At 42.0% G+C, this 144,179-nt stretch overlaps 1 pseudogene; it reads left to right on the plus strand.

Annotated features, from left to right (window-relative positions):
• The first annotated feature begins 118,853 nt into the window (after positions 1–118,853).
• On the plus strand, positions 118,854–121,841 carry LOC101114359 (poly(A) polymerase type 3-like; annotated as a pseudogene).
• The last annotated feature ends 22,338 nt before the right edge of the window (positions 121,842–144,179 follow it).

A 144,179-nucleotide genomic window follows, 5' to 3' on the forward strand; every position in this document is an offset into this window, starting at 1 on the left:
TCACCTCTTTTCATTCTTTGTACGGAAAATCCATGTCCTCTTTTTTGTATTTCTTATTAGACTGTCTATAAGCTTATCATGTCATTAGGGCACTCAAGTTAACTTATGGAGAGATTCATTTAGTAAGGAGTTGAGTCCTCTTGCTAACAGCCAGAGCAGGGAATGTTGGCCTCCAGCCTAGGGGGATGTGAATGGGTCACCTTAGAGGTAGATCCTCCATGTCCAGTCAGGTCTTCAGATATTGCAACCCTAGTTGATAGCTCGATTACAGCTTCTTGAGCAAGCTTGAGCTGGAATCACTCAGCTAAGTTGCTCCTGGATTCCTGACCCACAGAACTGTGTGACATAACAGTGTGTGGTTTCGTTTTAAGTCAGTAAGTTTTAGGGGTAATTATTAATGCAGCAATAGAAAGCTAATATGCTATCGAAGTTACTTGGCAAACCCTTTGACCTTCCTGGGGCTTGCTCTTATGCTTTGTTAGGTGATATCAAAACAGTCTTTAGTATAAGACTAATTTTATCCCATTGTTGAGGCAAGACTCTTCTCAATACTCTACTTAGTGCCCATGAATTATGAAGTTTTCCACTCTGGCTGGTGAAGGGGGAGAAGTGGGTAATGGAGCATGAGATGGTTGGATGGCATCACTGACTCAATGAATATGAGTCTGAGCAAACTCCAGGAGATAGGGAAAGACAGGAAAGCCTAGTGCACAGCACTTCCTGGGGTTGCAAAGAGTCGGACATGACTTAGCAACTGAACAACAACAACCACTCCGGCTGGTATGATAAAGAGCTATTCCTGGTCTAGTATGATCTTTGGGGTCTATTCACTCTAGCACTTTAAGGTGATTCTTTTCCTGGAAGTTTTCTTACATACACGTGCTGATCAGTATTCACCTGGGAACGCTGGAGGACCTTCTGCAGACCTTCAGAGTTCTCACTGTGTAGCTCTTTAGTACTTTTACCTGAAATTCTAGACTCCTTGGCCTCCCCACACTCTCAATTCTGTCTCCTTTATATGGGGAGATTGCCAGGTTGGGCCTGGAGTCTTCATCTCTACTCTGTGGTCTGGAGACTCTTATTAGGTAGGAAGCTGGGGGAAGTTAAGGGACTAGGTTGATTTGTTTCTCATCTCTTAGGGATCATTGTCCTTTGTTGTCTTGTGTCCAATGTCTGGAAAATTTTTGCTTCATAGACTTTGTCTGGTTTTTAGGTTGTCTAGCAGAAGGGTAAATATGGTCCCTGTTACTCCACAATGGCTGAAAGTATTTCTCAGATAAAGTCTGAAAGACCAAGGTGTATTGAGAATTATGTTCTGGACATGGTGCTGGTACTCTATGTGATATATCTTACTGCATCCTTAAAAATAAAACAGAACAAAACAAAGATGTACAAGCAAACAGAAGGGAAAAGAACTATGAAACAGATACTACTAGAATTCCCCCTTTTAAATATATTACATTTAAAATTTTAACACAGATGTTTCAGTACTTCAAATAATGAAGCAGTGATACACAAGCTCAAAAGCACAGCATCTTAAATTTCAATACTAATTTATAATTTTCAAACATGATACCTGATTCTACACAGCATTCCACATAAAGAGGCAAAAACTGAAAATTAAAATAAAATCCCACACTAGCCAATGTAAAAGGATTTTAATAGAATTCCCTTTTTATAGATGAAAAAATCAAGGCAGAGAGATGAAGCAGTTTCTTCAAGATCATAAGGCTAGTGTATGGTGGGATTTTCATCCACATTTGAATCAAGTCTCCTCTCATACCTCCTCCATCTGGCTCTTGCTGCTTAAAAGAAACCATGAAAAGTGATTTACCTTTGCGCATGCCCACCTTCTGTAGATACTTATTCTTCTGGACTTCATTCTACCTCTGAGAACCACATGGAGCCAAGCAGTAGAGACTGGTTTTAGATTCTCCTTTAGTACAGAATAGCAGCTTATTTGGCATCTTGATTTTTTTTTTTTTTTGGTCTCTGCAAACAATGAGGCAAATTTAGACTGAGAATTTATAATATAATACATTTCCATCATAGACACATCAGCTTTGGCATGCGTGCTAAGCTGCTTCAGTCCTGGCCCAACTCTGTGCAACTCTGTGGACTGTAGCCCACCTGGCTCCTCTGTCCACAGGATTCTCCAGGCAAGAATACTGGAGCGGGTTGCCAAGCCCTCCTCCAGGGGACCTTCCCAACCCAGGGATCGAACCGGCTTCTCTTACATCTTCTGCATTGGCAGGTGGATTCTTTACCACTAGCACCACCTGGGAAGCCTTTAGCTTTGGCAAATGATTACAAACTTCTTTGAAATAAGAAGGGAAAAAAAATCTCTCTCAGTGATCTGAGGCTGTCCCTGAAGTTTGGATGGAAGGAAAAATGAGGCCTGAATTTCAGGTCAGTTTCCAAACTTTAGATTGAGTGAGGAGTCTCTAGTTGTTCTGCAACATGATAAATGATTTCTATCTGAGGACAAAAGGCCTGTAATATTCTCCAGATTACTGAAGAGTGGAAAAGAGAATACAAAAGGCTTCTCTATGGGAGATATAGTGATGACTGTTTATAACGCTTCCAAGAATCCTCAGTGAAGTTCCACAGAATGGAAACACTCGGGCCAACACTATTGGCATGAAAATAGAGACAAGCTTATTAAAATATGTTTTTGAGGGAAATATTGATGCATAGTTAAGGGGTGATTCCAGGGCAACTTTGAGTCTGTTATAATTCTGGAGTTCTCAACAAATGAAACACTAAGATTCTGGCTGAGTTTATTGGTTTAGGAGACTCATTAATGTTAATCTAGTGCTCATATGTAAATCTTTTCCTTTTTTTCCTTTTCCTTTTTCAAATAAACTTTTTTTTTTTAAATTGGAGAATTGCTTTACGATCTTGTGTTGGGTTTCTGCTATACAACAAAGTAAATCAGCCACAGGTACACATATGTACTTTCCCTCCTGAACCTCCCTCCCACCTCTCACTCCAGCCCAGCCCTCTAGGTAGTCACAGAGTGCCGGGTTGAGCTCACTGTATCATACAGCAAATTCCCACTGGCTGTCTGTTTTACATATGATAACGTATATGTTTCAGCGCTACTCTTTCAATCATCCCGCCCTCTTCTCCCACTGTTCCTCAAGTCTGTCCTCTACATCTGCGTCTCTGTTGCTGCTCTACACTTGTGTATAAATCTTAACTCAGTTTTAGGATCTGAACTCCCCATCTTTCCTCTTTTCTCTTCTTCATGCTTGTTGAATTTTAACTACACAAAATACAATCTGTTTATTGTTGAAAAAGTAAGAAATAGAAATAAACAGAAAGAAAAAAAAAACAACACCTGTAATCTTACTACTAAACAAAAGTCATAATGAACATACGGGCAACTATCCTGATGGCTTTTGCCTTCCCCCTATGTAAATAAAATGGATGTGTGTGTGTGTGTTTATGTGCAGTTCTAGAAAAGTTTATAGTGCTGTAAGCTAGAGATCCCTAATGTATTTGGTATCATGGCACCAGATGGGGAAGGCCTAAAACCTTAGTTGAAATCTGGGTGGGAGAGGCCCTGCCAAGGCATGGTATGCTTTTCTTCTGGATCTAAGTCTTTCCAACTTCACCTTTGAGACATCCCAGAGATAAGATGCCTGAACCTGTGACTGGAGAGTGATCCTTTGCATATAAGTCCCAAAGGTGACTCAGGCTTAAGGCCTTAGCTGGAAACAGTCAGAAAACAATATTTCCTAGACCCATAACTGTTCGGGTTACAATCCCAAGAGGCCTTCTCACTGTGTCCGTGATTACAGAGAACAGTTACTCTTTCTGGATCATGTGAGTCCTGGAAAGGCCACACTATTCATGCACTGAGAATCAGGATCCCGAATAGAAGCTGCTAGCAGAAGAGGGAGGTTTGCTTTATTTAGATGGTTCTGTGCCATTCAGCTGGGCTTCCCAGGTGGTGCTAGTGGTAAAGAACCTGCCTGCCCATGGAGGAGACTTAAGAGACGCGGGTTCGATCCCTGAATCGGGAAGATCCCCTGGAGGAGGGCATGGTAACGTATTCCAGTATTCTTGCTTGGAGAATTCCAGGGACGGAGGAGCCTGGCAGGCTACAGTCCATAGCGTCGTACAGAGTCGGACACAGCTAAAGCGACTTGGCACCCATGCACGCCATCCAGCTAACTCACAAGCCACTGAAGAGTCTTTTCTCCATTTACTGTACTTAGTTGCTTGTAACCAAAATGAACTCTGCCTGATTTAAGTGAAAAGAACATTGCTGAAAGGCAACTGCTGGCGAGGTGAGAGAATGAGGCTCAGCAGATGGGCAGCAGAGGCACAAGTAGGTAGAGAATATGATGATCTGGGAGAGCTTGCCTGCTTCTCTGCCTCAAGCACCAAGGCCAAGCCTTCTCTTTCCATTTTAATGGTGAAATAAACAAACCTATATTGAATAACCTAAATATTTTAAAAGGAAAAGCATTTTCTATGAATTCCCACTCCGTTAAGGAACATTTTGTTGGAAACGTGTTAGTCGCTCAGTCGTGTCCAACTCTTTGCCACCCCACAGACTGTAACTCGCCAGGCTCCTCTGCCCATGGGATTCCCCAGGCAAGAATACTGGAGTGGATTGCCATTCCCATCTCCAGAGGATTTTCCCAACCTAGGGATCGAACCTGGGTCTTTTGCATTGCAGACAGATTCTATAACATTTGAGCTACAGGGGAGCTCTTTTTTTTTTTTTTTTTTAAATCAGAAAAAGGCTATCATAAATATTGGCTCCACCGAAACACATTAGGGATGCAATTAGTAAGCCTGTGAGATTGTGGAAATTCTCTTACTATCATTAAATTATCATAGTGCTATTTAAAATAATTCTCTGAGGCCAAGGCTTCTCTTGACCATTGCAGGACCCAAGGCAAAGTACAGATGGAGACCCAGTACTGTGTCTAAATGCTGAGAAATCAGGGACTTGCCTGGCAGTCCAGTGAGTAAGACTGGGCTTTCACCGCAGGGAGAATGGGTTTGATCCCTGGTCAGGAAAATAAGATCTCTCATGCTGTGAGGTATGGCCAAATTTTTTTAATTGAAAAATTATAAATAAATTATAAATCCAATGAAGAACGTATTAAATAAGGTATGTTAGATCCTCCTTTCTTTGCAGTTTCACCTTGTACATACCTGGCAGAATTCATTGTGCATAGCATGTGCTCAGAAAACAGTTATGAATTGACTTCTTTTTTGTGGACCTTGAGTTGTTTGGTTCAGTTAAAGTCACACAATGCATAAGAATAATTCTCTGAGGCCAAGGCTTTTCTTAACCACTGCAGGACCCACGCAAAGTATAGATGGAGACCCAGTACCATGTCTAAGGTACTTCCCTGTAACTCATATGGTAAAGAATCTGCTTGCAATGCAGGAGATATGGGTTTGATCCCTGGGTCAGAAAGATCTTCTGGAGAAGGGAATGGCAACCTATTCCTGTATTCTCGATTGGAGAATCCCATGAACAGAGGATCCTGGTGGGCTACATTCCATGGGTATGCAAAAAGTCAGGCACGACAGAGTGTCTAAGCACACGATACATATGCACTGTTATGCTTGGAGCTGAAGGCATATGTGAGGAGACACAGTTGCCCTGTAGAATGTACTAGAATGAGTGAGATGCTCCTGAGTGGACAAAGGCAGCACTGCCCTCTGGCCCCATGTTCTCATCAGGGAAAATGGCCCTGTTCACTTCTGGGGGTGTGTTTTAGTGGAAGTCTAAGCCTTTGTTTTTCCTCTGGCCAGTGGCCTCCATGCTCCTGGTGACTTGCCCACCAAGAGTTTCCCTTTGATTTATGAGTGAGCAGTGCTTTTGGTTTGATTCATTTTGTTTCCCAGCTGGGACCTGCCTGGGTTTCATGTTCCCCTCCTCTCCTCCACCTTCCCTCCCAAAGTCTCAGGCCTTCTCCTGGGCCCCAGGGGGCCTCACTCCTGCCCTCCTGGCAGGTGGTGAGGCTGCAAAGGGACACCAAGTCTCAAAGCTCCCTGGCTGCACGTGGCCCCATCCTCCTCATCCTTTGGTTTCGAACCACACACTCAAGTCAAGTCTTCCCCGAGGGCTCAGATTTTATGGACCAAATAAAGGAAAAGCAAAATCACTTTAAAGGGCCCTGGGTTGGTACCGGTATCCTACAATCTGGAAGAGAAAAGCTCTAATTTATCACCTCAACATGTCCCTCGACAATAACAAAGCCAGGGGATATACACCTCATTGATAAAGATGAAACAAATCTTTCTGTAACTATATAGAGTTTACATGTACTTTCACATATGCCATCTTATTTATTTCTTCAATAAATCTGTGGGTTAGGAGGAACAGATAGTATTATTTACATTTTACACATAGGGAAAAAGGAGCTCAAAGTTTGTCTGTGAGCACACAACCAGCAGACAGCTAGAATGCAAACTCAGCTCTTCTGACTACAAATTTCTCATTATGCTATCCTGTTATCACACCACAAAATATTACAAGGTTTTAGATGAACTATGTGAGCCACAGAAATGTAACAACCCTGTGTTATCAAGTACTCATAGGTTTAAAAGCACATATACCATATTGGTCTTAGCCCCACTTACGCTTAGCCCTGCATGCCACCGCACATATCTGCAGTGTATCTGACTCTGTTGTCATTTTATATCATCTTGTACAATAGTTTGATTCATCCGTTTCTCTTGCGCTCCATTTCCACAAGGGAAGGGAACATTTCTGATTTTGCATACCTCAAATTCCCATTGGAATTCTGGACTCCCCTTATGTTCTCAAAAAATATTTGCTAAATGAAGGAAGGAAGGATCAAAATGAAATAGCTGGTGATTTGATTTGGGACTCTACTCTCAACTAGAAATCAATGGTACCTGTGAGAGGCTAAAGGAAAACACTCATAAAAATGTTTATAGGTTGTTCTTGGACCCTGTGGTTAACAGGGGAGAAAGCAGGGCACCTTTCCAACTCATATGAACGGGAGTGCGTGTGGCTCTCATTCCTGGGAGGCCCTTCTGTGGCTCTTTGTTTTCCTCCGTTGGCTGTAGCTTGAGAAAGCAGAGCTGGGGCAGCGGGTGAAAGAGAAATGTGGCCCCAAGTAGGCGAGACCTGGCAGGGTTACCTTGTTTGGGCTTTCTGGAGCTGCTTGCTCTCAGAGTGTGTGGCCTCTCTCCTGGATCCCTGACCCACATCCAGAGGCCACGTGCAGGCCAAAGTCAATTCAGCTGCAGCCTTGGGCATGGAGAAGGGTTCTTACTGCAGCACCTGAGCCTTTGGAGACATCTGCTGTCTATTTCTTTTGGCATGGCCAGAAGAAAAGAGAACCCTTCTACTCCAGATGCTGCCAAATCCCATCATCCTCCTTCAAGAGGAAAAGAGGAAAACTTTTGTGGGTTGGAGAGACTTACCCTAAAAGGATGGGGAAACATGTTCCATATCTATGTCAACTCTGTGTTTGCAATTCTTGCCGTTGGCTTCCACGAATGACTTTTCACGAACTGCAGATGAAAGAATTATTATATAAAACATGACCAAAGCAATCGTGTATCTAAATATAAAACCGGATCTAGATTACAAACAAATAGGAACTCAAGATCAGCCTACATCAAAGACTGGTTCTTTATGAGCATGTATCCATCAATGCTTACTGAGAATGAACCATACCAGATGATCTGCTCAGAGCAGTTAGTGTGTTAAAAGGTTTCTCGGAAGCTTGGCTAAAGTTGTCCATGCTTTCTGGTTCCTGTCACATGTGGATCATAAGCAGAGTCACCTTTTGAGTCTGTCAGGCTTAGAGTCAGAGTCCTCTGAGATGCTGCCCTGCAGGATTGGGTCTGATTTTAAGACCCCAATCTTGACTCGGTTTTAAGTAATTTTATTATGATGTGTCTTGGTATAGTTTAACTTTTTATGCTTGATGTCCATTGAGCTTGGGAGTGTCTCCATGGTTACTAAGATTTTCTTCTGCAATGCTTAATTTCTTCTGCAATCCCATCTACTGTATTTTCCATCTCAGACCATTTAGTTTTCAGCTCTAGAATTTTGATTTTCTGAAATTATTTTCCCTGTCCCCACTGAACATATTGTATCTTTCCTCAGGCTTTTGAACATATGGAATACAGTTATAATAATTGTTTTAATGAATTTTCTGCTCATTCACACATCTGTGTCAGTTCTGAGTCAGTTTTGATTGATTGATTTCTTTTTCTCTCATCATGGGTTATATTTTTCTACTGCTTTGCATATCTAGTCATGTTATTAGCTGCCAGACACTGCATATTTTAACTCACTCAGTGCTGGATATTTTTGAATTCCTGTGAATATCCTTGAGCTCTGTTTTGAGGGGCAGTTTAGTTAATTGGAAACAGTTTGACTCTTTTGTTCTTGCTTATGAGACTTGTTAGGAGGATGAGAACATCGTTTATCCTAGGGTTCATTATTTACCACTGTTGAGGCAAGACCCTTTGAAGAACTCTATCCAGTGCTCTGTGAATTATGAGATTTTTCAGCCTAGCTGGCTAGAGAGGGCACTCACTCCTGTCCCTGAGTGCTCTGGGAACTGTTCCCTCAAGTCCTTTTGGGTAGCCTCAGGTGTTTCCCTCAAACACATATACTGACCAGTCCTCTTGTGGAATACTGGAGGGGGCACTGCTACACATCTCTGAATTCTGCTGTGTACCTTTCTTTTCCCAGATCCTCTGCCCTGGGAACTCTAGCTTCCTTGATCTCCCTGGGATCTCATTTCTGCCTCCTCCACTCAGTGTAAATGTGGGTTCCACTGGGTTTTCCCTACTCTGCTGTAGCCTGGGAACTCTAGCAAGGGAGTACAAGGCTAAGTGTCCTTGATGATGTCCAATGTCTTGAAAAACCTGATGGCCAAAGTTTTGAAAACTGTCATGTCATATATCAGTCCAGGTTTTTCATTGTTTTAAGTGGGAGGGTAACTCTAGTCCTTGTTACTCCATCCTAGCTGGAATCGCAGGTCTGTATCATTAACTTTTAAGGGCTTTTTAAGTATTAAAAGCAGTAGCCTTTTTTTCTCATCCCCTATGCTGGAATTTTCCCTCTGGATTTTATTAATATTCTGTTTTGTGGTCCTTTTTGGTATATAGAAAATTTGCATTATAATTTTTTATATAGTCAAAACTAGTAGTTTTTAATATTTCTGACATTGACACCATACTTTTAAGTATTTCTGCAACTCAAGACTGTAATGTCCACTGTCTTTGTTTTAATCATATACTAAATTCTTACAAACTCTTGAGATTTATATTTCGAGCTACGTTTTTTCTATCTAATTCTACAGTAGGTATAATTTCATAATTGCAGCTATTTAGTGTATAGAAGGCAAATGATATGATAGACATTGCTAGTAGTCTTTCAAAATCATTCTCACCTTCTTTTGTATGGGTAAAACCCTTTTATACTAATAAAATCTTTTCACACTAATAAAGCTCACCTTTTTAGGTGAGTAGTTGCTTCCAAGAATAATGACTCCAGTTCCAAACCTCCACGGAAGTTACATGTGGAAGTATGATTGCTTTCTGGCCAGTGGATTTTTAGTAGCAGTGGTGTGTTCAGCTAAGGAGAGGAACAAGCCCTGTCATTCTTCCCTTTTCTCCTTGCAGACACCACTGTTGGCATTTGAGCTGCCATCTTGGACCTGAGGGAAAGCCATGTGCTGGGAATGGCAAAGTAACAGGATAAAAAGAGCCAAGTTCCCAGACCCAAGAAGGGCTAGGTCAGCCCTATACTCTCTACCTTGGGGCTCTGATTACTTGAGTGAGAAATAGGCTTTAGTTTTGGTTTTGCCACTGTTTATCTGGGCTTTTCCATTACTCAGAACTCAATTTAATCATGACTGATATGAACTTTTGAATTATTTTGAAAAAAAAATCCTATTGAGATTTCAATGAAAATTATATTAAATTTATATATTAATTGAATGAGAATTGACTTCTTAACAATATTGTGTTCCTGTCCAGGAACATGGAGAAGGGAATGGTAATCTACTCCGGTATTCTTGCCTGGAGAATCCCATAGATAGAGAAGTGTGACAAGCTAGAGTCTGTGGGGTCACAAACAGTTGGACATGACTGAGCGACTAACACACACACACATCGTTGAACATGCTTTGTGCTTTCCTTTATTCATGCCTTCTTTTGTGTTATTATAAGCATTTAAGCAATCAAAAGACTATTTTCTTCATTTTTCATATTATGTATTTCAAGCATACATTACTCTTTGAATTATGAAATGGAAACAAAACCAAATGAATTACAGAGCAAATGTATTACAGACAGAACAATGCAGAAATGTAAACCTAGGGTAAACCTAAATCAAGAAAAACAATCTCTCTTTAAGTATAATGTTTTTTGTTTGGAAATTTCATGAAATTTCTCCCTTTACATACAGTTTCCAGAAAGCAAGTTGATGGCTGCTGAACACCCCAGTGTTCCTCAAAGCAGTCCCTTTAAGCATAATAGCTTATGAGAAGTGCTTGGAAAGTCATTTGTGTTGCTTACTTCTGTTCCAGTGTGTTATTTCTTAATAGGATCTCATCCTCTACCGGGGTCCAGCCCCAGTTGGATCCAGGGTATCCGAAGCATGGATGGCGAGGTGAGAGAGATATATAGATATAGAAAGAGATGAGGAAAGAATTTGCAGTTAAGAGAATAGAGGAGAGAAAAGAGGCTGATGTTCCTTGGTTTATGCAGAAAGCCAGTAAGGTCTCAGACAAGAGACTTGCTCTGTTCACATAGGCCACAGGCACCCTCTTGAATAGTGGAAGGTGCCCCGCCTTGGGCTCCCTCTTGCATGGGTCTGAGAAGCCTGGGCAGGAAAGTGAACTCAGAGGGCCCCTATGCCCCAGGGAGTCAGCCTGAAAAGAAGATAAAGAAAGAAACAAAGAAAGCGATGATGAGGTGAGGCCCAAAACTTTATTTTCCAGGGGAGCTTATATACCTTGAGCTGTAATAGAGAATAATGGAAGATGCAGAGTCATGCAGGGTCAGCAGTCCTGACCCTTATCGAGGCCAGGATTTCTTTCTGCATACCTTTCCGTATGCAAAAGCTTTATGTGATTTACATCATCTTCTGGCCAGGAGGCCTGCCAACATTTTATGACCCTTCTTTCTGATAAAGGTTAGTTAACCAGAAAACTTATTTTCTCTAAAGGTGATTCTTCTAAAGTCTAGCACCACTCCCTGAAAGCTCTAGATAAAGTTGTATTCCTACAGGGCAAAGGTGCGATGGGCTATAACAAGGAAGGAATTTATTAACTCAAGGTTTAATGTTGTAAATATCAAGGCCACTTACTTATATTTCTATATATCAACTATATTAATTAATGCGCTCCCAGGTACACAATGAAAGATATGAAAACGTGGTGGCAAGTATTGGCTCAACAATGAAACCCTTAACCAGTTCTATTCTAATTATTTTTAACTCCTTGAAAGGCTTTACATTCCTAGAATGTTTTAAGCTTCCCGTGCTTCTCGTGGTTGGGAGGCTGTAAACAATCACATGCGTAGTTGTAAGCATCCGGATAAACCTATCAGGCAAGTTAGAAAGCTAACAGAGGGGTTTGAATTGAAACACTCTTATCATGCCCAGGAGACTTATTAACTAGAGTTCTAAGTTGATTTCCTTCAGAGAAAGGTGGTCGGGGACAGCCCTTATTAATATCAGAAAAGTTTGGCTAAAAGCATAAGATAGTAAGATGGACAAATTCTGGTTTTGGGGTAGATGCTTGAGCAGGTCCAGGAGATCCCTCGAGTCCTGATCTGCCTTGCCTGTAAGATCTCTCCACATGACCTTGTCATGGGTGGGATCTCCCGTGCTGGCTCCTGGTAATCCTCGTTACCTAAAATTGGTGGGTGACTTTTCTGGCCAATAATAACAGGGGATGGAATGCATAAGGTTTCACTAGCTACCAGGCTTCACTGCTAAGAAGATGACTTGGTACTTGTAATCAGAGGAGCTAGCTTTGAGACTCAGAATAAGTCCCTCATTGATGTAAGACTATGAACAGATCACTTGCTATTTTGGAACCCCACTTTTTCTCATGTGTATATATGTCTATAATTTTGGGGATGACAAAAAATACTAGCTTAAACTTCTTTACAACTTTTCTGTAAAAGCAATGAGAGTATGGGCATAAACATTCTTTATAAGTGATAAAGTCTATATAAATGTTAAGAATGGGTTAGTCTTTCACAATCATAAAATAGCATATTTCTTATTATTTTCAGCCACAGATTTTTATTTTTTCAAGTATAATGATCCTTCTTTAACATTAAAAAAATTTATATAAAACCACTGACTTCCTTTTCGACTTGGTGCCAAAATGGCTGCAGCAGCTCCGGCACTTACCTCCAGACAAGGCAACGTCCCTGGAGAAAGAGAGATAATGTATTTTTTAACAGTCTGTTTTAGGAGAAAGAAGCTTGCCCCCAAAACTTCCTTCTATCCTGATGACCTCTATTGTTGTTGTTGTTTAGTGGTGAAGTTGCGTCTGACTCTTTTGTGACTCCATGGACTGTAGCCCTCCAGGCTCCTCTGTCCATGGGATTTCCCAGCCTAGAATACTGGACCTCGGTCCATGGGATTTCCCAGCCAAGGACCTCTGTCCATGAGATTTCCCAGCCAAGAAGACTGGAGTGGGTTGCCATTTCCTTCTCCAGGGGATATTCCTGACCCAGAGATTGAACTCACAGCTCCTGCATAGGCAGGCAGATTCTTTACCGCTGCACCACCAGGGAGGCCCTGATGACTTCTGCTGCTGCTGCTGCTAAGTCGCTTCAGTCGTGTCCAACTCTGCGATCCCATAGACGGATGACCTCTAACCATACCTTAATTGCCATAAGTCTCAGATCCATTTCTGAAATCACTGTTAATATAAATGAGATTATTTTATGTCAGTCTCGGTCATCCTTAAGGCTACAGATGCCTCATCCCTGGAGGCAATAGTGTTTTGAGGAGAAACTGATACCTGGACAAAACTGGTATTTGTTTAGTGTGGCAGAATCGATTGGGAGCTAACCTCATCTTGTCAGGCACCATTTCCAATGCACACTGATAGCTTCCTAGGCAAGTGTCTGTTACTCCCTTTTTCTCCCTGAGGGATTTCTCTGGGATTTGCTTCATCTGAGGGATTTCACAAGAACTTGTTTGGTTTGCATGTGGGGCAGACTGAAAAGTGCCGAGGAACTGATGCTCCTAAACGCAGCCCTCAGCCACTGATGGATGAGAATTGATGGTGCCCCTTGGTGGGAAAACTCTGTACTATGTTCCGCCATCTCCTTTAGGTCCCCAGGGCTACTAAGCTCCTATGGCCCACAGTGATAATCTGCTCATCAACACGCTTGGTATTGACTTCCTTCCCCTCCTTTGTCACTTCCATATGCTCTTACCAATATTTCCTCCTATCAGCTCTCAAACAAACTCCTAGTCCCCAGATCCTTACGTTAGGGTCTGCCACTGTGGGAGCCCAAACTCAGTTGGTAGGAAAAAGGAGGAAAGGATTCTGTGTAGTAAGCCTCGTGTCCACTCCAATAACATAGAGAACCTGTAACAACCCCAGGGTCCATATCCATTGGTCTCCAACAATAGCCTCCCCAAATGACACCAAAACTAAGAGTGAGACTCAGTATTCCCAAGAACAGGTACAAACCTGAAAACTTCTGACAAAATGCAACATTGTATACCTTCTGGAAACCTGATTGCTATACTTAGTAGATAAAAAGTTTTCTGAATAAGCCTCTGAGACTTTACTAGACAGAGGCTTCAGATTGAAGTTTTGTGAATACAGATTCTCTTTCCAGTTTATCTATCTTTCCTTCCCTGAGAAAGAGGTATAACAAGGTGCTTCTTTCTGGAGATTTGGGATTATTTGAAATTTGGATTGTTTACCTAAATCTGCTTCATGGGGATTTGGGGGATTATTTTTATGTGTGGAATGATAATTTTGTAAAGAATTTTATTTCTTCAAATAAATTCTTTGGCTCATTGGTTTGCAATATTCCTGGAGTTTTTAACTTTAAAATCTAAATTGCAAAAGGGATATAACCACTAGATGGAGAGGAAAACTTGAAAATTTGATTTTTTTTCAGATAAAATTGGAAAGCAAAACTTTATCACTCATATTTTCACAGATACCCTGTGTCTGGAAGCATGGACATCTGGGACGTGGGCGCCTCAGCCTTCCTTCAGCTTCTTACTGGAAACAGAGGACTTTTCTTGACAGCAGTAATAAATCAAGCATCCACAGGAAGCAAGGAGACAATTGAAGTGAAACACAAGCTGTGAAAGGTCTTCCCTAAGATTATTACAGCCCTTTCCTCAGTGGTTTCTCCCCTGGGATCTGCTACAGTCGTGATTTTTCCAGGAGAATGCATGAATCAGAGACGTTAAAATTACTTGCTTTTATGGACATTTTAATTGTGCATAGATCGAAGTTAACCGACAGAGCACATCCCATGAACTCTAGGTAGCGGAACTTGTTTCAGGCTACTACAAATCCAGGGTATTTTTTGACTTTCTGAATTTAAAATTTTCACCCGTTTTAGTGTAAATGTCTTTCAACAGGTATATACACAAGCATTCTAAAGGAATTCATTACAGTTCAAAGGAAATGAATGAGTATTTTGGGAATATAACACAGTGGAAGTGAGATATAGCTGTTGAACCATGGATGTTTTCTGTAGAAGGATGCTGAAGTTACTATCTTCAGTGGTATCATATTCATAACCAATTTCGGTTCAGCTGGATGCTTCAAATGTATTCTAATCTGAGTGTTTTTTGTTAACAGTGGAACACTGGCTTGGCTATATTGGGAGACAATAATTTAAAAGTATTTTAGATTGATAGAATCATATTTAAAAATAAAAATAATTAATAGATGTATTATGAATTTCCCCCCAAATTTCAGAACCAGCAATAGTTTTGTGAAGAGAAAAAATTGTTGCCATTACTCACATAAGATTATTTGGTTTCAGTATGACTCCTCTAGAAAGAACTGTAAAAATGGGTGATCTGTCTTCCTTTTTCATACTGAAACAAGCAGCCTTTGCATTTTCCTCCCTGCTTTCAGGGCAGTCTTAACCAGCTTCTCGAAGTCAGAATGTACTTGAGAAGGCTGCACATTCCGTAAAATGGTGGCTTAACCAAGAAAAACTAACTGTTTTAAAAATTAAATGGGCAGAATGATCCCTTAGTTGTAACACTGTGAAGCATGGTCAAATGAGACAACCAACAGAATGCAGTTTTGAAAAATAATGCAATTTTTCAAAATAATTTTTGAAAAATAATGACAAATTCATTATTAGTCACAGTCCCCACAAATTTATTATTTGTTACCATCATCATACACCTGCATATTGAGTTAAACAAAGCATTGTTTCTCAGGTTTGAGGCATAAACATCATTGTTAGTTGGAGTTCAGAGTTTTGGAACTTCTTTGATCTGTTTAGAGATTCCTTAATATTTACATATAAGCCATTGCTATTGTGAAATAAAATCTCTTTTGATTCCATAGCATTATATTGCTTCCACAATATCCCCAGCCTTGCTCCAGCTAAGGAGAAAAATCTGTTATTTTTCACACTCTTACCCTATTTACAAGGATCAGAGGTAGAAATCTAGGGGACACTACAGGTCGCCTACTTAGTATCCATTTTACCTGCTTCCCTCACATAGGATTCCAGTTTTGACTAGCCAATAGTTCAACAGGCTGACCATGTATAACTTGGGATATGGGCTATACCAAATATTTCCATTTGGTAATGAATATCCTGGAATTTGGATGCTTCTTTGAGGGTTTTCTGCTACCAAAAGGTGGTTTGGAAAGAGATCTGTGTTTAGTGCAGCACACTAACTAGGGGTATTTGGAGATGCAAAGTTAGACTCAGAGAATAGTTTAGAGTATGTGTTTTGTGTCTGTCTGTGTGTAAAGTGGGAGGTGAATAATGACACAGTGTCAGAAAGTAAGCTGTTTAGGAGGGTTGAACCTGGGAACTTCATTTGAAAGGAAAAAGGTCTCAGGATTGCAGAGGAAGGCAAGACACGGGTAACAAACTACAGTCTAGGGGATAGAGCATGGCAGTGGGAATAAGACCCCAGCCCAGCGAGCAACCAAGGGGCGCTTTATTTGTCGTCTTTCACCTTACTGTGTTAGCAATCCCCACTTAGGTTTTCCCAGCTTTTAGTCAAAACGGAATGCACTACAACCCTGGGTTCGTGAATCTTTGGGGATAACGTGGATCGGGTGGCGGTCATCATGGCACGAGACAGGCCGGTGACAGAGGGTAACATCTGTAAAGCTGAACTGGAGGGCCAGAAAGCAGGGTCAACCCGGATGGGTCAAGAGAATGAGAATCTCCCCCCACACCCCCAGCAATCCCTGGCAGGGGTTGGAGTCTTCCGCACTGCACATGAATTGGGGGTTCCAGCCACTTCATTCGGATGTTAAAGGGTAACACCAGAAACTGACTCAATGGAGATGAATTTGTGCAAACTCCAGGAGATGGTGGAGGACAGAGGAGCCTGGCGTGATATAGTCCATGGGGTTGAAAAGAGTCAGACACAACTTAGTGTGTCCACCTTAACAACAAAGGCAACTTAGTGACTGAAAAACACCACCACCACCAGAAACCTAGGAATTGGGGGATACGACTGAAGCGACTTAGCAGCAGCAGCAGCAGCAAAGTTACAAATGGAATCAAACTCCTTATGTGCATTCAAACATAATTTTATGGCTTTGCTGGAGTCATTCTTTTTGTTTTAGTCCTTTGCCATTTTCTTCCCTAGCAGATAAACTGTTATGGAAAAGATCTTCAGACTGATAATTTACTGCAGTCACACGCAAAGTTTGCTGCCATATGTTGCTTATCATAGGAAGCGCAAGCGATCAAAGTCAAACAAAGCATTTTTGTACTAAGCGTGTTCCACAAAGCTGTCTCATAGCTTTTTTTTTTTTTTTTTAACAATGGAGAGGAAAATACACTGAAGTCAGCTGTGGTCATTGCCAAAGTAGACATTTGCTTTCTGTTAGCCTCAATCCTTATTTAGGCTCACTGCATCTCCTGATGGGCTCCCAGGGCTATATCTGCTTTATGCAGGGCTCCAGAGATAAGGATGGGAGAACCTCCCGTTCAGAGCTCAGCTGTCCCATCGGAGCTCTTTCTCTTCCTCTTCTTGTGGAACATCTGGAAACCTCAGTCCGAGGTCGCTGAGCCTGTGGCATCCTGAGATACATATTCCAGGCATGGCAGTGTAGCTAATGTGTGCAGCAACAGCAGCAGGGTTTAGCTTACAACCTCTGCGTTTTGGAAGAAGCAGCAGTGTGTTCATCTCTAGATGAGGCTCATCTGTTCTCTGATAAGGAAACGGTGCCCTTCAGTGGATGCCAGTGGAGGAGGGATATGTCACTTATATCCCTGGTCACTTCCATGGAGTGAGAATGGTCCACCAAGACCTCTTGGAGTCATCTCAGAAGTGTGTCCCAAATGGCCAAGCAAAGGCAGGTCCAGGCAGTTCTAGGAAGATTTTGAGGAGAAGAGAATGGGATGTCATCTGAGTAGAGAGAAACTGACAATTAAAACATGGTTACAATGGTGCTAAAGACCTGAGATCAGTAGGCTTCTGGTACAGAAGAGAGTAATTGTGCATTAAGCTCTGGGAAGGCAGAAGGACCCACCACTAAGGAAGCTCTAGGTCATGTGCATCATTCCTGTATGCACGTATGTGTACCAAGTGGGCGTGCATGTGTGTGCATGTGTGGGGTGATTGCAAGTTCTTGGAATCTATTCTTCCTTTGCCATTTTTTTCTTTATTGAGTTAAAATTTATATACTCTAAAATTAACCACTTAGTACATTCACAGTGGTGTGCAACCACCACTCCTATCGAGTTCCCAAATGTTTATCACTCTGAAAGGAAACCGTGAACCCCTTAAACAGTCCCTCCCCATCACTCATCCTCCAAGACCCTGACAACCATCAGTCTGCTTTCTGCCTCTGTAGCTTTACCTACTTTAAACATACTTATACAAACAGAATCGTACAATAGGTGACCTTTTGTGTCTAGCTTCTTTTTCTTTAGTATAGTATTTTTGAGGCTCATCCATCAATGTTATAGCATGTATCAGTATTTTATTCCTTTTTTAATCAGAGATGTCTAGGGATCTACCCAGCATTGAGAGTGTGCTAAGTCGCTTAGTCGTGTCTGACTCTTTAGGACCACATGGACTGTAGCCTTCCAGGCTCCTCTGTCCATGGGATTCTCCAGGCAAGAATACTAGAGTGGGTTGCCCATGCCCTCCTCCAGGGGATCTTCCCGAACCAGGGACTGAACCTGTGTCTCCTGAAGTTTCTGCATTGTAGGCAAATTCTTTACCCCAAAGCCACGGGGGAAGCCCTCGTTCCTTTTTTATTATTTTTTTAAATATTCATTTTTAACTGTGCTAGATCTGTTGCGTGGGCTTTTCTCTAGTTGTGACAAGCTGGTCTACTCTCTAGTTCCGATGCTCGGGCTTCTCACTGCAGTGGTTTTTCTTGTTGTGATGTGCAGGCTTTAGGGTGCATGGGCTTCAGAGCTATGGCATGTGGCTCAGGAGTTTCAGCTCCCAGGCTCTAAGATCACAGGCTCAGTAGCTGTGGCCCATGGACTCAGTTGCTCCAGGGCATGTGGGATTTTCCCAGGCCAGGGATCAGACCCACATCTCTTGCATCTCCTGCATTGGCAGGTGGATTCTTTCCCATTAAGCACTAGGGAAGCCCGTTTCATTCCTTTTTATGGTTGAATAACATTTCTTCATGTGGCCATGAAGTGAAGTGAAAGTTGCTCAGTCGTGTCCAACTCTTTGCTATGCTATGGACTATGGCCTTCCCGTATTTTGCTTATCCATTCACCAGTGGAAGGTAGTTTAGGTAGTTTGCACCTTTTGGCTATTTATTCTATGACCACTTATGTAGACTTCACAAAATAATCATTGCCCCAGACTAAAGATAACCTATAGCTACATGTGTTCAACAGGGCTGGGAAAAAGTAATAGAAATTCAAAATTTTTATTCTCTAGTTGATAGCGGAAATGTCTTTAAATTTCTGTCCATCTTTGAAAAGTTGAAGTTGGAAATAGTTGGCAAAGCATTATGGGTATGGTTGATGTCAGAAATATTTTATGGATCACCAAACATAATAATCTCACACTGAAAGAAAAGACCTTGGCCATAGACACTGATTTTAAAAAATTGTATATTTATGTATTTTTATATTTATATGTTTGTATATTTACATATATTTAATATACAATAATATTGTATGTGTGTGTTATGTGCTAAGTCACTTTGGTCATTCCAACTCTTTGCAACCCTAAAAACTATAGCCCACCAGGCTCCTCTGTCCACCTCTGTCCATGGGATTCTCCAGGCAGGAATACTGGAGTGGGTTGCCATTTCCTTCTCCAGGGAATGTTCCCAATTTTAGGATCGAACCCTCGTCTCTTGTGTCTCCTGCATTGGCAGGCAGGTGTTTACCACTAGCTCCACCTGGGAAGTATATATATCATATGATATAACTTAAATGGTACATTTGTATATTTTAAAAATTGAAATGAAGGGTTTTAAGATTTAGAAAACAGATAGGTCATGACGGTCATTAGATTGTACCTACCCCTCCTTCCTTCCCAGTTATAGACTGGTTGATTAGAGATTTGATTCTCTAACAAGATTGTATGGAGGAAGGAAGAGAAGTGGAAAGGTGAGAGTAGAGCCAGAATGCATACTCTGATGTGTCCAGGATCTGGAAGACTGGATACCCGGCTCTCCAGCTCCTCATCACATAACCGGTAAACTACCATCAGACACACTCAGAGACATGATCCTTCTCAGAGAGGTCTTGAGACTCTGAGCCTCAAGGTCCGTTCAGCCCCTATGACAATCAGTGCTGGCTGAGAGTTAGGGTTAGGGTTAGCACAGTCCCCTCCCCTTCTCCTTCAATCATGGGGCCACCAACACTTCCATCCAAATGGTGTTTTGAGTACAAAGGGAGAGAGGAAATGCTTCCCTGAAATAGATGACAGCCTATGTCCCTCTTGGTAGGTAACTTTCCTATCTGAGAAGGGGTCACCAGCAGGGAAGACCATAGTGGAATGGTAAGATCTCGTTTTATTTTGCCTACAGCATCTGTGGGTGTTACTGGAACACCCCTTATTCTATGGCAGCAGAGCCCTGCTTTTCGCTCGGGAGCTGGGAAAATGATGAATGTCTAGTTCCTTGTGAGTGGGAGTCTTAGCTCACAGCCAGCGCTGAATGCCAGCTACTGATGTATGGAGAGTAAGTGACCATCCCTGACTAGACTGCTGTGCAAGAAATGGGATTCTTGTGCCCTTTGACCTTTCCCAGACAGTCCTATTTCTTACTCCAACAAATTTATCATTCCAATGACATCTTTAAGAAAAGATGAGATATCTGGCAAAATGGTAAGACATTTAATTCTAGAGCAGAATTGAGGGAAATCCTTGCTTCCCCGGCCAAACACAATTCGAGCCAAATAAAACTTTTACATCCAATCTTTTAGTAGAACGTCCACAATTTTTCCTTTCCCTTCCCTAAATCTTTTTTTTTTTTCTTTTTGGACAAGCCTCATCTGGGAGTTGCTAAAGTCAAAAGATTGCCAGTGAGAAGTATTTACTAAACCATCTGAAATTCTCAAAACCTGAGAACACCTCTGAGCAATTATAATGGCATTATATGTAAAGGTAAGTTCTTTGGATTGGTCAAAAGTTTTCACTGTTTTAGACAAAATGAATGGTTGATATCATATAGTTTGATATTACAGAAAGCATCCCAATTACTGGCCAGGGAGGGTTGTACACAATTTGTTAGAAGCTTAAGGGCCTAAAGGTTTGCTTTCTAACTCGAAGACTGAAAAAGCACAGTCCATAAGGGGTGTGTGTGTGTGTGTGTGTGTGTGTGTGTGACATTTCCCCTTCTTAGACTAGCTCAAAGAAGGGTGCAGCAATCTTTCCACAAAATCCCAACCTATGGACAGCCAGTTGCTTATGGTTGCAAATGCCGTTGGATTTGCAGTCATTCCATATGTGGTTCACGGCAGTAGCACAGAAGCTCCAGTCAAAAGATCTGACTCAGCATCCTGTCTCTGCCACTTGCACCTGAATGACCCTGAAGAAGGCACTTACGCATCTCTACACTGGATGCCTCATCTGTGAGAAGAGTATCTGTACTTGATACTCTCTGGGGTCCCTGCTGGCTTTAACAGCCATAGCCATTTGTTTAAGTCAAGCTTTGGCTTAGCTACAGACAGCTGGCTCTAGAGATCCAGTTTATCAACAGCATCTGCGTAATTTACCACTTCCTTAAGTCCCAATATTTCTCAGATGCTCGCCATTCTGTGAAATCCACAGTGCTTTCCAGCTGAATGGGTGGGCAGAGAGGGAAAGGGGCAGAAAGTCTGGTTCAGATATTGAAAGTGAGAACTGATGGTGTGAGACAACTATGTATATGGATCTTAGACAGTTTTCTCTGTCCTTAGCCACAGAAGAACCTACTCCATTGCTTCCCTCTGGCTCATGTTTAAGACACATTTGACCCAGAGTGAAGCCATAAAAATAACACTGCATTTTCTGGCTTCATGCTGGTTGAAATGAGTAAAAAGCAGTTTCTTTCACAACACATTTCCTTGCACCGCCTGACAGTATCTCTTTCAGCTACTGAAATGGAAAGCCACAAACCAAAGGCCATCTCAGGAACTGGAATTGAGAGAAGTTGGACAGGGACCCCAATGGGGAGTCATCCTGAAGGGAGGGTAATGGGCCCTTGAGCCAGAGTCAGCCAGGGAGCCAATAGCACCTGTGATAACACCAGGCACAAGCAGAAACAATCCTTCAGGGTCTCTGAGGTCACGGTCATGGGGCTCTCTCGATGAGGGTCTGACTGTTCTCCAAGCAGAGGCTAGGATGAGAGCGCACTCGCTAAATGTATGGCTGCCTTCCCAGTGAGGCAGTGAGACTCGGTCAGAGATGCTGTTTTTCTTCTCTGAATACCTGCTGGGTTTATCTGTGGTTCATTCAAGTCTGAGGATTCCTTTTGCCCTTCCTGTTTTGGCCCTATTTTCTGTATCTTTCTTCCTGTATCCTTCTCTCAGTTTGGCTCCTGAACAGCACTTGACTTTTACAACTGGAGAACAGAAGTACTCCATTTTCCTCCCGTCTCAGGGGGCAAGCTCACTGAGATGCCTTTGTGAAGTCAGAGATGCCACACAAGGCCAGCAGAAACTGCTCTGTTCAGCCTGTAAGAAGAGTATCTCGAGGCGAATGTAGCTTCATGAAATGTTTGTGGACAGGAGTTTTTAGGTTTGGGCCTTTTTTTCCTGTGAGTTACTAATGTGCCCCGTAGCTTGTAGCTCTTCTATAGTTAATTTTTTTTTTTATGCTAGTAAGAATTTTAATAAATTCGATTTAATATTTCTGATTCAATATTTAGTACCATGCATGTGTGCACGTTCAGTCATGTCTGACTCTTCCAGCTCTTTGCAACCCCATGGACCTCTGGGTCCTCTGCCCACCAGGGTCCTCTGTCCATGGGATTTCCCAGACAAGAATACTGGAGTGGCTTGCCATTTCCTACTCCAGGGGATCTTCCCCACCCAGGAATTAAGCCCGTGTCTCTTGTGTCTCTTGCATTGGCAGGAGGATTCTTTACCACTGAGCCACCTGGGAATTCCAAGTTTTTTAGCACATATATCTTTAACAATATTGATATTTGAAACAGAAAGATCTAATTAAACTAATGGTTAGTAAGTTGGCTTTTGTTCCAAGCTAGATATTTCTGAATATTTTTCCAATACTCGTTTATGAAATCCTTCAAGCTTTTCCGAGGATATACACATTTTTGGAGAAACTTGCTCACCAATGATTTCAATCTTAGGTCAAATCCAAGCAACATTTTATTAAATTAATATTATTTGGGAGTTTTAAGCTAGGTTTTCATGAGTAAAATTTGAGCCCTCGGGAAGTTTTGGTAGATCACCACTTTTCAGGAGTAAAACAGTACATAAAGGTACATCTTGTTTGAAAAAATTCTGCTTATGAAAGCCACCACCAAGTCAGAAAACCAAAGATAAACTATATTTACCACTCATATTATTTCTTTAATATGGAGTTTTACTACAAGTCACTGCAAGAAAGACTAATCACCACTAGAAAATTGGGCAAGCATGTTAACAGATAATTCACAGAAAAGAAAACTCTTTAAAAAAAAAGAAGCAGTCTTTACTCATGATAAGAGAAATGCCACCTAAAACTAAAATGAGCTATATCTTTTACCAGATAGATGAAGACAAAATTTTTGATAGCACAATGTTGTTAGTGTAGGGAAACAGAAAACTGGATGGTGGGAGTAAAACCTGATTTAATCTCTGACAAAATTAGATTAGCAATGTCTATAAATAGCATACTAATCCTTTGACTCAACAATTCCCTTTCCTGGGAATTTAACCTAAGATGTAATCATGCGTATGTGAAATAATGCTTGCAATCTGTTCATTGCAGCATATTTTTAATAAGGAAAAATGGCAACCATGTAATTGTACAGGTTAAAATTTATTATACTTTTTGCACATCTATGCAACTGACTATCATGGAGTCATTAAAAAAGTGAAAGTGAAAGTTGCTTAGACGTGTCCAACTCTTTGCGACCCCATGGACTGTAGCCCACCAGGCTCCTCTCTCCATGGAATTCTCCAGGCCAGAAAACTGGAGTGGTTAGCCATTCCCTTCTCCAGGGGCTTATCCCAACCCAGGGATCAAACCCAAGTCTCATGCATTGTAGTCGGATTCTTTACCATCTGAGCTACCAGGGAAGCCCAAGTGATATTTGTACTGAAATGAAGTTCCAAAGTATGTTGTGAAGTATAAATTGCAAAATAGAGAAAAATACATAGAATAAACTACATGACAATAAAATACATGAAATAAATATTATATAATTATATAAGCATATATATGTATATACATGAAGCGAAGTGCTAGTCACTCAGCTGTGTCTGACTCTTTGTGACCCCATGGAATGGAGCCCACCAGGCTCCTCTGTCCATGTGATTCTCCAGTGACAGATGATTGGATAAAGAAGCTGTGGTACATATTTACAGTGGAATACTACTCAGACATAAAAAGGAACACATTTGAATCAGTTCTAATGAGGTGGACAAACCTAGAGCCTATTATACAGAATGAAGTAAGTCAAAATGAGAAATATAAACATCATATACTAACATATATATGTGGAATCTAAAAAGATGGTACAGATGAATTTATTTTCAGGGCAGCAATGGAGAAACGGACATAGAGAACAGACCTATGGACATGGGGGGAGGAGAGGAGGGAGAAAGGGAGATATATGCAGAGAGTAACATGGAAATTTATAATACCATGTGTAAAATAGACAGTCAATGGGAATTTGATGTATGACTCAGGGAGCTCAAACAGGGGCTCTGTGTCAGGCTGGCTGAAGGGTAGGATGGGGAGGGAGATGAGAAGGAGGCTCTGGAGGGAGGGAACACGGGTGTACCAATGGCTGACTCTTGTTGATGTATGACAGAAAACCACAAAATTCTGTAAAGCAATTATCCTTCAATTAAAAAATTTAAAAAAAGAAAAAGAGTACTGGAGCAGTTGCCATTCTTTTCTCCAGGGGGTCGTGCTGACCCAGGGGTTGAACCTAGTTCTCCTATATTACAGGCAGATTCTTTACCATCCAAGCCACCAGGAAGCCTATATACTTGACCTATATTCTACTGATGGATATGCATGTGTATTTATGTGTGCATAGACTATTTCTGAATAGATATATAAGAAATGGGTAATAAAGGAAAGGAAAAATGGGGGCAGGCAGATTGCTTTTCACTATGTATTTTTTGTACATCTTAAATTTTGTATGATAAACAATTGTTGCCATTTTAAACTATCCATACAATTAATTGCAAAATTAATTTTAAAAGGATAAAATACTACTTTCCTTTTCAATATTCTGAAGTTTTCACATTTTTCTTGTGGCCTCTAGAAGCAGATGCCCTTGTCTCTTAAGCACAATTACTCAACAAGCTAAAGTCTTCATTTGATTTTTCCTTTTTAAAATAAAAGTCTTTTCAAAGTTTAGTTAGCCAAGACCCAAGAGTGAATCTGGAAAAGTTCCTGAGCCTTTCTTTGTATATGTGTCTGATCTTTTGATTCCAAGATCCCTTCTAGATGTGTTTCTCTTTTCTTCAGGCAAAACTGCTTTCTCTCCTTTTGTTTCTAGAGGAATAATGATTCTGCACAGGATACTGTAAAAACCTCTCCACTGTTATCATTTTTAATTAACACCACAATCCTATTATAACTCTATTTTATAGCTGAAGAAATGGAATCCAAAGAGTTGAAAAATTACTTGCTCAAAATTGCACAGCTAACAGGGGGCTTTTCCTTACATGGAGAGATTAAAAACAACAACAAAAATCCAGATAGTTTGGAAATAATTAACTTTTTCCACTTGGAAGGAGACAGATGTTTAATATAAATTGTCAACTCAGAGATATTTGAGAAAATGCTTAGGAGTAGCTGGGCTCTGGTGTTTCCATTTCTCCTGACAGGAAAGCATAGATAATGGTTTGCTGGTGACAATCTGGTTGGGAATTCATGTGACCTTGAAAACACTGAGCAACACGTCCTGGGGGAGGACGTGGACCTCTCCTTTGAGTACTGAATCAGTCAGGGTTCAGTCAAAGAAGCTTATGTATATATCTTATTAGTGTATAAGATGCACTTTTGTGTCTAATCATTAGCTTGGTGGCTCAGATGGTAAAAAATCCACCTGCAGTGCAGGAGCTTCAGGAGACTCGAGTTCAATCCCCGGGTGGGGAAGATCCCCTGGAGAAGGGAATGGCAACCCACTGCTATTCTTGACTGGAGAATTCCATGGATAGAGGAGCCTTGTGGGCTATAGTCCTTGGGGTTGCAAAGACTTGGACACAACTGAGTAACTAACACACACATCATGAGCTTGAAGTTTACAGGTAGCTGGGAAAGGGAGATGGATGTCAAGCAAGAGAGAGAAAGGACAAGCGGGAACCCGTGAAGACTGATCAGAACCCATATCAGTTTTCATTGCTTCCAATTCAGATGGGGTGGTATCTTGCAGCAGAAAACTAGCAGCCTGCATCAAGGAGCTAAACACACACCTGGACCAGGAGAGGAAAAGCTGAAGCAAGACCCAGGGGAGAGGGAGACAGTCACAGAGCTGGCGGCCTCCTAACAAGGAGGCGGGTTGCCAGACAGAATGATAAATAAGCGCAGACGCCCACCTTGCTAGCACAGGAACCAATATGACTGCCTCTTCGCTTCTGCTCTCCAAAATTTTTACTTCTGCTCTCCAAATCTCACACCAACACATGCCTCTTATGGCCCACCCTACCCAGAAGCATATAGGAATGGGAATTCTGGGACGCATTGCAGAGCCACCACGAGTGTGTTGAAGGCAAGCAGACCGCCACCTTTCTGGCTCAGGTCTCTCCTGACACACAGCTTGAGAGGCAGCCTCTGCTCCCAGCGTCCTCTAGACCCCGGGTTCATTCTCAACTTCTCTCCTTGCCTCTAGCTAGAAAAGAAGGAAAGGGGAAATTCAGAAGCATCCACGTGTCCACCTCTGTCTCTGTCCAGTCACTATTTGTTGAAGATAAGACATAAACACAAGGTGATATTTTCACAATAAAATTTTTTTAAAAAGCATTTTTTTTTTATGGAAGGGTAGATGACTATGGGAAGTTGTTCTTCTCCAGCGATAACCTCTGAAAAGTTGTTAGTATCTCTGCACTATGCCCCTTCTGAACACTGAAGAATTGATGCCTTTGAGCTGTGGTGATGGAGAAGACTCTTGAGAGTCACTTTCACAGCAAGAAGATCAAACCAGGCAATCTTCAGGGAAATCAACCCTGAATACTCATTGGATGGACTGATGCTGAAGCAGAAACTCCAGTATTTTGGTCATCTGAGGTGAACAGCTGACTCATTGGAAAAGTCCCTGGTTCTGGGAAAGATTGAGGGCGGCAGGAGAAGAGGGCATCAGAGAAGGAGATGGCTGGATGGCATCACCGATGCAATGGACATGAACTTGGGCAAACTTTGGGAGATGGTGAGGGACAGGGAGGCCTGGCGTGCTGCAGTCTATGGGGTCACAAAGAGTCAGACACGACTGGGCAACTGAACAGCAACAATGATGCCTCTTGTCACAAGAGACTGGTAATGTCATTTATAACACAGTGGTCTTCTTGTTATTGGTCAAGCCTACATTTGCAATCCTGAGAATGTTCAATTCATTCTTTACCCTCGATATAAGACTTATCATCATGTTCACAGCAGGATGGGAATTGAGCCTGGTTTTGCTGGCCTGTCAGCCTCCCCTGTGTTCTGTCAGACCCTAGATTTTTTTTTGTTTTTCCTTTAATAGGCAGACAGCACCTCTTCTGAAATTTCTCTTTCCACATTTTCCCTTCCTCTCCTAACAGTGTCTTTGTCTTTTAAAAAAAATTTAATCCCATTGTTTCCTCCTCCACTGATATTTAGCCTCTGCTCAAAGTTTTCAGTTATTTCTTCTAGCTGGCTTGGTGGCTTCAGATTAGAAGGTAGGGACAGGAAAGACAGAGTCCCTCTGAGTGGGCTGGGCTCTGGGTAGAGCATCTTGAAATTAATTAGACTCCCTAGATTAGAAGATTGAACTCCTGTTTCCCTAGCTCTTGTACCTCTTTTTGCAACTTGGGCTTCATTGCAACCACTCTCTTCTGTTCCCTTAGTTGCCTCCTGACTCATCTGGGGGTGTGGAAACTTATCAGGAATGCCCTGCTAACAGCTTAGCCTCTCTCACAAGGCTCTACCCCCAACCGTCCTGTCTTAACCTCTGGAATCCTAGGTTTCTCTGATTGTTAATGTTATGTGTCACCTTGATTGCACCAAGGGGTGGCAAGTGACTGGTTAAACCTTATTTCTGGGTGTATCTCTGAGGGTGTTTCTGGAAGAGATCAGCATTTGAATTGGTGTGTTGAGTAAAGCAGACAGCCCTCCCCAACAGGACTTTATGCGATCCAATAGCTTCCTGGCTGGAGGAGAGCGAGACACCAGACATCTGCTAAGGACAAGTTTGGTCCTTCATTTTGATTGCCTCTTTCTGAAGGTTTAAGAACTCCAGATCCAGAATATAGCACTGGCCTTGGAAAAAAACAAAGAGCTCCCTCAAACTAAAGATAAAGGCAGGAGGAAGAAATATTTTTGCATGTTTCCTAGAAGACAAAGACAATTAACTTCAGCCTGATCCACCTGATAAAACCCAAAGAATGAGAGTGCGATTAATATTTGCTTTCTCAAGTTCCCATATTTTACCGATTATTATAAAATCATGACTTTTCAGAAGAAACAGATAAAAGTAAAATTAATGTGAGTCAAGGCATATCTAACTAAGTTGGGTGCAGATAAGGGAATGTTTAAGAGAAAAGTATTTCATTTTGCAAAACATTGTCGTTTTGAGAAGTATTCACAGTTTGAAGATGAAATAGCTTAAATCACTGATTACGTGAGCAATAAAACATGCTTGAACTTCATGTTGTTTCATGGTTTTTTAATGCTCCCATCTTTTTTTTTTTTTTTTTTGGTCTCTCTAAAGGAGCTAAGTGAGTGAGATCAAATAATTTTAATAGAAAGAGGATTAAACAGTCCCTTGAAATACAGTAGAATGCTGGTATAAAATTCAGTTGGCCAAAAATTCATTCAGGGCTTTTCATAAGATGTAATGGAAAACCTAAATGAACTTTTGGCCAACCCAATAGATTCCCATCTGCAGCAATGATAAAGCAAAAAGGAGTTGGAGCAGGCGCAAGCAGTGGGGAAAGGCATTCCAGAATCCCAGGTTAAGATGTCATTCACATTGGCTCTTTGTCAAGCGTGCTTGGTTGGTGGTTGTTTCCATTCTCGTGTGCCTTCTGCAGTTGGTGAGCGCGTCCTTTGAGTATGTCTTCCTACATTTAAAAGCATTTAAGTCCTGTTGAGTTCTCCAGAATTTTTTCTTAAAATTAAAATATTTGAACTGACATAGTAGCAGTTGCAATAAACATCCTGGGCATACGGGTACACATTAACTTGTTATGGGTTTCATTCTTTAAGGAAAATAGATGGTGTACATTTCTCAATCCTCTTTCTCCCAAGATGCTAACACATTCTTACAGCTGAATTTCCAGAAAAGACATTTGTTCTAAATCAAAGTTCAGATAATTGGAAATTTCAGAGAACTCTTATATACATAGATCAATTCTATAGCTGTTTAGTTTAGGAAGAGCTAGTGCCTGCTGGCTATTTTTATAGTTTTCTATCTTTACCTGTTTCCTTTGAAAGTATCAGCTTTAGGAACAATTTGTAAAAGCAGTTTAGATTATGGGAGGTCATCATCTGTGGATCTTGTGTTTTATGTGGTTGAATATTCAGGAAAAAGGAGTCACAGTACACTGCTATGATTCTCATTCTTATCAAATTAGAAAGAACATAGCTTTCACATAGAAACAGTTATTTCTTGGTAAGCTGAAACGCTTTATCTTATCCTTCACTTCCTGTTTGTGTACTGTGAATATTTTCAGCATTTGGGTGGTGGAGTCATGAAGCCACAAAAGTTTAAGAAGTAGGATACAGTAAGGAGTCTATTCCGCACCCAAGAACGTTAAAGTTTCATATATACAAGTTGGTGGGAAATGAACATTCTCCGTTATGAGCCATTGTGACAGTGACTACAAGCCAGATTTCATAGCAACATCTAGAGAATCCTGTTCCTTGAAAGAATGAATGAAAATGTAGTTCAGGTATTGTTGTCATCCCATTTTATTCACTCAACAAAAATTATTGGCCATTCTCTGAGTCCCATGCACTTTTGGGGGAAGATTTTATTCCTTTATGTTTTTGCACAGCCTGCTGTTTCTCTTCTTTGCCTCTGTAACCCCTGCTCATTCTGAAGGCCCCGCCTCTTCAGTGACCCTCCCCTGACTCTTCCTATGTGAGCTGCATGGTCTTTCCTATGCTTCCCCTGAGCTCCATGCAGCCCTCTAACGTGAACACTTCTGTATCATACTTGTTGATTTCCTTGTAGCTGCACCCCAAGCTCCCAACAGACTGCAGGATCCATGAGGCAGGCTCTGTGTTACATTCCGATTTGTGCCTCCAGTGCTTGGCAGAGGGTCTGACACAGAGGAGAAGGCCCGCCAATGGTTGGTGAGTGAACGCAAGCGTGCGTCCTGCCTTGCCTACCCTGGGGTAAGTCCGAATAAAGATAAACTAGATTTGAGATCTTATTGCATAATTAAATTACCCTGTCCAAATACTTTTTAAAGCTGAAAGGAAATTCAGAGATCAACTACAGGAAATTGAGGACTAGAGAGGTGAAGAGAGTTGGCCAAGGTCATGCAGCTGTTTAGTGGCAAACTGGGACTGGAGCCCAGGTCTCCTGCTGGCCAGGCCGATCCCAAATATGGGGAAGGTTAGTTGCTATTTCCTCTTAAAAATTACCCTGGAATTCAGGCAAAATGATTTAGCAACCTAAACATACTAACAGGGAGACAGCAAATTAAAACTGTTTACAGAATGAATCTAACAGCAATTATTCAAAACTCTCTGGGAATGCCAAGAGGAGGTTGTTGAGATGGGCTTATAGCTGACTTCTTTTGACAGGGCCGTGGGTGTCTGCCAATGTTTCCTGGTCAAACTCTTAATGAGGATGGATGTCTGAATAGCCCAAATTTAGCATCTATCTTTGACAGAGATTTGGGCTGAAAGGCATATGTCAAGTTCATAAAAACTAATTGATGTGTTTGTATCCCTAAATGTATCAAACAAGGGATTTGAAATATTACTCATTTCTGCTGTTGAACATTGATATACCTAAAGAACAAGATGATTTTTATTTTCCACCTTGAAATTTTGAAATCAATTTAGCCTATTTTCAGAACAAGGCCCATAAAGAAAAACAAACAAACAAACTCATTTCTGGATATGACTGAAGACAAAGTTGACGAGTGAGTGGTTAAGCAATGGGAAAGCTTTGTGAATATTTAGCAGAAAGATGGCAACCTTGTACCAGTCTTCCAGAATTAACCTGCACATGTGTTTTGCTTGATGCTTCAGTGTTTTAACATGGAAAACATTTAAAATAATAAGATTTAAAAATAGTAACATGGAAAACATTTTAAAATAATAAGATTTCACATGTAAAAAATTCTGGTGGGATTTCCCTGGTGGTCCAGTGGCTAATATTACACACTCCCAATGTGGGGAGGGGGGCGGTGGTGGTGGCCTGGTTTCAATCCTTGGTCCAGGAACTAGATCCCACATGCTGTAAATAAGACACAGCACAGCTAAATAAACAAAAAAAATATTTTTAAGTTCTGGATTTCTATCTAATTTTAGAAAGTGAGAGAATCCAGTAATACTGGATGCACTTGTCTATTAGTTTCCTAATATACAAACTAGGCAGCTTAAAACAAGTATCTATTCTTTCATAGTTCTGAAGGTCAGAAGTCCAAATCAAGGTGTTGGCAGCTCCCATCCCTCTGAAGTTTCTAGGGGAGAATGCTTCTTGGTCTCCTTCAGTTTCTGGTGGTTGTAGGTATTCCCTGGCTTGAAAATGAAAGTGTTAGTCACTCAGTCGTATCCATCTCTTTGTGACCCCATGGACCCATGTGACCCATGGAGTGGGTTGCCATTCCCTTCTCCAGGGGATCTTCCTGACCCAAGGATCGAACCCCCCGGGTCTCCTGCTTTGCAGACAGACACCTTACCATGTGAGCCACCAGGGAAGCAATTTTTGGATGCTTCCCTGGAGCCTCCAAAAAGAATATAGCTCTGAGCAAACCTCGATTTTAGCTCAGAGAAAATCCTGGCAGACATCTGACCTCCAGAGAGGCAAATAATAGATTGTATTGTCTAAACAACTTATTTGTGGTACTTTATTACATCAGTGATAGAAAAGAAATTCGGTGATCAGGGAAATGGCTTGCTCCATGCCTAACTGGAGGGTTTTAGCTAAGACAGTGCCTTGTCCTCACCATTTCTTTTTCTTCTTCCTCCCGTAGAAAGCTGCACAGTTTGCTTCCTTATTCGTTCGGGTCTCTAGGCCAAGTGTCACTTAATCAGAGAATCCCCAAGGGACCCCTGTCGTGGTCTGTGCGAGCGTTGGAAAAGAATTTCCAGACATGAGACAGAATGAGAGGGAAATAGAGTGTCTTAGAGTGGGAGACACTGTTAGAACAGCGGGCCAGCTCAAGGGAGAGCCTACACTGAACACAGGTCCTTAGTCTATTTTTATACCCAGGGTGCAAGGAGTGGGACAGGGGTTTTCCAGGACATTTGCTGGATTGGATGAGACAGATATACTGGGTGGGGAAGAGTAAGGCAAATACTTTCTCCCTGTAGGAGGGGAGACAGGTAATACTGCTCAGGAGGACCTGAAATCTGTTAATAGTGACAACATGGGGGAGGGAAGGACGATAAGGGTCTACTTCTTCCCATTCCTGCATTCCAAGACCCTCCTTGGTTTTTTCTGTCCTTTCGTCCTTGGGACACCACAACCCTTCACCTTAGAACAAAACAGAAACAAAGCTAAACAAACCCCACCATTCTTTTTTACTCACCTTTATTTTTCTTCATAGCACTTAACCATCTACTGGCATAGTGTATATTTAATTTTGTTCATTGTCTGTCTTCCCCTGCTAGAATCAGAGTTCTATGAGGAACTGGTCTTGCTGGTTTGTTCCTAGCTGTATCCTCAAAACCCCAACTGATGCCCAGAAAGCAGCAGGCCATCAATAAATATTTGAGTAAATGAGCAGATGAACAAGCGCAGACTTCCCATGTCCCCTGAGGCCCTATTCAGGAACTTCCCTTTCATAAGATTTCCTCCTGGAATTCTTCCCATCAGTTCTCTTCTAAACTGAGTGGATGAGGATGGCCCTCCTAGCCACTGTCCACATAGGGGATGCCCCCTTGGAGTCCTGGCCCCTCTGTTCTCCTGCTGTCTCTCTTTTCAGTCCTTGATATGAACTTTGGGTGTGGATGAGCCTGTGATCTCTGCACCGCCTCCTCATTTCCTGGGTATTTTCTCTGCCTCTGATCATTCCCTGTTGGCGCTTTTGTTTTTAACTTTTGAAACACTGTCTTAATTGGAGTTTTCCCAAAAGCAGACCCAGAAGAAAAGTAGGTAGGTTATTTGGGAAGGTGATTCCAAGGGGCAGAGTAAGGAAGCAGAGAAGTGAGGGAAGATACATAGCTGGTACATGGAGCAGTGATGAGGACTTCTCCACTGTGGGTGACTGAGTTCATCTCCCTGGGGAGCCCCTGGAGAAACCATGTGAAATGTGTCATGGAACAGACTGCCATCAGAGGTGAGGAAGCTGTGATATTTGTCCATTGACTTCTGTCCTTCATGAGCTGAGAGTTACCACTGGGTGTATAATATCCCTGGCATTCGTGGTTGCCCTGCAGGCAGGCTGCACAAGTTCCCTCGAGAGGCAGGAGAGAACCATCCCAGCAGATAGGAAAAGAGAGGCAAGCAGTTAAGAAGGCAGCTGACAACCTATCTCAAACTGTCTACTGGTTGAGCGATGGAATGGCCACCATTTGCTTCACTCAGATCCATGAATCCACTCTGTTGTGCTTTGCAGTGGTGGCCAGCCACAGTCTCTAAGAAGAGTAAAAGACTAAAACTGCGAGCACTCACACAACAAGCTGCAGCTTCTACGTGGCAGCTGGATCTGAGGTCATTCTTGAAACTCACCACACATACACACATGCACGCCCTTCTATTCATTTGAGATTCCTCTCACTCTGAGCTATCATTTCAGGCCTCGGCTACTTTCCTGATAGGATGGATGACCTGGACCAACATCCCTGTGGTGTCAGAGCCCTGGTTAGTTACCTTGTCTTTGTCAGGCTGTGGTTGCTGCAATTAGCTCCTTGGATGTGGAAGGACCAAGACCTGAATCCCACGCTGCCCCTTCTACCATAGTGAATTCACCCACTGCTGTCCACTTTGCTGCCTGCACTATGAATACACAACTTTAGCTTCTGGTGGGTTGGCTCTGCCAATGGTAAAGTAGCTCCTTGTTTGCCTACTGGCTTGTGGTCATCAAAGCTATGGCTTTTCCAGTAGGCATGTATGGATGTGAGAGTTGGACCATAAAGAAAGCTGAGAGCTGAAGAATCGATGCTTTTGAACTGTGGTGTTGGAGAAGACTCTTGAGAGTCCCTTGGACTTCAAGGAGATCAAACCAGTCAATCCTAAAGGAAATGAGTCCTGAATATTCATAGGAAGGACTGATGCTGAAGGTGAAGCTCCAATACTTTGGCCACATGATGTGAAGAACTGACTCATTGGAAAAGACTGATTCTGGGAAGGATTGAAGGCAGGAGGAAAAGAGGATGACAGAGGATGAGATGGTTGGATGGTGTCACCAATGTGATGGACATGAGTTTGAACAAGCTCTGGGAGTTGGTGATGGGCATGGAAGCCTGGTGTGCTGCAGTCCATGGGGTTGCAGAGTCAGACATGACTGAGCGACTGAATTGAACTTCCTATTATCAGGATAACATGACCAGCTGACAACCATCAACTTAGTTTAAATGATAGCTCTTGGTGGAAACATCTCCTACTTCCTCCCAGGAATTACGATTCTGTAGAACCTAAAATTGTGATGATGGAAGTACAAAGCCCTGAGGTAGGGACTGGGAGTGCAGATGACACTGCCATCCCCTTGGTTCCCAGCATTTGTCTGCTAGTTGTTAGGGACATAGGATCAGTAATGGCTGTTGGTTCCACATCTAGACTGCACTCAGGGAGAAACTGCCCCAGCTCCACAGTGTGTCCCTCCATCTGGAGCCTTAGCTGAGCCTTTGAGAGACCATTTCAAAGTTCTACCAGGGCAATCAAGAGACTCTGCATGATGGTGCTATATGGCAGGAGCAATGAATGCCATGATTATGTGTCCACTATCAAACCTCTGGTGCCATAAATCTCTGCCCCTTCCAGAGTAGAAGGGGTCCCCTGTGATCAACTTGACATCAAATGTTTGGTTGGTCTCCTCAAAGAGAGCTCAGATTCAGTTGGATACCCATCAGTGGCAATAACTTTATCACCTTTGGTGAAAAGGAGCTCATGTGATTGGGCATATGCATAGCCTTCAGCCCTACCACTGTGGCTACTGCATGGTGCTGGACAAGCCCTCTGTCAGAAAGGCAGAGCAAGGTGGTGTTGATTTGTGCAGCTGTCTGTGTGCTAGGCATTAGACCAGTGTAGCTGAAGGTGAGCTCAGGGCTGGGCCAAGGGAATGTGGGGTTAGCTACTAGGAGTGGCTAATGCTTATACCTTAGGGTCCATAGCTAAGGGCTGCCCTCCTCAGGATATTTGTCTGGTTAGGGCTCCCCCTTCTTTGCACTGTTCCTTTTCCAAGAATACCAATGTACACTTACATTTTAGAGATAGTTTTCTCTCAGTCTCTCTCTACATATATATATATATATATATAACAAAGCACCAAAAAAGCAAAACTTGAATTTTACATGCACTGGCAGTTTTGTCCATAGCGCTAACATTATATTTATACCTATTTACATAGCATTGACATTAAGTATTACCACCTACTCTGGAGAGAATTTAAAGTATACAATGTATTTGAAAGGATTTATGTAGGTTATACTCAAATATTACAACATTTTATGTAAGAGACTTGAGCATCCTTGGATTTCAGTATTTGTGGTGGTGATGGAACAAATTCTCCACAGATATTAAAAGACAACTGTCAAGAGACAGAGAGGGAGAGAAGAAAATATCTATTTTAAATATACATATTAATAATACTTTATATATCTGTGTGAGTAGAAAATAAAAACACAATAATATTAAGAACAACCATTATCTGCATAATCAAAGTATAGGTGATTTTTTCCCTTTTTAATTTTTTTACACTTTTATAATTTTAACCATAAAATGTATCATTTCTATAATCAAAAGTGAACAGTTACCTTAGATATTTTGAAGAATCCACCTTTGTATTTCAGACATAGATTTTGGACCCTTTTGTCCTCAGTTTGCCCAATATTTTCAGTTGCTTGGAAAAGGGGAATTTACTGCCATGAAACTGAGATTTTCAAGTAGACACGAGAAATGAATGAAGAGTTCAGTGTGGTTGGAAGACAGATACGAGATCACATTATTCCTTACAGTCTAACTCTGTTAATACATTAGAATTTAATATCACAAAATTAATAACTCTCTGCTTAAAAGAATATCTAATTTAACAACCCGATTTTATAAAGTTGTAAGTGACATATTTTGTACATGTAAATAGATCATGCTATTTTGACTTCAATAATGCTTAGAGACAGTATTTAGAGTCAATTTGAAAAATCTGCCAGTTTGCATCATTAATTTACTTAGTGGGAAAAGAAAACACCAAGTTGTCATAGAAACAAAGTGCTAGGATGGACTTGAGAGGTCAGTAAATCCTTGCATTTTATAGCTGATATAGATGCCTGGAAGTAATCTGTCCAGGCTGACCTTTAAGAGATAGCAGATTTCTTTTTTTTTTTTTTTTTTTTTACTATATCTGCAACTAGAGTGGACTGCTAGTATCATTTCACTTCAGGCCAACTTGGGGAAAAAAAATCGTGTGCATCTATATTGCGCTCTTGGGCTTTCCTGTTGGCTCAGTGGTAAAGAATCCTCCTGCCAATGCTGGAGATGTGGGTTTGATCCCTGAGTCAGGAAGATCTCCTGGAGAAGGAAATGGTAACCCACTCCAGTGTTCTGCCTGGGAAATCCCATGGACAGAGGAGCCTGGCAGGCTACAGTCCTTGGGGTTGCAAGAGAGTTAGACATGACTTAGCAACTAAACAACAACATTCTGGACTCTTACATAGATTTTTCAAGAAATCTTCTAAAGCAAAAACTACTTGGCTCAGGAGGGCCCTGCATGTACAAGGTCACATGGCTATCTAAAATTAGAACTGTGATCCCATACCAGGACTGTCTCAATCAATGATGCTTGAGAAATTAATATTTGGGAGAAAGTACTTCCAGAAGACGGAGTAAGGATCTTCAAAAATCCACTCTTTTATAAAAGCCACAAAAACACGGGTAAAAAAACTTTCAAAATTAACTTTTTGGTACTCTGAAAATTAATCAAAAGTTTGCACAAATCTAAAGAGTGTTTGTTCATGAAATATGGCTGTATTTTGATAAGGACAGCATATTTTGTGGCATTTTAATGGTCCCTAACTCATTCTCCTTTCCCCATTTTTGTGGTAGCCATGAATACAAACAACCCTGCAACCATAGCAGCTATGAAAACCAACAGACTCACAGCCCTGAAGAGGGCAGATGGTTGGAGCTTACTCAAAGTCCCATCTCCAGAGATTTATTATGATATGACCTGCCTGGCAGCTCTATGAAAACCTTCTTTGCAGACCTTGTCTTTGTTTAACTTGACTCGGACCTAGCTCAGTGGGAAATCCCTTTTCCCAGGTTGTTTGTTGAAAATAATCAATGGCAATTGTTTAGAATCACAACTGTTAGAGGCAGTAACACCAGGTGGGGATTTCCAAAGGGAAAATTGGAATAAGGGACTTTGAAAAGCTCCAAACTGTTACTGGAGCTTAGAAGTACACAGCATAGGTACACAGCCAACAAAGAGAAGGCAACAGAGCCTCTGGCTGTCACTGAGGCTCTGTATAAGCAGTAGTAAAGGCTGAAGCAGAATTGTAAACTGCCACAACAAATACACAGAAACTCTCGGGAAAGAGTTGGAAACTTACAGGTTCAGGGCATTTAAGGAAACCTCTGTGCAATCACTGGGGCTTCCCTGATGGCTCAGCGGTAAGGAATCTGCCTGCAGTGCAAGAGACACACGTTTGATCCCTGGGTTGGGAAGATTCTCTGGAGTAGAAATGACAACCTACTCCAGTGTTCTTGCCTGGGAAATCCCATGGACAGAGGAGCTTGGCAGGCTACAGTCCAAAGGGTCACAAAGACTCAGACGTGACTGAGCACAGCACAGCACAAGCTAACCAATAAGGTTCTTCAATGGCTGCAGACAAACAATGATGTAGATTTTATAGGATTAGTAAGTAAATGAACAGGCAAACAAATAGTAACAACAATGAACAGCAACAGCAACACTCCCTAGAGAGGAGAACAACTTAATTTGGGGATTATCATATTATACTGTTTAAAATATCCAGATTCCAATCTGCAAAGAAACAGAGAAGTATAGTCCATACGGAGGAGAAAAAAGAAGTCAGTAGAAACTGTTCTTTTAAGTCAACTGTTACAACTATCAGCAAAGAACTAAAGGAAACAATGAGGCTTCTCTGGTGGCTCAGTGGTAAAGAATCCACCTGCCAATGCTGGAGACGCAGATTCCATCCCTGGGTCAGGAAGAGCCCCTGGAGAAGGAAATGGCAACCCATCCCAATATTCTTGCCTGGGAAATCCCATGGACAAAGAAGCCACACACACACACATACTCATTAATACAAAGATCATATATTGTGTGACTCCTTTTATAGCAAATGTCAAAGACAGATTCATAAAGATAGAAATTAGATTAGTGGTTACTAGGGCTTGAGGTAAGAAGGGTATGGGAAGTGACTCCTAATGGATATGGTATTCTTTTTAGGGTGATGAAAATGTATTTATAATTGGGTAGTTATTACAGTGAATATACTAACTCTGTGAATGTACTAAAAGTCACTGAACTGTACACTTAAGAAACGGTGGCTTTTATCTGGGCATGGTTTTACATGCTGAGATCATGTAATTTGTCATCTAATTATTGAACTAAGTTGAATATTTGAGTAAACTGTGGGAGTTGGTGATGGACAGGAAGGCCTGGCGTGCTGCAGTCCATGGGCTCGCAAAGAGTTGGACATGACTGAGCAACTGAACTGAACAGAACTGATGTTGAATATATAAAATCATTGAAGCACATAAGTGCTATCAAGGAATCAAAGTACCCCAATGTATGTTTTTAGAAATATATCAGTGTTCAATGTTATGTGGCAGCCTGGATGGGAATGGGGTTTGGGGGAGAATGGATACGAGTATATGTATGACTGAGTCCCTTCACTATTCACCTGAGACTATGGTAACACTGTTAATCAGCTATGCCCCAATAAAAAATTAAAGGGTAAAAAACATTTACCAGCATTTTTCCGATTCTCCCCCATCTTGCTTTATATCTAACCTCTTCACTTTCTAAACATATTTTCTTATATTTTTGAAATTTATGAGAATTCTTTTCTGTTTCCTACCTACAGAGCTAACATTTATTGGAGTCTTTGCAGGCAAATTCTTCAGCAAAGTTGCGGGGGACGACCCGTGAAGGGTTAAGTCTTGGGAGCTCCCTGGCAGGTATGCCGGGCCCTAGGACATGTGCCTAAGCTCCCTGTCCCGCCACCCTCAAGAATTTTTGTAACCCTTAAGGCTCCAAGATGTTTGGTTTCGGCAACATTTCATAGAAGATAGATTATCTTATTGTGTATACTTCATAGAAGATAGATATTCTGATTGTGTTCTATATACAATGGTAAGGGTCTGGTGATTGTATCCTGAGATTAAAAAACAACCTTGTGAGTGCCTTAAGTCACGTACTTTACCCTATATATACCGCAGCACAATAAAGCAAGGTATCAGCCATTTTGGTCTGATCCTCTCAACCCCATCTTTTGTCTATCTCTTATTTTCTTAGCGGGGACGCTCCGTTCTCTCCCTGTGCAGGTGTGACTCTTGCTTGTGCTGGCCGCGGCAAAAGTGACCTCTACACTGCCCCTTCCCCATCCTTACAATCCTATAGCCTCTTAGAAACCTGCACCATCTCCCAGAAGTATCTGTACAAATGAGTTTATAAGTGGACATTTGAGCTTAGAGTAAGCCTGAAGAGATGCCAAAGGCTCTTGGTTGAATTAAAATCATAGCGTCAGCAAGAAGTGATTTTCCTAAAGACTTCAGACTTTCTTGACAAGGCTTCCAGACTTATAAGGGAGTTTTTTTGTTTTTTTTTTTTTTGTCTCTAGGAAATGGCTGTGTGGTGATGAGCCAACATAAGACCTGCATATTAAGGAAACTTATGGAAACGTTTAGGTTGGAAAAAACCTACAGTTTTTTTCTCCTCCCTTTCTCATCCTAGCAAATTTTACAGAAATTAAATGAGGTCTAGTAAACAATATACATTTTATAAGGAAAACAGATTTTTCATGTGAACAGGCATCCTACAGATTTATAAAAATGTGTCACTTGAATCCTACTATTTGTTTTGGTTCACAGAAAGTTTCAAAATGTCCCACTAGATTTAAATAGAATTATGTTAGTAGAATATGGAATGACAAATTTAGGGGACTGAATTTTTATAAATATCTGCTGAGGTCTTTTGAAAAAGAAAAGGAATGTATTCTTCTATGATCATACATGTTAAAGGGATGAATAACAATGGAAAGGAGCCAACTGACTTGAGGATTCTAAAATGCTAAGAGCGCAAGATAATGATCACTACTGTGAGATGCACACCTGGGAGAGAAAGAATAATGCTGGGGTCACATCCATCCATCCTGGGCCACAGCCGGACTCTCCAACACAACCAAGCTGGAGACTGTTGACCAAGGAAATGCACGTCCTCAGCATGGCTTGTTTAAAAATTATTATTATATTTTACAAATTCATAAAGTTTAAAGAAAAAGCCTTTTCCCACCACTTTGAGCTATCAGTCTTGTTGCCGAGTATCGTGTGTCTTGTTTAACTTGAGAGATAATGGGTTACAGACCTCGAGTACCATCTCAAGAAAATCTTCAATATCAAATGCACTTCTGTGTGGACTTTAAAATGTGACCTGAAGAAGAATATTCAGCACTGTAAAGCAGATTTATGTGTTACTAATGGTAATATGTTAACACATTTCCTTTCACATGTTGATGATGGTGATATCTACATAAGGTGATTTAGAATTTACAAAGAATTTTTGCAAACATAATTTTACTTAGTTCACACAAAAGCCTGTGAGATCTTTAGGGTCAATTTTCTTTGTCTTCATTTCACACATGGGATAACTGTGCCTCAGAGGCGTTGAACTCTGCTTGTCATTAGTAGAATTGAAGTCTGGTCCAGGGCACTTGATTTTAATTTCAGAACATTTTGCAAACCCATGTTCTCAATCTGGACTGCATATAAGAATCATCTGGATGATATTTTTTAAAAAAATCCTCATGTTCTGAATGAACCCCAGACCAATGAAATCAGAATGACTTGTCATGAGACCCAGGCCACAGTATTTGTTACAGTTCTTCAGATAACACCAGTGTTCATCCAAGTTTGAGAACTTTGTTCTACAATGTCGTATTTCTTCCTTAAAGGAAGAGTGGTGTTTCAAAACTGTTCTCGTTGGAAGGACCGATGCTGAAGCTGAAGATCCAATACTTTGGCCACTTGATGTGAAGAGCTAACTCATTGGAAAAGACCCTGATGCTGGGAAATGTTGAAGGCAGAAGGAGAAGAGGGTGAGAGAGGATGAGATGGTTGGATGGCATCACCCATACAACGGATATGAACTTGGGAAAACTCCCAGAGATGGTGACGGACAGGGAAGCCTCGTGTGCTGCAGTCCATGGTGTCTTGAGGAGTCGGATACAATTTGGTGACTGAACAACAGCAACATTTAAGAGACCGAGATGTGAACCTTCAAAGATTTCTTGAGAATCTATTATTTCTTGAGAATCTTCTGTGCATCTAGTGGCACTTTTCTAGAAGATACCACAAAGTTCCTGGCAGTCTAGTTACCGCACAGGCATTATTATCATTTTGGCCAGATGTAGTGATCTTCTTCCATGTTGCTCATGAGCAATATTCTCATGAGGAATATTCATTCCTCACTCTTGCTCCTCTTCTTAATTTGACCCCAATGCCAATCACTTTTATGCAATGAAATGTCTGCTGCTCTATGCTCACCAGTAAATATGCATGCATGCTACATTGCTTCAGTTGTGTCTGACTCTTTGAGACCCTATGGATTGTAGCCTGCCAGGGCCAGGCTCCTCTGTCCATGGGATTCTCCACGCAAAAGTACTGGAGTGATTTGCCATACCCTACGACTGAAGTGACTTAACAGCAGTAGCAGCAGCAGCCTTTTCCAAACGCAAATTTCTGAGCCCAGGTGAAACAAAGCCAGTTATTTGGAAACCATCAGCTATGTCCTCCCCAGTAAGCACCGAGGAGCTAAGGGGATGTGAGAGGCAGCCATCCACCACACTCCCCATCCCTTACGGTAAACAGGAATTAGTATATGAACAATAAAGAAAGCAGGATTGGCCCCAGACAGCTGGATGCATATGAAAGAAATTATTTCAGCAAGCCCTGTGGCTTGCATTTAGATCACTAAATCTCTTCACATGAGAGATTTAGTTTCCTTTTAATTAACAGTAATCTTTGAATATTCAGATTACCTGTCCCTTGCTGCAAGCTTGTATATAGCCTGGCTCCTCCCCTGCCTCCTGAAAGTCTGTGCTTTTGGGGTTATCTGAGATACTGTCTCCTGGCTCAAGTCCTAAAATTCCCACCAGATAAAACCTAACTCTTAACTTTTAGGTTGTGCATATTTTTTTTAGTTGACACTTTCTTCCTAAATGAAGAGTTAGAACACCATAATAGAGGTGGGATGTATGGACACTTTTACTGTGTAAAGACCTGTTAGGTAGTTAGAATAGGAAAAAGGAGTCCAAAGTGGCTGTGGCCAGATGACAAAGAAAGGGGAAAGCCTGTGAAAATGGAACAAAAGAAAATCCATGGACGGGAGTGAGAACTTCAGGTGAAACAAACGCACCCCCTTCTTGGCTAGACCAGTTTGCATAGGGCAGGCTCAGGGGGAGGAGACGAAAAGAGAAGCCAGGATGGACTGAGGCCTCTCATTTGGGGCTGGCCCGCCCTCATGCCTTGAGGCATGCCTTCCTCTGCTTGCCGAATAAGGCTCTGAGCTGTAACCGAGCTGTAACACTGGTCCACCATTTCGAATCTTTGCTGCAGCGAGATAGAACCAAAGAAATTACACACTCCCCAGACATATCTGGTGCAGTGATTCGGATGTAAACTGGCTGAAACAACCTTGGCTTGACTACCTAGAGACCCAGGTGAAAAATTTTACTTGGAGCTCAGTGTAAAGAAAAGAATAGAAAAAACATTTTTTTTTCAATTTTTGGTAAATTTTGTTGGAGTATAGTTGATTTACAATGTCGTGTTAGTTTCAAGTGTACAGCAAAGTAAGTCAGTTGCACATAGACATATATCCATTATTTTTCAGATTCTTTTCCCATATAGATCATTATAAAGTATTAAGTAGAGTAAAAAAAAAAATCTTCTGCTGCTTCCCAATATGCTTCCTTTTGTCAGATAAGGAGAGCCAAGTACTCCATCATGCTCTTCTTTCTGACTTGGCTGCTAGGAGGCTTGGAACTATGTACTGTGTACAAGTCCGATTGGTTTCTTTCACTGCAACTCTTCTGGCACATTTCCCTACATATCAGGGTCTTGGCCCTCCTGATGCTTAAACAAGATCATTGTCAAGAGTTTGATGAAGGTCTGGGGAAGGTTAAGGGAAGCCAGTGAGTTATGGTGGGACATTCTATGGCTTGCTGCAGCTGGAAGGAAGCCACTGCAGCCAGAGTCTGGAGGAGAGGTGGGAAGCAGTTGCTGGAATGTGGAAAGTGTCTGCAGCTCTAGGAGAGGGCTGCCTGATGGGAGCCGTAGCTGTTGGTGGAGGACCACCACTACTGCCAACCCAGGATCCTGCAGGGACGGAGCCTAGGCCAAATTTCCCAACATCTTTCTCCTCTTGACCTTGAGTCCCTTGCCAGCAATGGCCATTATCCAAAGCAGATGGAAACCAGAGGGCAAAGAAACCCAACTGATAGACTCCATAGCGGTCAGTGACCCAGGACACAGAGCAGGGTGAAGGGTGGGTTAGGAAGGACAAGAGAGACAACTCAGTGCCCATCTCAACTAGGTGATGAGTCTTACACTTTACATGGGTTTTACTAAAACAAAGCCTTCCCTGGTAGCTCAGCTGGTAAAGAATCTGCCTGCAATGCAGGAGACCCTGGTTTGATTCCTGGGATCAGACTGGAGAAAGATCCCCTGGAGAAAGGAAAGGCTACCCACTCCAGTATTCTGGCCTGGAGAATTCCCTGGTCTGCATAGCCCATGGGGTCGCAAAGAGTTGGAAACAATTGAGCGACTTTCATTCCACAACAAGGTCATTGTCAAGAGTTTAATTAAGATCTGGTGCCTTTTATTGTTTTCTACTTTGTTACTTTTTACTTTAAAATTAGGCTGAGTTTGGGAAAGAATGGGTAAAAGTTAAAGAATGGCAGTAAAAGCCTAAAATAACATGATTTATTGTGGTTGAAACATGTAAAGGTTATAGAAGACCATCACCACCTTCCTACATGACCATGTTCAGATTTTAGAAACCCTTGAGGGAAATAAGCCAACACTGTCATCTTTATGATTGAATCATCTCTCTTTGTGTCTCTCACAGTTGTCTGTTCCAGCTATATATCTCCAGATAAACCAGGGGCTGATGTTTTTCTGACAGATCTGTATATTGCTCTTTAGGGATTTGACTGGAGTAAATTCTCCTGTCATGTTATTCAAACTCAGTTACACAAGCCCAGGACTCCATAGGCCATTTCTTTTTTCCTTTCTTTTTTTAAAAACATGCTCTTTGTTTAAGATTTTGAAAGCACAGAAAGTGTGAGAAGAAAATATAAATTCCCTGACTCTGCTCTGAGAGATGACCACTAAAAACACTTGGGCATATTTTCTTTATATTTCTTTGTTTACCTGTTTCCTTTTACCATCACCAGTATGATAGCTGCTGCTGCTGCTGCTAAGTCGCTTCAGTTGTGTCCGACTCTGTGCAACCCCATAGACGACAGCCCACCAGGCTCTGCCATCCCTGGGATTCTCCAGGCAAGAACACTGGAGCGGGTTGCCATTGCCTTCTCCAATGCATGAAAACGAAAAGTAAAAGTGAGGTCACTCAGTCATGTCCAACTCTTTGCGACCCCATAGACTGTAGCCTACCAGGCTTTTCAATCCATGGGATTTTCCAGGCAAGAGTACTGGAGCACTTACTATTAAAAGCTCGACACTATTCTAAGACCTTTACCATATGAAGTAAAAACTCTTATGATCTTCATTTTACAGATGAGGAAACTGAGGCAGACAAAGGTTATACAATTTGCTCAAAATCACATAAAAATTAAGTGGCAAGACTTGAATTTGAACCAGAACAATGTGTTCAGGTGCTCACACTTCAAGTCACAAAATAGAGTGATACGACATCAGTTAAAAACATGAGCAGCAGAAGGAAAAAACAAAGGTAAGATCATAAACTGGAATCATAAATTGACGGAAAACCCCAAACCATAAAAACCTTTATCCTTGCTTCTAGCATTCCACAGAGTTTGCTCTAACTTTGTAGTATCCTTTTGTAATTTTAGAAGGGGAGTCTTGTCAATTACAAAAGGCTCATAGAGGCTTCATTGATGGCTCAGATGGTAAAAAATTCACCTGGAATGCAAGAGACCTGGGTTTGATCCCTGGGTTGGGAAGATCCCCTGGAGAAGGGAATGGCAATCCATTCCTGTATTCTTGCCTGGAGAGTTCCTTAGACAGAAGAGCCTGGCAGAGCTACAGTCCATGGGGTCACAAAGAGGCAGACACAACTGAGTGACTAACACTTTCACACTTTCACACTGGGGTTCATAAGATTAAAAACAGGTCAAATGATCAACAGAAATATTGCTATTGTTGGTATTGTGATCAGACAGAAGTCATAAATACTTGGTTATCATGTAATGTAACTAATAATATGATTTATTCTTTTCATTTATTGTTTCACTATTATTAAGCACTTGGGCTTCCCTTGTGGCTCAGCTGGTAAAGAATCTGCCTGTAATGCAGGAGACCTGGGTTTGATCCCTGGGTTGGGAAGATCCCCTGAAGAAGGAAAAGGCTGTCCACTCCAGTATTCTGGCCTGGAGAATTCTATGGACTGTGTAGTCCATGGGGCCACAGAGTTGGACATGGCTGTGTAACTGTCACACTTGAAGCACCTACTCTGGATCAGGTATGGTTCTAGGTATTAGCAATACAGTATGCAATAAGTCTTTGTGTTAGGGATCTTACATTGTAGTGAAAGAGACAGACAATAAGCAAGCAAATAAATTAAAAATATATCATTTCAAGTAGGGGGAGAGTGCCAGAGTGGAGAAGAGAAGGCGTACTTCAGGAATATTCCAACTGGGGCAAAAGACAGATTTTGTGGTCTATGGTTTGTAACATCCCTCAATAAAGACCAAGTCAAATTCAGGGATGGTGATTCACATAGGGTAGCAGCATAGTCTGGAGAAGGCAATGGCAACCCCACTCTAGTACTCTTGCCTGGAAAATCCCATGGATGGAGGAGCCTGGTGGGCTGCAGTCCATGGTGTCACAAAGAGTCGAACACGACTGAGCGACTTCACTTTCACTTTTCACTCATGCATTGGAGAAGGAAATGGTAACCCATTCCAGTGTTCTTGCCTGGAGAATCCCAGGGACGGCAGAGCCTGGTGGGCTGCCATCTATGGGGTCGCACAGAGTCGGACACGACTGAAGTGACTTAGCAGCAGCAGCAGCAGCAGCAGCAGCAGCAGCATAGTCTATAGAAGTAGATTTTAGATTCTAAAGGAAAATAGATGGACTTCATGTCCTGTAACTAATCATCTGTGCTCTGTGAGCTCAGTTACTCAGTGGTGTCTGACTCTTTGTGGCCTCATGGACTGTAACCCACCAGGCTCCTCTGTCCATGGGATTTCCCAGGCCAAGAGTACTGGAGTGAGTTGCCATTTCCTCCTCTAGGGGATCTTCCCAACCCAGAGATTGAACCCACATCTCTTGCATCTCCTCCATTGGCAGGCAGATTGTTTACCACCAGTGCCACCTGGGAACCCCCAAATCATCAGTAACTATGATTGAAAATGTTTTTCATCCAAGGATTGGTAAGTATAGGAGAGTACAATAGTGAGGTCTAACCCCATTGAGCGCCTAGAGTTAAATACAGAAAGGTGGTTCTCACACTTGTCCTTATAGTAGCTTCCCTAAGGTTTAAAACCTAGATTATCAGCTTGCCCGAAGAAGTTTTGCTTTAGAAGGTCTAGGGTGGAGTCCAATAACGTGCATTCCTAATAAGTTATGATGTGCTGCTGTGGCTTCAGTGATCACTCCTTGAGAACCAGCGGTATTGACCCATGAGTTCTAAGACTCAGTTTGGGTGGTGACCACGGTGGGGGTTCCAAGAGTTGGGGTTGAAATCCTCTTGGAGAAATGCAGTGGCCTAACCTAATCTATCTTTTCAGATGACCATCCCATTATTTATTTAGAAGGGAGCTAAAGAAGCGCTTGTTCCCAATTGGCGGAGCCAGGCTTTTTCCCTGGGGAAATTGTTATCAAAGGGCTACAAAGCACAGACAAATGGGTACTTGAAGTCCTGTTCCATTAGTCTGGCCAAAACTGTTTTAGCTTGGAAGACTTTCAGGAAGATACAAGCAAAACATCTGTGTCAAGCATGTATTTTTTACTGGTAAAAAATAATCACAATCATGAAATTATATTTCATACTGATAAAAAATAACCTTTAAACACACAAGACTTTTCCAAATTAATAAGTCTCTTTGAAAGCATCATTTTAATAGATATATAACATTCCATCATGTGATTATGTGTAATTTATGAGCCATTTCTCTTCTGTAGATTTCCACTATTTTTTAATGGTAATGAATACCTGTGCACATAGATCTTTGCCCACATTTCTAATTACTTCAGCTTACTTCAAGTGGAATAGCTGAGTCAAAATAAACATTTCTATATGTGCATGAAATATATTTCCATTTGTTATTTCTAACCAAGAAGTATTTAAATGTGAACACTGTTGCAAGGACAGCATGATCTTGGCTTTCTTCTTTGCCATTTGAATAAGACTAAGCCTTCTTGTTCTCAAAATAATAAGCATGTGATTCATCTAGAAGGAAAAGAAATTTCATATCAAAATGTCTCTAAAGAAAATTTGTGAAAGTCTCTTTGAAGAGGGAGCTAACAGAAAAAACTTTGCCGCACAGTACACAGAAAAAATTCCTAATTAAATCTCTCTCTCTCTCTCACCAGAGTTGCCTCATTACAGCTTCCCCTGACAATCTCTAGTCTGTCTTTCTCTCCAGCCTCAGCTGATCTCTCTCACCTTCCAGACCTAGGTCCATGCCTCTCTCTTATAAACAAACGTAAGCTCTTCATTTTTAAAAATGTCCAGCTGTAGCCTTGAATAGTGAAATTAAGGCCCAGAAATGGATTGAGCAAATAATTTTCTTGAAGAGGCTTTGGAGGGAAGCTTGTGGACATTGCAGAAATGCATCACAGGTTGACTTTGGCCAAAACTTGCCCCTTAACTTAGACATTTGTGTCCCACCACTGGAAGACTGAACAGCAAAATCTTCTTTGGTGTCATTTCTGATCTTCCTGAACTTAAGTGTGCCCAGTGATTGTGTGACAGGGTAAGTTTCAGTCACATCTATGGTGTCTAATCATTGTAACAAAGTCTACAATATGAACAAAGCATGTCAATCAAATTTATTAATATTTGAATACTCACTTTTAAATGCAGATAAGCTTCACTGATGTAACTTGGATTAAAAATCTCTTTATGGGTGTTATATGTTGAAATTTTCCAGTAGTCTTGTATGGATGTGACAATTGGACTATAAAGAAAGCTGAGTGGTGAAGAATTGTGCTTTTGAATGGTGGTGTTGGAGAAGACTCTTAAGAGTCCCTTGGATTGCAAGAAGATCCAACCAGTCCATCCTAAAGGAAATCAGTCCTGAATATTCATGAAAGGACTGATGTTGAAGCTGAAACTCCAAAACTTTGGCCACCTGATGCAAAGAGCTGACTCATTTTAAAAGACCCTGATGCTGGGAAAGATTGAAGGCAGGAGGAGAAGGGGATAATAGAGGATGAGATGGTTGGATGGCATCACCGACTCAATGGACACGAGTTTGGGTAAACTCTGGGAGTTGGTGATGGACAGGGAAGCCTGGTGTGCCGCAGTCCACGGGGTCACAAAGAGTTGGACACGACTGAGCGACTAAACTGAACTGATGTTGAAATTCTATTATTTCTGTAAGTAGGTGCATAGTTACTAATTTTAAGAGTACAATGTATTACTAATTATTGTAAAAGTTGTTAACTTTACATATAAAGACAAAAAGAATATTCAAACAGTTACATAGATAAATTGATTCATTGTATGAATATTAAAAGAATGTATTAGCTAGACAAATTTTGGAAGAAGTTTATATCCTTTTTTTAGCCAATAAATGCTTTTAAAACTTAAAATAATAACACAAGTATGAATAATAAAGCTCAGCTTTATTAATAATCAGAATCTTTGTGGAATCATTTGGTGGACTAGCATTCCTAACAATAAACAATCTTACAGGAATCATTTAATTTTGAGTGATTTAACCCCCATTTGGATTATGCTTCTTGGAAGACAAAGACCTTTTTCAAGAGTTTTAATGAATGAATTAAAAGCAGAAGGCCAGCTTTTTCATCTCAAAATTATATAAGATGGAAAAATCTTCATAATTAGGTACAGCAGCACCCATGGTAAATTACCATTGATCCAGAGGAAAAATATACACTATGAGGGAAATAAGATAGTACTAGAGAAAAAGGAAGTGTCTAAAAAACTCCTTCCTTAAAAACATTAAAAAAATAAAAAAATAAAACACTCCTTCCTCCTTTCCTGCTGTCAGTCTAAAGTGAGTGACTGTTCAGTGCAGCAAACATGAAGCAAGCAACCCCAGGAGCAATCCAGCAACTGACGGAGCTCAGAAACTATTGCTCTAAATCCTAATGGTAAATGTGTACAATTTAGCTAATAAAAGGCTAAACAATAAAAGTTTGATAATAATAATTATTGTTATTTAGATTTATTGTGGTTATCCCAGAAACAAGTTCTTTGATTAGGATATTTGGCTTTAGGTGAATTTTTTTTTTAAATCCAGACATTTGTAACTCAGTTAAAATGTGTATTTGCCACACATCTAATTTACTTTAATATTTCTAATCCTGTCAAAGCTCATTAGCAAAAACTGCTATTGACTGCAGCAGCAGGAGATTGGGCCAAAACTGCCTTATTAAAACATTCCCATCTGGATATGTTTTTCAGCTTTCTTCAATGAGGCATTCAACTGGCAAAAGTAGAGATCTGCTATGATCAGGAAAGTTTTCTCTTCTTGAGCATTCTTTTCTTCCAAGTCTTCAAGTGCCTGACATGTTGTTTCTATAATAGTTTGGAATGATGTTTTCTTACTAGACACCAAGAGGATTCAAGTCCCTATTTTCTGCTTAAAAATGCTTTCTGATGTTCACCATGCCAGGAGAACTTAGGGAATATTTTATCCAGAAGCCTCACTTTCCAGGTGAAGAAACAGGCTCGAGCAGGTGAAAGAACCCATCCAAAGTTCAGCAGCTAACCAGGGAGGAACTGGAACAGGATCCCACCTCCCTCCCAAGGTGCACTCCGGCACTCAGTCCAGAGCTGCAAGTAGTCACCTTTCAACCTATCTTTTTTCCTCTTTCTTAATGCCATATTCCTGACCAGACTTAAGAACGATCTTTCTTTTTCTTCTCAAATTTAGTCATATTTCAACTTTAAGAACTGATGGGATCGAGCCTCTTTGATCTCTTTCTGTTTCCTGAGTATTTCAACCTGCCGCCTCATGGGTCTAATGAGCATCACAGATGATCCATTGATGTTTCCGGCTCAATGAACCATTCATTATTACACTGATTATTATGAATTGCATTTTGGCGTGTGCTCCTTCCCCTTAATTTTGAAACCCATGTGTATTGGACAGGAAATCGAATCCATGTGTTTTTAACTCATTTGCACCCAGGTCATTAGAATGTGACTGGTCAGAGCTAACTGGACTCTAAGTAGTGCTCTGGGTCTTTTCATAATGTATTGATGTCTTAGCTTCTGCAAGATGTCACCAGCCAGATTGTAGGCACCAGAGTCCCAATTCTAGCTCTTCAAAGCCGACTCTGACATACTCCCAGTCACCTTTTCTTGATTAACTCCATATTTGTGATATTTTCTTTGGATGAATGACTATGTGAAACTGAAACAAGTCTGAGCATACTATCCTCCTTCTAGGAACATCTAGAAATAGTCATGTAAATAACAATACTGAGCATTTATTGTGCATTTACTATGTGCCAGGCACTGTTTTAGGCACTCTGCTGTTTCTGCTGCTGCTGCTAAGTCACTTCAGTCGTGTCTGACTCTGTGCGACCCCATAGACAGCAGCCCACCAGGCTCTCCCGTCCCTGGGATTCTCCAGGCAAGAACACGGGAGTGGGTTGCCATTTCCGTCTCCAATGCATGAAGGTGAAAAGTGAAAATGAAGTGGCTGAGTCATGTCCGACTCTTAGAGACCCCATGGACTGCAGCCCACCAGGCTCCTCCATCCATGGGATTTTCCAGGCAAGAGTACTGGAGTGGGGTGCCATTGCTTTCTCTGTTTAGGCACTCTGCTGCTGCTGCTAAGTCGCTTCAGTCGTGTCCAACTCTGTGCGCCCCTGTAGACAGCAGCCCACTAGGCTCTCCCGTCCCTGGGATTCTCCAGGCAAGAATACTGGAGTGGGTTGCCATTTCCTTCTCCAATGCATGAAAGTAAAAAGTGAAAGTGTTGCTCAGTCGTGTCCGACTCTTGACCCCATGGACTGCAACCTACCAGGCTCCTCCGTCCATGGGATTTTCCAGGCAAGAGTACTGGAGTGGGTTGCCATTGCCTTCTCCCGTTAGGCACTCTACCTGTGTTTAATTCTCACAGTAACCCAGTGACTTGGGTAGGATTATTATTTCCATTTTAAAGACTAGAAAATAGAGATCCCAGGTCACAGCTAATAGGCACTATAGCCACAGATCTATGTATCCTTCTTGGATAATCTCATGAGATCTCTCCTACCTCTGCTCTTCCTCTCAAGTCTGGCCCATAGCCCACACCTCTTTGCTGTGTTTAGGAAATGCACATCCATTTGCCTGCTGCACATCTCTATTTGGAGATCCCACAGGATCACAAACTCAGGATCCATAACTAAACTCATTCACTGTTGAGAGTCCCTTGGACAGCAAGGAGATAAACCAGTCAATCCTAAAGAGAATCAACCCTGAATATTCATTGGAAGGACTGATGCTGAAGCTGAAGCTCTGATACTTTGGCCACCTGATGAGAACAACCGACTCATTGGAAAAGACACTGATGCTGGGAAAGATTAAGGGCAGGAGGAGAAGAGGCTGGCAGAGGATGAGATGGGTGGATGGCATCACTGACTCAATGGACATGAGTGCAGGGAAGTCTGGTGTGTACCAGTCCATGGGGTCTCAAAGAGTCAAACACGACTGAGCGACTGAACAACTCTTCTTTCTAGCTTCCACACAGGCTCCTTCTGTTGTATTCTTATCTCATAAAAAATGCTAAGATTCCTCTCCTTTACGTTTCATCTATGCAGTTCTGTCCTGCATTACTGTCCACTGCAACCCCTTCCATCAGACTGCAAATGCCTCTTGCAGGCATGGCCATCACTTTGCTCTGCCTCCAATCCATTCTCTACACTCTATCCGCACATGATTATCTCTTCAATAGCTGTCCATTATCCCTGGGGATAAAATCTCAACTCCTTATGGATGTGTCTTTCTCTCTAGACTGTGAGTTCTTCGGGAGAAGGGACGTAGTCCAATTCATCATTAGCTATTCCTTGACTGGTATTTGTTGAGTGATTGAAAGTGCCTACACTGGTTCTATTCAATGGTCAAAAGTCTTCCTTTTTCTTCCAAAGGTTGGGGGAGGGAGGTGAGTGGGAGGGCAATTAGGGATGATGACCTCTGCCTCTCTTGACCCAAGTTTTTCAAAGAGGAAAGAAGGAGAGTAACACTCAGCTTGCAATGTTTGGTTATGTGCCCCTAGATATTTTAAAGGGATAAGCTTACCCTATCCCAGCAGACACCCTATGAATAGTACTGTCTTCATTTTTGAGATGATAAAACTAAGGTCCAGTAAAGAATATGCCCAAGCTCAAAAACTTAGTAATTAACCAAGCTTAGTCATTAACCAAACCATCATTCAAACCTTAATCTGGCTAGTTCCAAAGCTGGGCCTCCTTATATCCATCAACCATGTAAAATTCATTCTAAAACTAAGCCCAATAACCTTATACATGAACCATATCTGATCCGGGCATCCTGCCCGCCCTCCATCAAGTGTCCTTTGCCAATACACTCACTCATTCCTCTATTCCACCCACCACAGCCTCCCAACCACAGACCACGGGCTCCAGCAGAGCTTTGAGTTTGCCAATCTGACTTAGAGATAAGGAGTATCTTACGGAACCTTCCCAATCTAGTAATATCCATTGTGTTTTCCTAGATCAGATAGGGAGTTTTAATTAAAGTTAAAATCTTGTAAAGTAACCTCCAATCAAAATAAATAAATTTATATTAAAAAAACAGAAAAAAATCTTATCTGCAACTGCTTAGTTAGAAGAAATATTTTCCTCTTTCACAAGTTCTGATTTTGGGGAGGCATTAAGGAAGCTAAGTAAAAATAGTCAGGGTGCAAAGAGGGAAGTGTATTTCCTGGCATCGGAGTCTGAAGCTTTCAGAATTTTGGACCCAGGTGCTGAAGCAAATGAGGCAACTTGGACTTGATGAGATTGAACACAATTCTTTGAGGAATACAAGTCCGTGAGTCAGGGAACCAATAACATGGGGTCATAAGCTCAGGGAACGCCAGTATAAGGTGGGAGCTATCGTCTAACTCAGTTCATTTTAAAATTCGACCATTCTTAAGTACTTATTGTATATCCAGCACTGAATACACAGGAAGTAAGACGCAGTTCCTGCTGGTGAGCTTACAGTCCAGTCAGGGAGACAGACATGACAACAAACATGTAACAATTAATCGTGATAATTATGCTAAGCACCTGCATGGCACAGGCGAGAAAGCAATTTTTTTTTTTTTTAACTGAAGCGTGGTTGATTCACAGTATCATGTTAGTTTCAGGTGAATAGCATAGCGATTCAGTTGCTGTACTCCTGTTCAGTCCCTCAGCCATGCCCGACTCTTTGCAACCCCGCGGATTATAGCCCGAAAGGCTGCTCTGTCCATGGGATTTTCCAGGCAAGAATACTGGAGTGGGTTGCCATTTTCTTCTCCACGGGCTCTTCCTGACCCAGAGATCAAACGCATGTCCCATGTTTCCTGGGTCTCCCTTCATTGAAGGCAAATTCGTTACTGCTGAGGCACTGGGGAAGCCCATGTGTATATCTATATATATAACTGATATACATATAAAACTGAATCTGAATTCTTTTCAGATTCTTTTCCCTTATAGGTTATTATAAAATATTAAGTTTAGTTTCCTGTTCTATACGGAATGTTCTTATTGGTAATGAATTTCTTTTGAGAATCCTGAGGAATTTAGAATTATCAGAAAGGGTGAGTTCTAGGTGGAGTTTTGAAGGACAAATAGGTAGAGAGTAGTGCTTTAAAGCAGAGGGAAAAGCCCATGCAAAGTCATAGAAGCCAAAATGAACAAGCAAATAAGCAAAACCCACGAGGTGTGAAGGGTCAGGCGAGGGCTGCTTAAAGACCATGTGAATGTGTGCATAGGCTGTGTGCACACCTGTGAAGAATCAGTGGCTTCTTCCATCTTCTAATGACAGAGAGACATGTAGGGTTAATTACCAGCAATGCCCTCCCTCTTGCATTCTTGATATATTTCCTCAAGAATGAGTCAAGTCTAACTAACGATATTTGCATGAATATATATCAATGAAAGAATAACACGGGAGAGAAAGGGTCTTATAAATGTCACAGTGCTGTCCATTTTTATATGATATATGAAATAATATAAATTCATTGCTCTCATAAGTTTACAGAGAAATCCAGCTTCAGGGCCTGTTTACAAGGACTGTTGGACTTTGTGAACAAAGCATTCTCATTTGCTCTGGGGGCTTTTTGATAACTGCATTATGGGGTTCTTGCGAAATGGATTTGGTGGTCTAAGTCCTTGGTGAGTTGGGATATGCAAGAGAATTTCAAAGCCAGCTCATGTGATTTGCCTGGGATGTCAGTCAGCACTGTCTCTGGCAGTCACTGAAGAAAACTGCCATTGTCCTGCTGCATATATCATTTCCAACAAGCTAGTTCTCCTGCATGAATCTTTCTACAAGCCCCAAGATACATGCAGAGATGCTGGTGGATTCTGTTCAATTTTGCCAGCTTTTCCTGGGCTTCAAAGGCTGCCAGATTCAACACTGGCTGCTGCTTTTAGGAGGTGAGCTCTTTGTGTGGTGATAAATTCCCTGAGCTGGAGCAGAGATGAGGAAAATCTTTTCCCAGTCTTGCAAATATGAGCTAGTGAGCTGGACATGGAAATGTCCAGGTTTGCTCATATTTGCAAAACTTGCTTGGTCATTAGTGTCCTGTTAGAACATATCTGTGTTTGTGGCAGACACTGAAAACTGCTGGCTCTTCTATCTTCCTTTCTTGGAAATATCACTTTGATATTTCCAGTTCCCTTCAGTCCAGAGTGCCCAGTGAGATATAAGCAAGTTTTCAGATGACGCTTTAAGAGTTGGCTCTGTTGATAGAACCACCATTTGCCCTCTTCCCTCACGCTTCCTATTTCCTGCCTGGAATCATAACCTGATGGCTGGTGCTCCAGCAGCCACCTTGGATGATGAGGCAAACTTGATGATGGAAACCATTCACCAAGAATGGGAAAGAAGAAAGAGACTGCATCCCTGATGACATAGAAAATCTGACATTACACTACAGACTGCCTACTTCTGCACTTCATATTGTATGAGAGAAAAGTAACCAACCCCCTATTTAAGCATCTGGCATTTGGGTTTTCTATTATATGCAACTGAAAACAATTCCTAATGGGAAACAATTTTGTTTTCTCTTCTACTGTATATTAGTTTCCCTCAGTCAGCGGGCAACACAGCTGCCAGCAATTCCAGAGAAAGTAGACAATAATTATTCAGAAGAGTTCAGGAGTCAGATTGCCTCAAGCAATATCCTGGCCCAGCCACTCACAAGGTTGTGACCTTGAGCAAATTCCTTAAATACCTTGTGCCTCAATTTCCTTTTTTTATACTAGGAATAGTAGCAGTATTTTATCTTCATAGTGTGGTTGTGATGATCAAGCCAAAACAAATAACCTATGTAGAGTGCTTTGAGTACATCTAGCACCTAATACGGAGATGGCGATAGCACCCCACTCCAGTACTCTTGCCTGGAGAGTCCCATGGATGGAGGAGCCTGGTATGCTGCAATCTATGGGGTCGCGAAAGGTTGGACACAACTGAGCGACTTCACTTTCACTTTTCACTTTTATGCATTGGAGAAGGCGATGGCACCCCACTCCAGTACTCTTGCCTGGAAAATCCCATGGATGGAGGAGCCTGGTGGGCTGTAGTCCATGGGGCCGCAAAGAGTTGGACACAACTGAGTGACTTCACTTTCACTTTTCACTTTCATGCATTGGAGAAGGAAATGGCAACCCACTCCAATGTTCTTGCCTGGAGAATCCCAGGGACGGGAGAGCCTGGCAGGCTGCCGTCTATGGGGTCACACAGGGTCGGACATGACTGAAGTGACTTAGCAGCAGCAGCAGCAGCAGCAGCAGCAGCACCTAATAAGGACTTCCCAGGTGGCTCAGCAATAAAGAACCTGCCTGTCAATGCAGGAGACTTGGGTTGGATCTTTGGGCTGGGAAGATCCCTTGGAGGAGGAAATGGCAATGCACTCCAGTACTCTTGCCTGGGAAATCCCATGGACAGAGGAGCCTGGCAGGCTACAGTCCATCCATGGGGTCATTAAGAGTCAGACACGACAGCTAATAGAAAGCAGGAAAACCTAATAATCATTCAGCACATATTAGTTATTATTCTTTATTTTTTTTAAAAGCATTTCTTTTATTCTGGCTCTGTGAACCTAGAAGACACCAGCAGAGAAATCCCAGAGAAGGGCTGGGCTTGTTCCAGTGTGGGTGAAGGTCCTGGCGGCTGGGAAGATGGGAACTAGGATTGGCCTAGCTGGGTCACATGCCCACCTTGATGGTGGTATTGATGGGAGAAGGGGTCAATCGAGTGTGGTATCAGAAAGGGGCAAGGAGGTGAGTGCTGGAAAACAAAGACCAAGACTTGCATATGCCCCTTATTTGCCTATTGAGGCTATTAAAAAAAATACACGTTTGCCAAAATCCTTGAAACTTTTTGTGCCAATGATATAAGGAGTTGCTATCATCAGCATTCTCTAATGAGGCCTTTCTTCTTTCCCATCAGACTGAAACCGAATTGAGGTCTCACCTTTCTTTCAGTGATGAGGCAGCCCCTAGAAGACCCTGCAGAACTAAGACCCCAACCCCTACTGGTGATAAAAACATGTGATGGCACAGACAGGGCAGTGACATTCACTACCAAGCCAGTCACCTGCAAAGGGAGAAAAAGCATCCACGGCTAGCAAAGGGTCCAGGGAAGAAACCCAAACCAACTCTGAAACCAAACAGCTGCCTGAGGTATGGTATTGTGCTGTAGAACTTTCCAGCTCTGTGTATGTGTACTTGTGTGTATATTAATCATGTGTTCCTATTTTCTGTATTCTGATGATTTGACATCTTGGGGCCTTGCTGGCCCTGGAGGGACTACCCTCTCAGGATTAGCTCATTCCTAGAGACAGCACCCACTTGCCCAGGAACGTGCCTTTAAATGCAAACCAATCATTGCAAAATACACTCTCTCCTCCAGATTCCTTCACTATTGGATTCTCACACTCTGGGCCACTCTCCACCCTTCCCGGTCACTTCAAGCCTGGGTACATTGCTAGGGACAAGGTACAGGGACAACCCCTGTGCTTTAGAACCTCAGATTACCCCTCCTCACTTGTTCCTTCCCACAGAAACCACAACAAAGGCCACTACCCACGTTTGCCTCTCATTTCTTCTGCCTCCTTACCAACCCTGGCAGCCCCAGGTGGTGTGGCATGCCTCCTGTTTCTAGGATGTGTGGACATAGGAAACTTCTTCCTTTGTGGCAGTCGTTTCCATGTTATCATGGCTTACCATGTATGATCAACATAAATTCTGAGACCCTTTCTGAAAGTGTGTACATGCATGTACGTGTGTGTGCAAGCACACCCAAGACTGCAATGTTTAAGAAATAGGGACTCAGACTTACCATTTTTTAAGCTCCAATTTTCTCACAGGCTTGCATAACAGACGCCAGGCTTCCCTGATGTTCATTGCCGTGCTTGCCCAGTATTTATCAGCTCTTACTCCAGGGCCTGGATAGTACTTCTCCAAGAATTATCTCTTTAACGAATCCTGACGTTAGCTTCTCGTTTTATTTTATCAGATTAACTCTCCTAAGTGAGTGAAGTGAAGTCGCTCAGTCATGTCTGACTCTTTACGACCCCATGGACTATAGCCTACTAGGCTCCTCCATCCATGGGATTTTCCAAGCAAGAGTACTGCTGGGAATATATTTTGCGTCCAAAGGAGATAATATTGAAAATGTTCAGTAAGTCAGTTTTGTTGTTAAATTGAAACAACTAAAAAATTTCTTGGAGTCTATGGCTCTTCCTGGGGATTTTAGCATCTTAAAAGAGAAATCTCCCAGGCATGTCTGAGAGTGCGACCTGAGGGTTATGATCAGTGGGTAAAGCTGCCTTGCGGATGAGGAGAATGGCAGAGGGGGGGACTCCTGGGGAAAATGAAGCTAGTCTTTCACCAGATCTAAAAGACCCTGGCACTGGTTTTGTTTCAAGGACATGAATGAGAGAAAAATGTTTGAAATGAGACAATACTTACCCTTTAAAGAACAAAAATATGTTTATTAAATTCTCATGTCTCCAAGCTATTTTCTCAGTCCTCACAAACAAACCAGGTTTTTGGAGCCTTATCGTCCCCACTGCTATTACCAGAAAATCTGGGAGAAGAAGCGTTGGGTTCAGTAAGGATCTCCTAGGATGAAACTGCTTCCCAGGTTTCTGGGAGGCCTGATTCCATGATCACATCAGATTCTATGGTGAAATTTTTCACATGATTGTTGATGGGAAAGGTCAAAGCTCCACATAGGTGACGTGCTGAAAGAACGAGGGAGGTGTGGTTTCCTTCCGCCACAACCATGGCTCAAAGCTTTAGATCTCACTAGGCTCTCATGGAGTCAGAAGCATCTAGATTTTAACCAGTCTTCCAGCTGATTCTCATGCACACTGAAGTTTGAGAACCACTGCATTGCACCATGCTTTATCTTCTTGTTTTTCCTCTTCCCAAGCACAGGGTTTGACACTAGACAAACTGGAACACCACTTTCTTTTATCAATGTACGTATTTATTCTTGCACCAATTCTGGCCTTAACCCTGCTCTCACAGCATGATTTCCTCTTTCCCTATCTTATACAGTAGTTAATATAAATGTAGGCATACAACTTTTAAAAATATTTTTATTTATTTGAGTGCAGTTGCTTTACAATGTTGCATTAGTTTCTGCTGAACGGCAAAGTGAATATATGTATACAGATATGTCCTTCCTTTTGGACCTCCCTCTCATCCTCTCATCCCACCTCTCTAGGTCTCCACAGAGCACCGAGCTGAGCTCCCTACGTTATACAGCAGGTAGAACATTATTTTCTGATTAGGTACCTATGGTCAAGTTGATGTCTTTGAGTTTCTATGTATTTATTAGTACAGTGGATATAATAATTACATCTCAGGAGTGTTCTGGGATTAAGTTGGATAATGTATGTAGTACACATAAAAAGCACCTGGAAAAGAGAAAACATTCAATAAAAAGTAGCTGTGACTATTACTACTATTATTACCATTTTCTGCCTGTCTTTTTGCCAAATCAGTGACAGACAGAGTCACCAGAAGGGGGAATAGAGAGAGTATTTTCTAGCTCTGTGAACCTGGGCAAGTTACTTTGGGGCTCAGTTTCCTCCCTTCTCTACTAGAGAGACTAGCATTTACATCACCGGATCATCGTGAGGATTCAATGAGTTGGTGTAAGTAAAGTATCTTAGGAGAGTACCTGGTGCTCAGTAAGTGCTCCATTAAACACTAGTAATGATGACGACGATCCACTAGCCCATTTGTCTACTTACTTTTGCAGCTCTGACATGATTGTCAGGAAAGTGGTGGAAGTAAGTGACATTCTTGGATAAAGACCTTGTTCCATGTGAGGGCTTCCTTGTCCCACCGAGTCAAAGAGCCATTTCTTTTTCTTTGCAGAGGCCTCCATCCTGTTACTTCTCTCACTGCCTTCTCTCTTTGTGTCTGTTTACATGTCTGGTGCAAATTAGTGTTCAGTAAATGTCTGTTAATAAAAGACTATTTGATCTCCAATTGTAGTATATACATGTCATATGCGAGAGGCAGAATAATGACCTTCCAAAGATGTCTACCTCCCAGTCCTTGAGACCCATGAAGATGCTAGGTTACATGTTGGGAGGAAGGTGGGAGTTAAGATTGCAGATGGAATTAAGCTTGCTAATCATCTGCCTTTAAAATAGGGAGATTATGGTATTTTCATAGAATATAGATATATAGATAAGAGAATAGGTGTTTGAAATTCTCAACACATGGAAAAAAGTTTGTAAGTGTGAGATGATGGATGTTAACTAAACTTATCAGGATGATCGTTTCACAGTGTCTATATATATATATATACACACATCATTATGCTGTACAACTTAAACTAATACCATTTTCTATGTTAATTGTATCTTGATAAAACTAAGAAAAATAAAGAAAAATTACCAAGAAAAAAGTTTAAAAATAAAATGAAGAAATTAACTCGAGTTATGTGGGTGGGGCTGATGTACTCACAAGGTAAATGTGGAAGAGGGAATCAGAAGCCAGAACCAGAGAGATGCTATGTGGGCAGGACTCATCTTAATGTTGTTGGCTTTGAAAATGGAGGAAGGGTCCACCAGCCAAGGATGTGTGTCTGCTGCTGCGGCTGCTGCTAAGTCGCTTCAGTCGTGTCCGACTCTTTGCGACCCCATAGGTGGCAGCCCACCAGGCTCCCCTATCCCTGGGATTCTCCAGGCAAGAACACTGGAGTGGGTTGCCATTTCCTTCTCTTAGAAACTGGGAAAGGCAAGAAAATAGATTCTCCCCTAGGGCCTCATAAGGAATGAAATCCTGCTGACACCTCTATTTTAGCCTAGGGAGACCTATTTTGGCCTAGGGAGACCTCTTTTGGAATTCTGACCTTTAGGACTATAAGATATTAAGTTCATGTTGTTTTAAGCCACTAAGTGTGTGGTAATTACAGCTGGAGTAGAAAACTACAATAGCATCCTTGGCTCCGTTATTACAGCTAGTTCAGAAGTGGCTATTTTTTTCATTATTATTTAGCCTAATCATGTATTCCCCCATTCCTGTTAGCAATAGCACCTCTAACCATGGTGCTGGGTATTGAGAAGAATTTTCATCATCTGAGAAAATCGATAAACATAAGTTTAAAAGTCTTCAAGGTCTAGGGCACATCTAGCTTCTCAGCATACGGCACTGGAGTACTCCCCAGTGGGGCTAAGGGTCCTTCTTGTGTGTCCTTTGAACTCAGCCTCTGCTTGCTCACCAGGCAAGGTGTGAAACATCAGCCCGCCAATAGAGATTTAACCTGGCAGGCCTCTGTGCTGGCGGCACCTCCTCCTCCAGCATCTGCGTGCATTCTGTTGAGCAGGAACCATTCAAAGGGGATCCGGTCTCTCCTTTATGCCAGCTTGAGGGGAGCTAAATGTGGCTCTGTCAGCATACGGGAGATCAAAGGGCTGCCAGCCCCAGCCCCAGCTGAGCTTCAGAGAACAGAGCCACATGGAGCACCTCGCTCTCACTGGAAGGGTTCCCGACTGTCTCCTGATGCACACCCCTTTACCGTGGCCGCTCAGAATTTGAGAGAGACCTTGACCACTTCCATAGTTTGGAGCTCATTTAAAAAAGATAGACATATCACAACATGTGTTTTTTAAATTGTAATATATTATAAATGTTTAATTTAATACATTAACATTTTTAAAACATGAAGAAATAATTAATGTAATGATGCTATCCATAAGAAACTCAGAATTTATAAAAATATTAATTCAGGGACTTCCCTAGCAATCTGGTGGCTAAGGCTCTGTACTCCCAATGCAGGTGGCCCAGGTTGTCAGGAACTAGATCCTATATGCCGCAACTAAGAGTTTTCATGCCACAGCTAAAGAAGATCCTGTGTGCCATGACTAAGATCTGGTGCAGCCAAATAAATAAGTACTTTAAAAAATTAATACTTCATAGTATATTAGAAGCACCATAGACAGCTAATGGGGTACAATTAAACACATGCATTGAATATCTCCATTGACTCTTCCCATTCATCTTGGTGCCTATTTATTCCCTGTTTTGAGATAAAGTTGAGTGTGCAGCCAAGGCCTACTGCCCCACATCTTCTCTGCATTTGCTCTGCCATCCACCTCTCTTCATTGCCAGAAATGGTACCAAACATTCCCGTCTCCACTGGGAGTGACAGGACGTAATTTTCCACATCCTTTCATGATGAGCTATCAGGTGCTGTGAGAAGCATACAACTCCCAGGCAAAGGGATCTAGGCCTGAGATGGATACACAGCCAGCATAGATGCAGACTCCAAACATGTATTCTCTCCAGCCGGTCATTCATTTCAGGGAAACAGCTTGTACTAGCAACCTAGGCTTGGAAAAACATAACTCTCAAGCAGGAATTTATGAAGTTTTGAAGGGGAGTTTTCAATCCTGCAGAGAGGCTAACTGCCAGAGAACTCTCCAGTATCAGGGTGGAAGAATGTTCATCCTGCGTCTTTATGTCCCATGGTTTTAGGAAAATCTAACCTCTAGGAAGGAAAAGGCGATGGCACCCTACTCCAGTACTCTTGCCTGGAAAATCCTAAGGACGGAGGAGCCTGGTAGGCTGCGGTCCATGGGGTCGCTAAGAGTCAGATACAACTGAGCGACTTCACTTTCATTTTTCACTTTAATGCATTGGAGAAGGACATGGCAACCCACTCCAGTGTTCTTGCCTGGAGAATCCCAGGGACAGGGGAGCCTGGTGGGCTGCCGTCTATGCGGTTGCACAGAGTCAGACGTGACTGAAGTGACTTAGCTTGGCATAGCAAGCTTTAGGAGGTGGGTGGCATCTCTTGGCTTTAATGACCCAAGAGAACCCAAGAATCCATAAGAGAGCTGCGGTCTCTTGTTAAGGCTAATACAAACACATAGAAGTCATCTGTTCCCCCCTAAATTGGCTGGAATAAGATTGAGAAGTCCCTCCACATCCCCTACCACCATGCAGTTGCCTGTCACTGAATATTTTTGTCCACATGGACAAACAAGTAGTAATACCAGAAAATGATCTATCCTGGGGTTGGCCACACTATCTGGTCTGAAATGTTTATGATTTCCTTTTCCGACTGCATAAACTGTAGGAAACACTTTGGTGTTTCAGAATTACTGCTGCACAAGAGAATTGAACAGCTACTTTTTTCTTGTTAATGAGACGAAGTTATCTTTACGTGACACCCACATTCCAAGTATAATGAACCTATGGCAATGGTCTGAAATGAATTTCCTCCCTCCCTTCTTCCCCTTCTTCCTTCCTTCTTACTTTCCTTTGTTAGTGATAAGGCCCAGGTTATGCTGCTAGTCTATGCCTCCTAAGTCATTCCTGATCACCAGATCACAAAGTGGAAAGTACACACATGTAGGTAGGGGTACTTTAGAATCACCAGAAGAGCTTTAAAAATATCTGATTTCCACCTCCATAGATTCTCAGGGCAGAGAAGGCGATGGCACCCCCTCCAGTACCCTTGCCTGGAAAATCCCATGGATGGAGCAGCCTGGTAGGCTGCAGTCCATGGAGTCAAGAAGGGTCAGACACGACTGAGCGACTTCTCTTTCACTTTTCACTTTCATGCATTGGAGAAGGAAATGGCAACCCACTCCAGTGTTCTTGCCTGGAGAATCCCAGGGACAGGGGGAGTCTGGTGGGCTGCCATCTATGTGGCCGCACAGAGTCGGACACGACTGAAGCGACTTAGCAGCAGCAGCAGAAGCAGATTCTTAGGGAGTGGTTTGGGTATTAGGACTTACAAAAGTTCCATAAGTAGTTCCACTGTAAGTCAAGATCGAGAACTACTGATTTAAGTAAAGTGAAGTGAAAGTGAAGTCACTCAGTCGTGTCTGACTCTGCGACCCGTGGACTGTAGCCCACCAAGCTCCTCCATCCATGGGATTCTCCAGGCAAGAATACTGGAGTGGGTTGCCATTTCCTTCTCCAATAAAATCAATGCTAAATTAGTCAAACAGTTGATTTGTTTGCCTGTTGAGTTTAAGCAAGCTCCAGGAGTTGGTGATAGACAGGGAAGTCTGGCGTGCTGCAGTCCATGGGGTCACAAAGAGTCGGACACGATTGAGTGACTGAACTGTTGACAAAACTGAATAATTAAATGATTGTGTTGGGGTTTTGACTAAACCCCAGCTTGGTCTAAAGTGATGATCTTTGCCTACTTATGGATTAGTTTATTATGGCAGGATTTTGAAAATTCAGAATGAGGCAGAAAGGCAGAAGGAGGGGATGTTGGTTTGAAATAATATAGTTTCAGCATTTTTTTTTTTCATGTTCCATCGTTCACTCTGCCAGTCTGTTTCAGACTTGCTAAAGTAACAGTATAGACAGAGTTCCATTGTAAGCTGACGAAGTTTGTGGACTGTGAGGTCTGGCTGTGCAGCACAAATTCAATAAGAATGCTTATATGACCACTGGCCAACTCTAGCCCACTGCAAAGAGTGTGAAGTCAATTCCTTGGAGTGCTGCCAGCAAATATTTTTGGCACGATTCCTGGATCATCAACAGGATTCTGTCCTTGACATCTGGAACACCCATCCAAGAGGCAAGCAAATAGTTTTGAAATGAAGTTAGGTCTCCTGACCAATTAAAGACGTGTGTTTGACAGCAACCCTGTGCAATTCATTAGCTGTCTGGCAAGTTTCCAGCAGGTATGAATTCCTAGTGACTCTTGAGTTACTGATTGTTGGGTGATCAGTCTGGAAGCTAGAAGGTAATGTGGCGTGCATTCCAGCTGGGGATGGTTTCATTGGAATGAGAGAGTAGGTGACCAACCACCTGTGAGCAATTACTAGCAGTGCCTCTGCATGAAGCAAAACCCAGGCCTGGTTCGCCACCCTTTGTTCCAACTTGAATGTGGCATGCCTCTCCCAGTTTAGAGCTATGCTATAGTGCCATCAGTTATTAGAGTGCCATAGAGGTTTACCTGTGATGGAGAAGTTTCTGGGCATTGCAAATGCATGTTTATGTGTTTTTCCACCACAAGAGCGTTTCTCAACCCAGTGCTACTGGCATTTAGGGCTGGATATTTTTGTTTTCAGGACTTATCCTGTGTATCCTAGGAAGTTTAGCAGCACCCTAGCCTCCTCCCACCAGATGCCAGGAACATTCTTCTGCTTGTGACAACCAAAGATGTTTCCAGACGCTGTCAAACTTCCCCCAGAAGGTGGGGGCTGGACAGTAAAACTGCCTTGTCTAAGAACCAGTGAGAAGGTCCTCAGATTTCAAAACAGTAGAAAAATAAGATTCCCTGCACTGAGGCAGAATGATGACTACAGCCTGCTTCCTAAATGTCTTTCAGTACAAATGAGCCACCCTTGTCTTTAGTTGTTGTATACAACAGCTTTAAGTTTTTTAGTCACCTGTAGCATGCTCAGTGGTGCTCAGCACAGGGCCCTATTCATATAATAGGTACTAAATAATGCTCAGCTTTTTCAAGTTGAAATATGGTTGATCCACAATGTTTCATGTGTACAGCCAAGTGATTCAGTAATATATAAATGTATATATGTATATATATGCACACATATATACAGATTAAAGGCAGGAGGAGAAGGGGATGACAGAGGATGAGATGGTTGGATGGCATCACCAACTCGATGGACATGAGTTTGAGTAACCTCTGGGAGTTGGCAGTGAATAGGAGGCCTGGTGTGTGGCAGTCCATGGGGTCGCAAAGAGTCAGACACGACTGAGTGACTGAACTGAACACACAAATTTAAGACTCTTTTCCATTATAGGTTATTGCAGGATATTGAGTATCACTCCCTGTGTTATCCAGTAGGTCCTTGTTCGCCTATTTTATATATAGAAGTACATGCCTGTTAATCCCAAATTTTCAATTTATCCCTCCCCCACTTTCCCCTTTGGAGCTTCACTGGTGGCTCAGTGGTAAAAAATCTGCCTGGCAATACAGGAGATGTGGGTTCAGTCTCTGGGTCTGGAAGACCCCCTGCAGAAGAAAATGGCAATTCAGTCCAGTATTCTTGCCTGAAAAATCCCATGGAGAGAGGAGCCTGGCAGGCTACAGTCCATGGGGTTGCAAAAGAGTTGGACACGACTTAGCGACTAAACAACAATCTTTCCCCTTTAATAACCACTCTGTTTATAACAGTCCACTTCTGTTTTAAAAATAAGTTCATTTCTATCATTTTTTAAAGATTCCACATATAAATGATATCGTATGAAGCTTGTCTTTCTGACTTATTTCACTTAGTGTGACAATCTCTAGGTCCCACTTGGTTGCTGCAAATGGCGTTGTTTAAATTTTTTAAATAAAATAATGTTCATTGAATGTGTTTAAAAAGCTACTCTTTTCCCAATTCTGTCTGCGTGGTTTTCCTGGGAATTTAACATAGGGCCTGGCCCAAGTCAATCAGATCTTCTCATTTTTCTGAACATAAGTCCTGAAGCCAGTTTTATCGAAGTGATTCACAGAACTCGTTGGAAATGTTGGGACAAACAGAGTCAGCCCAGCTTTTCTTTCCTTCTACTCGTTTTGAACCTAGAAAGATGTAGGCCCCCCAGAAATTCTAGAAGCCATCTTGATGTTATAAGAGTCACTCAAGAGAGTTGGGACAGAGCTGAGGGATTAAAAACGTGAAAGTCAGATCTTGAAGTGATTATTTGTGATCCTAGATCTAGCGGTATTTCTAGCCACATCCATAGCCACATTCTCGTCAATTGCTTGAGCCAGTATGTTCCCACTGGTTTATTTAATTCCATTTTTATTATTTCTTGTTCAGGCCTCTTTGAGTTGGGGCTTCTGTCATTTAAGATCAGAGGAGTCCTCCTTTAGGCACTGCTCTACGCCAGAACTTGCCTGCTGTGTGTGTAGCATGACATGATAACACACGGTGCAAATGCTGACTTAGGACTGCATGATCTTGGTACTGAGGAGATCGTGAAAGTTATGGTCTGGCCATAACCGGATGCAAGGATCTCTCTACCACGTTCCTTGTCAGAAGAAGCCTGGGCCATTTCTTGAATATGCTGGAACTTTCAGAACATGCCCAAGTCTACCTGTTTCTCTGTAAGTCAGCTCTGGCTGTTAGAGAATTTCCACTTAAATTAAGTCACAACTATTTCTAAGAAGCTTCCATCCTAGAATCAAAGTCTATAACTAAATATAAAAAAGCATTTTTCTTACAAGAAATCCAAGTGTCATGTCTTGTCTTCATCAGTTCTTTGTTTTAGCCTCTCTCAAGCATGTCCAGCCCCTTCTGAAAGGTCGTGCTTCAAATCTCTGTAATTGTAAAGGGGAAAGACTTTGGAATGAAACAGACCTGAGGTTGTAACTCACCTTCAGAGCTTTTTAGCTGTGACTTTAGAAGCGCTACTTGATAGTTCTCTAGTACTGCTGTTCCTGTCTGTCACATGGGGACCACTGGCCCTTCTCCGGGGTAGTGGCGAACATTTCATGGGATGATGCTTGGTTAGCGTTTTTTAGCTCTTAATTCAGTACATCTGTGTGCTGCTATCCATAAATTATCACTATCTTACTCATCTTATTGCTATCCTTGGGACACAACTTTAAGATAGTCATTAAAATATGGTCTCCAAAATTCAGCACAGCATGCCAGAAGAGATCTGACCACCCTGATATTTTGACATCTCTCCTTGGTTTATTTAAGGCTTCTTCTCAGTGGTTTTAGTCATCCAAATTGGCAAGGGTGGCCATAACAGTCATGTCATCAGGGTCGTAGAGAGCACAGACTATATGCAGTCCCTTTTCTTACCATACTGTTGATAGAAATCCACACCATCAGAACTGTGAACTTTGCCCAGAAACCATCAACATACAGGTCCAGCCTCTCAGCTCCTGGCTGCCCAAAATCAAGGTTGCATCTAATTGCAGGTCGAGAGGGCTGTTTTCCTTTCTATTTCATAACTTACTCGCCCGAGGGAAGAGGATGCTGATGTTTCCATTGGCAGCGTGTAGCTCCCAAAGAATGAAGCAAACCCGATTGTACGATAGGAGGACCTCCAGAAAAATAAGCACAGAAGAGTGCTCTGAGGCCACATGGGGACTGTCAAGGATTAAGACAAACTCTTTAATGTCCAGCCAATGTTTGTAATACGTGAAAGAAACTGTTTAAAGTCTGAACTGATTAGTTGCACTTTGTCCTATGAGAAAAACTTTTCCTTACTGTTCATAGATAGCACATATATCCCTTCCACAGTCAACAACAACAAAATTCAGTACCTACCATATGCTAGACATTGTTAGAATAGTAATAGCAGCAGAAGAAACAATAACAGCTACCTCTTCTTGGGCAATTGCCACTGTAGGGTCATACTGTGTGTGTGCCAAGTCACTTGAATCTTGTCCGACTCTTTGCAACCCTACGGACTGTAGCCCGCCAGGTTCCTCTGTTCATGGGATTCTCCAGGGAAGAGTAGTTTAGCGAGTTGCCACGTCCTCCTGCAGAGGATCTTCCTGACCCAGGGATCGAACCCATGTCTTCTGTGTCTCCTGTATTGCAGGCAGATTCTTTACTGCTGAGCCACCAGGGAAGCCCAGGTTCATACTATTCTCCCCATTTTACAGATTGGGCAATGAGACTTAGAGAAGGTGGGTGACTTGCCCAAGGTCAAGTAGCTTAAGAAGCAGGATCGGGATTCAAATTTGGGTCATCTGAATCTAGACGTCTACGGTGAAGCCCACACTCCATCATCATTCTGCCGTAGTTGTCGTGTGACCTGATGGAGACATTAGCCAAGGTCATGGTGATAATCATCTTATAATATACAAGCATATCAAACTGACAATATTGCCCACCTTTCATTTATTTACACTTAAAGTCAGTCAGTCATGTTTGACTCTTTATAACCTTTAACTTACATACTGTTATAAGTCTATTTTATCTCAATAAAGCTGGGGGAAAAGTTGTCTGGATAAAGGACCCTCAATAGCAATTCCCCCTTCCACTCTCAGCTCCAGACTAAGCTCTCTCTCCCTTACGTCCTTGTCTCTGGGAATTTCTCAAAATCCTGTTTTCTAACCCAATCTCTCTAACTATACTTGGCTCATTCCCCATTGAGGGTTTTCTGTTTGCGTTCCTACCTTACTCTCAGCCTGTTCCCACTGATTTCATTATTACTATCTTCCCTTACATTCCAGTCCCCTGTAATGAAAAGCACATCTTTTTGGGGTGTTAGTTCTAAAAGATCTTGTAGGTCTTCATAAAACCGTTCAACTTCAGTTTCTTTTCATTATAGGGGACTGGAATGCAAAAGTAGGAAGTCAAGAAATACCTGGAGTAACAGGCAAATTTGGCCTTGGAATGCGGAATGAAGCAGGGCAAAGACTAATAGAGTTTTGCCAAGAAAATGTACTGGTCATAGCAAACACCCTCTTCCAACAACACAAGAGAGGACTCTGCACATGGACATCACCAGATGGTCAACACCGAAATCAGATTGATTATATTCTTTGCAGCCAAAGATGGAGAAGCTCTATACAGTCAACAAAAACAAGACCAGGAGCTGACTGTGGCTCAGATCATGAACTCCTTATTGCCAAATCCAGACTTAAATTGAAGAAAGTAGGGAAAACCGCTAGACCATTCAGGTATGACCTAAACCAAATCCCTTATGATTATACAGTGGAAGTGAGAAATAGATTTAAGGGTCTAGATCTGATAGATAGAGTGCCTGATGAACTATGGAATGAGGTTCGTGACATTGTACAGGAGACAGGGATCAAGACCATCCCCATGGAAAAGAAATGCAAAAAGCAAAATGGCTATCTGCGGAGGCCTTACAAATAGCTGTGAAAAGAAGAGAGGTAAAAAGCAAAGGAGAAAAGGAAAGATATAAGCATCTGAATGCAGAGCTCCAAAGAATAGCAAGAAGAGATAAAAAAGCCTTCTTCAGCGATCAATGGAAAGAAATAGAGGAAAACAACAGAATGGGAAAGACTAGAGATCTCTTCAAGAAAATTAGAGATACCAAGGGACTATTTCATGCAAAGATGGGCTCGATAAAGGACAGAAATGGTCTGGACCTAACAGAAGCAGAAGATATTAAGAAGTGGTGGCAAGAATACACAGAAGAACTGTACAAAAAGATCTTCACAACCCAGATAATCATGATGGTATGATCACTAATCAAGAGCCAGACATCTTGGAATGTGAAGTCAAGTGGGCCTTAGAAAGCATCATGAACAAAGCTAGTGGAGGTGATGGAATTCCAGTTGAGCTGTTTCAAATCCTGAAAGATGATGCTGTGGAAGTGCTGCACTCAATATGCCAGCAAATTTGGAAAACTCAGCAGTGGCCACAGGACTGGAAAAGGTCAGTTTTCATTCCAATCCCAAAGAAAGGCAATGCCAAAGAATGCTCAAACGACTGCACAATTGCACTCATCTCACATGCTAGTAAAGTAATGCTCAAAATTCTCCAAGCCAGGCTTCAGCAATACACGAACCGTGAACTCCCTGATGTTCAAGCTGGTTTTAGAAAAGGCAGAGGAACCAGAGATCAAATTGCCAACATCTGCTGGATCATGGAAAAAGCAAGAGAGTTCCAGAAAAACATCTAGTTCTGCTTTATTGACTATGCCAAAGCCTTTGACTGTGTGGATCACGATAAACGGTGGAAAAGTCTGAAGGAGATGGGAATACCAGACCACCTGACCCGCCTCTTGAGAAACATGTATGCAGGTCAGGAAGCAACAGTTAGAACTGGACATGGAACAACAGACTGGTTCCAAATAGGAAAAGGAGTAAGTCAAGGCTGTATATTGTCACCCTGCTTATTTAACTTATATGCAGGGTACATCATGAGAAATGCTGGACTGGAAGAAACACAAGCTGGAATCAAGGTTGCTGGGAGAACTATCAATAACCTCAGATATGCAGATGACACCACCGTTATGGTAGAAAGTGAAGAGGAACTCAAAAGCCTCTTGATGAAAGTGAAAGAGGAGAGTGAAAAAGTTGGCTTAAAGCTCAACATTCAGAAAACGAAGATCATGGCATTTGGTCCCATCACGTCATGGCAAATAGATGGGGAAACAGTAGAAACAGTGTCAGACTTTATTTTTTTGGGCTCCATAATCACTGCAGATGGTGACTGCAGCCATGAAATTAAAAGACACTTACTCCTTGGAAGAAAAGTTATGACCAACCTAGATAGTATATTCAAAAGCAGAGACATTACTTTGCCGACTAAGGTCCGCCTAGTCAAGGCTATGGTTTTTCCTGTGGTCATGTATGGATGTGAGAGTTGGATTGTGAAGAAGGCTGAGCACCGAAGAATTGATGCTTTTGAACTGTGGTGTTGGAAAAGACTTTTGAGAGTCCTTTGGATTGCAAGGAGATCCAACCAGACCATTCTGAAGGAGATCAACCCTGGGATTTCTTTGGAAGGAATGATGCTAAAGCTGAAGCTCCAGTACTTTGGCCACCTCATGCGAAGAGTTGACTCATTGGAAAAGACTCTGATTGGGGGCAGGAGGAGAAGGGGACGACCCAGGATGAGATGGCTGGATGGCATCACTGACTCGATGGACGTGAGTCTGAGTGAACTGCAGGAGATGGTGATGGATAGGGAGGCCTGGCGTGCTGTGATTCATGGGGTCACAAAGAGTCAGACACAACTGAGCGACTGAACTGAACTGAACTGATCTTCCCTTGATATTTGCTCCTCTCCCATGTGGGACAGGAACATCAATTCCCTTTTGTTCCACCAGCCCTTCTTTCCTTGCTTGTACCTTAAAGGTCCCTACAAAACTGCAGGGACCACTCGAGGCCAGCCCCATCTCCTGCATGTCCAGGCAGGAACAGCCCTAGTCTAGGGGGAAGTCACTAAGCCCATAATCGCTGATCTCCAGAGGCTTTGTGTCATGATGCAGTGCCATCAAGTTTTATTATTTTTACATCCTGAGGAAGGGAGGTGGTAGGTTAGACAGGGCGAGAGATTCATGTAAGGGAAAGAAAAAAAAAAAGGGAGGGAAGAAAGATGGGAAGAGGGAAAAGGAGAGGTGGGGATGAGAGAAGTCAAGGCTCGCTCAAGTGACCTCATTGACATGTTAAAACAATTTGGCAGTATTTGTGAATAATTAACAATTTGTTATGGTAGGAACAAGAGAACAGGTCTGCAGGTGCTGTTTCATTCTTTGCTGCAGAGGGAATATTGAAATATCAGTTACCGTGAGCAGAAGAAAAACAGCATGTGAAGAGAAAGTCCCAGGTTGTAACAAAGCCTGGGTTTTTCCAGCTCTCCAGCTTAAATTTCTCTCCAGGGGAACTCCAATCTCTCCTAAAACTTGTAATAATAATAAAATGCTTGGAAGATGTATTTGAATTTCCTGTCAATTAAAACATTTGTTAGTCCAAAGTACTAAGCACTGAGGCTAAAGGGAGCTGTATTTTCTTGCTGAGCACTTTTGGTGGTGGCGGTATTAAACTATATTCTAGTCTTCTTCAGTTACAGTTGACTGAGCTGAGGGTTTCTTGAGCACTGCAGTGTTCCTGACATGGTGGAGGCAGGATGGAAGATACAGAAGAAGCGGGGGATGGATGCCCGGAAGGGCTCAGCATCTCCACAGGAAATTTAGAAAACAAGACCAGATTCTATCTCCCTTAAACAACAGGGGGAAAAAAATCCCCCCAGCATAATGTAGTATTAAATGAGATAATATTCCTTTTATAGTTCCAGGCACATGCTTCCTTTATTTCCTCAGGGATGTGTTCAGTCACCTTTAAGGGTAAATCAAGCCACTTGTTTTCATGGTACTGCATAGATTTCCTTTATAGCACTGATCATAGTTTGTAACTATATATATTTACATATTACATTATAGATATATAGTATAATTACATGTTTGTTTGTATGGTTTTCAGAAATCTCACCTCTCACCAGACTATAAATTCCAAGGCATGACTGTGTTTGTTCTGCTCAAGGATTGAGCATCTGACGCAAATTCCCCAGCATCTGACACAAATGCTAGGTACTCAATCAACATTTTGGAATAAAAGACAAATGAACACATTAAGAACTCAGTAAAAAGAAACAGCACATGTACCGCGCTGTTAAGGAAGATTCTGTGGCTAAAAGTGAATTTGACCAGACCTCCTTTATAAGGCATTACAGGAGAAATTACTTTCAGATCTTAATACCAAGAAAGGCTGGTACCACTGGAAAAGTACTCCATTTTCATGCTTATGAATTCTGTGAATTTTATACATTAAGACATTTTTCTCTTTGCTTTGACTTCTGGCAACTGTACATTATATTTTAATGTACTAACCTTGCTTTCAAATATTTTACTACCCTTAATTTTCTGTTACTGGGGCTTCCCTGGTGGCTCATCTGCCTACAATGTGGGAAGACCCAGGTTCAATCTCTGGGTTGGAAAGATACCTCGGAGAAGGGAACGGCAACCCACTCCAGTATTTTTGCCTGGAGAATTTCATGGATAGAGGAGCCTGGCAGGCTACAGTCCACAGGGTCTCAAAGAGTCGGACACAACTGAGCAACTAAAACAATTTTTATATTTCTTTATATTATAATAATGTAAATTACACTCTTTTAAAAATGAGATTTGTTGTAAATTAATGCTTAAGTAGTGAGTATGGATGCCCAAATTAATGTATGGCAAGCTTTATGAAAGGGCTTCCCTGCTGGCTCAGTGGCAAAGAATCTGCTTGCCACTGCAGGAGACACGAGTTTGATCCTTCCGTTTGGAAGATCCCCTAGAGAAGGAAATGGCAATCGACTCCAGTATTCTTGCCTGGGAAATCCATGGACAGAGGAGCCTGGCGGGCTATAGTCCTTGGGGTCGCAAAAGAGTCAGACTTAGTGCCTAAACAACAACAACAAAGCTTTATATAATAGTGGTTTTAAAATGGGTTTTGGCACTCTGAACTAATCTTTTGTTAAAGATACCCTCCAGAAGTTATTTAAGAGAGATATCTAGGGTGATATGGGCCATAGCTGATTGTTAGAGTTAAGATTTCAGGAAGTAGCAGAACTTTATTTAAGATGACAAACTCTCTACCATCTTGCTCTGATCCTGAGACAGTATTGTAAGGAATATTTAAAATCTGCAATAATTTAGGCCAAGAGAATTTGACTTTGAGTACCTTCTGCCCACTTCATGCTTTGACCTCATGCCACCAACTCATCTACTGCCAATGGCTCTGTCACGTATCATGTTTGATTCAGCTGGGGAGCCATATTGAAATTATGTCTTAGTTATAGCGGAGAAGGCAATGGCACCCCACTCCAGTACTCTTGCCTGGAAAATCCCGTGGATGGAGGAGCCTGGTAGGCTGCAGTCCATGGGGTCGCTAAGAGTCGGACAAGACTGAGCGACTTCACTTTCACTTTTCACTTTCATGCATTAGAGAAGGAAATGGCAACCCACTCCAGTGTTCTTGCCTGGAGAATCCCATGGATGGAGGAGCCTGGTGGGCTGCTGTCTATGGGGTCGCACAGAGTCGGACACGATTGAAGCGACTTAGCAGCAGCAGCAGCATAGTGAAATAAAATTGTTGCTATATTCCCTCAAGAGATCATTTTTAAAGGATTAATGTCCAACTCTTCTTTGTCACCTCCCTTTGGGTTCAAAATGAAAACAGTAATTTAAAAGTTTATGTTCCCCCTGGCCAAATAACCACAATCTGCTCCCACTATATGGCTCTTTAATTGAGTTAGTTTGAAGAAATACAATAACATGCAGTCTATAGTATTGTTTTTTGTATTTTATATTAAGCCATTCCAGATGATGACTGAACCATGTACATTTGAAGTCTTTCATTTATTTTCTTCAGTTAATAGTTATGTTGTAAAACTTTTGTATCATATTTTTGTTGACTTTTAGCATTTAATTATAATTGTTTGTGAAACCACTCCTAGTAAATCTATTTTGGTTAAAAGATTCAGCAAATAGTAATGTGTTCCTAAGGAAGATGTGAATGATCACTTAAGCCATTACTTTGAAAATGAACTGGAGTGAGTGGTAGTTATGGCAAGGATTGGCAAATTACTAAAGGTTCATGACCACAGTCAAATTTAGTTCATTTGAAGGTAAATAAGAATTTGGATAGGCCTTCTGAACATGAAATGATATATACATTAGTGTGGTATAATGGAAATATTACTTGAATCCTCAAAGTCTTTAAGTTAAAAATATATATATTCTTATTTACCTTCAAACAAAACTTGGAATTAATACTCTCAAGCAGAGAGAGAACCCCTGCTCCAACCTTTGAGGAGGAGTCTTGGAGGTTTGAGGAATCCAAGAGTATAAGGGAGTTACTCATAGGCTCTTTCTGAGGTTGATTCCTGGTCTCTGGGGAAAATCACTTGGTGGGACTGTAAAATAGCCTCTGGCCAAGTTCCCTAAGAAACAGATTTCAAGGTGGGAGCTGGCAAACTGAGATGATTAACATTTTGAGAGTCAGCAATAGATACATTCACTAGAGTGTACATTCATGAGCAGATCAGCCTATAGCTGTAGCCTGATCCTTCACCAAGATATCACTTACTCCAACCCCAGCATTATTTCCTATGACTTTCCTCCTTAAATCTTCCAAACAAGCCATCTTCTCACTATTCACAGAACAATTCTTGTCCTGTTCTGCCTACAGAGTGACACACAGCAACTCAGAGATGATAACTGAAGGTTTGGGAGAAGGTAGCGGTAAAGGTTGATGATGGTGACAGCCAGCATTGACCGTGAGGTGGGGTTGGTTTTGCAGTATTGTCAGGAAGTGCCTGACAGTAAGTGCATGGATTCTGGAACCAGACTGCTGCGGCTTTGAGTCGTGGCTCTGACATAGCTTGATAACCTCAGGCAAGTTATATCCCTCAGCTTCCTTATTTGTAAAACGGGGGTAATAGCACCTTATTCAGAGGACTGGGGCTTCCCCAGTAGCTCAGATGGTAAAGAATCTGCCTGCAACTCAGGAGACTCTGGTTTGATTCCTGGGTTAGGAAGATCCTCTGGAGAAGGGACAGGCTACCCACTCCAGTATTCTTGGGCTTCCCTGGTGGCTCAGTTGGTAAAGAATCTGCCCGCAATGCAGGAGACCTGGGCTCGATCCCTCATATGGGAAGATCCCCTGGAAGAGGGCATGGCAACCCACCCCAGTATCTCCATGCCTGGAGAATCCCCATGGGCAGAGGAGCCTGGGGGGGGCTACAGTCCATGGGGTCGCAGAGAGTCAGACATGACTGAGCAACTTTCACTTTCAGAGGATTGATCGTATCTGTAAAGAACTTAGAACCAGCACATATATTGTACCATATTCTTGTATTTTAAATAATCTGAGCAGGTTACATGTGCACTTTGGTTATAGAAATAAACGAAAAATCTAAAAGAGTATTCTACCAGCTATATTGACAATGACTCGAAGACAGAAGAGACAAGAAGGTAAGAGAATAAGTCAACAATGGGAATTCCCAAACACAGCATATTAGTGCTTATATTAATTACTGGAGCAGCTTCAGAAAGGAAAAGATCTGCTGGGCTTCGTGAGAAAACAGTAAGCAAAACATGATGATAGATTGGTTTGGGAGGATAAAGTTGGAAATAAACTATCCTAAGCTTGTAATCTTGAGGGATTAGAAAGATGATGGTGCTGTTGACAACAATGGAGAGATTTGGAAAGAGATGCCTATTTCTGCAGGAAAGACAGAAAGCTTAAGCCATATCAGTGTAGAAAACACAAGTGAACCATGGGAGTTAAGCTATAGCCTGTTTATTTGACAGATGGGCTGCAGCTGAATCAATTGTGATGCTTCATTAGAATGTCTGGGGTATCTGTGTGTCCCATGCCACGGTCTGGTGGTTTTGCCACCTATAAACACACCCCCTGCTCTGAGCTTAGGTTAGGTTTCTTTCTGGGGTCCTGCTTCATCCCAGAGGTATGTCATGAGTCATGTGCATCTTGGCAAACAGAGAGATGTATTGAGTTATATATATATATATACCTCCAAAGTTTCAATCAATATGTGCTTGTATCAAGAGACAGAACTTGGCTGAAAGACAACATGATGATGGTTTCATTTTTGTTTACATTTTCTAAATATCGGGAGAGATACTTTTAGCTAACACTTACATAGTGGTTGCCAGAGATTGTTCTAAGCTCTTTATACATGTGAAGTCATTTCATCATCACAATCACCCTACAATGTAGGCAGCTTTATTGTCCTCATATTAAGGGAGAGGAAATGAAGATACAGTGGAGGCTGGTGCTCTTTGGTTGGTTTCAGCAGAATTCTGAGCTGCGGGTTCATGTGCAAGTGATTTAGTAAGGAGGGACTTACTCCCAGGGGGACCAGCGGGGATGAGGGGAGCAGAAAGGGGAAGAGGAGGAAGCCAAACAAGGATCTGATGGAGACAAAGTCCGAGGAAGGAAGCATCACCCTAATCCTGCAGGGGAGCTCTGGGGTGGATGTTCTAGTTCAAAGTCACCCCAGTCCAAGGCAGGGGAGCTGAGTTTTCATGCTCCCATGCTGGAAAGTCAGTTGTTAAGGGCTGCCTGCCCTACGGAGGTTGTGCCTCTGGTTCTCTGCACCTGTCAGCAAAGTGGCTCCAGTTGGTCTAAGGTGTCCTGCGCAGAAGAGCTGTGAAGTCTCCCTGTTGGATGCCATACACAGCAAAGGTGGAAAACTGGGGAGAGGGCAGGAGGTGGGAGGTCCAAGAAGAATTGAGAGGGGAGCGGATCTGATGGAGGGGGACCCTGTTTGCCTTACCAATGTCTATCGCATAGTTGAAGGAGATCCATCAGGCAGACTGATTGTGGGGGAGTGGGGACTGTTGTTTTAATTCATCAAATTGACTTATCCTTGGCTATGTAGATAGATATGTAAATCTATGTCCGTACACACACACACACACACACACACACACACACACACAGGGGCACATACATATATACACACTAAGAAATACAAAGTTGATGCAGCCCAGATGTTACATGTCAGATATCATAAACTGGTGACTCATGTGTTGAATGCAATCTGCAGACATTCTTGATTCGACCCTGTCTGAGTTTTTAGGTTAAAATTGTTATTTAAATATTTTAAAAGTTGGGCAATTTCAGTGAAAACTCCTGATTTCTGACCCCTTCTGACATTCTTACCTCATGTTATTGGCTACAGATGGGTAGTAGATGATGCCTCTTGAATCAGGGCATGTGCGGTCCAATCTGCCACATTCTTTACCACCCTTGGTGATCACTCCAGTCATCCCCTCTCCTCCAAGTCATCTGTTGCTCCTGATGTCTGTCACTCAGTTGTGTCTGACTCTTGCGACCCCGTGGACTGGCTGCAGCCCACCAGGCTCCTCTGTTCATGGGATTTCCCAGGAAAGTGTACTGGAATGGTTTGCCATTTCTTTCTCCAGGGGATCTTCCCAATCCAGGGATTGAACCAAGGTCTCCTGCTTGGCAGGAAGATTCTTCACTGCTTACCCTCCAGGGACAGATCAGGATATTTAAATTTAAGGCTCCTGTTGTGTTTAATTTCTTGACTACCACAAATCTTACTAGTTTCTTGAAACAAACTACTCATGTCAGATTCTAGTAACTTCATTCCTCTTTCTCTTTCTAGGTTTCTGACTGTTGTGCACCCTTTCAGGGGAAGTATAGTATTAGGTTAATTCAGTCACTGTAGACCATAGCCAAACCAGGTGGGTGTTTCATGACCTGGGTTGACTTCTCCTTGTTGAAATCAGCACAGCAATTGCCAAACCACTTCTTCGATTGTTGTGCTAAAACTTCTATGGACACAAAACATAAACTCTTAAGGATACAGAAAATTGGCAGGTAATCAATTTCTAATTATTTCTTGCTTTAAAGACATCCTAATAAATCTCTCAGCAGCTTCCAACATGTTCATTTTCTATGACAAAAGAACAGATATGACAATGAAATCCTGAACTGGATGGGAGTTTAATTATAGTAATTTTCTGGTTGAACAAATAATTATATTGTTTCAACAAATAACCATCATTTCCTCTCAATTAAAGTCTTTTCTCTGCTTTTAGGATTCCAATGAAAACATACATTAATGGGTCAAACCTTAAAACTGAAGGCCTGGGAAAACCCTTATGTTATAAATACCCATCTTATTTTAAATTTTCTGGAGTGTTCTCTTGGACTTTTTTTTTAATCAACTAAATGCAAAATGATCAGATTTCAAAATGAGATATTAAAAGCATTTTTTTCAGAACATTTAATCCAGGTTATAGGTCAGATGAAGATCAAATGTACATTTTTGTTGATTGCTCTTTGAGCTATAATTAAAGAAGTTGAGATTATGTCTTTTAAAATATATGAGCATATGTAATGACTTTTTCACCAGTAAAAATGCTCTAATAATGCTCATTAAGCATATCATGAGTCCCCTAGATGAATAGGAAAAGCTATAATTCCCCCAAATACTTTGGCTTTTCATAGCAATTCACTTTTTAGTGTGTAGTTATTATTAAATTTCATTCAGAAAATGTTGAGTTTATAGTACTTCAACTATGAGAGCTGAAACATTTTTTAAAAGCCTTTGGAAAGGTTGAAATCAGGTCAGAAGTCTGAATTGGGGCTGTAGTTATCTGCAGATAACTCCTTTTAGAAACCCAAATGAAAGCAAATGTTCTCTCTACTATCTTTACTTTCCACAGTTACTCTTCTTATAATTTCTTTACTATTTATCTGGCATTCTTGTTGTTGTTTATTTATTGTGTTTGTTAGTAAACGGACAAACTTAAAATTCGATACTTGGGATCTGCCTGCAGTGTAAAATATACTGATGAAAAAACCCTAATGTTTGGGGGGCTATTAAGTTGCTTCAGTTGTGTCCAACTCTTTGTGACCCCATGAACTGCTCCTCTGTCTATTGGATTCTCCAGGCAAGAATACTGGAGTGGGTTGCCTCACCCTCCACCAGGGGATCTTCCCAACCCAGGGATCAAACCCATGTCTCTTATATTTCCTGAATAGGCAGGCAGGTTCTTTACCACTAGTGCCCCCTGGAAAGCCCTTGAAAAGTGGGGAGAAGGACATTTACTCTACAAAAATGTAAAGCTTATTACTTTTCAATGACCATTTTTATTGGGGAGTTGGGTTTTTCTACTTTGTGGTTTTAGAGGCCAGGGGAGCACAAATTTAGAGTGACAACTCAGTCAATTTCCCTGGGATTGAGATCAGACCATGCTTCTCCCACCTCCCCTTCTCCCAAAGTGGGGATGTCTTTCAGTGTCCTCTGAGGCTGGAAAGGTAGTACTGTGAGTGCAGAGATGTGGAGAAGAGAGAAGGCTGAGAGGGAAGAAGTCTCTTGTTTTTGTCCTGGTCTGCTCCTTACTAGGCATGTCACCTTTCTTTCTCTTACCTCAGTTTTCCCATTTGTGGAATGAGACTGATGATGATTTTTCTGGTTTCCTTGCAGGGTGAGTGCAGAAGGAATAGAATCAGATGTCACATAAGAAAGCTCCCCACTGAAGGACTCGCTGTGGTTTCTCTTGATCTATCATTGTTGTTGTTTAATCACTTAGTTGTGTCCAACTCTTTGCGACCCAGTGGACCTCAGAATGCCAGGCTTCCCTGGAGTTTACTCAATCTCATGTCCATTGAGTCAGTGATGCCATCCAACCATCTCATCCTCCGGTGTCCCCTTCTCCTCCTGCCTTCAATCTTTCCCAGCATCAGGGTCTTTTTCCAATGAATCAGCTCTTTGCATCCGGTGGCCAAAGTACCAGAGTTTCAGCTTCAGCATCAGTCCTTCCAATGAATATTCAGAGTTGATTTCCACTAGGTTTGAGTGGTTTGATCTCCTTGCAGTCTAAGGAACTATCAAGAGTCTTCTCCAACACCACAGTTTGAAACGAACAGTTATTCAGTGCTCAGCCTTCTTTACGGTCCAACTCTCACATCAGTACATGACTACCAGACCTATATGTATATATATTTATTTTTAGTTTATGTAACAACAGAGAGCATTTCATTTCATAGAAAGTCATCATGTATCTGTGCACTAGATGTCAGTAGAGCTCTATGTTTCAACTGATCACTGCCTGGTTGCAATGATCCATTCTTGAAAAAATTTCAAACTCATTGTGCTTTTGCTTTTTTGCATTTTTTCAACCAAATGGGCATGAATTCATGGGTCCTTGACCCATACCTACACTCATATCCATCTCACTAAAATTCTGCTTTCAGCACAATTTTTTGCCTTATTGGAGATTTCCTCCTCTTCATTTTCTGGAGGAATTTCTACAAAATCATTCTTTCTCAAGGGCTCCTTTAGTAGAAAATGTGAAAACCAAGAGAAAACCTGCTACGGAGTATAAATTCACAAAAACATTTTGGATAGTTATTGTAGATAGATTTATTGCTTTTAAAATTAAACATCATAAAAAATCCTGTTTACATTTACTTTTTCCTCACCATCTTATTTTAGTTATTTCTTATCCTCACTCTTATTTTAGTTTTCATTCTAATTGGGAAATAAAGCAGATATACCAGAGAGCACTTTGCCTTACCCAGAAATGCTTAGCAGACAAACCCTATTTTCTGGATGCTTTGCCTTACCCAGAAATGCTTAGCAGACAAACCCTGCTTCTTCAAAAGCGCTGACTGTCTCTATAGAGAAGAAAAATAAAATCTCTTGGAAGTGTAGCTAGTCTTGCTTCCTGGAAATAGTTAAAAAATCTCAAGTTAAAGTGTATGGTCTTAGGGCCATCACCTATTCTTCGGGGAGAGTTACACTCTTTTCAAAGGTGCAAACCCAGTTGTGAAACAGGGCCACATTCTAGCTGGCTTTTTTCATTGCAGCCGAGTTCACTAGTTTAACTGATTTTTTAAACTTTCAATTTGAAAATCATTTACAAGTATAAGAATTAAGAAAGTGCAGAATGTGTTCAGGATTTTTTTTTTCATCTAAGAACAAAGTACACTAAAAATATTCAATGTATGACATTTCCCACGATCTCTGTGTTACATTCAAATATAGGGGTTTAAAAAGTTAAATTACTTTGAAGTAAGACATACTGTTCATTTCATTTTTAAAGAATATTAATATCTACTCACGTAAGGCAACCCAATCCAACAGTGTTGCACTCCACTCTGTACAATTGCTGTTAGTTAGAAGGAAAATTATTCAATTATTTTTACTGGATGTCTTTTACTAGATAGTGAAGTCACTCAGTTGTGTCCGACTCTTTGTGACTCCATGGGCTGTAGCCTACCAGGCTCTTCCATCCATGGAATTTTCCAGGCAAAAATACTGGAGTGGGTTGCCATTTCCTTCTCCAATTACTAGATAAGCACTATCTCATATAAGTGCTAAATGCTGCATATAAATGGTGAGAAAACCCAGCTCTCTTGGAGCTTACAGTCTGGTGAGGAATATAAGTATTAATCAAGTAACCACATAAACAAATGGAAAACTGCAAATCTGACACCCTCTGTCTCTCTATTCTACTTCCCTGCTTTATCTGTTTTAAAAGTACTTATTCTGTGATGTTTATATTTATTTGTTTGTTTACTGTCTGTTTCCTGCTCTAGAATGGCAGCTCCATAAGGGAGATGTTGTCTGTCCTGTTCAGTAACATGGCTCTAGTACCTAAAATAGAACTTGACACATTGTAGATTCTCAGTAAATATTCTTTAGATGAAAGTATTAATAAAGTGCTATCAAAAGTACTCAGTGTTCTCAGATCCTTTATTAGAATCGGTTGATTCATCAGGGAAGTCAAGAAATACTTCCTTGCAGAAGAGATACTTGAGAAGAAAAGTGGGAATTAGGCTGAGAAAAGATGGGAGATCATTCAAGGTAATATGCGCAAAGACCCTGTGGCAAGAGGGAATATGAACAAAGATAAAGGACAGAAAGATGACCTGAAGGCAGAGGAGGAGAAACCAAATGAAATAGGATTGCAAGATGAAAGAGGAAGGGAAGGGTGGAGACCGGACCATGGAGGATCTTGCAGGCTGAATTAAGAAGTCAAGAAGTTGTCTTTATCCTAAAAGTAATGAAAAATCATTTCAGTATTTTAAGAAGAGAGGTGACTTAGATTTGAAAAGCTTACTCACCTAGAGTGAATTTGGGAAACCCAGCTAAAAGGCAGTGGTTCAGATAAGCAACATAGGTAGTGTGAACTTAAGCGCAGGTAGTGGACATGGGAGTAGACGCATGCAGAAGTAGATGCGTCCGTGGAAATGTAAGATTTGGTGGAAAGTGGGGTAACAGGTGAGGGCGGAGGAGGTGTCAGGGTTGAGCTGAAGGTTATAGCTGAATCATGGGATAATGATGGGATGGTGGTACCATCCAGTGACATAGTGGTACTTGGAAGAGGATCAAATTTGAGAAGGAAGATGATGAGTTCAGTTTTAGTTACATTGATTTCAAGGTTTCTTGGGCATCCTAGAGAACTTAAGTTAGAGACAGTTCAGAGCTTGGAAAGTCTGGGCTCAAGCAATAAATATACGAGTGTTCTAGAGAAGGTGATTAAAACCGTGGGCTATGGGACTTCCCTTGTGGTCCAGTGGCTAAGACTTGACACTCCCAATATAGGGGACCTGGGTTTGATCCCTGGTCAAGGAACTAGATTCCACATGTAGCTACTAAGAGGTTGCATGCCACAACTAAAGATCCTACAGGCTGCAACTAATACCCAATGCAGCCAAATAAATATTTTTTAAAAACTCATGGGCCAGAGAATAGATTGAGAAGAGGAGGGACGTGTAGTTTCACATAAAGATCTCTGGATGTTGGGGAAATGATGGAAATGCCAACCAAGCCCTGACACAAGCTGGCAGCCTTGGCCATTCATGCCCGCATCTGAGGAGTGTTAGATAACATTTGGTGCTCATTTGGTAGAACATTCGATGGACCGTAGACAGCAACCTTCTAGAACTTTCTAGATTGAAGCATAGCTGAAAGTCAACTTCCTCTTTTTCCTTATCAAGGGAAAGAAGAGAAAAATCTTATGATATTGTTACTTTGATAAAGTATTTTACCAAACCTATACTTTTAAAGTTGGTGATGGACAGAGAAGCCTGGCATGCTGCAGTCCATGGGGTAGCAAAGAGTCAGACATGACTGAGCCTCTGAACTGAACTGATTATTTATTTTTGAGAAGAGCAAATTTTTTATTTCACAAATTTAACTTTCCATGAGATCCAGTGATAACGCTTTAGGTGAAAGCTTCATAAATAACACTAGTTCTTCATTTAAACCAGCAGAGCACATAACTTCACTGAGACACAAGCCACTCCCACAAGGGGTTCCAGCTTTCTTCTTCTTCTTTTTTTTTAATTAAAAATTTTTTTGTTTTTATTTTTTAATTTAAATTTATTTATTTTAATTGGAGGCTAATTACTTTACAATATTGTATTGGTTTTGCCATACATCAACATGAATCCGCCACGGGTGTACACGTGTTCCCCATCCTGAATCCCCCTCCCTCCTCCCTCTCCGTACCATCCCTCTGGGTCATCCCAGTGCACCAGCCCCAAGCATCCTGTATCCTGCATCAAACCTAGACTGGCAATTTGTTTCTTATATGATATTATACATGTTTCAATGCCATTCTCCCAAATCATCCCACCCTCTCCTTCTCCCACAGAGTCCAAAAGACTTGAACTGATACTTTGAAACATTCTTTCTTTATGGTATGTCTGTATATATTCAAAACACAGAACTACTGATGTAATTGATCAGTAATTGAAAATTACTGATGTAATTTTTTGGTCAGATATTAATGAAAAGATTTAAAAAAATACATTATTTTTAAGCATTTAAAGGTAGATGAATTTGTGATTTTACGCAGGTGGTTGACGAGATACTTGGAAAGTAAAATTATGTTTATAACTCAGATCCACTGAGGGTTTTTTTGAGCCAACAGCTGCCTGAAGGGCTTTGCAACTATTACTTCCTTTACTTAACCCTAGGAGGTGGCTACTATCATTCCCGTTTGATAGATGAGGAAACTGGCATAGCAAGGTCAGCAAATTGATTCAGGGTCACACAGATGGTAAATAGTGGAGCCAGAATCTGAAGGAGAACTCCTCTTCATGGGAAATACTCATAGTAACCATGCCAGATTTTATTAGGATCTACCATGCACATTTTAAAATGTTTTGTATTTTGAATTATGCTGAAAGCCTTTGCATGCATGCCTACTAAGTCGCTTCAGTCGTGTCCAACTCTTTGCAACCCCATGGACTGTAGCCCTCCAGGCTCCTCTGTCCATGGGGATTCTCCAAGCAAGAACGGACTGGAGTGGGTTGCCATGCCCTCCTCCAGGGGATCTTCCCAACCCAGGGATCGAACCCATGTCTCTTATGTCTCCTGCTTCTGCAGGTAGGTTTTTTACTACTAGCAGTACCTGGAGAATCCCAGGGACAGCAGAGCCTGGTGGGCTGCTGTCTATGGGGTCGCACAGAGTTGGACATAACTGAGGCGACTTAGCAGCAGCAGCAGCAGCACCTGGGAAATCAGAATGCCTTTAGTATGACCTTTATGCACTACTTAGCAATTTGTACATTTTGGTGAACATTAAAAAATCTGGGCCTGCTAGCCTATTTCCCAACCAAATTCCCTTTGGGTTGTCTGGAATGAAACAGTCCTAAAAGGCCACTCTGGCCTATAGGTTCCTTTCTGGCTTGTGGAATAGTATGTGATACCCTGATCAAATTTTAATATAATGCTTTGGGGTCTCTTAATCTTAGTGGAGATCATTTTCTCAACTTGAAGCAGAGGTATGTCCAGACATGAGGGTACAGGAAAAGTATTTAGCAAAATTCCCCACAAAACCAAAGGTGGAAGATTTGGTGGTTTACGTCATCAGCAAAACTTTGGAGTAGATGTCGCAGCCATTGTTGAAATAATACTTCAAATCCTAACAACTCCAAAAGGCAACTACAACCGCCACACTCAGGAGTTCATCTGCATCAACTGCTCTGGGCACAAAGGAGACTTCAAGGGGGGTGGTACAGGACACCCAGGGTCAGACCCCTCTCTCCATCGTTTTTTCCCTGCTACAGCGTTCTTGCCTGGGGAATCTCAGGGACGGGGGAGCCTGGTGGGCTGCCGTCTCTGGGGTCGCACAGAGTCAGACAGGACTGAAGCGACTTAGCAGCAGCAGCAACAGGCTCCCAACCACACTCCCTCCCCTAATTACAGCTCTAAATCTTTCAGCATTCACTGGTCCCTCCAGCCACAGGATTTGGCAAGGAAACTAAAGTGAAAATTAATTTCAGTTTAGATCCGGAGTAAAGACTTCGTTTCTGATTTCCCCTCACTCATCATCTGATGAATGGTCAGGGGGAAGATGGGCTAGAAAAAGAATAGAAGAGTTTCTGTATAGTCACTAAATTCTGAGAACAACCAACACTATCCATGGCCTAAAGAGTATGAAATTCATGCCTTCCTAATTCTGTACTGGTAATAATAACTTAATTTTTCATTTTATTGTTTTCAATTTTTATTGAAATGTAGTTGATTTACAATGTTCTGTTAGTTCTGGGTATACAGCAAAATGATTTATATATATATAATTTCTTTTAGATTCTTTTCCATTATAGTTATTATAAGATATTGAGTATAGTTCCCTGTGCTATACAGTAGGTCCTTGTTGATCTTCTATTTTATATGTAGTAGTGTGTATATTTTCCATGGGGATGGTCTTGATCCCTGTCTCCTGTACAATGTCATGAACCTCCATCCATAGTTCATCAGGCACTCTATCTATCAGATCTAGTCCCTTAAATCTATTTCTCACTTCCACTGTATAATCATAAGGAATTTGATTTAGGTCATACCCGAATGTCTAGTGGTTTTCCCTATTTCCTTCAATTTGAGTCTGAATTTGCTAATAAGGGGTTCATGATCTGAGCCATAGTCAGCTCCTGGTCTTGTTTTTGTTGGCTGTATAGAGCTTCTCCATCTTTGGCTCCAAAGAATACAATCAATCTGATTTCAGTGTTGACCGTCTGGTGATGTCCATGTGTAGAGTCTTCTCTTGTGTTGTTGGAAGAGGGTGTTTGCTATGACCAGTGCGTTCTCTTGGCAAAACTCTAATAGCCTTTGCCCTGCTTCATTCTGTACTCCAAGGCAAAATTTGCCTGTTACTCCAGGTGTTTCTTGACTTCCTCCTTTTGCATTCTAGTCCCCTAAACTGAAAAAGACATCTTTTTTGGGTGTTAGTTCTAAAAGGTCTTGTATGTCTTCATACAACCATTCAACTTCAGCTTCTTCAGCGTTACTTGTTGGGGCATAGACTTGGATTACTGTGATATTGAATGAGTTTGGGTGAACTCCGGGAGTTGGTGATGGACAGGGAGGCCTGGCGTGCTGCGATTCATGGGGTCGCAAAGAGTCAGACACGACTGAATGACTGAACTGAACTGAACTGAGTGTGTATATTTCAATTCCAATCTTCTAATTTACCCCTCCCTCTGCTTTCCTCTTTGATAACCGTAAGTTTCTTTTCTGTCTGTGAGTCTATTTCTGTTTTGTAAATAAGTTCATCTGTATTGGGTATATTTTTTAGATTTCACATACAAGCAATCTCATGTGATATTTGTCTTTCTCTATCTGACTTACTTCACTTAGTGTGATAATCCTTAGGTCCATCCATGTTGCTCTAAAATAGTAATAATTGTTTTTAAATTATAATAAATGTTCAAGAGCCTTTCCAATTCTGTAATAATGATAATAACTTAAAAATGACGATAAAGGTTAATATTGAATATGAGCAAAGAGCCAGAAACACCTCTGAGCATTTCAAGAGTATTATATCTTTTAATCCTCACAACATAGATAATCCTAGGTATTTTCTATCCAGGAGGTAGATAACATTATTTTCCCTCCATTTTCGATGCAGAACCCAAGGCCCTGAGAGGTTAAATAATTTGTCCAAGTTCACACTGCTAATTATTTTCAGTCCACAGTTTGTATCCGTATGGATTCACACAACTCACACCCAGAGACTGCTCTCCTGACCACCAGGAGCATTCACTTACCAAGGGGTGACTGTCCTCTCACAAAGGCCGGAGAGGAGGGTGGGGGTGGTTCTTCAGGACTGATGGACTCAGCGGGCCTGGGAGCACAGCTGGAAGTCAGCTAGGTTGGAGGCAGCATGGGAGGCACGACGAGAAGGAACCAGCAGTTCTCTGAAGAAATGATGGCCAATCTGACTCCACTGCCAGTGAGGCTGAATGGGCCCATTCTGGGAGCACGGGGCCGAGAGCACAGCTGGGCTTCTTATGGGGGCACTTAGCCAAGCCCTGGTCTGCCTAGCATCAGACTGTTGCTTCGATTGCCTTTGCCTGTGAAGTCTGTACTTAATAAATCAAAGGGATCTCGCCGCGGGCTCTTCACTGTGGAAGTGTCCAGTCTGGCTGTTGTGAACTCCCTGGGTAGTCTCTCCAGCCTGCTCGGGGCACACAGCCTGCTCTGCTGGTTCAGTTCTGCTCTCTTGATACCTGGTGTCCATTTTTCCTGCAGCTGGTCAAAGTGTGGTCTGGTGTCATTGCTCTCCCTACCTGCCTCCACAAACAAGGAAGATTAAAAAGATTTGTCCTCAGTGAAATTTTACTTTGTTGATGGCACATGGTAATAGACATTGAATCAATCACTCTGTGTGTGTGTGTGTGAGCAGATCAATAATAGAAACATTAGAGGCTCTTTGCATACCTCCAATCTGGGCACAGGACACTCACTTTCAAGATGGGAATAGTCTTCGCTTGTAGGGCATGAGCAACTCCAAAACCTCTTGGTCATATCACCATGAACTTTACCTCGCCAGCATTTCCACCCCAGAATCCTGCCACAGAGGCAAACACTAACTTCCTGCATTGAAGGTCAGACGTTCTGAATCACCCTCCATTCACGTTGGGCACTTTAACATTTATTCTGTTTTGGAGAAAAACAACCAGCTCGTGTACCACTGGCCTTGGTCAGCCTGTTTTCAAGTGTTCAGTTTTTCACCAAGCCCCACCCTGAGCACACCCACTAAGATTATAAACATTCAGAAAATTGCAGGCTTTTGGCAGATAATTGGCAGGGCTTTTCTGAATAAAAATACAGCCACCCACATGCCACGTTTGCTCCAGTTGGCAATGAATCAAAAGTCAGGCACACTCTCAGTGGTGACCACAGGTCTGCTCCATCAGGTAGAGAATTTTTCTAATAACTCTTTAGTCTCCCCAAGCATCTCAGGAGCACTTGGGCTGATTGTATAGACCAGGTTATTAACCAGAATGGCAAGGTGTGTTTTACTGTGTTTTCTAAGTACAGCCAGCATTGTCTGATGCCAAGAGAAATGGCCAAGTTGGAACTGTGCACTCAGCAGGGGTTCCCTGGCCCTGGCTGAGCATGTCTCTTCCCGCAAAGACTATCAGTTCAGTTCAGTTCAGTTCAGTCTCTCAGTTGTGTCCAACTCTTTGCGACCCCATGAATTGCAGCACGCCAGGCCTCCCTGTCCATCACCAACTCCCAGAGTTCACCCAAACCCATGTCTGTCAAGTCGGTGATGCCATCCAGCCATCTCATCCTCTGTCGACCCCTTCTCCTTCTGCCCCCAATCCCTCCCAGCATCGGAGTCTTTTCCAATGAGTTAACTCTTCGCATGAGGTGGCCAAAGTACTGGAGTTTCAGCTTTAGCATCATTCCTTCCAATGAACACCCAAGACTGGTCTCCTTTAGGATGGACGGGTTGGATCTCCTTGCAGTCCAAGGGACTCTCAAGAGTCTTCTCCAACACCACAGTTCAAAAGCATCAATTCTTCGGTGCTCAGCTTTCTTCACAGTCCAACTCTCACATCCATACATGACCACTGGAAAAACCATAGCCTTGACTAGACAGACCTTTGTTAGCAAAGTAATGTCTCTGCTTTTGAATATGCTATTTAGGTTGGTCATAACTTTCCTACCAAGGAGGAAGTGTCTTTTAATTTCATGGCTGCAATCACCATCTGCAGTGATTTTGGAGCCCAGAAAAATAAAGTCTCTCACTGTTCCCATTGTTTCCCCATCTATTTGCCATGAAGTGATGGGACTGGATGCCATGATCTTAGTTTTCTGAATGTTGAGCTTTACGCCAACTTTTTCGCTCTCCTCTTTCACTTCATCAAGAGGCTCTTTAGTTCTTCATTTTCTGCCATAAGGGTGATGTCATCTGCATATCTGAGGTTATTGATATTTATCCCAGCAATCTTGATTACAGCCTGTGCTTCTTCCATCCCGGTGTTTCTCATAATATAGTCTGTGTATTAGTTAAATAAGCAGGATGACAATATACAGCCTTGACGTACTCCTTTTTCTATTTGGAACCAGTCTGTTGTTCCATGTCCCCCAGTTCTTACTGTTGCTTCCTGACCTGCATACAGGTTTCTCAAGAGGCAGGTCAGGTGGTCTGGTATTCCCATCTCTTTCAGAATTTTCCACAGTTTATTGTGATCCACACAGTCAAAGGCTTTGGCATAGTCAATAAAAAAGAACTAGATGTTTTTCTGGAACTTTCTTGCTTTTTTGATGATCCATACTTTGCTCCTAAACTTGGTTCTTGAAGATCCTGTAACTCAGATTTAGGCATTTCCCACCTAGCTGCTACCCAGTTAAAAATATACCCGTGTATTGACTGACAAGCAGACACAGAGAGATGTTTATGTTAAATGAGAAAGTTAGATTATCAGTGTTACACAATGTATGATCCCAAGTTTGTAAAAACAATAACCTAAATATATACAGAGGAAAAATAACTGTTATAACAGTGATTAGTGATATTATTAAGTTTTTATTTGATCCTTTTCACTCATTTATACTGTCTGCATGCCTGCTCAGTCGTGTCTGACTCTTTGCAACCCCATGGACTGTAAGCCCACCAGGCTTCTCTGTCCGTGGCATTTTTCCAGGCAAGAATATTGGAGTGGGTTGCCATTTCCTTCTCCAGGGGATCTTTCTGACCCAGGGATCGACCCTGCATCTCCTGCGTCTGCTGCATTGACAGCTGGATTCTTTACCACTGAGCCACCTGGGAAGCCCATACTGTCTACATATATTTATTTTTCTATAATAAATAAGTTAATAAGCAAAAGAAAAGAAAACCTACTATCTTTTAGGACCAGTCTAAAATCTTACTTCCCTTTAGAACCTTTCACGACAGTGCTCTCTGGAAGCGATCTTTCCCATCCCTAAGCGTGTGTAGAAGATACATGAGACATACGTAGAACGTGCAGAATTGCACGTGTGCCTTTGTAATACTTGCAACTTCCCTCCTTGAGCTATAGATCTGAGAAGTGTTGTCTTATCTCGTCTCCCACAGTAGACTTCAGCACTTTGAGAGCAAAGGCTGGGTTTGCGTCTTGTTCTGTCTCCTGCAGCACCAGTCCCTCTCAGGTGCAGACAGCCAGGGCATTCCTTTTGAGAGAATAATTACGTACATCCTCGGGCACATTCTGTGTTTTCTGAAAGGTCCCACCAAAATTTTCTCTTTCAGAATTAAAAATCCTGTTTTGGGATTTCCTTGATGGTCCAGTGGTTAAGACTCTGATCCCCCGCCCAGTGCAGGGACCCTGGGTTCCACCTCGATCAGGGAACTAGATCCTGCAAGCTGCAAATAAGACCTGGCAGAGCCAAAAAAAAAAAAAAAAAATCCTGTGTTTTTTTCAAAAATTATAATTCTAAAAGCTACACACTCCAGTGTTCATCGCAGCACTATTTATAGTAGACAAGACATGGAAGCAACCTAAATGTCCATTGACAGATGACAGAGGTATAGATGTGTATGTATACACAACGGAATACCACTCAGTCATAAAATGAACAGAACAATGCCATTTGCACCGACATGGATGGACCTAAAGATTATTATACTAAGTGAAGTAAGACAGAGAAAGACAAACACCGTACTTACATGTGGAATCTAAAAAATGATACAAATGAACTTATTTACAAAACAGAAACAGACTCAGACAAAGAAAACAAATTTTTGGTTACTAAAGGGGAAGGCAGGGGATGGATAAATTAGAAGTTTAGGATCAACAAATACACACTACTATGTATAAAATAGATTTTAAAACCAAGGACCTAATATATAGCACAGGAAACTATATGCAATGTTGTGTAATAACCTATAACGGAAAAGAATCTGAAAAAGAATACTTATATATTACTGAACCATTTTGCTGTATACCTGAAACTAACACAACATTGTAAAACCAATTATTCTTCGGTTTAAAAAAATCTGTCTTTTTAATGAAATGAATAACTAAAAAGCTTCACATAGGTATTTTGCCATGGCTATATATTCAAAAATAGCAAAATCAATGTCACCAAATAGAAGATGCAGTGAAGTTAGCTCTGGGACTCCAAAAAGCAGTCACACTGAGAACTACAGGGATGTTCAGTTTCTTACAGTTCATGCCTACTTTTCTCAAACCATAGATGCTGCTTTTAATTTTCCAAAGCTCTTAATTTATCCTGATGCTAATATGTCAAAATTCCAATGACTAGCCAGGGAAAGGTGAAGTGAAACTCAACTTGTGATTCTTTCTAAAAAGAATCATGACTTGTGACTTATTTAGTGTGTTGGCTTCCATCTAGCAGAATTCCTAAAAGATAATCACAGATTTATCTACTATGTGAAAAATAGGATGCAGAAATAAATCAAGGCATTTATGTGTAGGTTTGGCAAGTGGGGAAGATCAGATAAGCCTTTGTGTTCCATGACTGAGGAAAAGACCCTTGGCTCTCAGAGTTGGGCCTCTCTGCTGAACATTCACATGGACCCTCATTCAATTCACATTCCAATCAGCACCTAGGGGCCTGCAGAACCTGTTTCAAGTACATCTTCACCACATCACTCCCAATGCAGCCCTCCTCTTTAATTTCCAGCTTCAGCCATGCCTTAAACATCTTTCTAAACTAGAGCGTTTTATTGGGATACCAGACAGCAAGGTCTGATTCTTTAACAACTTTTATTTTTCTATACCTTCAACAAACATATATGTGCCAGGCTAGTTCCTCTGAATAAAGTGGTGAGCAAGAGAGGCAGCAAGCCTGGCTTTGGAGAGCTTCTGGTCCAGCACGGGAATGCAGACACTATGCTACAAATAAACAGCCAAAGAGTTGCTTCCTTCTGGTTGTTGTAAGTCCTATGGAAGAAAAGCATAGTGAAGAATGGCAGTGAATAATCAGCATTTTGGGACCAATCTGAGGAGTCAGGGCAGCTTCTCTGCAGAAGCCAAGCCCTTAAGGGTAAGTTCAGAGTCTCCCCAACAAAGAGGACATGTAACGGCATAGGGTCAGGAGTGTGGAGCATCCTAGGAACTGAGAAAAGCTGTTGAGGTCATGGAATGCCTTGCAGGTCACACCACTGGATATTTATCCGCAGAGCAATAGGGAACCAGGAAAGGTAATGGGGCAGGGGAACAACACATGCAGGTTGCTTAAAGACCTCCCTGGCTGCTGTGTGGAGAATACATGAGAGGTAAAGACATCAGGGTAACCAGTCAGAGGCCACTGGGTCATCAAAGTAACAGACAATAGGGCTGCAAACAGCATGCAGTATCGTGGAAGTGAGAATGGGCAGAGATGAGGGATTCAAGATATGTTTTAGAAATACATACATAAAAACACACAACAATGACAACAACCAAAATTGCATCTGTGTCACCCTGTAAGATGTACTAAAACTAATGCTGGTCATAGTAAAAGATTTCAAAGTAATCCTTGTCTAGTTTCATTTCATAGGTTTATGAGACTAGAGACTTCAGTGGACAACATAAATCATATATATTCCATGAGTAGGTAGTTTGTTTTCTTAAAATTCTTCTCCAAACTTTCTAGACAGACACTATAGACCACCACTCCTGGAATTATCAAGTTTAAAGCGGCAATGAGTGTTGAGCTCCAAGTATATGCCAGGCCTTCTGTGATATTGAAAAATATATGGTCTCTGTCCCTAAGGGGTTTGTGGTCCATGGTAGAAAGTGAGCTCTCTTTGAGATGGAAGAATACAAGTGCCAGGAACTGAGTCTCAGACTCATACTTAATGAATCGGGTTGGAAAGAAAAGGATTCTCAAATAAGCTGTTGAAGAGATAAGAGAACAAGGCATCACAATGGAAACTGAGAAAGGAAGAGATGATGATTACCACGACTGAGGGCTAAACTGGCACAGAGGTAAGGAGTGAGAAAAGCCACTAGGAAGAATCTGGTGGCAGAGGACAGGTCTCCGACGAGAGAGAGAGCAGGCAGAAGCCAGAGCAGTGAGCCCAGAGAGAGGAGAAGACAAAGAAATATGACCAGCGTTACTGATTAATCTTTATTGATTAATTTATGTGTTCCCTGGTTCCAGGAAAAATTTAAGAAAGTTTAAAAGGATTTACATGTACTGCAGGGAAACATAAATTGAGAGAGGAATGAAAGAAAGGAAAAGAAGGGCGGTGTTCTAAAACGAAGCCAGGAATGTGGCTAAATATGTGGCTTTGGCTGCACTCAAGGGAGGGAACTCGATCAAACAGAATGAACTAGACAGCTGCAGATGATGACCCGGTCCCCGTGTGTAGCTCTTCTCCTTATTCTCTTGTTAACTTGGGTCTTTTCCATTTCAAAGTCCAGACTGTGTTACAATCTGAGTCAATCTGTCAAAATGTATAGAGTTCTTGCTATCTGAAAGGCATCCTTAATTAAAAGAGGGACAGAATGAATGCCAAATGTCTTCGTGGAAGCTCATCACCACCATAAGGCAAAGCTTATACCCTTCAGACAGGGGCTTCCCAGGGGGCTCAGTGGGCAAAGAACTCACCTGCAATGCAAAAGACACAGAAGAAGCGGGTTTAGTCCCTGGGTCGGGAAGATCCCCTGGAGGAGGTCATGACAACCCACTCCAGTATTCTTGCTTGGAGAATCCCATGGACAGGGATAGAGGAGCCTGGAGGGCTACAATCTATAGGGTCTCAAAGAGTTGGAAAGGACTGAAGCGACTTAGCATGCACGTACCCTTAGGACATGTCACTACTGCTTCCTGTGAAAATAAAGGGAGGAACACTTGAGGATAATATATAGTCTCTTGATAACAGGAAGGGGATGGAAAAATGGAGCTGTTCCAAGTGTAGGTAACAATCTCAATTTAGACCAAAGAGGAAGGAAAGCCATAGTATAAGAAGCAACAGAACAGCAATGTTTGTCACCTGGCTCCTGGTTGTCTCCCTACTGGATGCAAAGCCTCTTCAGAGCCTGGCCTCTGTTCACTTCTCCAATGCCATGGAAATGTGCTAGGTTCATGGAAGATGCTCAGTGCTTGGGGAACAAATGCATGTTGAATAGTAGCAAAGCACGACTTCTGGCTCCAAATGGATGTTTAAATAGTTACAGCTATTAAAATCAGGCAGATAACTTCTCTCAGCCTCAGTTTTCTCATCTTTGAAAGTAAAGTGCATGCAGCAAAGGTCGCTAACTACCACCCTACCTTCCTTCCGTTCTTACGGCTGTTTCTTACCTGGAGACTCCTACTCTCTCAGCTGCTCTCTAGGGAGTCTGCAGTCTGGCTCATACAGAATTCTGACTTGTACTCTAAAGGAGCCGTATTTAATCCCAGAGTTGAGAAGGAGATGGTCCTGGTGACATCCCATCAGTCTTGAAGGTCAGCCATGGTACAGCAAATTAACCATGGATGAGTAACTAAGAGCTACTAGCTTGGGATAGGCAATCTCAGCTGGCAAGCCTTGCGTTAAATGATTTTCTACCTGGAAATAACTAGAAAAGAGCAATTAGGGTCAATTTGTAGTGCCCAGAATATACCAGGGACTTCACAGCTTCATAAAAAGACTTTGAGCAAGTGAAAAAAATTGCCATTATTTAGTACACTGGTACTTTGAAAACTGTCCTTTGATGTATGTTTTTAAAAAAATATCCTTTGAAAAATATTACAAGATTGAGTGTACCATTAAAAAGTGATAAAATATATTGTTATTTTGTAAAACCTCTGAAGACTTTGTAAATAACATTGATACATTCTGATTTTTATTAATAAGATTATCCACTACTAGGATATTTCTTTTGTCTGAAGAGAATAAATGTTTATTCTCCCAAGCCCAGCCAAACAAAAGGATTCACAAAGTATCCTTTAAATAACATAATGCCTTATTGTTTATAAAATATGATTCAATATTCAGAAATTAGAATTTAAATACATATGCACCTATCACAGTGTCCAAAAATGAAGGGTTGTTTCAATGTGTTGACCTAAATAACATGGAAAAGCCGCATGACCAAATGAGAGAACTTGACCTTAGCTGCCTTGCTATTCAGTGTCAAAAACACCACCACCAATAGCATTTGCAGAACCAGTGCTCACCACAGATTATTACATGCTTTATATAAGTCCCAAATTTCTCTTTCCAAAGCAAGAGAATTTTGGGGTTCTGAAGATGCTCTAAAGGGGAAGATCTAATATTATATGATATCACTCATATGTGGAATCTAATTTTTTTTAAAGGTACAAATTAACTTATTTACAAAACAGAAACAGACTTACAGACATTGGAAACAAATTTATGATTACCAAAGGGGAAATATTGGGGGAAGAGATAAATCAGGTGTTTGGGATTAACATACTCACAATACCGTATATGCGGGAGGAGGAAATGGCAACCCACTCCAGTATTCGTGCCTGGAAAATCCCACGGACAGAGAAGACTGGCAGGCTACAGTCCATGAGGTCACAAAGAGTTGGACATTGCTTAGCAACTGATCAACAACAGCAACAATAACAACAACTTCTATATATGAGATAGATAACCAACAAGGACCAACTGTATAGTACAGGGAACTCAACTCAACATTCTGTGATAACCTCTATGAGAAAAGAATCTGGAAAAGAATGAATATATGTATATGTATATCTGAATCAGTTTGCTATACAGCAGATACATAAAGTTGTAAATCAACTATATTCTAATAAAATTTTTTTTAAAAACATAAAGGGGAAGATCTCTCAAGCTCCCTACATAAATGGATATTACTAAACACACATATCCCCAGCATTAGGAAATGAGTGAAACCAGCTTAAAACAAATCAACTCTCCATCTTATGGGGGCCCAGTCAGCCACTGAGGAGCCAGATGAAGAACGCTGGGCATCTGCTAAATAAAACCTGAGTCATGTGCCTGAATTCTCATCAGTCCCCTCAGTGCTTATGTGGGATATTGTTAATTTATAGTAGAATGATTCTATTCTTGGTAGGGTGTGGTTTTTAACACCCACAGGTGACTCCTCCATCTTTTCCAGGCTTTCCTGCTCACCCCTATTTAGCTCTAGCCAGTGGCTCCTGCTCTGTTAATGGTCTGCTTGCTGGCCAGAGATGAAGTCACCACACTGGCTTTACAAGGTCTCACAGCTGCACCACATCCCCTGAGACTCTTACTGGGGCAAGAAAATGTGCCTGCAGAGCTTCGAGCCACACTAGTCAGCTCTGGTGGTGCCAGGGAGAGCCCTCTTTTCCCGAGGGGCCCTGCATCTCTCTTAAAGGTCAGTCTCCAGGCCTCCAGGCCAGTGCGAAGGCCATGCCACTCCAGAGCCTTCTGCGAGGCCTGGCCCTGCATGACCGCAGAGGCTGGGTCAGAGATTTTTGCATCTGTGCCCTGTTATTTCCTCTAATAATAATTGGAGCCTTGTGAGGCCAGGTTCCCAATGGATAGAATATTCAGATGCGTCTTCACATCGTTTTAGAACTTTTGGTTTCTCCTGGTCCATTCCCTGTCCTCTGCTGGAAGACAGTGAAGAAGTCTATTTTCCTCTGTCTTTGAAATCAGTCACTGTCTTTAAAGCACTAAACAAAATAGGGGGAAATTCATTCCTTTTAGCAAAAGAATAGGGGAAAGAGTTCATTTAGCAAAAAAACAGGATGAGAGTAGTAAGGGAGAGTGAGGATAAAGGAGGAGAATGACAAAGGTCATTTTCATATTGCAACACAAAATATGCACTTGCCTGGTGGTACTGGGGTAAAGAATCTGCCTTGCAATGCAGGGGGTGCGTGTTCAATCCATGGTTGGGGAACTAAGATCCCACATATCTCGTGGTGCAGCCAAAATTTTTTTTTAATAGTATTGTAAAATGTTTGATGGAGAGCTATTTCCTTAGGCAGCCTCAGTATCAGGCATCTATTCATGTGGAATTATAATATATAGGTTCGATCCCTGAGTTGGGAAGATCTCCTGAAGGGAGTGGCAACCCAGTCCAGTATTCTTGCCTTGGAGAATCCTATGGACAGAGGAGCCTGGCTACAGTCCATAGGGTCTCACAGAGTCAGACACAACTGAAGCTACTGAGCATGTGTAAGTGTATAGCTACTAATATTTAGTTGATTATACCATAATAATAAAATTTAAATTAAATTAAAACATAGAAATGGAATTTTAGGATATACTAACAGAATATTTATTTCAAAAATGGCTACTTAGATACCTTTTCTATTGCCCTGTATATTAAAAGGATTATATATTTAAAGGAATTCTTATATGTTTTTTCGTAAGTCAGTGGGCTTCCTCCCTCCCACTTATCCAGGGTTTACTTGTCTGGGGCAAATCTCTTTCAGCGACAACCTTCCTTCCTAGGGAGAGGTGAGAGGGAAGAAGAGATCAGGGAGCAGGGAGCCCAGCGTTCACTGATTTGGGATATTCTGAGCAATGCAATGAACTGAAAGGTAAGCTGGCTCCCTGCTACCTCCCACTTAAGTCTGGATGCAGAGACAATGGAGGAAGGAACCAGCTGAGAATTATATGAGAGCTTGTATGATCATTCCACTTCATCCTGTAAATAATTAGTAGGGTATAAAGAGGTGTGGGGCTTTCCTGATGGCTTAGCAGGTAAAGAATCTGCCTATAATACAAGAGACGCAGGTTTGATCCCTGGATCAGGAAGCTCCCCTGGAGGAAGGCATGGCAATCCACTCCAGTGTTTTTGCTGGGAAAATCTCATGGACAGAGAAGCTTAGCGGGCCACTGTCCATGGTGTCGAAAGCAGTCAGACACGACTGAAGTAACTGAGAACACACAAAGAGGTAAGCATTTGGGAGTACTATTTTTTCACTTAGAAAGAGCACAGACAAAGATAGGCTGCATGGGCTTATTGTAAAGCAGAAGGCTCATAGCTGGCCGGTAGGCAGGAGTTTTGGTTGGGGACCCTCAGGCCCTGGTGGGACTGTTTGTTGAGGAGGTCTCTGGCACAGGCCTCAGAGGCTAGCTGAGCCTAGCTGGCTACCTCAAAGTTGACCACGTCTTAAGATGTATCCCATGTCCCACCTTGTTATCCCGAAGGGACCTGGAGCCTTGCAGGAGCTCGGCCTCCTGTAAGGGGAATTGGCAGCAGATGCCATGATATGTTTTCATCCAAACTAAAACCAGGAATCATCAACATCTTGACCACAGGTAGGCTGAGGAGGCTGTGAACCTACAAAGATGCACATCATCTAAGACTGGGAGTGGAGAGTTGGTCCTTTAGTTGGTTTTCTTTCTTTCTCTCTCTTCCTTCCTTTCTTTTTTCTTTCTCGGGTCTTAGTTATGGCACCCGGGGTTCTCTAGTTCAGGCGTGGGCTCAGTAGTTGTGGCTCAAGGGCTTAGTTGCTCTGCAGAATGTGGGATCTTAGTTCTGGGACCAGGGATCAAACACACATCCCCTTCACTGGAAGGTGGATTCTTAGCCAGTGGATCACAGTGAAGTCCCGCAGTCCTCTGGTTGATAGGAAGATGTGCTAGCAAGAAGCATACGAAAAATGCAACTACTCGGAGCAATTTATGTTCAACTGAAGTAGATGGAGTAAAGTGGTAAATGCATCTTGCTTTGACAGCACTTTACCCTGGAATGATTTAAGCGATACTTCAAAAGCACTAAACTTCAGGCAGCACTAAGGCACCCACGTGCCTCGATACTGGGGAGGATAGACTAGACCAACCTTCTGGAGGACAAGTTGTCAATGCGTGTCACAAGAGTTAAACATGTGTAATTCTGGTTATTCTACCCCTAGGAACGGATACTATAGAAACAATCATATATACCCACTAAGGTCTTGTAGTGTTATTTTTAAGTAAGAAATTTTTAAGTGAATGGCCTTGTAGAGTTATTTTTAGTGAGAAAAGAAGGCAAAAATATCCAAATCTCTCAACAAAGAGGGATTTCTTTAAAACTTGTACCTATACTTTAGAATATTAGGCAGCTATATTTTAAGGAAATCCAACAAAATTTGTTTTAGATGATTAAAATATTTTTGTAGAAAAAGTTCAATGAAATAATGTTCTTGATATATTAGGTTTTTAAAATGTAAATAACAAAATAGTATATACATAGTATTAACCCACTTTGGGGAAAAAAGCAGAACTACTTTCATTCATTTATTGAGCACCTAAACAAGGGACGAGGAAGACTTAAACATGATAGGCACAGGAAGTTGATCATGATTATATCAAGTAGAAGGGAATGTTAAAAAATATTAATAGTGGTTATTTCTGTGGCATGATAATGCTGGTGGCCTTAATTTCCTTCATTGTTCTTTTTGTATTTCCTAAAATTTCCACAAATGCATGTGTATTATTTTAAAATCAGAAAACTGGAAAAACAAATTATATGTGGTTTTCCACTGAACTTTTAAGAGTTCAATACATGAGAATACACTAGTTCAGGGTGATCAGCATTTTCAGATATTCTTTCCTTTACTGGGGAAGCTGACAGGGTCAGTAGCACATTGACGAGAGGAGGGGTGGGAGAGGGGCAGAGCAAGGAGAGAAGCTGAAGAAAATAACCACGTGTAGGGACTCCAGATGGCTTCCGAGGAAGTAACAGGCCAGGGTGGATGGAGTCCATCAGACCTAGGTTAGAAGATGAAATCCTAAGAACGTTTCTCACTCCCAGGTCTATAGCTCATGACCTTTCCCATTTCTTGGGCCTAGTTCCTTAAGGTAAAAAGGGCTAATAGTCCCTCTCACCCAGTAAGCTAAAGAGTTGCTCTGTGTTTAGGGATCTTTCAGTAAAGAGCCCTACAGTGTGGACAATTGAGCTTGGGCCTTTGGGAACTCTGGGAACAGGTATGTGGATAAGTGAGTGAGTGAAAGAATGAATGGGTTAATTAATATGGAGTTATCCAAAGAGCGTCAAGTGTAGTCACTGCTAAAAGAGAAAAAAATACTTAGGATATTTTTAGATTCAGAACAGTCATATTCTCCTTGGTAATGGACAAAAATGACGTGAAGCTAAAGCTTAAGTAGAGTTTTGTGAAAGGGTAGTTGCTAATAAACAGATAAGCTCTGTAGGTCTATTACTCCTTTAAAAATGTATTTATTCCTCCAATTAACAAATGTTCCTGAACACCTCCCCTATGTCGAGCACTGAGCTGAAGTAGGATTACCAGCGAGAATGAAGCAGAGGTGATTGTGATTGGAGCTCTGAGCTGTCACAGAAACTGCAGGGCTTTTTTTTTTTTTTTTTAATGTATTCAATCTTCATTAACTAAAGAGACATTTATGAACCCCTCACCATTTGCACCAGGCACTGTGGTCGGCACAAAGAATATACGCATAGTCCTTCCTCTTAATGATCAATCAGCCTGGGGGATGGGGAGAAACAGGAGGAAATCAGTATCTGTAATAGGAAGCCCAGTTCAGCTGGGAGGGGGCAGGAAAGCTTCTGCAATGAGTTGATGCTTGTGCTGGGCTATGGAGGAGTCATTCATTCATTTAATCACTCACTCTTCTAATCAACAAATAAAATTTGGGCTGAGTACTAGGCCCAGGTGCTGAGAACAGAATGGTAGTCTGGTGGGAAGGAAAATAATACATAAAATAATACATGAACAAGTACATCAAATGGTTATGGCTGTAAAAGACATGGGGAAGGATACAAGCAGGATACTGTGATGGAGAGTGGTAGTGGCGGCAGCCAGGGGGCACAGCACTCTGGAATTTGGAATGAGTGGGAGAACAATCAGCAAAGGGCTTTCTGAGGAGGCTTTATTTAAGTGAAGACCCAAACGTGGAGAAGCACATCCACGATGAGAAGAACTAGGGAAAAAGCATTCTTGACCGAGAGAACAGCAAGTGCAAAGGCCCTGAGGTGGTGACAAGAGGCAGGAAGGGGGCCAGTGTGGGTGGAGCATTGGTACTCAAGGGGATGGTGGACGTGGACCAGGCGGATGCTGGACCAGGCCGTGGCGGGCCTTGTGAGTCATGAGGAGGGTTGGCCACCAGGGGCAGAAGAATGCAGACTTGGTTTATGCTTTAAACCACTCGTATGTTGGATTGGGGGGAGAGGTGTGAAGTGGGTGAGGGTAGAAGCAGAGGTGAGGTGGCTTCTGCAGCAGTCACCAGACCATGGGGACAGGGAGATGAGACTGAATTAGTGAGGAGGGTTGGAGGAACAGCAGTGGGGAAGTCCTCTGAGCGGAGGAAATAATTTGTGCAAACAAGAAGAGTGAACCGACATTTTAGGAAATGTCAAGCAGTTCTTTGTAGCTTGGAGATGAAGTTAGAAATGTAGGAAAGTGTCACATGACAAGTGGTATTCTATACCAGAATAAGGAGAATAGGTATTAGTCTGAGGGCAGAGGGAAACCATTGGAGAATTTTCAGCAGGGAAGTTCCATGAACAGAAATGAACATTGGAAAGATGTGTTGGAGGATGGATTCAACGCACATAGAGGGGGCACTGAAGGTAGACAAGACCAGTGGTGTTGAGACCAGCTAGGAGGCCATAGCTCTTAAGAAGGAATGAGGGACTTCCCTGGTGGTTCAGTGGTTAAGAATCTGCCCACCAGTGCAGGAGACATGGGTTCAATCCCTAGTCTGGGAAGATCCAACTAAGCCCATGAGCCACAACTACTGAGCCTGAGCTCTAGGGCCCGCGAGCTGCCCTCACACTCTAGGGCCCCTGCTCCAGTAGGAGAAGCCACTGCAATGAGAAGCCTGATTGTTACAATTAGAAAAAGCCCTCACAGCAACAGAGAGCCAACACAACCAAAAGTAAGTAAATAAATATTAAAAGATAAATGAATTTATTTTTAAAAAAAGAAGGAAGGAGACAGGGAATCCTGGCTCTGCCACTTACTGGCTGTGTGACCTTGGGCAATTTACTTAACTTGTCTGAGCTTTGGTTTACTCAACTACACAAATGCGACTATTACTTGATAGACTTTTCATGAGGGTTTCATTAATAGTAGTGATAAAATTACCATTTTATCATTTCGTGAGGATTATAGTAAATAAATTAAATGGTAAATGTAATGAGGATTACAGTAAATGGTACAGGAGAAAGGGGGCTTGTAGCAGATAGTCTTAACCTCTTCTCCTTTACAATCTCTAGCCTAAGTAGATGTTTCCAAAGTGCATCCCTAAATACTAAGTGTTGCAAAAGTAATTATCCACCCATCTATTGTCTGATGACATTGCTCCTCCATACAATCTGAAAAAACCATAAAAAGGAAAGTAAATCAAATTCCCAATTTCTCATAAATTGGAAATTTTAAAAAGCTGGCTAAATTTTTCTTCATCCATCAAATCAGCATTAAGAATCAGATAAAGAAAATAAATCTCAGTTGTATCTCTGTTAGATAAAACTCTATAACCTCTTTGAAAGTAATAGAAAAAATCTAATGCCTGGACTGCAAAGAGAAGTTTATTCAGTTAAGACTGTGCCTTGCATGGGTGACAAGGGGAATTCTGAAATACATGTTGTTCTGTGCTAAGTTGCTTCAGTCATGTCTGACTCTTTGCAGTCCCAGGGACTGTAATCCATCAGGCGCCTCTGTCCATGGAATTCTCCAGGCAAGAATACTGGAGTGGTTGCCATTTCCTTCTCCAGGGGATCTTCCCAATCCAGGGGTCAAAATGCATGTTATGCATCCCTTACCTGAAACACACAGCTAGAGGTGTTTCAAATTCAGAAAAGTTCAGATTTGAGAAAGGTAATGTGGTAAATATGCTCTGTGTTACTTAATACTCCTAGTGTGTGGTTATGACTATTTCTGCAGTGAAATAACCATACGTAGTGGGATACAGAGAAGCCCATAAAGAGCTTCAGCTTAGTGTAGATGAGGGTTTCCTACTAACGAGTTTGTGTCCAAGTTGGAAATAACTTCTCTTGTTCAGACTTTGGGAACTTTAGAATTGTTTTTAAGAGACTGGAGTTTGAATGCCTTTCCCTGGATTTTGTCTACCCCTTAACCTGCCCCCTTCCTTCATAGGGCTCACAGTAGCTGCAGGGGGTCTGGGTTGTAAAGATTCACACCCAGCTTCTTCTTTACCCAGACACCTCCCTTTAGATCTCCAGGTCTTGCTTCGGAACTTGGCCCCTGCGTCGGAGCCTTCCTCATTCATGGGTCCCTGGAGTTGCTCCCTGAAATCAAACCTCTGACCATGTCCCTACCCCGTCTACCACTCATGTCTGAATTTCAGTTCTACAAGGCTCAAGTGTCCTCCTACGGGACCCCTGATATCCAGTAGGTATTCTGAGGCAGCTAAGTGATTTGGGGTCTGTGGAACAAATTTCTGGGACAGGGTGGGAAGTAGCTTACATCATCAGCCTGCTCTTTCTAATCCCAGCTCCAGCATGTCCAGACATTTTTAAAAATACCTATCTATTTATTTGGCTGCACTGGGTCTTAGTTGCAGTACACGTGATCATTGGTTGTGGCATGTGGGATCTAGTTCCCAGACCAGGGATGGAACCCGAGCCCACAGCATTGGGGGCGTGGAGTCTTAGCCACTGGACCACTGGGGAAGTCCCTTCAGACATTTTCATACGTCAGCTTTGGGTTGGTAAAATTCATTCAGACTATATTCAGATGTGCAGGGAGAAAACAGTAGCTTCTTTCCTAACTGATGATTCATCTGAGTTTGCTTCAGTTCAGTTCAGTCGCTCAGTCATGTCTGACTCTTTGTGACCCCACGAATCGCAGTACACCAGGCCTCCCTGTCCATCACCAACTCCCGGAGTTCACTTAGACTCAGGCTCTCTACCCTGCTGGGTAACAGTTGGGTTGGATACATTTAGTTCAATTTGATCAACTCTTCCATCACAGGAACAGTCTGTTTAGGTAACCATGTCCTTTGTGGATCTATATACCCAGTTTTTCAGGCTTTTTCCTCATCTACTTCTCATCCCTGAGACAGCCATCACAGTATGATGGACAGTCGGGTCCTTGGCTTCAGCAGCAAGTTTCCAACATCAAGAGACAAGGAACTGAGTACTGTTTGAGGAACCACATCTGGCCTTACACTGAGTAACTAAGATGTATTCTGTGGGCAGAAGTCCTGTATCCTTGGGATTCCTCTCATCCTACCTGACATACTCCTATGTCTTAAAGCAGAGAGACTGAGCTCTATGTGTCTGTATCTGGCCTCTTTCTCCCCGTCTTTCTCTGTAGTTTATCTGCACGTGAATGTGGGCTTTCAACTCCCCCTGCCACTTTCAGTTATAAAATAAATAAGTCACGGGGTTGTAACGTTGAGCATGGTAACTATAGTTAATAATACGGTGTTGCATATTTAAAAGTTGCTGAGAGAGATTTCCCTGGTGGTCCAGTATTTAAGAATCTGCCTTCCAATGCAGGGAACATGGGTTTGATTCCTGGTGAGGGATCTAAGATTCCACATGCCTCAAGGCAACTAAGTCCGTGCACCATCTACCGAGACAGAAAGTTCTGGAACCCAAGAACTGCAACGAGAGAGAAGCCCGCAGGCTGCATCCGCAGAAGCCTGCATACCACAGCGAAAAATCCTGAGTGCTGCAACTGAGACCTGGTGCAGCCAAATTAAATAAATAAATAAATATACATTTTTAAAGCTGCTAAGAGAATAGATCTTAAAAGTCACAAGAAAAATAATTTATAACTATGTATAGTGACCGATGGTAACCAGGCTTATTGTGATCATTTCACAATATATACAAATATTGAATCATTATGTTATACACCTGACACTAATATAAAGTTGCTTGCTAAGTTGCTTCAGTCATTCTGACTTTTTGTGACCCTATGGACTGTAGCCCGCCAGGCTCCTCTGTCCATGGGGATTATCCAGGCAAGAATATGAGAGTGCGTTGCCATGCCCTCCTCCAGGGGATCTTCCCGACCCAGGGATCGAAACTGTGTCTCTTATATCTCCTGTAGTGGGAAGCGGGTTCTTTACCACTAGTGCCACCTGGGAAGCCCGGTGTAAAGTTGTATGTCATTTGTATCTCAGTAAAAAATTCCTCTCTCTTTGAATAAAACTTGGCTTTAAGAGGGGCTTCCTTGGTGGCTCAGAAGGTAAAGCATCTGCCTGCAATGGAAGGAAATGCAACCCACTCTGGTATTCTCGCCTGGAAAATTCCATGGATGGAGGAGCCTGGTAGGCTATAGTCCATGGGTTTGCAAAGAGTCAGACACGACTGAGCAACTTCACTTTCACTTTGGCTTTAAGAGTCACTGCCTGTAAAATCGTATTTTGAGTCATGAACATGAAAATGCAAAAGAAAAATGCTCATTAATAGTTTTTGAAATATCACCTCCTGACATACCAAAAAAGGGAAAGGATTTACATGAAGGTATTTATAGTGTTTATAACTGTGTGACAAAACTGTGCGATTTTTAAAAATCTTATTTTGATGTCAATTTTTTTTTTATTTTTCTATGATGAACATGTACGACTTGGTTAACTTTTTTAAAGTCTTTTAAAAATATGCCTGTAGCACTATCAGTTGGGAAAAGGCAAATTATGGTCTCTGTGGGAACTAATTTAAACTTGTCAGAGCAGTTAGATTAATTAGGTCTTAACTGACATTTAACAGCCAGGGTGGCAGGCCTGATACTACTTAGCAAGGACTTAGAAAATGAGACATAATGGAGTACAGATTGTACTCCTGCAAAGCAGGCTCAATTCAGGGAAACACTGTGTCAAGCAGGGTTCCTCAGCTGCCTCTGCATTTAAGTTTGTTCTTAGAAGGTGCATAGGTGAAATTTCTAAGATAAAACACAAGCCCGTTTTTGTTGGCATTCCTCCTTCGTGAATTATGACAAGGGAATTACTGCAGGCTGTACTGGAATATTTCATGTGTGGATCATTGTAAATAACTCCTGGGGCACTTTTTTCCCATAATAAAGAGGGATGTGGAGCTCTCTTTTTTATTAAATAGATTTTCTTGAAAACCTCCAATGTAAGAGTTACATTTACAATGTCCAAGAGGAATGCTAAGCTTGAGAATTTCCAGGAAGGTGTGAAACTTCGAAAGTAGAGGGAAGAGAAGGAATTGGCTGCCATCACGGTCACCCAGCCTGGCCAGGCCAGGGACAAATCTGGGTGAGGGAGGAAGTGAGGGGAAAAAGGAAAGGCACCACACGTACCCTGTAGAGTCATCTGAAAGGGACTGCAGTGGAATGGCCCAAGCAGGAAATGCAAGCCTCAGCCCTCAGGAAAGGAAAAAGGTTCACAGGAAATTCTAAGCTATATTTCTCTCCAGGTAGGTCTGGAGGGAGCATCTGGCCCCTTGCGTATGTGAAGCAATGAGAAATAGCCCCCCATCTCCAGAGTGCAGAGGAATTTGCTAAACACTTTTCATTTTTCACTGTGATGTCTCCACAACCATGTCAGACACTGAGTCAAAGTGTAGCAGAGGGGGCTGCCAAACACTTCTGGGGCAAAGGTTTCTTGCTTTAGCTCTGCCAGGCCCCAGACTATTACCTGTCTGCTGCCTTCTAGGCTGAGTCTTAATCACTTCCAGCTGTGTTGGCTCCTGCAGCCCCTCGGGCCCCACCCCGTCTGGCTTCCCTGCCCTCTGCCTCTTATGGAGGAAAAATTAAGTATTGCTCTTAAATTCCCCCTTAGGACTTAGGGATCCTGAGCAGGAGCCTGTCCACAGCATCCATCTCCTGCAGCAGACGATGGGGGCTGGCTCGCCTCCCATGGAGTCTCCTTGCTGCCCTGGGGCTGAGCCCTTCCCCTAATCAGTTACAGCCAAGCCCAGAAAGAAAAGGTACAGCGTGGCTCCACGGCAGAGCACCCCTCGCTTCAGACTCTACCGGTACCTGAACCCTGTCACTTCCTTCTTAGAGATTGGTTCTTTAGGGCTAAATTTAACCCTCTCCCCGGTGGCTCAACCAGTAAGGAATCTGCCTGCAATGCAGGAAATCCAGATTTCATCCCTGGGTTGGGAAGATCTCCTGGATAAAAAGAATGGCAACCCACTCTAGGATTCTTGCCTGGAGAATCCTATGGACAGAGGAGCCTGGCAGGCTACAATCCATGGGGTCAGAAAGAGTCCGACATGACTGAACAACTAACACTAAACCCTCTCCAGCCCATCATCCTTTGAAATACACATTTATCCACCAGGGTAGCTGGTTATCTCCGTCAAGTCAATTCAACACAAGCCTTGGTGAATTGGGGGGATTGGTAATCTGTGGCTAGAATGAGACTGGACAGTGCCTTGCATTGCACCACGATTACCCTATTCCTTACACATATAGACTTCACTGATCAGTTGCAGAGCCATTTTCTTGCCTGATACACTCAGGCTAAGGCTTCAGCATCTTCAACACAGCACACCAGATAGACACCAACCTGGAGAGACTGATAGATCGGGTGAAGTCTCTTTGCCTATTTGAGCTAAAACCACAGGATGTATATTGGGTCAGTGGGCAGGGATTGCCTACATCAATGCTTCTCAAAATTGACCTTACATCAGAATCACCAGGAGGTTAAACACAAATGGTTGGACCCCACCCCAGGGTTTCTGGTTCAGTAGGACTGGATAGAGGTCCAGGGGATGCTGCTACTGGTCTGGGGACCACACTTTGAGAGACACTGGTCTGCATCATATCGAGGAATGTAAACTGTATTCATCAGGCAGTGTGGGATCCTTGAAGGACTTTAATCTAGGTGGGAGGGGGTTATGGAGCAAGTTCACACTTTCCAAAGCTCAGACTGTGTTAGTGTGGAGGGCTGCCTTGAAGGGAGTGCAGCTGGGAGCAGGAAAGCTAAACAGAGGCTGTTGGCATGATCCAGATAACCTTCACGATGAGGTGTTTCACATAATCTTACAGAATGAGATCCTGGCAGGAGAATTGGGCTGGGCAGCCTCCAGGAGCCTGAGAAAGATATCAATAGAAAGTTGAGAAAGCTAGTTTAGAAGAAAGAACTAAAAGGAGACAGGGAGCCTTGAATTGGCCATTTCCCAATTTTGCCAAGGGCTGGCGGGTTCCCAGAACGGGAGAATGCAACCCTGCAGACAGGGTCTGCAGAAGTGACACTTGCCAGGCAGACCTGCCAAGTGTGTATAGCTGGCTCTCTCCCTCCAACCTCCCTCGCTTTCCTGCGGGGAGATGTAACTGGGGAAGGGCTGCTTAGAGAACAGGTGGTGATAATTACCAGGAGACCAGCAGTTTCCCTACCTCATCCTTCAAAGTGTCAAAAGGCTGACTTAGGAAATTACAGAGTGCAGGAAGCTTTCCTGATTTGTTCAGTTCAGTACTCTTTGGTGGAGCCTGGTCATTCTGGCTTAGTGGCTGATGTATAATTTTGGAGGGACACTGAACAATAGCTGAACTCTACTAAGAGTACTTTTCTAAGGAGGATAGGCCTAAACTTACTAGCACACACATAGCAAAAGAGAATTCAGAATTTTGCTATGCACTCCAGATATGTAAGTGAAACTACATTAGAATCTGAACAAACAGTAACAATAATAGCTGCAAAAGGCATCATATCAGGCCCCTGCTCATCAATTGTCCGTGGATTCACGTGGCTTTTGATGGCCCTTGACTCAGCAAAGAAGCCACAAACTTGGAAAGACTGGCCTACCACACTACTCTGAATCTGCTTTGTGCATTTTCACCTCTGACTCTGCCCAGACAGTTCTCCAGCTGTGAGATCCCCCAGCCTTCCCTCCTTGCATTAAGGTCTCTCTCAAGTTTACCTGCATTCGTAACTTTTCTTTGACCATAGCAACTCATGGCCATCCCTCTCCCTTCTGAAATCCTATGGCACTTCTGGCTGAGTCTATCCTTTGGTCCTTAGTTTTGAGCTTCTGGTGTTAGTTCTCATTTTAGAAAGAAAGTTCTAGCTCCCCAGGTGGGTAGTAGATTCTTTGAAGGCTGGAGCTGCTGGGTTGCATGTGTCTGAAAGTGAAGCATCACAGTCAGATGAAACTTGCATGGGTAACATGGAGAACACAATGGTTCCATTCCTAATCTCTGCAAGATGAAGTCGGCATCTGGGCCCCACCTGGAACCAGGAACATGAATATTGCCCGCACATTCTCTCTGCTTCATCTTTTGTTTCTGAAACTTGCTCCATTCTGTCAAACTGGCATCCTCAATAGCACTGGGAACTTGGCCACTTGCAACTCAGGCTCATTTTGACAATCAAGACACCAAAGAGGGACTGGCCCCCTTCCTTCTTTTCAAGTTCAAAAAAATTAGACTCTTCTGGCTTAGGACAATCCTATCCTTGGACAGATTAATAAATTGTGGCTGTCAGTAAGTTCAGTAGCTCAGTTGTGTTCAACTCTTCTCTTTGCGACCTCATAGACTATAGCATGCCAGGCTTCCCTATCCATCACCAACTCCCAGAGCTTGCTCAAACTCATGTCTATTGAGTCGGTGATGCCATCCAACCATCTCATCCTCTGTCATCCCCTTCTCCTGCCTTCAGTCTTTCCCAGCATCAGGGTCTTTTCCAGTGAGTCAGTTCTTCACATCAGGTGGCCGAAGTATTGGAACTTCAGCTTCAGCATCAGTCCTTCTAATGAGAATTCAAGACTGATTTCCTTTAAGATGGACTGGTTTGATCTCCTTGCAGTCCAAGGGACTCTCAAGAGTCTTCTCCAGCACCACAGTTCAAAAGTATCAGTTCTTCAGCACTCAGATTTCTTTATAGTCCAACTCTCGCATCCATACACGACTACTGGAAAAACCATAGCTTTGACTAGACAGACTTTTGTTGGCAAAGTGATGTCTCTGCTTTTTAATATGCTGTCTAGGTTGGTCATAGCTATTCTTTCAAGGAGCAAGCGTCTTTTAGTTTCATGGCTGCAGTCACTATCTGCAGTGAATTTGGAGAGAGCCCAAGAAAATAAAATCTGTCACTGTTTCCATTGTTTCCCCATCTATTTGCCATGAAGTGATGGGACCAGATGTCATATCTTAGTTTTTTCCAGTTTTTTGAATGTTTAATTTTAAGCCAGCTTTTTTACTCTCCTCTTTCACTTTCATCAAGAGGCTCTTTAGTTCCTCTTCACTTTCTGCCATAAGAGGGGTATCATCTTCATATCTGAGGTTATTGATATTTCTGCCTACAATCTTGATTTAGCTTGTCCTTCATCAGGAAGTCTGGCATGAAGTTAAATAAGCAAGGTGATGATATACAGCCTTGACATACTCCTTTCCCAATTTGGAACCAGTCTGTTGTTCCATGTCCAGTCCTAACTGTTGCTTCTTGGCCTGTATACAGATTTCTCAGGAGGAGGCAGGTAAGGTAATCTGGTATTCTCATCTCCTGAAGAATTTTCCAGTTTGTTGTGATCCACACAGTCAAAGGCTGGGAGAGGAAAGTCTATTTCATGCTTGCTCTCTCCTTTCCAAGGGAGCCTAACTTGGTTGTAGCATCCCCCTTTTCCAGGTGGCTAAGTGCTTCAGAGGGAACCAGCCCCAGTTCCAGCCTTGAGAGTGGGTCCTGAATGGTTGCAGCAAGGAGAGAGCAAACTTTTTCTGCGAAAAGTCATAGTAAATATTTTAGGCTTTACAGGCCATATCTCTGTTGCATTACTCAATTTTCTCCCTTAAATCCCATGTCTTCAACATTCTCAATGTCCCTCCATTGCAGTGTTTTTGCTTTTAGTTTCTGCTATTGACTGAAATATTCCGCGACGCACTCGAAACATACATTTGAAGCCCCTTCAGAGAGTAGCTCAGCGTGACCTCCGGTCTCCCAGCTCACTCACCGGAGCACAGGCCATGACATGCCCTTTCGTGACCTGTGACTTCAATCATCTTGTCTTCCACCCTTCCTGATTCCAGCCTCACAGGCATGATGCATTCACTTCTGAGTTACACTCCTCTTCCCAGGGTTCCAGCCACCCTCCACCACATCCCTCCATTCAGGGCCACTCTCCCAGCTCCTCCTGCTGTGCTTTGCTGCTTGAGTGTAAGTACAAGGCAGCTATTGTTGCCCAGCGTCTGACCACAGAGATGGCATAAGCCCCTGGTCCACACCCCCCTCACCCCAGTCCTACCCTGACTTGACCTCAGATGCAGATACAGATCTGATCAGGAGGGGGGCTTTTCCATTTCCATCTCAGGCAGCTTTTCAGCCAGCTGCCCGCCTCTTCTCACCAACAGCTGCTTTTGTCTCTTTTTTTCTCCCTGTTTATTTTCTTTGCCTGCACACCTTGTTTTTCTTTTAGGGGACCCCTACCCAGACCTGCCATCTGGTCCCCCTTGAAACAAAATGTGGAGTGTGCAGAGGCAACTGTGGGGGGTGGGGAATCTCTTGGAGCTCAAGCGGCTGCCTGGCAGAGAGAGCCTGAGCCTCCACTGTGGAGAGGAGAGAGGGTTCCAGAAAAAGTCCAAGGCAGGTCATACACCTCATTAGTTCATTTTGATTAGTTTCTTTTATCCAGTTGTTAGGAACAGTGAGCTGTGATAGATGAGGCTGTCCTGAGGCTTTTTTATCCCTTGAATTATATACAATTTGGCAAGATGAGATAAACCACAGAGAAAAGACACAGACATTGACCACTATATACAGGCTGGCTTGTAAGATTAGAGAAGATTGCCTGAAATCCCAGTTCCACCGCACTTCCTCCTGTATTCTGCAAATGTGATACTCTTTGTTGCCTTTTGGCTCCTTGCCCATTTGTTCTGTTTCTTCTTCCGTCAACCTGGGCTGCGAACCAGAGCCGCTGTTGACGTGGACCCAGAAGCAGCATGGACTCTGCACACAGGTGCCCTGTCTGGAGGCAGGATGGCCACCCACCGCCACCCCCGCCAGGTGGCCCTGGGTCCTCCAGGACTGAAGAGGAGGAGGCGAGAGAGTCAAGGACAGGGGCGGTGTGTTTGTCTGACACCCGAGTAGTCTGGTGTTGGTTCTCTCTGGCCCTGGCAGAGCCTGATGAATTTTCAGGTCTTTCCCTTTGTTTTAAAGTGCATCTGTGGGCTCTTTGGGTTTTCCTTGCTGGACCCCACCAACTGTAACTTAAGCAGACAGTCCCCCTCAACTTGGTGTGGGATGGTACTTCTTCAGCCTCCTATTTGTTGTGGTGTTTACCAAAATTTACTGTGTTTCATTTCCTGTAAACTAATACATAAAGATTTGATCAGAACCAGTTTCCATTTTCTGGAAGATTTTTCTTAGAGATGTTGAAAAATTTCTGTAGCATTGCATAACATTGGCAGTCTTTCTTTTTGTGAGGTTAAGATTGGTCTGTGGGCTCAGATGCTATCAGCCTAATCTGGACACGGGCTTTGCCTTAATGACTTTAGCGAGTATTGGCGATTATTACCTATATCCATTGTTTCATTAGAATATCACCCTTTTATATCCACTCATGAAAAAAGAGTCCATTCTAACATTCTTACACATTCGTTGGCCTAGTTTCTCCTCTAAAGAAAACTTTACTCAGCAATTACTTGGTTTTCCTGGGATACAATCCATACAGGAATGGCAGGATAAATGCTTAATTGTTTCCCTTTATTTACCTGTTTCTAGAATAATAAGTTGGTTCCCTCACATCCTCCAGGGATTACCATTTAGAGGTTTTTTGGGGGGTGTTTTTTTTTTTTGTCTCATTATAAACTCATAGATTCCAATATATTGGGTTGGCCAAGAAGTTCATTTGGGTTTTTCATAAGATGTTATGGGAAAACTCAAATGACCTTTTTGGCCAATCCAGTATTTGTGGTATCTCAATCACTGAGGTTATTGTTTTTTCACAATATAGGATTATCTAGCCAAATTACCCTATCTTTGGTCTGCGGGAACCTCTTCAGGTTAACTCTTGGGTCATTGTGACATGACCCTAATATTCCTTAATACCTTCTTTGCTTTCTAGTGGAACAATTGATTCTGGCCCATTTCAAATATTTCCTCTCCCAGACCCAAAAGAGCTCCCAGACTTCAAAGAGCTCTGGTTCTTTCCAGTGGGTAATAATATTTAGAGAGACACATCTCAGCACTGTGGATATTTATTGCTACTGGGTTGGTCATTATTTCTATACCTTTTCCTTGGTCAAGGCCAGGAGTCTGTATTCAAGAAAATATTTACTTAAGATGGGAAGGGAAACAGAACAGTTTTTTGTTGTTGTTGTTGTTAAGTAAAAGAATGGAATGGAAAGTATCAGTGCATATTATGTGTAGGAAGGGTAAGTATTGTTTTATGAAAATTCTGTTTTATTTGCATGTATAAAAAAAGAGAGAAAGAGAGAGAGAAAGTGAGATAAAGAGAAAACTTATTCAGTATCTAAAAAATACATAATTTAAATCATGAGTCATACTCCAAGAAAATATTTGAAAGTGCTGGAATAAGTCAGCTATTTAAGCTGTAATAAAGAACAGTGCCATACACTGGAAGATTGCTCATCAAGGTCAGTCAGGTCATGAGGCTTGAAAATCAAGGATCCCTTGTCTGCATTTTGTGTGGTTTTTCTTTTTTTTTTTTTTTGTATTACCATGAATCATATTTGTAATGAGAAAATCAAAACAAACAATAAGAGGAAAACTTAGGAACAAAAGAGTGAGCTTAGTGTCACAGGGCTGCCCTCGGGATGTTTTTTCTAGACTTTTAATGTGCTCATAAAGCTAATTTGCTCTAGCTCTTTCTTGGGACTTTAAGAACCAACATTTCAAGATGTTTTAAAATCTAAGAGTAATAATGGTCCCTAGCCAGGAGGGAAGAGTTAATGGAGAGGTGAACCGACTTCCTAGATTGACAACCAGTGACTTGGCTATCTTGGAGACTTTGCTATGAGGGCTTCCCAGCTGGCTCTAGTGGTAAAGAACTGGCTTCCCAGTACAGGAGATGTAAGAGACACAGGTTCACTCTCTGGGTCAGGAAGATCCCCTCGAGAAGGGCTTGGCAACCCACTCCAGTATACTTGCCTGGAGAATCCCCATGAACAGAGGAGCCTGGCGGGCTACAGTCCATAAGGTTATAAAGAGTCAGACATGGCTGAAGCAACTTAGCAGCACACACACTCTGGCTTCCACATTTGAAAAAGAGCTTGCCCTTAACCACTTTTAGCCCACTGAAGTTTTTAAAAAGGGAATTATACAAAGTCCTTAGAAAAGTATAATGCCTTTGGCTACTATCCAAGAGATAGACGACAGGAGTAGGGGGTCAGCTTTGAATATGAAGGGAATTCAATCAGGCTTAGGGTTCATGTGCCATAAACATGGATATCAAGCAGTGGAAATGGGGCTGTTTCCTCTTAGTTCTAATGTAGATTGCAGGTGTACATATCAAAAGATAATGAAACTCTAAAAGCCCCAGGAGAGCCTAAGGCCACACAGGATTGGCTGCAGGAGAGAATTCAAAAGTGGAATAAGGGACAGAAGAGCTATAAAATTAATGAGATTCATTTTTAGATATGAAGTTGAAAAGAAATGGGTTCTTGAAACTCAAAATTTGTGATCCCTGCCATTTTTACACACTTTTAGAAGCAGTGTGTGAAAAGTTGCAGACATTTCCTTCAATAAGGTGCACCAGGAAATGTGCAATAAAACTCAAAACTGCACAAATGCCTGCCCCCAAACCCCCGACACCCCGGCCACTCACTCTAAACCATGACTTCAAGCCACCTGCACTTTAAAACAGCCCTGGGGACACGGCTGGCCAGACAGAGCGGGGCGTGTTTCAGGAGGGGGATCGCTCGCTCTGTCTTTCATTTACATTTGTGTCACTTCTCTCTTCCACACCCATGTGCTCACAATTGTCCCTCTGTACCTGCTGTGTAGACGTGGGGAGCTCAGCACCTGTCTGAATCCACTCACACAAAAGCATTAGTAAGTGAGGCAGCTGTTGCTACACCCCGAAAGAGAGACAGAGAAGAGGCTCTGCATTAGCCACCCCACAGCAAACCACTTAAATTCCTTTAAGATGTCCACAGACATAGAGAACAGACTTGCAGTTGCCAGAGGGAAGGAATGGGATTGGGAGTTTGGAATTAGCAGGGGCAAGCTATCATACATAGGATGGATAAACAAATAGACAACAAGGTCCTCCTGTATAGCACAGGGAGCTATTGTTAATTTTACTATTTTCTATTTTTTCTATTACTACAATAGAAACAAATACGATAAAGAATGTGTGTGTGTGTATATATATATATATATATATATATATATATATATATATAAAACAGAATCACTTTACTGTATAGCAGAAATTAACATGACATAAATCCACTATACTTTAATAAAATAAAATTTTAAAAGGAGGTTTATGAAGGAGTCTTTTGGGCCTAGAAAAGAAAACAACAGTCTCAAAGGCCTTTGCTGAATCATCTAACTTCAGAGAAAACAAAACAGAACTTTAAGTCCTGCCCCAATGCTCCAGGCTGGTTGCATCTGTCTGGGGCTTATTATCCCCTGTCCAGAAACCTTCCACCCCCTACACCTGCCCAGAAGACTTATCACCCCCTGCCCAACTACAAATGCCATCTCAACTAAAGTATACCCAAAACATCCCGCCTGATTAACGTTTCCCCTATCACTTACACAAACCTCCCTATAAATATGGAGCCTCCCTGATCCCTCTCCGCACTCAGCCTGGTCCTTAGGCCAACTGTCGCCCCTCCTTGCCTGAATAAAGGTAACCTACTTCCTTTGAAGTCGTCTTCCCTTTTTCTGCCTCTGCCTGAACTGTACCTTACAGTGTATGTTTTCCGAAGTCCTGTCTCAACCTCACCCTCCACACTGAAGGGTTTTTCTTCCCCTCTGCTTCTTCTCTGCAAAGCGTGTGTCTGTCCTTTCTGTTGACTCTCACTCTAAGATGACCCCAGGAAATTTAAACTCTTCCACCGTCTACTGGCAGATCAACTTAGCTGCCTCTGTTCCTGTTTCTAACCTGGGAAACTCACTGCTGGGATCTAGCACAAGAAAGAATTCTCCAGTTAATAGAATGTATACGCCTTAAAAAGCAGACTCCATAATTCATACATTCAACAAGTATTTGCTGAGCGCCTGCCATTTGCCAAGGATTGTTCTAGGAGGTAAGGTTGGAGCAATCAGTGACAATCGTTTTCTATCAGCATGATTTTGGGGGTCGCATCCCTACTCCATCCATCTCATCATGACATTTCTTCCTTTAAAAATGATTATTTATTTGGCTGCGCCAGATCTTAGCTGCAGCTGGTATCTTCCATTTTCATTGGAGCATGCAGGATTTTTAGCTGTGGCAGGTGAACTCCTAGTTTCCACCTGCGGGATCTAGTTCCCTGACCAGGGATTGAACCTGGGCCACCTGTATTGGGAGCATGGAGTCTTAGCCACTGGACCACCAAGGAAGTTCCCAAGACATTTCTTCCTGACACACATGGTATTCTGTAAGAGAGAATTCTGCTGGATGAAGTTGTCCACACCTTACTATATTTATTAAAGTTACATCCATTCTTTTATATTGTTAATATGTTTTTAATTAAAAACCACCCCCCAACTGAGACAATACAGTTTCCTATCTAACATAATAAAAGGTATTTTTAAAAGCAATACAAGCTGGCTTTGACTCCAGAACTGACTGGGGTGAACACAAGCACCAGTTGAAACTGTCTGACCCTTTGTCAAGGAAAGAGAATTCTCATTCACTGTTCTGTAAGGCAACCTGACCAATGGATCAGGAGCCTGAAATCTTTCCATACTTTTTGACTCATTAGTCCTACTCTGAAGAGTCTCTCCCACAAAGATACTGCCATACAGTTATTTGCAATTTTCAGAATTTTAAAATAGCTCAAAGACAATGAAAGGTTAGAGCAGAATAGCTTGGAAGGGTGTACTCTAAACAATGCATGGCTTCGAGGCACAAATTTTTCCTTACCTTAGCAAGAAAACAAAAACTATTTATTTATACTTATAAATAATTCCTCCAAAACCGATGCATATTAAAAATACTAGTAGAGAGGAGGAAGGGGAAGGGGGAGAAGCGCTTAAAGAGGCGGGAGCGGGTGTGGGAGTGGGGTAGGACCCAGGGCTAAGGCAGCACCCACCCGTCCTCTCGCCTTAGTGGATCATGCCCAGGGTGGCAGCTGCAGCAGTTGCAGGAGGCGGGTGGGGGGTGAGGAAGAGACTGGGTGGTACCAGCTCAGGAGATGATGCCGTTTCCAGTTACAACACAGGGATCCCAGCAAGCACAGTTGCACTGAGGCATTACTTCTCCCATCAGCTTCAGTCATTTCAGTCACTCAGTCGTGTCCAACTCTTTGCGACCTCGTGGATTGTAGCACACCAGGCCTCCCTGTCCATCACCAACTCCTGGAGCTTACTCAAACTCATGCCCATTGTGTCGGTGATGCCATCCAATCATCTCATCCTCTGTCATCCCCTTCTCCTCCCGCCTTCAATCTTTCCAAGCATCAGGGTCTTTTCCAATGAGTCAGTTCTTTGCATCAGGTGGCCAAAGTATTGGAGTTTCAGCTTCAGCATCAGTCCTTCCAATGAATATTCAGGACTGACTTAGCAGGGCCCAAGGAGACTGACTGCCTACTTACACAGAAGCTAGTTGAGACTCTGAAGCCCTTTGGGGTTTTTGAAGAGGAAGAGGAGCTGCAGCACAGGATTTTAATTTGGGGAAAATTAAATAACCTGGTGAAAGAGTGGATATGAGAAATCAGTGAAAGCAAGAATCTTCCATGGTCTGTAATTGAAAATGTTGGTGGGAAAAATTTCACATGTGTATCTTATAGATTAGGGCTACATACAAAAGGTGCCGATATTGATGCACCAAGACTTGTTGATCGAAGTGATTTTTTTCTCCTCATTCTATAAGTTGAAATTATAGGAAGAAGTAAAAGATTTAAGAGCTGTTGAAGAGGCATTTGTACCAGTTATCAAACTGTGTTTTGATGGGATAGAGATTGATATTTTGTTTGCAAGATTAGCGCTGCAGACTATTCTAGAAGACTTGGACTTAACAGATGACAGTCTGCTTAAACATCTAGATGTAAGATGTATAATAAGTCTTAACGGTTGCAGGGTATCCAGTGAAATTTTATATCTAGTACCAAACATTGACAACTTCAGATTAACCCTGAGGACTATGAAACTGTGGGCCAAATGCCACAATATCTATTTTAATGTATTAGGTTTTCTTGATGGTATTTCCTGGGCTATGCTAGTAGCAAGAACTTGCTAGCTTTATCCAAATGCAATAGTAACAACTCTTGTACATAAATTTTCTGGGTATTTTCTAAATGGTATGTGTATGCTGCTGCTAAGTCGCTTCAGTCATGTCCGACTCTGTGCGACCCCATAGACAGCAGCCCACCAGGCTCCCCCGTCCCTGGGATTCTCCAGGCAAGAAACTGGAGTGGGCTGCCATTTCCTTCTCCAATGCATGAAAGTGAAAAGTGAAAGTGAAGTCACTCAGTCATGTCTGACTCTTAGCGACCCCATGGACTGCAGCCTACCAGGCTCCTCCATCCATGGGATTTTCCAGGCAAAATTACTGGAGTGGGGTGCCATTGCCTTCTCTGGGTATGTGTATAGATTATATTAAAATAAAATTGATTGTAGACACTGAAAAAAAATTCTAGTAGAAAATAGTCCCTCATGAAAAGAGAAAAAATATATATGTATAAACACATACATATGTATGTGTTTGGGTTTGAGGGTTATTTTCGTTTTCTGTAACTAAAAAAATTGTTTCTTTAATGAAGATGCATTATTTTCTTTTAAAAATCATTTTATTTAAATATATCTGACATAGAGAAATAAATTGTATACATTTAAATTGTACCACTTGATGTTTTTGTGGTTATGTGTACATTGTGATTGGAGAAGGCAATGGCACCCCACTCCAGTACTCTTGCCTGGAAAATCCCATGGATGGAGGAGCCTGGTGGGCTGCAGTCCATTGGGTTGCCAAGAGTCAGGCACAACTGAGTGACTTCACTTTCACTTTTCACTTTCATGTGTTGGAGAAGGAAATGGAAACCCACTCCAGTGTTCTTGCCTGGAGAATCCCAGGGACGGGGGAGCCTGGTGGGTTGCTGTCTATGGGGTCACACAGAGTCGGACACGACTGAAGTGACTTAGCAGCAGCAGCATACATTGTGATGGAAAAGGAAATGGCAGCCCACTCCAGTATTCTTGCCTGGAGAGTCCCATGGACAGGGGAGCCTGGCAGGCTACAGTCCATGGGATTGCAAAGAGTCGGACATGACTGAGTGACTAAATATCAACAACGAACATTGTGAAGGTTTCCCAGATGACTCAGGAGTAAAGAACCAGCCTACTGATGCAGGAGATGCAGGAGACGAGGGTTCAATCCCTTGGCTGGGAAGATACCCTGGAGAAGAAAATGGCAACCCACTTCAGTATTCTTGCCTAGAAAATCTCATGGATGGAGGAGCCTGGAGAGCTGGTCTGTGGGGTCACAAAGAGTCAGACACAACTTAGCAACTGAGAAAGCGCTTACTTTGTGAGAGGATCTCCACAGCCAACCTAAATAATTCATCCACCACCTCTACATAGTTATCCTCTTGTGTGTATTCAGAAGATTGAATTTGAGATCTATTCTCTTGGAAAATTTCAATTATTCACCAGTATCACAATTAACAGGCTGTACATAAAATCTTCAGAAAATATTTATCCCAGCTAACTGAAACTTTGTACTCTTTGCCCAATATCTTTCAGTTTCTCCCATACCCCATACCCTGATATAATCTGATTTGATGACTTTGACTCTTTTAGAATCTACATATACATGTGGGCTCACACAGTATTTGTCCTTCCATGTCCAACATTTCACTTAGCATGATGTTTTCTTAAGAGAATAAATTTTGGAGTTTTATTTCATGGGAGAATTTCTTTCTCCAAACCCTACTTCGTCCATGAAATGTTCCTTGATTAAAGAATTGAAAGGATTAATTTCATCCTTTTCCCTTCATATTTTTCTGCTGATTCCACAGCTCCATGCTTTCACATTGATTTTCATGTGTTTGTAGATATCCTCTGTGTGTGTTTCAGGACTACCCTTCCAGTTAAATAGATTGAAAGCTCTTCAAGAGAAAGAATCTGTCTTCAGTTCCCTCTGTATTTTGCTATCTATAAAACTGCAATTTAATTTTTGAGTAAGTGTACTGATTAGATTTTACTAGGTCAGCATTTCTCAAATTGTGAGCCATGAGTCTCTAGTTCTTGGAGGTAGTCCACAAATGAAGAGTTTCCTAAACAAATAACTTTGGGAACACTGCACTCTTTGTATATTAACATATTAAAGTCTCTGAAAAGGCCTGCAGTAAATGAACCTGCTTAACTTTAATCCAACACTTCTCAAACATATTTGATATGAATACTCTTTAAAAAAAAACAGTACCTATTGACAATGCACATTTTCTGGGATACTTTGTGGGAAATACATTATTAATTCCCAGAAGACAGGGATAAATATTATATCTTACTCATCTTTGATTTGGCTTTTCATAATGTTGTCTGACACATAGTGTTGGACTATGTGCCCCAAAATAAATATTTTTGTGTAAATGAATAAGTGCCTGAAGGTGAGCTTCTGTGAACCAGTGTGATGTGTTAAGCAGCTGTAGGCTAAGGGCTGACTGATCAGGTTTTAAAGAATCTTCAAAAGTTTTTTTAACCTGAGTCCACATGGAGCTGGTCAATAGAAAAAAGTATGAAAATACCCCAATCCCAGGAAGAAGACTAAATCAGACCTGGAAGATAAAGATACGTAGTTTAGACACCAGGAACTATGTGTGCACAGAATATCCAGACTACAACTAGTACATGAGATCACTTAGTCCGGTTCTTCTTAAACTTTCTCATTGACGTACTCCTATTGGCCAAGGATCCTGACACATGCTCTAAGGGAGGTCTGTTCTGTGGAAGAAATCTAACTAGCCAAATAAAAGCAAGAAATTTTTGGAATTTTGAATTTTATCTTGAAATTTAAATGTCAGTTTTACAAATAAAGAAGATGTGGAATATATATATACATATATATATATGATGTTTGTTTTAATATAAAAGTAATGCTTTACATTTTTTAGCTGAGTGGTATAATACTTCCATTCAAGGTGCAAGGACTTATTCCCATTCTCTTATTTAACATGAGAGAAAACTCTCATCCAGAGAGAGAAAGTGACTTGTTCAAGACCACACAGAGAATGTTTGTCAGTCTGGGGTTGAACCCCAGATCTCTTGAATGCCAGTTCCACGTTATTGCCCAACTAGACGAGCCCTTTCATCTCACACTATACCTACACAATGTCATTTGATCTAGTAATTCCACTTCTAAGAATCAATCCTAAAGAAATAGAAATGCAAGGAAAGACCCAAAGATGTTCAGTTCAGTTCAGTCACTCAGTAGTGTCTGACTCTTTGCAATCCCATGGACTGCAGCATACCAGGCTTCCCTGTCCATCACCAACTTCTGGAGCTTACTCAAACTCATATCCATTGAGTCAGTGATGTCATCCATCCATCTCATCCTCTGTCGTCTCCTTCTCCTCCCGCCTTCAGTCTTCCCCAGCATGAGAGTCTTTTCAAATGAGTCAGTTCTTTGCATCAGGCGGCCAAATTATTGGAGTTTCAGTTTTAACATCAGTCCTTCCAATGAACATTCAGGACTGATTTCCTTTAGGATGGACTGGTTGGATCTCCTTGCAGTCCAAGGGACTCTCAAGAGTCTTCTCCAACACCACAGTTCAAAAGCATCAATTCTTCAGTGCTCAGCTTTCTTTGTAATCCAACTCTCACATCCATACATGACCACTGGAAAAACCATAGCTTTGATTAGACGGACCTCTATTGTCAAAGTAATGTCTCTGCTTTTTAATATTAGCATTAAAAACTACTTAAATCTTCAATAATGGGCAGATTGCTAAACAAAATACATGAAACAGGATATTTTGTTTTGTGTGTGTGTATATGTGCACTCAGTCATGTTTGACTCTTCACAGCCCCATGGACTGTAGCCCACCAGGCTCCTCTGTCCATGGGATTTCCCAGGTAAGAATACTGAAGTGGGTTGCCATCTCCTTCTCCAGGGGAGCTTCCCAACCCAGGGACTGAAACTGAGTCTCTCACATCTCCTGCATTAGCAGGTGGATTCTTTACCAACTGTGTAGCTACTAAAAGTGATGCTTACAAGGAAATCTGCTCAGTGTTATGTGGCAGCCTGGATGGGAAATTTAGGGGAGAAATGATACATATATATGTATGGCTGAGTCCCTTTGCTGTCCACCTGAAACTATTACAACATTGTTAATTGGCTATATGCCGATATAAAATTTAAATTTTCTTTAAAAAGTGATGCTTATGAAGAATTATGTATAGTATTATAGTATCAAAACATATAGTATACTATGTATAGCATATAGTATTTACAAAGGAAGCAAAATCAAGATTTCCTACTCTGTAAAAGTTATTATATACAACATCTATTAATATTATTAATTATTTTATCTCAAATGCAATACTTTAAAACACTGAGCTGTCATCTTTAGGCAGTAGGGTAATGGATGATTCAATCTTTTCTTTATACTTTTCTATGTCTTTCAAATTTTATGCAATAAATACATAGTTAGAACTAAGCAGAGCATGGAGCTTCCCAGGTGGCACAGTGGTAAAGAATCCACCTGCCAGTGCAGGAGATGCAAGAGACCTGGGTTCAATCCCTGTGTCAGGAAGCTCCCCTGGAGTAGGAAATGGCAACCCACTCCAGTATTCTTGCCTGGGAACTTCCACGGACAGAGGAACCTGGTGGGCTCCAGTCCATGGGATCACAGTCAGACATGGTTGAGCGACTGAGTATGAACACCAAGCAAAGCAAGATTTTAAAATACACTTGTAATAAAAAAAAAAATTCATGCGAAGACAAACACAGTACTTGGCTATTTTAGCCATGTGATGCTGAATTCCCTTCTAAGTCCTGCTTTCTCTGACCACCTATTGGGCCCGAGTTGCATCTATTTCTACCCAGGGGCTCCAAGTCTGCTAGTAAAGACTGGGTAGCTGAAAGAGGGTGCTGCTCACAAAAACAGTGCATGCCTGAGCTTCTGATGAACCTGGAGGAAAACCCCTCATGTGGCTGGCTTTAGCCTGATTCTTCCTTATCCGCACTCTGTCCTGTCTCCCTGCTTGCACTTTCACTCTAGAAAGAGCTGGCATATGGGTCGTGCCTCACCTTCAGCATCCTGGGCAGGTCTTGCCCATTAGCATTTGTCAGTGAGGAAGCATCATCAACCCAGGAGGCTGCAAACCCAGGGATGGTTTCCTATACAAACAAATGAAACTGGACTTCTGTTTCTAGAGAGGAGAAACACAGTGTCCTGCAAGGCAAGTGTATTGAAATAAAACATGATGACACCACAATATTCCAGCACAGTGGTTCTCAAGTCTGAGCACAGTTGACAATCAGCTGGAAGGCTGGTGGAAATACTGATTGATGGGCCCACCAACCGAGTTTCTGATTCAGTAGATGGGGGAGAGGTCTGGGGAACAGTTTGAATTTCTGCCCAGATGCTGCTGCTGCTGCTGCTGCTGCTGCTGCTGCTGCTGCTGCTGCTGCTGCTGCTGCTGCTGGTCTGGGGGTCATGCTTCAGGAGTCACTGCTCTGGCAGAATCACAGACCTGGTTAACACATGAGACAGGAAGGCGTCTGTGATCTTGGGACCCATGTATGGCTTTTAGCAGAGGAAGCTTTGGACTCACATGCTTCTTTCCTTTCTTTAGCCTAATTATTCTCTCTGTATTTCCCTATTTCTACGATGTTCATTCACTCATTTAACAATTTAAAGACTACTCATAGTACACTAGACAGTAAAGACACAGCAATAAACAAGTCAGACAAAATCTAACCTGAGGGAGCTTCTACCCCAATGGAAATAGTTTGCATTAAACGGTTGTGATGAGCCTTTCTAGTATCATTCAAAAATACCCTATTCTACTATAGAAGATGTGAAAGTCATGACATGTATTAAGCATAGATAATGAGTAAGCAAGTACCTTGTAAGACATAGTCAGAATTCATAAGATATATTGAATAAATGTGTTAATAAGTAGAGCAAGCACTTCAGTGTTGAATACTGAAAGGATGGAAGGACCGAGAGAAACCTAATATTCATGAGGTGCCAAATATTCCTGAAACGCTAAACAGACACAAGCCATGTGAAACCTTTTTAATTTTCATAGAGTTTTAATTTGGCCCCCCACTGGTGAGACCCTCTCTGTTCCCATGTGTCCTCTGCCCACAAAATACAAGTATACTCCAAAGGTGCTCATCAGAGTGATTGACAGGCTACCACTGTGGACAAGGGGACTTATTCCTATATCTGTCCTATTGAGCAAGTCTGTATTTTGGCCCCAAGTACAGGCCAACCTCCAAGATATTGTGAATTCAGTTCCAGACCACTGTAATAAAGTGAATATTAGAATAAATTGAGCCCCAGTGTGTTTACACTATACTGTGGTCTATCAAGTGTACAAGAGCATTATGTCTAAAAAAACAACATATATACCTTAATTTAAATATACTTTATTGCTAAAAATTGTTGACCATCATTTGAACCTTCAGTGAGTCATATTCTTTTTTGGTGGAGGGTCTTACTTTGACATTGATGGCTGCTGACTGATCAGGGTGGTGACTGATAAAGATCGAGGTGGCTTTGGCAATTTCTTAAAGTGAAACAGAAATGAAGTTTGCCACATTGATTGACACTTCCTTGCACAAACAATTTTTCTGTGGCATGAAATGGTCTTTGAAAGCATTTTACCCACAGTAGGACTTCTTTCAGAATTGGAATCAATCCTCTCAAACCATGCCACTGCTTTATCAACTAAGCTTCAGTAACAGCTTAAATGTCTTGTAATTTTGACAATCTTCACAAAAACATCTTCACCAGGAATAGGTTCTATCTCAAGAAACCACTTGCTTTGCTCATTCATAATAAGCAACTCCTTATCCATTGAGGCTTTATCATGAAATTTGCAGCAACTCAGCCACATCTTCAGGCTTCACTTCAAAGCCTAGTTCTCTTGGTATTTCCACCAGGTCTGCAGTTACTTCCTCCTCTGAAGTCTTGAACCCTAAAAAGTCATGAGGGTTGAAATCAACTTTTTCAAATTCTTATTAGTGTTAATATTTTTACCTCTTTCCATAGACCTTCAGAGGCACTCTGGTAAAGAATCCATCCTGCAGGAGAGGCAGGAGATGTGGGTCTGATCCCTGGGTCAGGGAAGATGCCCTGGAGAAGGAAATGACAACCCACTCACAGTGTTCTTGCCTGAAGAATCCCATGGACAGAAGAGTCTGGCCAGCTACAGTCCATGGAGTCACAAAGAGTCGAACGCAACTGAAGCGACTTAGCACGCACACACACATAAATCACAAATGTCCTTAACAGCATTGAGAATAGTGAATCCTTTCCAGAAGGTTTTTAATTGACTTTGCCGAAAACCACTAGAGGAATCACTTGCTATGGTAGCTGTAGTCTTATAAAATGTATTTTTTAACTAATAGACTTGAAAGTTGAAATTACTTGATCCATGAGCAGCAGAATGGATGCTGTGTTGGCAGGCATGAAAACAGCATTAATCTCATTGTACATCTCCATCAGAGCTCTTGGCTGACCAGGTGCATTGTCAGTGAGCAGTAATATTTTGAAAGGATCTTTTTTTTCTCCCGAGCAAAAGTTCTCAACAGATGTGCTGTCATCCAGGCTTTGTTGTTCCATTTATATATTACAGACAGAGTAGATTTAGCATAATTCTTAAGGGCTCTAGGATTTTCCAAACAGTAAATGAACATTGGCTTCAACTTCAAGTCACCAGCTGCATTAGCTTCTGCAAGAGTCAGCCTGTCTCTCTCTCTCTTCTTTCTATCAAAAATTGCGAAATTACCATTTTTGATTTAACATTTCTAAATTACTTGAAAGACATGTGTACAAACACACACACACACACTTCCTTCTTAGTTTTCTCATTGCTAACATATGTGTACGTGCCCAGTTGTATCTGCCTCTATGTGACTCCAGAGACTGAAGCCTACCAGGTTCCTCTGTCCATGGAATTTTCCAAGAATACTAGAGTGGGTTGCTATTCCCTTCTCCAGGGGATCTTCTCGACCCAGGGATCAAATCTTTGCCTCTTGCATCTCCTGCATTGGCAGGAGAATGCTTTACCACTGTGCTACTTGGGAAGCCCCTTGCTGAAATATGCATTCATATATTTATATATTGCCTTCAGGGTATGTCAAAACCATGATACACTGGTTTCTTTAAGTCTAGACAAGGAACATTTGCTAAGAGATTCATAGCATAAAATTTTATAAATATTACTTCAAAATATTACAAGTATGGCTTTTAATTGTAGTTATTAGGACTTTGAAACCTTGAAGCCAGGCATTAACTTCTCCTCTTCAGCTATGAAAGTCCTTAATGAAATCTTCCTGCATAAGGCTGTTTCGTCTACATTGAAAATTTGGTGTTTCATGGAGCCACCTTCATTAATGATCTAAGCTAAATCTTAAAATGTATCTAGAAGAGATAACTTGCTGTGCTCTCTACAGCAGCACTTGCTGCTTCACCTTGCACTTTTATGTTACAGAGACAGCTTTTTTCCTTAAACTCATGAACCAATCTCTGTTAGCTTCAAATTTTTCATCTGCACCTACCTGGCAGACTTGGTATGAAAATCAAGAATGAATGAGTGAGAGTGTCTGGGGCGTAGTCTGGCATAGATGATGTTCCCACGAAGGCTATTATTATTCCTACCTATCTCCTCCCTATAAGACATTATTGCATTCTAACAAACAATGCAAAATCTTTTAAAAGCCGCCTCCAAGTTCTCTTAAAGGATTTTGTTTCCTACCCTCCAGCACTAGGTTACATTGCCAAGTTATGTCACCTAATGGGCCTGGACCTTGTCACAGCTTTATTTCTGTTTCTTTCCCCAAAGCCTGGGATCTCCCTCACTCCTTACTTATTTTAACAAAGAGCTTGGGTATAATTAATATCCAACCCATAAAATAAAGACCATGCCTGGGTTTCATCCACTGACACCAACATTTTGTCCTAGTCTCATCTACCATCACTTAATGACAAACAACACATATTTTCTTCTATATAGTCAATGTTTTTGAAGTCCTCCACCAACCCCTCCTCCAAAGATGAGTGTACCTTCTCACTCACTTGGAAATCATGGAAACTGCCTTCCTGTTTGAAGTGTTCTATAGCACTGACATCCATGAGCTCCACGAAGCAGCTGTCTGGGTTGGGACAGGAAAAGCTGGAACACATTTAGCAAGGTTTTGTTTTGGTTTTCAAAATGCAGCCTTCAGGGTTCTCTCCACTTCTTGGACCAAGGAACTAAGCTGCTGAGCCCGGCTGAGAGCAGCAGTTTGTAGGACCAGCTGAAAGTTATTTCACCATGAAGCCAACCTTGGAAGGTCTGGAAAACTCCATATGGACTGCAGCCTTAGTCTCCAGGAAGCACCCAGCTCATTCTCCTCTTTCAGTTTGCCTGCTATATAATTACAGCATGTGTGCTTGAGAGGTAACTGTATAGAAAAGATGCCTTGCTCTGCATTTTCTTTCTTTTTCTGTTAACCTTTATGTGGATAATCCACAGAGACACAACTTAATATTTATTCCATCTGTGTATTCTCTGTCCACTTAGGATAAGAGACAGCTAAGCATGTCCTGTGCCAAGAAGGACTCAAGAAGTCAAATGGCATTGTTACCCTCAAGGGGCCAATGCATGGGAAATGTATCTACCTTCCCCTGTGCTGTGGAGACCTCCACAACACTGAGTCCTCTTTCATTCTCCAGCTGTCCTGTCTTGCTCCCCAGAAACTGACCCATCTCCCAGCCCCAAATCCAAAGTCCTTACACAAGTAGATACCAGATTTGCCATTTTGTCAAACCTAGAGACAAGCTTGGATTCTCTCTTGGCTCAACCCATGTGGAAGACACGCTGCTTAGCCTCTAACCTGATCTTAATGGAGATGTGGAGCCCCTGAATTTCTTTAAAGTAAGAACCTGCTGTCACCTTTCACCACTAATAGAAAAGCAAGGAAATTTCAGTCTTCTTTTGCTGCAGAAGCTGAAGAATTAAATCCATGCTATGCAACAGAAATGTTATACAAGCCCCAGATGCTTGCTGTCCTGGTATACTTTAATCGCTCAGTCATGTCCGAATCTTTGTGACCCCAAGGACTATAGCACACCAGGCTCCAAATGTAATTTACAATGATCTAGAACCCATGTTAAAAAAAATTGAAGAGATAACTAAAATTAACGGTAATAATACATTTTAGCGAACCAAATAGATCCCCCAAAACTATTAATTCAACCTGCAATCAATATAAACAATTATCGATGAAAAAGTGCTCTCTGTCATACTAAGTCTGCAAAACCTGGTGTGCATTAATTACCTGGTGCGCTCAGTTACTCAGTCATGTGCGACTCTTTGTGGCCCCATGGACTGTAGCCTGCCAGGTTTCTTTGTCTGTGAAATTTTCCAGGCAAGAATAGTGAAGTGGTTGCTACTTCCCACTCCAGGGCATCTTTCCAACCCAGGGATCAAATATAAGCCTCTTGCAACTCCTGCATTGGCAGGCAGTTTCTTTATCACTTGTGCCACCTGGGAAGCCCCATTTTACACTGGGTCACATTTCAGTTTGAGCAATCCACATGTCAAAGGCCCAGTTGCACATGTGACCAGTTGCTGCCATATTGAACAATGCAGGTTCCAAACAAAGTGGTTGGGGGAAGCAAAACATCTGAGTGAGAACAGTGTCCTATTTTATATCTTTGGGAATTCCCTCCTTTGGAAAAGAATATTTTCAATATATCCTGACCTCCTTGGGATGAGATTGGCCTGTATCTGTAGGAAGGAAACTTCCTTCTTCACCTGTCTCCTCTTTCCCAGAAGTGTTCCGCTCATTCCTTGTGCCCCTGGGTTTTCTTAAAATGCAGATTCTGATTCAATAGATCTAGAGTTTTGCATTTCTAACAAGCTCCCTGGTGACCTGGTGGCTCATCTTTGGATCCCACTCTGAATAGCAAAGTTCTGAAGGCTGCTGCCCTTCCAAGTCATATATGTGATTGAAGGAAGGTGGCATGTACTAAGGTGGGAAGTGTGTGAACTTGGAGTCAGATTGCTGGGATCTGGTGCTTTGGTCCACCACTTAGCTGTGAAGGTTGGGCAGGCTGCTTACCCTCTCTGAGCCTGTCCCCTCATCTATAAAAACATAGGCAGTGACAAAGTTACCGTGTTGCATGGTGCTGGCACAATAGGGAATAATCAGCCAAGGTCAGAGATTTTAGCTTTAGGATGTGAAAGTACAATCTTATATTGAGAAAAGAAGGGACTTACCTTTCTTTGATTTCACCAGAAATAGGTGTAATGTAAGCATCACCTCCTTAAGGAAGGCTTTCTTAGCATTCTAATCTGACGTAGATGTAGATGAATTCCCTGTTTCTCAAATGCCTGTATCTCTCATATAGCTTTTATCACATAAAACTGCAACTATGCACTTAGTTTTCAGTCTCTCGCACTGGAATTAAAGTAATTTGAAGGCAGCAAGGAAAGTCTCATTCCAGTGCTTTCTGATTGCTGGAGGACCGATGCTGGCTGGTTCAGCTGCATAAAATCCCCTGAGGAATTTGTTTAAAATATAGATTCATAGGCTCCATCTCTATAGTTGATTTCAGTGAGTCTCCTTTGGATCAAGACATCTGTATATTTTCAAAGCTTATCAGTTTTCTGCCTGCCAGCCAGGTTTGGGAATTTCTGGATTCTTCTACTTTGTATCATCAGTTCAGTTTAGTTGCTCAGTCACGTCCAACTCTTTGCCACCCCATGGACCACAGCACACTAGGCCTCCCTGTCCATCACCAACTCCCAGAGTTTACCCAAACTCATGTCCATCGAGTTGGTGATGCCATTCAACCACTTCATCATCTGTGATCCCCTTCTCCTGCCCTCAATCTTTCCCAGCATCAGTGTCTTTTAGAATGAGTCAGCTCTTTGCATCAGGTGGCCAAAGTATTGGAGTTTCAGCTTCAACATCAGTCCTTCCAATGAACACTCAGGACTGATCTCTTTTAGGATGGACTGGTTGGATCTCCTTGCAGTCCAAGGGACTCTCAAGAGTCTTTGCCAACACCACAGTTCAAGAGAATCAATTCTTCAGCACTCAGCTTTCTTTATAGTCCAACTCTCACATCCATACATGACTACTAGAACCATAGCCTTGACTTCATGGACCTTTGTTGGCAAAGTAATGTTTCTGCTTTTTAATATGCTGTCTAGGTTGGTCATAACTTTCCTTCCAAGGAGGAAGCATCTTTTAATTGCATGGCTGCAATCACCACCTGCAGTGATTTTGGAGCCCAGAAAAATAAAGTCAGCCACTGTTTCCCCATCTATTTGCCATGAAGTGATGGGACCAGATGCCATGATCTTAGTTTTCTTAATATTGAGCTTTAAGCCAGCTTTTAACTCTCTTCTTTCACTTTCATCAAGAGGCTCGTTAGTTCCTCTTCACTTTCTGCCATAAGGGTGGTGTCATCTGCATATCTGAGGTTATTGATATTTCTCCAAGCAATCTTGATTCCAGCTTGTGCTTCATCCAGCCCAGCATTTCTCATGATGTACTCTGCATATAAGTTAAATAAGCAGGGTGACAATATACAGCCTTGATGTACTCCTTTTCCTATTTGGAAGCAGTTTGTTGTTCCATGTCCAGTTCTAACTGTTGCTTCCTGACCTGCATAGAGGTTTTTCAAGAGGCAGGTCAGGTGGTCTGTATTCCCATCTCTTGAAGAATTTTCCACAGTTTATTGTGATCCACACAGTCAAAGGCTTTGGTGTAGTCAATAAAGCAGAAATAGATGTTTTTCTGGAACTCTCTTGCTTTTTCCATGATCCAGTGGATGTTGGCAATTTGATCTCTGGTTCCTCTGCCTTTTCTAAAACCAGCTTGAACATCTGGAAGTTTACGGTTCACGTATTGCTGAAGCCTGACTTGGAGAATTTTGAGCATTACTTTACTAGCGTGTGAGATGAGTGCAACTGTGTGGTACTTTGAGCATTCTTTGGCATTGCCTTTCTTTGGGATTGGAATGAAAATGACCTTTTCCAGTCCTGTGGCCACTGCTGAGTTTTCCAAATTTGCTGGCATATTGATTGCAGCACTTTCACAGCATCATCATCCAGGATTTGAAATAGCTCAACTGGAATTCCATCACCTCCACTAGCTTTGTTCATAGTGATGCTTCCTAAAGCCCACTTGACTTCACATTTCAGGATATCTGGCTCTAGGTGAGTGATCACGCCATCATGATTATCTGGGTCATGAAGTTATTTTTGGACAGTTCTTCTGTGTATTCTTGCCACCTCTTCTTAATATTTTCTGCTTCTGTTAGGTCCAGACCATTTCTGTCTTTTATTGAGCCCATCTTTGCATGAAATGTTCCCTTGGTATCTCTAATTTTCTTGAAGAGATCTCCAGTCTTTCCCATTCTATTGTTTTCCTCTATTTCTTTGCAATGGTCACTGACTGAGGACGGCTTTCTCATTTCTCCTTGCTATTTTTTGGAACTCTGCATTCAAATTCTTATATCTTTCCTTTTCTTCTTTGCTTTTCACTTCTCTTCTTTTCACAGCTATTTGAAAGACCTCCTCAGACAGCCATTTTGCTTTTTTGCATTTCTTTTCCATGGGGATGGTCTTGATCCCTGCTTCCTATACAATGTCACGAACCTCCATCCATAGTTCATCAGGTACTCTGCCTATCAGATCTAGTCTCTTAAATCAATTTCTCAATTCCACTGTATAATCATAAGGGATTTGATTTAGGTCATACCTGAATGTCTAGTGGTTTCCCCACTTTCTTCAATTTAAGCCTGAATTTGGCAATAAGGAATTCATGATCTGAGCCACAGTCAGCTCCCAGTCTTGTTTTTGCTGACTGTATAGAGCTTTTCCATCTTTGGCTGCAAAGAATATAATCAATCTGATTTTGGTGTTGGCCATCTGGTGATGTCCATGTGTAGAGTCTTCTCTTGTGTTGTTGGAAGAGGGTGTTTGCTATGACCAGTGCGTTCTCTTGGCAAAACTCTATTAGTCTTTGCCCTGCTTCATTCCACATTCCGAGGCCAAATTTGCTTGTTACTCCAGATGTTTCTTGACTTCCTACTTTTGCATTCCAGTCCCCTAAAATGAAAAGGACATCTTTTTTGGGTGTTAATTCTAGAAGGTCTTATAGGTCTTCATAGAACCACTCAACTTCAGCTTCTTCAGCATTACTGGTCAGGGCAAAGACTTGAATTACGTGATATTGAATGGTTTGCCTTGGAAACGAACAGAAATCATTCTGTCATTTTTGAGATTGCATCCAAGTACTGCATTTCGGACTCTTTTGTTGACTATGATGGCTACTCCATTTCTTCTGAGGGATTCCTGCCCGCAGTAGTAAATATAATGGTCATCTGAGTTAAATTCACCCATTCCAGTCCATTTTAGTTTACTGATTCCTAGAATGTTGACATTCACTCCTGCCATCTCCTGTTTGACCACTTCCAATTTGCCTAGATTCATGGACCTAACATTCCAGGTTCCTATGCAATATTGCTCTGTACAGCATCGGACTTTGCTTCTATCACCAATCACATCCACAACTGTATGTTGTTTTTGCTTTGGCTCCATCCCTTCATTCTTTCTGAAGTTATTTCTCCACTGATCTCCAATAGCATATTGGGCACCTACTGACCTGGGGAGTTCATCTTTCAGTGTCCTATCTTTTTGCCTTTCATACTGTTCATGAGGTTCTCAAGGCAAGAATACTGAAGTAGTTTGCCATTCCCTTCTCCAGTGGACCACATTCTGTCAGACCTCTCCACCATGACCCGTCCGTCTTGGGTGGCCCCACACAGCATGGCTTAGTTTCACTGAGTTAGAAAAGGCTGTGTGGTCCATGTGATCAGATTGGCTAGTTGTCTGTGATTGTGGTTTCAGTCTATCTGCCCTCTGATGCCCTCTCTCAGCGCCTACCATCTTACTTGGGTTTCTCTTACCTTGGACGTGGGGTATCTCCTCTTGGCCACCACTCCTGACCTTTGAAGTGGGGTAACTCCTATCTGCAGCTGCTCCTGACCTTGGATGTGGGGTAGCTCCTCTTGGCTGCTCCTGTGCCATGCACCCGCCAGGCCTGTGACTTTGTATCATCAGTGCTATCCAATGCCTGGCATAAAAAGGTAGCTCTCGGTAAAATGTTTGCTGGGTAAGTGTTACCCTTTACATTGACACAGTGTGTCACAGCTTCCAAAGGGCCATCCCATATGCAATCTTTAAAAAACTTTTTGTTTTATTTTTTGGCTGTACTAGGTCTCTGTTGCTGCAGGTTTTTCTCTAGTTTTGTTTTATCTAGGCTTTTCTCTAGTTGCGGTGAGTGGGGACTACTCGCTAGTTGCAATGCCTGGGCTTTTCATTGTGGTGGCTTCTCTTGTTGTGGAGCACGGGGTGCTAGGTCTGCAAGTTTCAGGAGCTGCGGTACATGGGCTTAGTTGCCCCGTGGCACATGGAATCTTTCTGGACCAGGGGCCCCTGCATCGGCGGGAGGATTCTTAACCTCTGGGCCACCACGGAAGGCTCCACATGTACTCTTATCTTCAGAGCTGGATTGTGTTTTGTGGGCCCGATCCTAATTCAATTTGGAAGACCTTCTTTAAGAAAATAATATAAAATTAGATGTAAACATGAATATTTCTTTAGAATGAGAAAAACTACAACAAATGCAAGTTTTGAAAACTAATACATTACAAAAATCAATGAATTCTTTAAGCAATTAATTATCTGATATGTCTTTGTATTAGTTTCCCCCTATTCATTGGGCTGCATAGTCTTTTATCACCTCTTTATGTAACAACAGTTTTATAATATTATTTATAATATAATATTTCAATAGAGAAATAGCAATATAATTTAGTCATTCTTCTAACATGGTTGATCAAAAAAATTTTTTGTTTTATTATAGATGACTTTAGGATACCTAAAATCTATGGTTTTCCTAAACTGGAAAGACTAGAAATACTTCATTATATCTGAAAATGACTGAAAATCTGCTAATTATTCCATTAAATTCAAACTAAATGTATTCTCTTCTTGGCTTCCCCTAAACTGAGCTCTCAAAATGTCATTCCATTTTCACCTAAGACAAGAGAAAATGTGATAACAGAAAGCCAGGGTCGAAAGGAGCATTGCTCATAACCAACTGCTATTAAAATCTTCTTTTGCAATGAAAACCTCTGACCATCAGAATATGTTATCAGGATCCATTTGGGTGCCTTGGAAGGCATCTTTGCAGGCAAGTGTCCGGATGCCCAAGCTCAGAGAGCTTCCCGGTGGACCTACCTTTGCACATTGAACACTCACAGTCCCTGTATGAATTAGAGTCCCCTAGTTGTGAGAAACAGAAGCAACTCTGGGTCAGGAAGAATACATCTATTGACTGTGTGTCGGGTCCTCGTAGAACTGAAGGATGAGCTGAACAATACTTTCTCAGAAAGCAGTGCTGGAATCCAAGAAAGAGAAACAGATGGTCTTTTCATACTTCCCCTGTGAGGAAAAATGAGACTCAAATGTTTTTCAGCCTTTGCTTCCTTAGCTCAAAAATGTACTTCCAGGGATGACATGACTGATTGAACAAGCAGGGCTCCCGGGCCAGCCCTCAGCCGGGAGAAAGCTACAGTGCTTGATGGGCATGTTCTGCGACACTGGGTCCCAAGGGAGAAGCCTAGCTACCCAACACTGAGTTGGGTGCTGCTGTCAGAACAAGGGGGCCTGGAGATCGATAGATGCCCTCCACACCTCCTCTTCTGGGCTCCCATCAGGCTTCATGCAGCATTTGTCACTTTATGTTGTAAACATTGAGTGGACATGTGTGTTTCCAGTTGATTTGGCATCATGCATCTTCAGTTCCCACTTACAAGTTTCCATGCCACTTGGCATGTATGGAACACATGTTTATTAAATGAATGAGTATTGTCACGAAGTAGTGAAAGTGTATTATTCCTACAAAGTTACTTATGAAGCAGTGCTGTCTTAAGAAGGTTAATCAACTTTCCCAGGGCCATATAATCAGAGATCATGTGAGAGATGGGCCCAGACACCAGATCTGGAGACAAAGGGAATTTACTGTATCTCTTCTCACTGGGGCTTGAACCTGTCCCATTAGTAAAAGTCTAGAAACTGAGGAGTCTCTCTTGAAGGAAAAACCACAAGTTCTGGAAACTTCATTGCCTACCCACCCCCACTTATGCCTCAACAGCATCCTCAGAGGACCAACCGGAAAGAGTAGTGCTCCACATCCGGCCATACCTTGTGGCAAGACCATGAACCTGGGAGCCAGCCCCTCCCAGGGAAGCATTAAGCTACTCCTGTCCTCTACTAAGAAAAACCTTGTCACCCAAACATCTCATCACAAGTGAGTGTGTGCCATCTGGGGCATTCCTCCCCCAGGTGGTTCTCAGCGAGGTGCCTTATAATAGGAGGTCTAAGTCATAACAACACTTGCTTTCTGCAGCTAGAGGTTGCCTCAGCTCTTTGAAGCATAGAGCTGCTAGCAGGGAGATTCCTGGACTAAAAAGATGGTCAGGAGTCCCCACAGCTGGCCCAAGCTAACTCTTTTTCCGGGTGCCACGTGGCAAGATCTGAGTCTTGATATTATTCAGTGAGGGGTTCTCAACCTACAGTCTGGGTTTGAATCACCAGGAGGGCTTGTTAAAAATGCAGATTGCCAGGCACCAGCAGCATGTCCAGAGTGAGGGCCTAGTCTTTGCATGTCTAACAAGCTCCCTGGGATGGTGCTGATGTTGCTGGTCTGAGGACCACACATTGACAGCTACTGCTAAGATACTTCAGGAGCTTCCCCTACCCCACCACCCCCACATAATTACTGCAGGGGATTTCATACCCTCTACCTTGTTCAGCTCTCCAGGGCTTCCCTTGTGGCTCAGTCAGTAAGGAATCCACCTGAAATGCAGAAATGCAGGGAGACTGCCTGCAATGCAGGAGCCCTGGGTTTGATCCCTGGGTCAGGAAGATCTCCTGGAGAAAGAAATGGCTACCCACTTCAGTGGGAAATCCCATGGACAGAGGAGCCTGGTAGGTTACAGTCTGTGGGGTCACAAGAGTCGAACATGACTTAGTGACTAAGCCACCCCCACCTCCTGGCTGAGCTCTCCAGGAGAAGATTTCACGGTGTGTCTCAGAGGACTGGAGCCTCTCAAGTCATCCTACAACTGCTCTCTAGCTCTAAGGCATATGCACACACCAGGGTTCTCCATCTCAGCCCTATTGATATTTGGGTCCTGCAATTTGTTGTAAGGGGCTGACCTGTGCCTTTTTGGATGTTTAGAGGTATCTGGTTTCTGCTGTCTGGATACCAGTTGCACGTCTGCTCTCTCTCTAACAACCATGACTATCAAAACTGTCTCCAGACATTGCCAAATGCCACGTGGGTGGCAAAATCACCTCTAGTTGAGAATTGCTAATATACACACAACAACATGCTTGAGTGGGGTGGGGGAGAGCATTAATGATTTCTCCAGCTGGGCTCTATGCAGCCCCCTGAAATAAACTGTACATGTGCACTCTCAGTCGCTCAGTTGTGCCCGACTCTTGGTGATCCCATGGGCTCTGGCCCACCAGGCTCCTGTGTCCATGGAATTTCCCAGGCAAGAATACTGGAGTGGGCTGCCATTTCCGTCTCCAAGGGATCTTCCTGACCCAGGGATTGAACCCACATCTGTGCCTCCTGCATTATCAGGAAGATTCTTTACCACGACACCACCTGGGAAGCCCAAAATAATCTGTAACCTGTAATAAATTAACTCCATGCATCCCTTGACATAAATCATGATCATGCCTTCCCTCTGGGACACGCATTGTAGGACTGTTCCACACACTTAAGTCCTTTGATCCTGACCTGACCAATTGGGAGAGCAGATATTACCACTATCTCCGTTTAAAAGATGGAGAGACTGAGTCTCAGAGAGGTTCAGGGTTCCCCCAAGTTTACACAGGTAATAGTAGAGGACCAGAATACCTACCCTCTAATTCCTAGGCCAGTGAGTTGTCCATCCCATGACACAACCTCTGTTCAGTCTACAAACATTCCATAAACAGTACCAGGTAATAGCATTTTCATAATTTTTGATGGTTGAGAGGCAGAAAGGACACAAAAACATTTGTTTGTACAGACTGTGGGCTTGCGGGCTTTGAAAATCCCAATGTGAGGCTACTTACCTGGGGATGAATTGATAGTTATAGAGGCTTCTTAGACTATGGGATCAGGTAAGCCTAAAGTTCCCTAGGAAATGTGCCTGACCAACCTGATGAGGGTCTTCTGATGGCTGGTCTGGGTCCTATGCCTTTCAGGCAGACCAAGGACACCCTGCCTCAGTGTCCCCAGATCATCCCTACCCTTTCCTATGTGTCAAATCATTTTTTCAGTAGATACCATAAAGTAATATCCATGAAACAAATTCTCACTCTCCATCCCCTCCCTCAGTTTATTCCAGAGAGGATTTGATGCCAAATCCCATATTAAAATATAGCTCCACACAGAAAGCCTAGGAGGTATTAGAAATTGATTCAAATATTTCCATATGTAGACACTACTTTGCCACCTCCCACCATAACTATCAATTTTCTCTGGTTTGTTTGGATGAGCATTATGCAAAGACTAAGTCTTGGGGAAGTATTTTTGCGAAGGCAATGGCACCCCACTCCAGTACTCTTGCCTGGAAAATCCCATGGTCGGAGGAGCCTGGTAGGCTGCAGTCCATGGGGTCACGAAGAGTCGGGCACAACTGAGTGACTTCACTTTCACTTTTCACTTTCATGCATTGGAGAAGGAAATGGCAACCCACTCCAGTGTTCTTGCCTGGAGAATCCCAGGGACGGGGGAACCTGGTGGGCTGCCGTCTATGGGGTCGCATAGAGTTGCACACGACTGAAGCGACTTAGCAGCAGCAGCCTTCCTGCCTAACTTCCACATGACTTGAAAGAAATTTCAAATGAGAACAAATACAAAAAATCTTAATTAAAGTAGCCTGGAAAATACACATACCAAAACCACAGCTTTTGTGTTTTTATGGTAATTTTAAAGTCGAATTTTATGCTGATTTTAAAGGGGTAGTGACTGTGCTTGTGTGTATGTGTTTAGGTATATATGTGTGTGTATGTATGTATTTCCCAGGTGGCACTAGTGGTAAAGAACCCGCCTGCCAATGCAGGAGACATAAGAGAAGCAGGTTCTATCCCTGTTGGGAAGATCCCATGCAGGAGGGCATAGCAACCCATTCCAGTAATCTTGCCTGGAGAATCCCATGGATAGAGGAGTCTAGTGGGCTATAGTCCATGAGGTCTTGAAGAGTCAGACACGGGTGACTTAGCAGGCAGATAGGGTATATATGTATATATGTAGTATATATGTGTATATGTGTCAAGGTGTGTGGTGAGACTGTGTGTGTGTATTGAAGGATTATTATGGGGGAGGAAATAAGATTTATTGGTTAGAACACTATAAATGAGACCAAATTTGTCCACAGTTTTCAAAGCTGTTTGCTGTGTATTTCTCCTGCCTCCTTGGCTTACGAAAAACTTTCAATATGAAGCTAAAATACTTGAGGGCTGCTGAGTGAGCCAACAGGGCCAGCCCACACAGAATGATGGACTTCAGTCCTAGTGAGATCAAAACAGACCTCTCAGTTAGAAAGGATCCCTATCAGCCCCAGAGGAACCCAGTAATGAAAGAGCTTGGGTTCTCCCCCCAAACTGAGATTGTCTCAATGTTCCAGCATGCTCTTGGAGCCTCTGGTGATGCCAGGCAGATGGAGTTAACAAAATAATCTCCCAGGCAGAACACTCACTGCCATGTGGCAAAGAATTTGTGTCATGCCTGCTCTTGCCAGAGTGATTTTACCCTCCAAACAAGAGATGCAGTGATTCTAACACCTTCCACTCATCTCCATATGGCCCCTCATGTTCATTATTCCCTGTGGTGGGCTTTTCTGGTGACTGCATATTTTTTTCTGTGAAACTGAAGAAGAAGAAAGGGAGAAATGATGAAACCCTAAATCCTGACTTACCTGAGTCTGGTAGAAGAAAGGAAAATTCTATGGAAAATATATAGAAAGAAAAGACAAAATGAAATGAATACATTTTGCAGAGTTTGAACACATAATAAGAATAAAATAAAAGCTTCTTGAACTAATTTTTAAAATATCTTTTGTTCTGGGTCTATTGTGTGTTTCTGTTTATATACTTAAGAAAGGTCCTGTCAATAGAGAGATCTGAAATTATTAACGACATCAATTTCATTGGAATTGTTCAGATAATTGAAGTAAGCGGTTAAAGGCCTGAGTGTTGAGTTACCAGTTTCAACCCTGCCAGCTGTGACACCTAGCCCCAGCCACCTAAACTAGGCATTCATTCATTCACTCATTCAATCATTGTTCATTCAGCACACATCTATTGGTTTCCTGCTCTGTGCTGCACACGGTTCTAAGAAAGCCCCATTGAGAGTATAGTGATAAATAAGATAGACATGGTCTCTCGTGGAATTGACGTTTTTGATGATGTGTAGAGACAATTAAAATATACACAAATCAATAAATGAAAAATAATACCAGCAACTAAATGATACTATTAGTATCTTGTCTTTCAGACCACAGCTGAAATGTTGCCTCCTTAAAGAAACTTTGACTCTTCAACTTAATTGATAGAAATTAAGTTGTATTGATCTACTATATTGATCAATCAACTGTATTGATCTAAATACAAAGGGAAGGTATGACTTATAAGAAAGAGTCATCCATGAACATGTTGGGGGAAATCATTTGAAATCGAGAGAACAGAAAGTCACTTAGATTGAAGAGTGCTTGGAATGTTAAAGAAAGACTGAGAAATTCAGCTTGGCTCGAGCCCATGAGGTGGGAGGAGAGTGCTATGGATGCTGGTAAGTAAAGGGGAATTTTAAAGGCCTTGGTAAAAAATTAGAGACTTACTATGAGTGTGATGGGAAGTATATACACTATCTATTATTGTGTAACAAATTATGGATTGCTGCAATAGAACTGATGCTGCCTCAAAGCCAGTTTTAAGTTTTATTCTTGGCCATTAAAAGAAGCTGAGAAAAAAAGAAGCTGAGAACTTTCAAAACCTGTCAGTCCTCCAGAGTCTTTCCTTTTTTTTTTTCAAACAATACTTCTTGATTTTGTCTCTTTCCTCTTGCATTTAAATATAAGCAGGAAGAAGAAACCAGGAGGCTCCTTCAGCACTCGGGCTGGAAATTTCCTTCCCCAGCTCAGCCAGGTCACTGGGCACATATTTTGTTTTCCACAATCCCATAGTTTAATGTTGCTGACCTTTTTACCATTGTGTACCTCTTTCTCCCTTTTCCAATGCCATTTTCTTCCTTCCCTTCACATTCTGGTAGCCTCCTCTGGGATCAGTGGGCTTCGTTAACCCTTAGTCAGAACTCCTGAGCTTTCATTAGCACATTTTCTTAAAAGCTCTTTCATGTTTCTCCCACTTTCTGATTCCAAAGTTAATCCTGTTGTTAATCCCAGGTTCCTGTGCCTGACCTACAAACAAACTGAAATGTCAATGTTGTCGGAGTTTGGAGCAGAGAAAGGTTGATGCAAGGGCCATGCAAAGAGAATTTATAAGCCAACTGTGGTGTGTAACCCCACTCTTGAGAGTCCCTTGGACTGCAAGGAGATCCAACCAGTCCATTCTGAAGGAGATCAACCCTGGGATTTCTTTGGAAGGAATGATGCTAAAGCTGAAACTCTAGTACTTTGGCCACCTCATGAGAAGAGTTGACACACTGGAAAAGACTCTGATGCTGGGAGGGATTGAGGGCAGGAGGAGAAGGGGACGACAGAGGATGAGATGGCTGGATGGCATCACGGACTCGATGGACGTGAGTCTGAATGAACTCCGGGAGATGGTGATGGACAGGGAGGCCTGGAGTGCTGCGATTCATGGGGTCACAAAGAGTCGGACACGACTGAGCTACTGAACTGAACTGAAGTAACAGGGTGGCGTTCCAGAAATCTCAGTCAACAGCCTTCTGGTTCCAAGCAGTCTGGGATCCATAGGCTGTGCTCAGCCTGAAATTACCATCCTCCACCTGGAGGGGGCCTTAGTTCCTGCAGAAGAACAGAGATTTTGCATCAGATTGCTATGCACATACCCAGAAGAGGAACCAGGCCCAGGCCCTCTCCCTGCACCATTGTGTCTTTCTGCATTCCCTCATTCTCCTAATTACTGTTTGTCTACCCTTTGGAACTCAGGGAAGGTCTAGAAAAATGAAAACCTTTTTCTTACAAACAAGAAGCAGGGGACACAGAAAGGCCTTTGGAAGGACCTCACAGGGTCTAGCTCCCTTTCAATCGCACATTTGGTTTTTGTTATGGCAGCACCTCATGTACAATGGTTATCAGTTTCCATGTAACAAATTTTCCCCAAATCTAGGGGTGTAAAACAAAAGATGGTTTTTTTAAAAATTTCATATAGTTCCTGAGAGTCAGGCATCTGGAAGCAAATTTTTTTTTTTTTAAATACATTGCTGGACTTATTTTGTTAGTGTTTTGTTGAGGATTATAGCATCTATGTTCATAGGGGTGTAGGTCTATCATTTTCTTTTTCATGATGTCTTTGTCTAGCTCTGTTAACAGGATTACATTGATCTCATGGAATGAGCTGGGGCCTATTTCCTCCTTTTCTAATTTTTTGGATGAGCTTGTGAAGAATCGGCATTAATTCTTCTTTAGATGGTTAGTAGAATTCAGAAGTAAGTCATCTGGGCCTGGGCTTTCCTTTGTGAAAAGTTTTTAAATCACTAAGTCAATCTGTTTACTTGTTCTAATTCTATTTACATTTTCTATTTCTTCTTGAGTCAGTTTTAGAATTTTGTGTTTTTTAGGAATTTCTTCATTTCACCTAGAAAGGTTGATTAATCATAGTATTTCCTTATAATCTTTTTTATTTCTGGAAGTTCAATATTAATATCTTCTCTTTCATTCCTGATTTTACTACAGTAATTTGAATCTTCACTCTGGTTCTTGTTAGCTAAACAGCTAAAGTTTTGTCAATTTTGTTGATCTTTTCAAAGAACCAACATTTGCTTTTGTTGATTTTTCTATTTCCATATTCTCATTTTCTGAGAGAGGCTCAGTGACTCTACATTTGCCCTCTAAATATACAACATCACATTGTATATAGCATTAAATGGTTAGGATTCTATCTTTTGTGAGATTCTTCTCCCAGCTTGTGTATGAGCTCAGATCC

Source organism: Ovis aries, chromosome 6 (assembly GCF_016772045.2).
Source record: "Ovis aries strain OAR_USU_Benz2616 breed Rambouillet chromosome 6, ARS-UI_Ramb_v3.0, whole genome shotgun sequence".
In the NCBI taxonomy this organism is placed as follows: domain Eukaryota; kingdom Metazoa; phylum Chordata; class Mammalia; order Artiodactyla; family Bovidae; genus Ovis; species Ovis aries.